At 45.9% G+C, this 144179-nt stretch overlaps 1 protein-coding gene across 1 annotated transcript; it reads right to left on the bottom strand.

Moving 5' to 3' along the window:
- Window positions 1-76900: 76900 nt before the first annotated feature.
- Window positions 76901-120026, bottom strand: LOC135055462 (syndecan 4-B-like). The gene is made up of 5 exons (XM_063959574.1): window positions 119772-120026; window positions 89198-89375; window positions 81201-81241; window positions 80154-80337; window positions 76901-78585 (listed from the first exon to the last, which is right to left on the bottom strand). Exons 1-5 carry the CDS (start codon window positions 119826-119828, stop codon window positions 78440-78442), a joined length of 606 nt encoding a protein of 201 aa, XP_063815644.1. The 5' UTR covers window positions 119829-120026; the 3' UTR covers window positions 76901-78439.
- Window positions 120027-144179: the final 24153 nt, after the last annotated feature.

The following is a 144179-nucleotide window of genomic DNA, read 5'->3' as shown; positions in this document are numbered from 1 at the left end:
GTGTCACCCCCCCGTGTTCTGTCACTGTCACCCCCCCCGTGTTCTGTCACTGTGTTACCCCCCCGTGTTCTGTCACTTTGTCACCCCCCCCGTGTTCTGTCACTGTGTCACCTCCCCGTGTTCGGTCACTGTGTCACCTCCCCGTGTTCTGTCACTGTGTCACACCTCCCCGTGTTCTGTCACTGTGTCACCTCCCCGTGTTCTGTCACTGTGTCACCCCCCCGTGTTCTGTCACTGTGTCACCTCCCCGTGTTCTGTCGCTGTCAACCCCACCATGTTCTGTCACCATGTCACACCCCCCGTGTTCTGTCACTGTCACCCCCACCGTGTTGTGTCACCCCCCTCCCCGTTTTCTTTCACTGTGTCACACCCCCCGTGTTCTGTCACCGTGTCACACATCCGTGTTCTGTCACTGTCACCCCCACCGTGTTCTGTCACTGTGTCACACCCCCCGTGTTCTGTCACTGTCACCCCCCTCCCCTTGTTCTTTCCCTGTGTCACAACCCCCGTGTTCTGTCACCGTGCCACACATCCATGTTCTGTCACTGTCACCCCCCCTCACCGTGTTCTGTCACTATCACCCCCACCGTTTTCTGTCACTGTGTCACACACCCGTGTTCTGTCACTGTCACCCCCCCTCGACGTGTTCTGTCACCGTGTCACCCCCACCGTGTTCTGTCACCGTGTCACACACCTGTGTTCTGTCACTGTCACCCCCCCTCCCCGTGTTCTGTCACTGTGTCACCCCCACCCCATGTTCTGTCACTGTGTCACACCCCCCGTGTTCTGTCACCCCCACCGTGTTCTGTCACCGTGTCACACACCCGTGTTCTGTCACTGTCACCCCCCCTCCCCGTGTTCTGTCACTGTGTCACCCCCCCCCGTGTTCTGTCACCCCCACCGTGTTCTGTCACCGTGTCACCCCCACCGTGTTCTGTAACCGTGTCACACCTTTCCCCAGGGGCCATAAGACACTGGATAATTTGCTTGCTGCACAATAATTATCCTAAATAAAATGTTAATGTGTAAAAAGGCTCTCTACCTGCCGTAATGTGTGTAAAACGGGCTCTACCTGGTGTAATGTGTGTAAGTGGCGCTGTGTGGCGCAATTTGAATAATGGAGACTATTGTGCAGCCTAATATGAATCTGTATTATTTTTTGCCCACACCCCTTCCACATGAAGCCATGTCCCTATATTTTTGGCAAGTGGGGCGAGCTGCTATTTTGTATGTGGCCCTCGGATACTGACAGGAAATGTCAAGTGGCCCCTCAGCTGAAATAATTGCCCACCCATGCTATAGCCCCTTCCCCCTGGAAATAAACCCATTGCAGCTCATAACGTAAGAGAAATCATTCTATCCATCGCTATTCAGAAGAACAGAATAGACCTAACCTATAGGACGGGATGCACTAAAGGAAAAATGCAGTAAAAGCCCTTTTGCATTCTACTGCATTTCTATATGCACTAAGCTCTCTATACCTGGGCTTCGGTGTAGAGAAACCTATGTGCTTCTTTCCGCATTGTGCTGTAAGAGGGATCAGATCGCGCAGCTGCCTCGTCACACTACAGTGAGCCAAGTCCAGTGATCGGCACACATGGGTCCTCATTCCGAGTTGTTCGCTCGCTAGCTGATTTTAGCAGCATTGCACACGCTAGGCCGCCGCCCTCTGGGAGTGTATCTTAGCTTAGCAGAATTGCGAACGAAAGATTAGCAGAATTGCTACTAAATATATCTTTGCAGTTTCTGAGTAGCTCCAGACCTACTCACAGATTGCGATCAGCTCAGTCCGTTTAGTTCCTGGTTTGACATCACAAACACGCCCTGCGTTCGGCCAGCCACACCCCCGTTTCTACAGACACTCCCGCGTTTTTCCCTGACACACCTGCATTTTTTAGCACACTCCCGGAAAACGCTCAGTTACCACCCAGAAACGTCCCCTTCCTGTCAATCATTCACCGATCAGCAGTGCGACTGAAAAGCGCCGCAAGATCCACAGCAAATCTACTAAGTTTTTAGTTAAATAACTAAGCGCATGCGCCCTGCGTGCCTTGCGCATGCGCATTAACTTGTAATGACCCCCATTGAACAGGACAGCTCTTATGTTGGTGCATATGCGATTAGTACAGATGCAATGTATCCTGCCTTCTTAGTGCATCTTGCCAACAGGGCAGTCGAGAGCCAGGGCGTGGCCTAATCACAGGAGCGTGGCCTAATCACAGGAGGTGTGGTCATGTACTTTTAGAAAAAAATACTGAAAAAAATTGTATTTTAAGCACCTTCATAGCTGCTGCTGTCAGGTAAGGGGGAGGGGGCCTGGGCCCCTTCTGGACCCTCACTGCGCCCCTCCATCAGACCTGGGCCCGGGTAATTTGTACTCTCTCCCCTTCCTCTCGACACCACTGCATGCCAATAGTATTCTGACCTACTGAGTCCTCCAGGTTTGTAAACTGAAGTGATTACATTCAAATTAATTTGGATTCAGACTGGAAATTTTAGGTGATTCATGGGTTAATAATCTAATAACACCATGTAAAACCCACACATAAATCTTTCCTTGCCCACAGTCTTCTGCCTTATCTTTCCCAGCATCTTCTCAATGGTTTTTAGGTTATTTTCCATTATTTCTTCATTATGTGCCTAACTGTGATTCTTCTTAGCTAGTCTCTTTCTCCGCCATGTCTCTCCTGCTAGCTGCTACATTGCCCCATATCTGTGCCTCCCATTGTAGCTCATGCCTACCTCTTATAATAACTCCATATAAGAAATGGCACTCAGAGTCGGCATTAGTAGACAAAGAACGAATCTGTATTGAAGTTGAGTACTTTCGGGGACAGCACCCCGTCCTCAGAACCTTACAGCAGATAAGACAGATAATGTAATGGCAAACTTACCCACAATTTAAACCCCCTGTCTCCAATCACCTCCGTTCGAGTCTCCCGCGGTCGAGCCGGCGTCCACAGCTAAGACCCGGACGAGCGTGACGTGCACCCGGCGGAAGTGGTCACGTCGCCATGGAAACACAAAGCCTGCGTTCCAGAGAGACCGGAAGCCTGCGTTCCAGGACGCGCGACACTCCCATAGGCTGTCACTGCATAGCCGGTCACATGACTGTGATACAAACTGAGCCGATCGTGGGATTCTTGTACATGGTGCATTGGCCCTACACCCCCACCCCCTATAAAAAATAACCAATAACAACATAACCCAGTGCAGATACATATACATGAATATACAAACATATCACAAACACATTAAAACACATACAATAGCAGCAGTTATATGGAAACTATCTCCAACTGTGCAACACGAATTCTCGATCTACAGAGAAAACTAATGCACATAAGAAGATAGTATAAACATGCACATAATCACAGATATTGAACAGAAAAAGGGGCTTATACACCCGCCACAGGACTACTCAAGTCACCCTCAATGAATGTGCCACTGATACTCATAAACAGACAACCACCCGTACGCAAGGAGGCCAATCATATATTAGAAGGCAGAACACCAAGGCTAATTTAGACTGTTCCAATTTATCTTATCATTAAGACCTCCTGGCTTAATGGTACCCAGCCTCACCATCCAACGGGATTCTTTGAGCAATAGAACCTTAGCTCTATCACCCCCTCGAAGTGATTCTGGGACATGGTCAATCATGAAATATCTAATATCCTCTAATTTATGCTTAAGTAGCTTGAAATGACGGGGAACAGGTTGATCAATATCTTTGCCTGCTAAAGCTAAACGTATCGCTGATCTATGTGCGTTCATGCGTTCCTTGAACTTACGCGTGGTCTGTCCTACGTAGAATAACCCACAAGGACAGACCACCACGTATACCACAAAGGACGTGTTGCAGGTTAAGACAAACCTCATATCATACATTTTATCAACATGTGGATGTTTAAATTTAGCTCATGAAACAATAAAACGACAAGTAGTACAGTCGTTGCATGAGTAACACCCAAAGGGTTTCCTATACACATTCGGGGTCTGTGGTGCATTACGACCTGTAATATCAGTATGCACCAGAAGATCTTTGAGGTTGCTACCTCGCCTAAACGCTGCCACCGGTCTTTTACCCCTGAACATTGGGAGTTCACTATCAATAGGCCACAACGCTTTGGTGGCCTGTTTGATTATCGGACTGGCCACTGTATAGTCACTAACCCAGGGCAGGATCTGATCTTGATTCCTACTACGAGGACTTAATAATTCAGATCTAGACATATTTAACACCCTAGCCTTATGAGCCACAAGGGACTTCCTGTCATAACCACGAGCCAAAAATTTGTCAACAACTTTATCAAGTTCCAAAGGAACCATAGCCACATTACTGCAAATGCGAGCAACCCGCATCATTTGAGAGAGTGGTAGCCCTTGTTTTAAAGCTGTCGGGTGGTGACTAGATGCTACCAGCAGCGTATTTCTGTCAGTCGCCTTAGTGTATACCTCTGTAATGAAACGCCTATTAGATAGTATCACATGAACATCTAAAAAATTCACATCCGTACTAGAGATGAGCGCCTGAAATTTTTCGGGTTTTGTGTTTTGGTTTTGGGTTCGGTTCCGCGGCCGTGTTTTGGGTTCGACCGCGTTTTGGCAAAACCTCACCGAATTTTTTTTGTCGGATTCGGGTGTGTTTTGGATTCGGGTGTTTTTTTAAAAAAACACTAAAAAACAGCTTAAATCATAGAATTTGGGGGTCATTTTGATCCCATATTATTATTAACCTCAAAAACCATAATTTCCACTCATTTTCAGTCTATTCTGAATACCTCACACCTCACAATATTATTTTTAGTCCTAAAATTTGCACCAAGGTTGCTGGATGACTAAGCTAAGCGACACTAGTGGCCGACACAAACACCTGGCCCATCTAGGAGTGGCACTGCAGTGTCACGCAGGATGTCCCTTCCAAAAAACCCTCCCCAATCAGCACATGACGCAAAGAAAAAAAGAGGCGCAATGAGGTAGCTGACTGTGTGAGTAAGATAAGCGACCCTAGTGGCCGACACAAACACCGGGCCCATTTAGGAGTGGCACTGCAGTGTCACGCAGGATGTCCCTTCCAAAAAACCCTCCCCAATCAGCACATGACGCAAAGAAAAAAAGAGGCGCAATGAGGTAGCTGACTGTGTGAGTAAGATTAGCGACCCTAGTGGCCGACACAAACACCGGGCCCATTTAGGAGTGGCACTGCAGTGTCACGCAGGATGTCCCTTCCAAAAAACCCTCCCCAATCAGCACATGACGCAAAGAAAAAAAGAGGCGCAATGAGGTAGCTGACTGTGTGAGTAAGATTAGCGACCCTAGTGGCCGACACAAACACCGGGCCCATTTAGGAGTGGCACTGCAGTGTCACGCAGGATGTCCCTTCCAAAAAACCCTCCCCAATCAGCACATGACGCAAAGAAAAAAAGAGGCGCAATGAGGTAGCTGACTGTGTGAGTAAGATTAGCGACCCTAGTGGCCGACACAAACACCGGGCCCATTTAGGAGTGGCACTGCAGTGTCACGCAGGATGTCCCTTCCAAAAAACCCTCCCCAATCAGCACATGACGCAAAGAAAAAAAGAGGCGCAATGAGGTAGCTGACTGTGTGAGTAAGATTAGCGACCCTAGTGGCCGACACAAACACCGGGCCCATTTAGGAGTGGCACTGCAGTGTCACGCAGGATGTCCCTTCCAAAAAACCCTCCCCAATCAGCACATGACGCAAAGAAAAAAAGAGGCGCAATGAGGTAGCTGACTGTGTGAGTAAGATTAGCGACCCTAGTGGCCGACACAAACACCGGGCCCATTTAGGAGTGGCACTGCAGTGTCACGCAGGATGTCCCTTCCAAAAAACCCTCCCCAATCAGCACATGACGCAAAGAAAAAAAGAGGCGCAATGAGGTAGCTGACTGTGTGAGTAAGATTAGCGACCCTAGTGGCCGACACAAACACCGGGCCCATTTAGGAGTGGCACTGCAGTGTCACGCAGGATGTCCCTTCCAAAAAACCCTCCCCAAACAGCACATGACGCAAAGAAAAATAAAAGAAAAAAGAGGTGCAAGATGGAATTGTCCTTGGGCCCTCCCACCCACCCTTATGTTGTATAAACAAAACAGGACATGCACACTTTAACCAACCCATCATTTCAGTGACAGGGTCTGCCACACGACTGTGACTGATATGACGGGTTGGTTTGGACCCCCCCCAAAAAAGAAGCAATTAATCTCTCCTTGCACAAACTGGCTCTACAGAGGCAAGATGTCCACCTCATCATCACCCTCCGATATATCACCGTGTACATCCCCCTCCTCACAGATTATCAATTCGTCCCCACTGGAATCCACCATCTCAGCTCCCTGTGTACTTTGTGGAGGCAATTGCTGCTGGTCAATGTCTCCGCGGAGGAATTGATTATAATTCATTTTAATGAACATCATCTTCTCCACATTTTCTGGATGTAACCTCGTACGCCGATTGCTGACAAGGTGAGCGGCGGCACTAAACACTCTTTCGGAGTACACACTTGTGGGAGGGCAACTTAGGTAGAATAAAGCCAGTTTGTGCAATGGCCTCCAAATTGCCTCTTTTTCCTGCCAGTATAAGTATGGACTGTGTGACGTGCCTACTTGGATGCGGTCACTCATATAATCCTCCACCATTCTTTCAATGGTGAGAGAATCATATGCAGTGACAGTAGACGACATGTCCGTAATCGTTGTCAGGTCCTTCAGTCCGGACCAGATGTCAGCATCAGCAGTCGCTCCAGACTGCCCTGCATCACCGCCAGCGGGTGGGCTCGGAATTCTGAGCCTTTTCCTCGCACCCCCAGTTGCGGGAGAATGTGAAGGAGGAGATGTTGACAGGTCGCGTTCCGCTTGACTTGACAATTTTCTCACCAGCAGGTCTTTCAACCCCAGCAGACTTGTGTCTGCCGGAAAGACAGATCCAAGGTAGGCTTTAAATCTAGGATCGAGCACGGTGGCCAAAATGTAGTGCTCTGATTTCAACAGATTGACCACCCGTGAATCCTTGTTAAGCGAATTAAGGGCTCCATCCACAAGTCCCACATGCCTAGCGGAATCGCTCCGTGTTAGCTCCTCCTTCAATGTCTCCAGCTTCTTCTGCAAAAGCCTGATGAGGGGAATGACCTGACTCAGGCTGGCAGTGTCTGAACTGACTTCACGTGTGGCAAGTTCAAAGGGCATCAGAACCTTGCACAACGTTGAAATCATTCTCCACTGCGCTTGAGACAGGTGCATTCCACCTCCTATATCGTGCTCAATTGTATAGGCTTGAATGGCCTTTTGCTGCTCCTCCAACCTCTGAAGCATATAGAGGGTTGAATTCCACCTCGTTACCACTTCTTGCTTCAGATGATGGCAGGGCAGGTTCAGTAGTTTTTGGTGGTGCTCCAGTCTTCTGTACGTGGTGCCTGTACGCCGAAAGTGTCCCGCAATTTTTCTGGCCACCGACAGCATCTCTTGCACGCCCCTGTCGTTTTTTAAATAATTCTGCACCACCAAATTCAAGGTATGTGCAAAACATGGGACGTGCTGGAATTTGCCCATATTTAATGCACACACAATATTGCTGGCGTTGTCCGATGCCACAAATCCACAGGAGGGTCCAATTGGGGTAAGCCATTCCGCGATGATCTTCCTCAGTTGCCGTAAGAGGTTTTCAGCTTTGTGCGTATTCTGGAAACCGGTGATACAAAGCGTAGCCTGCCTAGGAAAGAGTTGGCGTTTGCGAGATGCTGCTACTGGTGCCGCCGCTGCTGTTCTTGCGGCGGGAGTCCATACATCTACCCAGTGGGCTGTCACAGTCATATAGTCCTGACCCTGCCCTGCTCCACTTGTCCACATGTCCGTGGTTAAGTGGACATTGGGTACAACTGCATTTTTTAGGACACTGGTGAGTCTTTTTCTGACGTCCGTGTACATTCTCGGTATCGCCTGCCTAGAGAAGTGGAACCTAGATGGTATTTGGTAACGGGGGCACACTGCCTCAATAAATTGTCTAGTTCCCTGTAAACTAACGGCGGATACCGGACGCACGTCTAACACCAACATAGTTGTCAAGGCCTCAGTTATCCGCTTTGCAGCAGGATGACTGCTGTGATATTTCATCTTCCTCGCAAAGGACTGTTGAACAGTCAATTGCTTACTGGAAGTAGTACAAGTGGGCTTACGACTTCCCCTCTGGGATGACCATCGACTCCCAGCAGCAACAACAGCAGCGCCAGCAGCAGTAGGCGTTACACGCAAGGATGCATCGGAGGAATCCCAGGCAGGAGAGGACTCGTCAGAATTGCCAGTGACATTGCCTGCAGGACTATTGGCATTCCTGGGGAAGGAGGAAATTGACACTGAGGGAGTTGGTGGGGTGGTTTGCGTGAGCTTGGTTACAAGAGGAAGGGATTTACTGGTCAGTGGACTGCTTCCGCTGTCACCCAAAGTTTTTGAACTTGTCACTGACTTATTATGAATGCGCTGCAGGTGACGTATAAGGGAGGATGTTCCGAGGTGGTTAACGTCCTTACCCCTACTTATTACAGCTTGACAAAGGGACACACGGCTTGACACCTGTTGTCCGCATTTCTGTTGAAATAGTTCCACACCGAAGAGCTGATTTTTTTGGTATTTTCACCAGGCATGTCAACGGCCATATTCCTCCCACGGACAACAGGTGTCTCCCCGGGTGCCTGACTTAAACAAACCACCTCACCATCAGAATCCTCCTGGTCAATTTCCTCCCCAGCGCCAGCAACACCCATATCCTCCTCATCCTGGTGTACTTCAACACTGACATCTTCAATCTGACTATCAGGAACTGGACTGCGGGTGCTCCTTCCAGCACTTGCAGGGGGCGTGCAAATGGTGGAAGGCGCATGCTCTTCACGTCCAGTGTTGGGAAGGTCAGGCATCGCAACCGACACAATTGGACTCTCCTTGTGGATTTGGGATTTCGAAGAACGCACAGTTCTTTGCGGTGCTACTGCTTTTGCCAGCTTGAGTCTTTTCATTTTTCTAGCGAGAGGCTGAGTGCCTCCATCCTCATGTGAAGCTGAACCACTAGCCATGAACATAGGCCAGGGCCTCAGCCGTTCCTTGCCACTCCGTGTGGTAAATGGCATATTGGCAAGTTTACGCTTCTCCTCCGACAATTTTATTTTAGGTTTTGGAGTCCTTTTTTTACTGATATTTGGTGTTTTGGATTTGACATGCTCTGTACTATGACATTGGGCATCGGCCTTGGCAGACGACGTTGCTGGCATTTCATCGTCTCGGCCATGACTAGTGGCAGCAGCTTCAGCACGAGGTGGAAGTGGATCTTGATCTTTCCCTAATTTTGGAACCTCAACATTTTTGTTCTCCATATTTTAATAGGCACAACTAAAAGGCACCTCAGGTAAACAATGGAGATGGATGGATACTAGTATACAATTATGGACGGACTGCCGAGTGCCGACACAGAGGTAGCTACAGCCGTGAACTACCGTACTGTGTCTGCTGCTAATATAGACTGGTTGATAAAGAGATGTCGTAGTATGTATGTATGTATGAAGAAGAAAGAAAAAAAAACCACGGTTAGGTGGTATACAATTATGGACGGACTGCCGAGTGCCGACACAGAGGTAGCCACAGCCGTGAACTACCGTACTGTACTGTGTCTGCTGCTAATATAGACTGGTTGATAAAGAGATGTCGTAGTATGTATGTATAAAGAAGAAAGAAAAAAAAACCACGGTTAGGTGGTATACAATTATGGACGGACTGCCGAGTGCCGACACAGAGGTAGCCACAGCCGTGAACTACCGTACTGTACTGTGTCTGCTGCTAATATAGACTGGTTGATAAAGAGATGTCGTAGTATGTATGTATGAAGAAGAAAGAAAAAAAAACCACGGTTAGGTGGTATACAATTATGGACGGACTGCCGAGTGCCGACACAGAGGTAGCCACAGCCGTGAACTACCGTACTGTACTGTGTCTGTTGCTAATATAGACTGGTTGATAAAGAGATGTCGTAGTATGTATGTATAAAGAAGAAAGAAAAAAAAACCACGGTTAGGTGGTATACAATTATGGACGGACTGCCGAGTGCCGACACAGAGGTAGCCACAGCCGTGAACTACCGTACTGTACTGTGTCTGCTGCTAATAAAGACTGGTTGATAAAGAGATGTCGTAGTATGTATGTATGAAGAAGAAAGAAAAAAAAAACACGGTTAGGTGGTATACAATTATGGACGGACTGCCGAGTGCCGACACAGAGGTAGCCACAGCCATGAACTACCGTACTGTACTGTGTCTGCTGCTAATATAGACTGGTTGATAAAGAGATGTCGTAGTATGTATGTATAAAGAAGAAAGAAAAAAAAACCACGGTTAGGTGGTATACAATTATGGACGGACTGCCGAGTGCCGACACAGAGGTAGCCACAGCCGTGAACTACCGTACTGTACTGTGTCTGCTGCTAATATAGACTGGTTGATAAAGAGATGTAGTAGTATGTATGTATAAAGAAGAAAGAAAAAAAAAACACGGGTAGGTGGTATACAATTATGGATGGACTGCCGAGTGCCGACACAGAGGTAGCTACAGCCGTGAACTACCGTACTGTGTCTGCTGCGACTGGATGATAAATAATGATATAAAAAATATATATATATCACTACTGCAGCCGGACAGGTATATATATTATATAATGACGGACCTGCTGGACACTGTCTGTCAGCAGAATGAGTTTTTTATAGAATAAAAAAAAAACACCACACAAGTGAAGTCACACGACGAGTGTTTAACTTTTTCAGGCAATCACAATATAGTATACTACTAACTATACTGGTGGTCAGTGTGGTCAGGTCACTGGTCAGTCACACTGGCAGTGGCACTCCTGCAGCAAAAGTGTGCACTGTTTAATTTTAATATAATATGTACTCCTGGCTCCTGCTATAACCTATAACTGGCACTGCAGTGCTCCCCAGTCTCCCCCACAATTATAAGCTGTGTGAGCTGAGCACAGTCAGATATATAATATATACATAGATGATGCAGCACACTGGGCTGAGCAGTGCACACAGATATGGTATGTGACTGTCTTGTACTCCTGGCTCCTGCTATAACCTATAACTGGCACTGCAGTGCTCCCCAGTCTCCCCCACAATTATAAGCTGTGTGAGCTGAGCACAGTCAGATATATAATATATACATAGATGATGCAGGCATGCAGCACACTGGGCTGAGCAGTGCACACAGATATGGTATGTGACTGAGTCACTGTGTGTACCGTTTTTTTCAGGCAGAGAACGGATATATTAAATAAAACAACTGCACTGCTGGTGGTCACTGTGGTCAGTCACTAAACTCTGCACTCTCTTCTACAGTATCAGCCTCAGGTCAATCTCTCTCTCTCCTAATCTAAATGGAGAGGACGCCAGCCACGTCCTCTCCCTATCAATCTCAATGCACGTGTGAAAATGGCGGCGACGCGCGGCTCCTTATATAGAATCCGAGTCTCGCGAGAATCCGACAGCGTCATGATGACGTTCGGGCGCGCTCGGGTTAACCGAGCAAGGCGGGAAGATCCGAGTCGCTCGGACCCGTGAAAAAAAACATGAAGTTCGTGCGGGTTCGGATTCAGAGAAACCGAACCCGCTCATCTCTAATCCGTACTGCTTGACGTATACGTAAACTTAATTGGAGTGTCTAACCCATTAATCTCCAGCATCATATTTTCAAATTCTTGTTGACCACCCGTCCATAACAGGAGCACATAGTCTATGTAGCGCTTGTAGAGTAGGATGCTCTCCCGATAGCGACTATTCTGGAAGAACATCCGACTCTCAAGCACAAACATGAACACATTTGCATAGGAGGGTGCTACGGGGGACCCCATAGCACACCCCCTTAGTTGCAAATAAAAACAACCATCAAAAATGAAATAATTCCGGCATAGTGTCAACTCAAGTAACTGCATAAACAGGGAATGATCAAACTCCTCCTGTGGAATATAAGACTGTATGAATCCCTGCATGGCTTCTAAACCCCCCTCATGAGGAATGCTAGTATATAAACTACTGATGTCCAAACAGCACAATAGAGTTCCAGGGGGGACATCCTGGAAGTCATCTAAGAGCTTCAAAAAAGTAGTAGTATCTTTGAGGAAGGTATCCTGAGCCATGAGACGGGGTTGTAGTGCACAGTCCAACAGCTGGGAGACATTCGTATATAGAGAGTCTCTGGCCGAAATGATCGGCCTACCCGGGGGTTTCTGGCTATCTTTATGCAATTTGGGAATTGTATAGAGTACTGGGACTCTAGGGTATTTCACGCATAATACTTCACAAATCTTGCTGGTAATTTTGTGACTTTGAACTGCCTCTTTAAGAATAGCACATAACTCGCTCTGAAATTTAGAAGTGGGGTCCCCCTGTAGTTTCTTATAAACAGAGTGATCTGTGATCTGTTGCACAGTTGGAGATAGTTTCCATATAACTGCTGCTATTGTATGTGTTTTAATGTGTTTGTGATATGTTTGTATATTCATGTATATGTATCTGCACTGGGTTATGTTGTTATTGGTTATTTTTTATAGGGGGTGGGGGTGTAGGGCCAATGCACCATGTACGAGAATCCCACGATCGGCTCAGTTTGTATCACAGTCATGTGACCGGCTATGCAGTGACAGCCTATGGGAGTGTCGCGCGTCCTGGAACGCAGGCTTCCGGTCTCTCTGGAACGCAGGCTTGGTGTTTCCATGGCGACGTGACCACTTCCGCCGGGTGCACGTCACGCTCGTCGGGTCTTAGCTGTGGACGCCGGCTCGACCGCGGGAGACTCGAACGGAGGTGATTGGAGACAGGGAGTTTAAATTGTGGGTAAGTTTGCCATTACATTATCTGTCTTATCTGCTGTAAGGTTCTGAGGACGGGGTGCTGTCCCCGAAAGTACTCAACTTCAATACAGATTCGTTCTTTGTCTACTAATGCCGACTCTGAGTGCCATTTCTTATATGGAGTTGTGAATTGGATTATGCTACACCAGGGCATGCTGTTTTTCAAGTGAGTGCCGGCAATATATGGATGTACCTCCTATAATATGTATCAGCTCTGTGGGTGTGCGAGAAGCCATAATATTTTTCTCCACGACTACTGACACAATTCACAACCAGTGTATGCTGTATTTGTTTTTCTTCTAACAAAGGGGGTCATTCCGAGTTGATCGCTAGCTGCCATTGTTCGCAGCGCAGCGATGAGGCTGAAAAATGGCACTTCTGCGCATGCGTATGCACCGCAATGCGCACACGCGACGTACGGGTACAACGTCCATTGTGATTTTGCACAGGTCCTAATGAAACCTTCCATTCGCACTGGCGGCCGCAAGAAGATTGACAGGAAAGGGGCGTTTCTGGGTGTCAACTGACCATTTTTCAGGGAGTGCTTAGAAAAACGCAGGCGTGCCAGGGAAAACGCAGGCGTGGCTAGGCGAACGATGGGCGGGTGTGTGACGTCAAAAGCCAACCCTCCAACGTTAGATTCAACGCACACGAAGAGTAAGTACAGGGCTGGTCTAGTTTTGCACAAAAAGGTTATGCAGGCGCTCTGCTGCACAAGTTGTGTACACTTCTGCTAAGCAAAAATACACTCCCCGGTGGGCAGGAAAGTGCGTTTGCAGTGCTGCTAAAACTAGCTAGCGAGCAAACAACTCGGAATTAGGGATGTGCACTTGAAATTTTTCGGGTTTTGTGTTTTGGTTTTGGGTTCGGTTCCGCGGCCGTGTTTTGGGTTCGACCGCGTTTTGGCAAAACCTCACCGAATTTTTTTTGTCGGATTCGGGTGTGTTTTGGATTCGGGTGTTTTTTTCAAAAAACCCTAAAAAACAGCTTAAATCATAGAATTTGGGGGTCATTTTGATCCCAAAGTGTTATTAACCTCAAAAACCATAATTTCCACTCATTTTCAGTCTATTCTGAATACCTCACACCTCACAATATTATTTTTAGTCCTAAAATTTGCACCGAGGTCGCTGGATGACTAAGCTAAGCGACCCTAGTGGCCGACACAAACACCTGGCCCATCTAGGAGTGGCACTGCAGTGTCACGCAGGATGGCCCTTCCAAAAAACACTCCCCAAACAGCACATGACGCAAAGAAGAAAAAAAGAGGCGCAATGAGGTAGCTGTGTGAGTAAGATAAGCGACCCTAGTGGCCGACACAAACACCTGGCCCATCTAGGAGTGGCACTGCAGTGTCACGCAGGATGGCCCTTCCAAAAAACACTCCCCAAACAGCACATGACGCAAATAAAAATGAAAGAAAAAAGAGGTGCAAGATGGAATTGTCCTTGGGCCCTCCCACCCACCCTTATGTTGTATAAACAGGACATGCACACTTTAACCAACCCATCATTTCAGTGACAGGGTCTGCCACACGACTGTGACTGAAATGACGGGTTGGTTTGGACCCCCACCGAAAAAGAAGCAATTAATCTCTCCTTGCACAAACTGGCTCTACAGAGGCAAGATGTCCACCTCATCATCATCCTCCGATATATCACCGTGTACATCCCGCTCCTCACAGATTATCAATTCGTCCCCACTGGAATCCACCATCTCAGCTCCCTGTGTACTTTGTGGAGGCAATTGCTGCTGGTCAATGTCTCCACGGAGGAATTGATTATAATTCATTTTAATGAACATCATCTTCTCCACATTTTCTGGAAGTAACCTCGTACGCAGATTGCTGACAAGGTGAGCGGCGGCACTAAACACTCTTTCGGAGTACACACTTGTGGGAGGGCAACTTAGGTAGAATAAAGCCAGTTTGTGCAAGGGCCTCCAAATTGCCTCTTTTTCCTGCCAGTATAAGTACGGACTGTCTGACGTGCCTACTTGGATGCGGTCACTCATATAATCCTCCACCATTCTTTCAATGGTGAGAGAATCATATGCAGTGACAGTAGACGACATGTCCGTAATCGTTGTCAGGTCCTTCAGTCCGGACCAGAAGTCAGCATCAGCAGTCGCTCCAGACTGCCCTGCATCACCGCCAGCGGGTGGGCTCGGAATTCTGAGCCTTTTCCTCGCACCCCCAGTTGCGGGAGAATGTGAAGGAGGAGATGTTGACAGGTCGCGTTCCGCTTGACTTGACAATTTTCTCACCAGCAGGTCTTTGAACCCCAGCAGACTTGTGTCTGCCGGAAAGAGAGATCCAAGGTAGGTTTTAAATCTAGGATCGAGCACGGTGGCCAAAATGTAGTGCTCTGATTTCAACAGATTGACCACCCGTGAATCCTTGTTAAGCGAATTAAGGGCTCCATCCACAAGTCCCACATGCCTAGCGGAATCGCTCCCTTTTAGCTCCTCCTTCAATGCCTCCAGCTTCTTCTGCAAAAGCCTGATGAGGGGAATGACCTGACTCAGGCTGGCAGTGTCTGAACTGACTTCACGTGTGGCAAGTTCAAAAGGTTGCAGAACCTTGCACAACGTTGAAATCATTCTCCACTGCGCTTGAGACAGGTACATTCCACCTCCTATATCGTGCTCAATTGTATAGGCTTGAATGGCCTTTTGCTGCTCCTCCAACCTCTGAAGCATATAGAGGGTTGAATTCCACCTCGTTACCACTTCTTGCTTCAGATGATGGCAGGGCAGGTTCAGGCGTTTTTGGTGGTGCTCCAGTCTTCTGTACGTGGTGCCTGTACGCCGAAAGTGTCCCGCAATTCTTCTGGCCACCGACAGCATCTCTTGCACGTCCCTGTCGTTTTTAAAAAAATTCTGCACCACCAAATTCAAGGTATGTGCAAAACATGTGACGTGCTGGAATTTGCCCATATTTAATGCACACACAATATTGCTGGCGTTGTCCGATGCCACAAATCCACAGGAGAGTCCAATTGGGGTAAGCCATTCCGCGATGATCTTCCTCAGTTGCCGTAAGAGGTTTTCAGCTGTGTGCGTATTCTGGAAACCGGTGATACAAAGCGTAGCCTGCCTAGGAAAGAGTTGGCGTTTGCGAGATGCTGCTACTGGTGCCGCCGCTGCTGTTCTTGTGGCGGGAGTCCATACATCTACCCAGTGGGCTGTCACAGTCATATAGTCCTGACCCTGCCCTGCTCCACTTGTCCACATGTCCGTGGTTAAGTGGACATTGGGTACAACTGCATTTTTTAGGACACTGGTGAGTCTTTTTCTGACGTCCGTGTACATTCTCGGTATCGCCTGCCTAGAGAAGTGGAACCTAGATGGTATTTGGTAACGGGGGCACACTGCCTCAATAAATTGTCTAGTTCCCTGTGAACTAACGGCGGATACCGGACGCACGTCTAACACCAACATAGTTGTCAAGGCCTCAGTTATCCGCTTTGCAACAGGATGACTGCTGTGATATTTCATCTTCCTCGCAAAGGACTGTTGGACAGTCAATTGCTTGGTGGAAGTAGTAAAAGTGGGCTTACGACTTCCCCTCTGGGATGACCATCGACTCCCAGCAGCAACAACAGCAGCGCCAGCAGCAGTAGGCGTTACACGCAAGGATGCATCGGAGGAATCCCAGGCAGGAGAGGACTCGTCAGAATTGCCAGTGACATGGCATGCAGGACTATTGGCATTCCTGGGGAAGGAGGAAATTGACACTGAGGGAGTTGGTGGGGTGGTTTGCGTGAGCTTGGTTACAAGAGGAAGGGATTTACTGGTCAGTGGACTGCTTCCGCTGTCACCCAAAGTTTTTGAACTTGTCACTGACTTATTATGAATGCGCTGCAGGTGACGTATAAGGGAGGATGTTCCGAGGTGGTTAACGTCCTTACCCCTACTTATTACAGCTTGACAAAGGCAACACACGGCTTGACAAATGTTGTCCGCATTTCTGGTGAAATACTTCAACACCGAAGAGCTGATTTTTTTGGTATTTTCACCAGGCATGTCAACGGCCCTATTCCTCCCACGGACAACAGGTGTCTCCCCGGGTGCCTGACTTAAACAAACCACCTCACCATCAGAATCCTCCTTGTCAATTTCCTCCCCAGCGCCAGCAACACCAATATCCTCCTCATCCTGGTGTACTTCAACACTGACATCTTCAATCTGACTATCAGGAACTGGACTGCGGGTGCTCCTTCCAGCACTTGCAGGGGGCGTGCAAATGGTGGAAGGCGCATGCTCTTCACGTCCAGTGTTGGGAAGGTCAGGCATCGCAACCGACACAATTGGACTCTCCTTGTGGATTTGGGATTTCGAAGAACACACAGTTCTTTGCGGTGCTTTTGCCAGCTTGAGTCTTTTCAGTTTTCTAGCGAGAGGCTGAGTGCTTCCATCCTCATGTGAAGCTGAACCACTAGCCATGAACATAGGCCAGGGCCTCAGCCGTTCCTTGCCACTCCGTGTGGTAAATGGCATATTGGCAAGTTTACGCTTCTCCTCCGACAATTTTATTTTAGATTTTGGAGTCCTTTTTTTACTGATATTTGGTGTTTTGGATTTGACATGCTCTGTACTATGACATTGGGCATCGGCCTTGGCAGACGACGTTGCTGGCATTTCATCGTCTCGGCCATGACTAGTGGCAGCAGCTTCAGCACGAGGTGGAAGTGGATCTTGATCTTTCCCTAATTTTGGAACCTCAACATTTTTGTTCTCCATATTTTAATAGGCACAACTAAAAGGCACCTCAGGTAAACAATGGAGATGGATGGATACTAGTATACTTATGGATGGACGAGCGACTGCCGACACAGAGGTAGCTACAGCCGTGGACTACCGTACTGTGTCTGCTGCTAATATAGACTGGATGATAATGAGATGAAATCAATATATATATATACATATAATATCACTAGTACTGCAGCCGGACAGGTATATATATTTATTATGTAATGACTGATGACGGACCTGCTGGACACTGTCAGCTCAGCAGCACCGCAGACTGCTACAGTAAGCTACTATAGTAGTATGTATAAAGAAGAAAGAAAAAAAAAACCACGGGTAGGTGGTATACAATTATGGATGGACGAGCGACTGCCGACACAGAGGTAGCTACAGCCGTGGACTACCGTACTGTGTCTGCTGCTAATATAGACTGGATGATAATGAGATGAAATCAATATATATATATATATAATATCACTAGTACTGCAGCCGGACAGGTGTATATATATTTATTATGTAATGACTGATGACGGACCTGCTGGACACTGTCAGCTCAGCAGCACCGCAGACTGCTACAGTAAGCTACTATAGTAGTATGTATAAAGAAGAAAGAAAAAAAAAAAAACCACGGGTAGGTGGTATACAATTATGGATGGACGAGCGACTGCCGACACAGAGGTAGCTACAGCCGTGGACTACCGTACTGTGTCTGCTGCTAATATAGACTGGATGATAATGAGATGAAATCAATATATATATATATATATAATATCACTAGTACTGCAGCCGGACAGGTAGATATATTTATTATGTAATGACTGATGACGGACCTGCTGGACACTGTCAGCTCAGCAGCACCGCAGACTGCTACAGTAAGCTACTATAGTAGTATGTATAAAGAAGAAAGAAAAAAAAAAAAACACGGGTAGGTGGTATACAATTATGGATGGACGAGCGACTGCCGACACAGAGGTAGCTACAGCCGTGGACTACCGTACTGTGTCTGCTGCTAATATAGACTGGATGATAATGAGATGAAATCAATATATATTATATCACACTAGTACTGCAGCCGGACAGGTAGATATATTTATTATGTAATGACTGATGACGGACCTGCTGGACACTGTCAGCTCAGCAGCACCGCAGACTGCTATAGTAAGCTACTATAGTAGTATGTATAAAGAAGAAAGAAAAAAAAAAAACACGGGTAGGTGGTAGACAATTATGGATGGACGAGCGACTGCCGACACAGAGGTAGCTACAGCCGTGGACTACCGTACTGTGTCTGCTGCTAATATAGACTGGATGATAATGAGATGAAATCAATATATATATATATATATATATAATATCACTAGTACTGCAGCCGGACAGGTATATATATTTATTATGTAATGACTGATGACGGACCTGCTGGACACAGTCAGCTCAGCAGCACCGCAGACTGCTACAGTAAGCTACTATAGTAGTATGTATAAAGAAGAAAGAAAAAAAAAAAACACGGGTAGGTGGTATACAATATTATATATATATTATATACAATTATATATATATATATATATATATATTAAACTGGTGGTGACTGGTGGTCAGGTCACTGGTCACACTATCAGCAACTTGCAAGTAGTACTCCTAAGCAGACAATCACAATATATATTATACTGGTGGTCAGTGTGGTCACAATGGCAGTGTGGCACTCTGGCAGCAAAAGTGTGCACTGTACGTTATATGTACTCCTGAGTCCTGCTCTCAGACTCTAACTGCTCCCCACTGTCAGTGTCTCCCCCACAAGTCAGATAATATACAGTCACACTATCTATCACTTCAGCAAGTAACTAGTACTCCTCTTAATGCTCCCCAAAATTACTACTGTGTCTCTCTCTACTGTCTCACTCTCTTCTCTATAAACGGAGAGGACGCCAGCCACGTCCTCTCCCTATGAATCTCAATGCACGTGTGAAAATGGCGGCGACGCGCGGCTCCTTATATAGAATCCGAGTCTCGCGATAGAATCCGAGCCTCGCGAGAATCCGACAGCGGGATGATGACGTTCGGGCGCGCTCGGGTTAACCGAGCAAGGCGGGAAGATCCGAGTCGCTCGGCCCCGTGTAAAAAAACATGAAGTTCGGGCGGGTTCGGATTCCGAGGAATGACCCCCAAACTACAGTGTTTGTTCAGATCACAATGAAATTTTCAGTCACAACTTTCCCTTGTATCAAATTGAGATTTAGAGATAGCTGTATTTAGTTACACCTTTGCAGACATAGGGTACAACATGTCAAGTTCTAATACTGGTGAAAGCGACAATTCCCAGCAGATTGTAGGGGAGTATGTTGAGCCAGTAATATTGTAATATATGATATTTGTCCTCTGAGAGATAAAGATGAATATTTACTATTATCAAATGATCAAAGGTGATCAGATGAGGATGCAAATTTATCACCAAGCAAAAGCTTATATCTAATGCAGACAGCGGTGCAAGTATGCGGGTACGGGTGGGTACAGCGTACCCTTAAGAATTTTGCCGTGGGTACCGCTGATGTGAGGGGAGGAGAGCTCAGCCTGCGCCTCTCCTGCCCCTCAATGTCTTTGTTCAAATCAGCGCCGCCCGAGAGCCAATCAGAGCTCGTGTGGCTTTGATTGGCTCACAGATCGGCGCTGAATTGAACTCACCCGCCGGAGACTGAGGGGAAGGAGAGGCGCAGGCTGCGCTCTCCTCCCCTCACACATGGGAGACAGGACAGCAGCAGCAGCAGCAGCAGCGGTGAGCAGGGGAAGGGGGGGGCTGCTTCATGAATACCTGGCACTGTGGGGGGCAATGTATATCTGGCACTGTGGGGGGCAATGTATATCTGGCACTGTGGGGGGCAATGTATATCTGGCACTGTGGGGGGCAATATATATCTGGCACTGTGGGGGCAATGTATATCTGGCACTGTGGGGGGGCAATGTATATCTGGCACTGTGGGGGGCAATGTATATCTGGCACTGTGGGGGGCAATGTATATCTGGCACTGTGGGAGCAATGTATATCTGGCACTGTGGGGGCAATGTATATCTGGCACTGTGGGGCATTCGTGTATCTGGCACTGTGGGGCATTCGTGTATCTGGCACTGTGGGACATCGTGTATCTGGCACTGTGGGGCAACGTGTATCTGGTACTGTGGAGGTCATATGTGTATCTGCCCCTCCCCCATATGTGTATCACGCCCACATTTTCATTGGCCACGCCACATATGGCATTTGGCCACACCCATTTTTCGGTGAGAGTGCCTTCGGCGCGCGCACATAGTACCTGTGAAACATTTTTTATACTTGCACCACTGAATGCAGACCAGGGCAGTAAAGAGCCTGGCCGGGCCCAGGTACTTTTCAGGGGACGTAGCCTAATTATGGGAGGCGTGGCCATGCACACTTGAAAAGAAATATAGAACAAATAGTACTTTAAGTGCCTCCCTTGCAGCAGCGTGTGCTGGGCTGAGGAGAAGAGCCAAAAGTGCTCCTCCATTTCGGCCCTGGCATCTGTGAACGCGTGCGCGTGTTGTGGGGGGGAGGTGTGCGCACGTGGTGGGGGCGTGCTGTTACAATGTACGGGGGCATGCCGTGAGTCAAGGAGGAGTGGATTCGTGGCACGCCCCCATTTCTGTGGTGACGCTTGCTGGGGGCGAACCACGAGTCCGGGGGGCGTGGACTCGCGGCACGCCCTCATTTCCATGGAGCTAGAAGTGCCAGATGGCCAGGCTGGCCCTGGGGCGAGGGGGGGGGAGGCCTTTGGCCCCCTCCATCAGGCCTGGGCCTGGTAAATAGTACCTGACATCTCCCCCCATCCCTTGGTACAACTGATGCAGTCAAAAAAAGAACGACCCTACATTGCTAAGTACCTTGTAAAAAAAAAAAGATGAAATGCTAGTGCCAAAGGCAAAAAAGCAAGGAAGGCAGCGCTGATTAATCATATTTAATTAGAATTAGAAAAATATAATGATATTGCTTCACAGAATATTTTTACATTAGACAACCCATTTTCCCAAATAAAATGTACAGCAGGACACATATTCCAGCACTAGCCCTAACTAGAGATGTGTGGGTTCGGTTTTACTCTGGTTTTTCGGGTTTAACTTATTGGCTATCCAAAGCGCGTGACATCCGTGAGCCAATAAGATGCCGTTTAGAGACCCGAGTAAATCCAAGTAAAACCGAACCCGCACATCTCTAGTCCTAACCACACACAATCTGTGGCAATTCAGGAACTGATGGTTTGTGATAAAGTACAGTCAGTATTATTTTTTTAAACCAAGCTGTATCTGCTTTATAAACGTACATTGATGGCAACTATGGTGGCCGATCCCAGGATTTTGGCCAAAAATTGCCCAGGATTCAATCCCGGGATTGGAGCTTCCAATCCCGGGGATTTCGGGATTGGCCAGCCCCCTTTGTTATTTCAATACCGGGCAGTGTTGAGCGTCCTCAGGCAGCTCAGATGCTGCCTGGACCACCCTGCCCAGTTCCCCTTGCCTCCAGCCGGTGCACTGCGCAGCGTGACGTGATGTCAGGGGTCACGCTGCGCCCTCCCACCCACCCACCCATCCAGAGGATAGTGAGTTGGCTGGCCTGTGCGAGGGAGGGTGGGGACAATAAAAAAATGTTGATTTACACAAAACAAGCCAATCACGGGTATCCCAGAATTGAAAAAATGGCTCGAGATTGCCACCCTATTGCCAACAGAGAGGCTGATGCAGAGCTGAAAGCATTCGCCGGTTTGTGCACAGAACTAAGACCTAGATTTGTCAAGCCTTGGAGAGTGATAAATTGCACGGTGATAAACCAATCGGCTCCTAGCTGTCATTTTTGAACATAGCCTGTACCATGGCAGTTAGGAGCTGGTTGGCTAGTACTTTATCACCATGCAATTTATCACTCTCCAAGGCTTGATAAATCTGGGCCTAAATCTATATAATTGCCTGTATGCTGAGGTGAATGCACCTCTAGAGAGTCACAGGTTGTCCAGGTTTCCTGCAATGGTTGGGGTGTTGCAATTACCTTAGACTTGAAATGTTTAAAGTTAATCACTACTTAACTCCATAAAGTGATCATCGTCACCTCACGTTGGAGCATGTATTTCCTGGCAGGGGGCATCCCCCACTATGCCCTGTCCAGTGAGGAATGCTTGAGTAGCATGGACAATGATGCTAGCTGTTTGCAATGGTCTTCTCAGTCAATTAATTGAGCATTTATGGCATTTTCTGGAACTATGCCTTGTCACAATCCGGGTAACGGGACGCCATTACTTACCATCCAAATGTTTCCTGAAGCTGGCTCAGCATTCCAGAGCCGGATCTCAGCGGTGTAGCTGAGATCCATAATCTGTATTTCCCACCTGTCATCCCGCAGCGCTGTCACAGCAGCCTCATGTTGTTTTTAGATTGGCGTCTCTGGCCCGCCGCGGCCTCCACCGCCGCTCCTATGTTTGCAATTCATAGAATCTTCAGATAAGCGTCTAATGTCTGCTGCGGCTTCTGATGTCGCTTGGGAGTTCCAGTATACAAGTGGTCTGTGTGGCGGCTCTTGCTCTCTGCGGCATCCGCCGCCATTACTGCTGAACTTTCCACATGGTTTTCTCAAACTAAATTTTCCCTCCAAGCACTGCATGGGCGCAGCCATGTTGGTTTCAGTCACATGATTCAGTTTACTCCAATCTGCTGCTCCACTGAAATCTGCATGATTGCTCAGCCAATGCCTGCCATCCTGCAGGTATAAATATCCTGTGTCTGGGCCTAGAATCTGTCAGTGCTTTGGTTGTCAAACCTTGTGTTACCAGGTCTCTCTTTGCTGTGGACATTGATTTTACAGGTTTCCAGCTCCTGCTCTCAACCTCCACTTGAGACCCGCACCAGTCTTCCACCTTGCGGTGCCGCCTGACTCTCCAGTGCTCTGCCTTTGTCATTCCTGGCTATTGTTACACCAGCTTCCAGCGCCAAGCTTACAGTGGTGTTTGTCTCCTCACATTACCAGTGCTCTGCCACTTTGTATCTACTGTTTCATCGCACTCTAGCATCATACCAGCTCAGTACTTGTTATATTGTTATCTGACCAGTTCCGTCCGGTACACCCAGCAGTCTACCACATTACCCTGTATTGCCAGCTTCTAAGGAACACTTGCTGGCTAGTTCCTCATTTCTACTTCTGTATCCTGCAGACGGGTTCTCTGGTTAAGGACACACCAACTCCTGGTCTTTAAGAATTGTACCTGATATTACCAGTGCCCTGTGGCATCCACCATTCTGCAACCTCTAAGGAACTGTGGTTATTTCTGCATTCATTATATTCGTGCAAAGTACTACTGCTGTGTTTAAAGAACTGTGCTCAATAAAATCCATAGACTTTTATCTCATTTGTCGTGGTCACATCTTCGGGCATTTATACTGCAGCTCATCTGCATGTCTAGGGGTCTGATTCAACCCTCTAAGTTTAAGTTTACCTCAGCCCCTACAACTGAGGCTTCCTCTTGTCATAACTTGCATTTTTCAATATTGAACCTCATTCCCCATTTAGATGCCCAGGTTTAAGTTTAAGTAAGTCATTCTGTAGAGAGACTCCACATCGCTATCTGAATTAAATACCTTACACAGTTTGGTATCATCTGCAAAGATTGACACTGTGCTTCCCAGATCTATTCCTAGATCATTAATAAATATATTGAACGGTAGCGGGCCAAGTACGGACCCTTGCGGTATTCCGCTGACTACTGGTGCCCAGCTGGAGAACCACTGTTGACCACTACTCTTTGTACTCTGTAATCCAGCCAATTACCTATCCTTGTACAAATAGTATATCCTATGCCAAGTTCCCTTAATTTGATGATCAGTCTCCTGTGAGGCACTGTATCGAAGGCTTTTGCAAAATCTAAAAAGACAACTTCCACTGCTTTGCCTTGGTCGAGATTATCGCTCATTTCCTCGTTGAAGATAATTAAGTTAGTTTGACATGATCTGTCCCTTTTAAACCCATGCTGACTCTTGCTAATAATCTTAACCTGCAGATAATCCTGTATGCTATCCCTCAAAATTCTTTCCAATATTTTACCCACTATAGAGGTTACACTAACTGGTCTATAGTTCGCAGGATGATTTTTAGATCCCTTTTTAAATAAGGGCACTACTTCTGCTATAAACCAATCCCTTGGTACCAAACCTGATCTAATTGAACTATAAGTATAAATATAAGGGTTTTGCTAGCTGTGCCCTAAGCTCCATAATAACCCTCAGGTGAAAACCATCTGGGTCCAGTAATTTATTCATCTTTATGTTGCTTAGCCTCTCCAGGACTACTTCCTCACTTAAACAAGCATCTAGCCAAGAGTTATTATGTTCACTGTCATTATGCACTACTATCACCTTCTGATCCTCCCTGGTGAATAAGGATAAAAAAAACTTGTTCAGTCTATCCACTTTTATTTTGTCATCGTTTATCAAGGCTCCCAGTTCATCTTTTAACGGGCCTACGTACTCCTTTTTTTAACCTTTTACTGTTTATGTACTTGTAAAACTTTTTAGGATTGGCTTTAATCTCTATATCGATTTTCTTTTCATTTACAATTTTAACTGCTCTTACTACCTTTTTGCACCTTTTATTGCATTCCTTGTAATACTGGAATGCCTCATCCCCTCCAACTGATTTAAATGCTTTGAAAGCACGCCTCTTATTAGCCATTTCCTTTTTGACCTCCTTATTAAGCCACATTGGTTTGTGTTTAGTACTCCTGCGTTTATTGCCCATGGGAATGAATTTTTTAATATTGCCATCAAGTAACCATTTTAAAGCATACCACATTTCCGAAGTGTCCTTACTCTTAAATAAAACTTCCCAGTCAATGTTGTTTAGTGCCTGTCACAGCATATTGAAATTAGCTTTTCTAAAGTTAAATGTTTTAGTTGTTCCCTTATAGCTATGTATCTTGAAACTGATGTCGAATGTGATCATATAGTGGTCACTGTTTCCCAAGGTCTCCCCAACTGTAATGTCCGATATAATGTCTACATTATTGGTAATAACTAGGTCCAGGATATTATTATCTCTGATTGGGTCTTCGACTAATTGAGACAAGTACTGACCCTTTAATGCAGAGGTTCTCAAACTCGGTACTCGGGGGCCCACACAGTGCATGTTTTGCAGGTCTCCTCACAGAATCGCAAGTGAAATAATTAGCTCCACCTGTGGACCTTTTAAAATGTGTCAGTGAGTAATTAATACACCTGTGCACCTGCTGGGTTACCTGCAAAACATGCACTGTGTGGGCCCCCGAGGACCGAGTTTGAGAACCTCTGCTTTAATGTGTTTAGAAACCTGCTGCTCCTAGCTTTTACACACGAATCGTTATTCCAATTTATATCAGGATAATTGAAATCCCCTATCACTAAGGTGTCCCCCATTCCCGCAGCTTTTTCAATTTGCTGTAAGAGATGTTCCTTGTCATGTATGCTAATATCCGGTTGTTTATAGCATGTGCCAATGACCATTTTTTTTTCTTTAATGCCCCCACTTGTGATTACAACCCATAGCGCTTCCACGTTATCTCCTGTCCACTCATAAAAAACATCTATTATGTTTGGTTTTAGGGATGGTTTTACATAGAGACATACCCCTCCTCCCCTTTTGGTAGCCCTATCCCTCCTGAAAAGTGAATATCCCTCCAAATTTGCAACCCAGTCGTGGGAGTCGTCCCACCATGTTTTCGTAATACCTATAATATCATATTGATTTTTTGATACAAGCCATTCCAATTCCGCCAATTTTACCTGAGAGGCTTCTTGCATTCGCAAGCATACATTTTAGCTTAATATTTCGTTTGCCCATTTGTTTTAATGGTATGTTATCCTTATTTACAAGTGCCTTTCTAGATTTACTCCTACTATTCTCTTCCCTCCCTTAGCACCCCCATCATACTTAATACAGCCTATTTTACTACTACCTCCATTTGACCTATTAGGCCTTTCTAAACCCCATACCCTGATGAAAGTGTTCCCCCTAATGCTATGGACATCTTTTTCTATATTCCGTACTGTTGAACCATAATCGTCATAAGATAATAATTTAGGGATACCATGGGCAATACCTTTGTCGGTAATTCCTGTGTCAATACCCCTGCAAATACCCTTGCCGGCTGAACTTTCCCTCCCACCTTCGCCACCCCCATTTTGTTCACTACCCCATCCTTACTGCTCTCACTGTTTGACCCGCAGCTTCCAGCTAAACCCTCCCCCCAGGCTCCTAGTTTAAAAGCTCCCCCAACCCTCTAACAATCCTGCCCCCCAGAACCGCAGCCCCCTCCTCATTCAGGTGCAATCCATCGCAACATAAAAGGCCTCACTGAGAAGTCCACCCAATGTTCCAAGAACACAAACCCCTCCTTCCTACACCAGTCTCTAAGCCACACATTTACCTCCCTAATCGTAATTACCTAAAAACCTCCCTAATTGTAATTGAATACATTACATATAATGTGGGAAGGGGCATCATAGCATGGGCTTTCTCTGGTATAAATTGTGTCATGCCCCTTCCCCACAATGCATGCACCTTATGTCCCTATTGGAAAATGGGGGGATGGCAATTATCGTTCTGTCACAGGGCACCAAAAGTCTACTTACGGCTCAGGGGGTTTGAGAGCAGCCATAAACTGGTTAAAATGATACCCATGGCCATTGTACTGTGCCAGAAGGAATGGAGAATCACTCAGGGGAGGGCAACACAAAGTATTGTTTAGGCGTGGTGCTGCGACCTGCACAGGGGGGGCGCTATATGCCGTTCAGCCAAGAGCAGATGCAGAGATGTCGCGATCAGCATATTTCTTAATCCCCAGCAGGCAGAGGAGACTGGTGCACTCAGCTATAGCAGCAGCTCCATGGACTCACTGCAGTTCAGCACACAGCAGCATGTGCTGGGAAAAGAGGCTGCTTCCTGCTGAAAGGTCATAAGAGACTGGGTGCACAGACCCAGTCCTCTGACACAAGCCCGGGCCCGAGAAATTAGTACACCCCTGCCCCAACACACACACACTCCTCTCTGCACCACTGGTCATGCAACTGGTCAACCCTAAAGCACTCCCATACATTCATTTAGTTCTATGTGGTATAGTATGAACTGTCATCACTACAGTAGATATTTTGTGTTAATTTAAACAAAGATATTAAAGAGTCAGGTATGAAAAAAACAAAACAGGAGCCCAGAGGCGTCACTAGGGTTGGTGTCACCCGGTATGGCAACTTATGGTGTCACCCCCATGGACCTCCTTCCGTATCACACCACGCGTGTGTGTGTGTGTGTGTGTGTGTGTGTGTGTGTGTGTGTGTGTGTGTGTGTGTCTATATATAATCTGGCACTCCAAGCACTTTAAAACAGTATGAATGCTAGTGCCCTTCTTAAAAAGAATTTATACAAGGAGTATCGGCCACACAAGTTTCATAGATAGATAGATAGATAGATAGATAGATAGATAGATAGATAGATATTAGATATACATATATATCTCTTCGGGAAAGGGGGCATAGCCACTCAAAAGGGGGCATGTCCTCTAGTGTAGTTTACCACACTACATAACCCTTATACACATTATGCACCACAATAGTAGGACCCCTTATACTGGTGCCCCTTTCACATTATACCACAAAGTATGAGCCGAAATTCACATTATAGCACATGGTATGAGCCAAAATTCACATTATAGCACACAGTATTAGCCGAAATTCACATTATAGCACACGGTATGAACCGAAATTCACATTATATAGCACACGGTATGAGCCGAAATTCACATTATAGCACACGGCATGAGCCGAAATTCACATTATAGCACACGGCATGAGCTGAAATTCACATTATAGCACACGGTAGCCGAAATTCACATTATAGCACACGGTATGAGACGAAATTCACATTATAGAATACAGTATGAGCCAAAATTCACATTATAGCACACGGCATGAGCCGAAATTCACAGCACACGGAATGAGCCGAAACTCCCATTATAGCACACGGTAGCCGAAATTCACATTATAGCACACGGTATGAGACGAAATTCACATTATAGAATACAGTATGAGCCAAAATTCACATTATAGCACACGGCATGAGCCGAAATTCACAGCACACGGAATGAGCCGAAACTCCCATTATAGCACACGGTAGCCGAAATTCACATTATAGCACACGGTATGAGCCGAAATTCACATTATAGCACACAGAAGGAGCCGAAATTCACATTATAGCACACGGTATGAGCCGAAATTCACATTATAGCACACAGAAGGAGCCGAAATTCACATTATAGCACACGGTATGAGCAGAAATTCACATTATAGCACACGGAATGAGACAAAATTCAGGGAGAGTGACAGCAGGGACAGGGAGAGTGACAGAGGGACAGGGAAAGTGACAGCAGGGACATAGGGACAGGGAGAGTGACAGCAAAGACATAGGGACAGGGAAAGTGACAGAGAGAGGGACAGCAAGGGCATACAGTAGGGACTAGGGAAAGAGAAGGGCAGCAGGGTAAGATTACCTATTTAGCAGCCGGAGCGGAGGATGATGTGGTCTGCGGTGCATGAGGAGGCTGTGGTCGGCACGGGGCGGAGGAGGTTATGGGCAGAGAAGGACTGAGGGTGGCTGAGGAGGCTGAGGGTGGCGGCTGTGCAGCGGAAGAGGTAGAGGGCAGCAGCGGTGCAATGGAGGAGGCTGTGGTCGGCGGCCTTTGGTGGTGCGGCACTGGCTCCTATGACCCAGCGCTACTATTTCCAATCTGCCGCGGACCGGCAGCCAATGACTGGCTGCTGGTCCGCGGCAGATTGGATAGGAGTAATAGAAAATGTTTGGTTACACAAGAAAGTTGCCTTATTTGAGGCAAGAGCACACAGACTACTAATACCAGAGTGCCGAACCAGCTGCTCACGACACACATATATATCTCTCTATACATACACACATGTACATACACAATTCGTACACATATATATATATAGACCTACACACACAAACACACACATATATATCATGGCGCCCCTCCCCCCCCTTTACCCCTCATCATACTTTTTATGGCGACTGGAATGGCTGGCTCCCACTGTAAATGATATAAGGTTCTTCCCAGGCTGCTCTTCTGCTCCAGTCTGTCTCGAGAGTTCCTGTCCCTCCTCCCAGGCAACATTCAGCGCGCACCAGCAAGGAGAGACGAAGCTGCTGCGGAGAGGGGAGGGTGGCCCCTCCTCCCCTCTCCCCCTGGCTGGGACACTGACTGGCGGCGGGCGCAGCGCTGACTGCGGCAATACAGTGAGTCAGTGTGACTCAATGTAATGCCGGCGGCTGTGGGCCCCTTGACAGCGGCGGGCTTCGGTGCAATGCACCGCTGCTACTTCCGCCGCTCTGTCTCGCCTCTCACATTCATTTATTGGGATGCGGGTGCGCGGCTCTATTTAACGGGATGCGGGTGCGCGGCTCTATTTAACGGGATGCGGGTGCGCGGCTCTATTTAACGGGATGCGGGTGCGCGGCTCTATTTGGTGTCACCCCATTGAAGGGTGACACCCGGGTGCGGGCCGCACCCACCGCACCCCCCTCATGACGCCACTGCAGGAGCCACAAATCATGATCTAAGTATAGAGATGAAGCTACAAAACGTTACTGCCTAACTAATGGTCCCAAGTGGCAAACTGTCAATGTTACACATGTTCTGGGGAGGTATTGTCTAGTGTTGCATATGCATATAGGTGATCAAATATCAAAAATAGATTTGTCAGCCATATGAATACAGGTTTAGTATCCCATATCCAAATATTCCGAAATACGGAATATTTTGAGTGAGACGGAGACAGTGAAACCTTTGTTTTCTGATGGCTCCATGTACACCAACTTTGTTTAATACACAAAGTTATTAAAAATATTGTATTATATGACCTTCAGGCTGTGTGTATAAGGTGTATATGAAACATTAATGAATTGTGTTTATGTACACACACTTTGTTTAATGCACAAAGTTATTAAAAATGTTGGCTAAAATGACCTTCAGGCTGTGTGTGTATGAAACATAAATGCATTCTGTGATTAGACTTGGGTCCGATCGACATCATAGCTCATTATGGTATGTGATTATTCCAAAATACGGAAAAATCCGATATCCAAAATACTTCTGGTCCCAAGCATTTTGTATAAGGGATACTCAACCTGTATTAGGAACTATTATATTGGTGGACATGTGCATAACCACCTCTTGTCACAAATCAGTGACTATATTATATCAAATTAATGTAAGTTATAATAAGTCTTTACTTAATTTGAGTAGAATTATGCCTATGTATAACAGCCTTGGCTATAGGTTCACCAATGACATTGAAAGTCATATACTGAATACAGCAATGCTGTACAAATTAAAGAATCCATCTGAGATGTGTCTTTTTAATACATACATATCCATGGGCACTAGTCAAAAAACTGGAAACCATCCAATAAACATCCACCTTAAAATGTAGCACTTTGCAGAATACTATCCCTTTACTGCTAAGGATTTTCTCACCCCCATTCTGAGCCTATTTTGACACTTTTTGCACTAATTACATTCTAACATCAATCTAAGTAATTTATTTGTATAGAACGCAATAGAAATATCTTTTTTTTTCACAAGATGTTACATTTTTAGAAAACAGCATTCATTTGTTTATATCACCACATATTACAAAGAAAATCTACAGAAAATTCTTGTGTTTTTCATTTAACGAAATGTAAGAATATAAACTAAAAGCAAATATGTGCAATTTTGTTTTTCTACCCTTTCCGAGGAGTTCGCGTCCCAGCCCGACCCTTTGCGACATTTTTTGGATCCAAATCGAGGCCAAACGTCATCATCCTGCTGTTGGATTGTTACAGGGTTTGAATTCTATATAAAGCATGGTGATTGGCGCCATCTTCACTCCGGCTTTGGATGTTGTACAGCACGGACATGTCCATGCTGTCTGCTGTGGTGGGCTCATATTTAGAGGCTACTGTGACATCTAAGGGGCTGCTATGACATCTATCTAAGGGGCTGCTGTGTCATCTAAGGGGCTGTTGTATCCTCATACAAGGGCTGCTGTGTCCTCCAGGGGCTGCTCTGTCTGTCAAGGGGGTGCCCTCTGTCAGTCTTTCCAGGGGCTTTGGCCCAGTGTTAAAAATAAAATAAAAATATAATTCTATTTTGTGCTGTACCCTAGTATACATCCAGGGGCTGCTGCTGTGTCCGTCCATCAAGGACGGTGGCTCCATCCATTAGGGGGTGCTCTGTTCATCCATCCAGGGGCTCTGGTCAGTCCCTACACTGACTTACAAAAATCTGAGCATTGTAAGTCAGTGTGTAGGGACTGACCAAATGGGAATGGCCGTGAAGTGGCTGGTCAGCTTAACAAACTATTGCAATATTTTGGAACTAACATTCCCTGAATTCAGATGAATTACAGTTTGAAGTGTTAATATTAGGTGAGTGCTGAATTTGTATGATTATTTTATTTAAATGGTGTGGTCACAAATACCACTGGCACAGCGGATGTATGAGTGCTGTGGGTTCTAACCTATTGTGTATATACACTGCTCAAAAAAATAAAGGGAACACTTAAACAACACAATGTAACTCCAAGTCAATCACACTTCTGTGAAATCAAACTGTCCACTGTCAAAGTCAGAAAAATAACACGCTGCACGTTGCCATATATTCACCTCATGCGCGTGCCTGCTGCACGTGCACATTCTCTCCCGTGCGTGCGGATACTCGCAGCCGCGTGATGGCGCCTCGGCCATGCGCTCGAGCGCGTGGTATGTGCATTTACGGTAGAGTTTGTGTGCGTCTAGCGGGCGACTCAATCGTTAAATAATAACACCACATAGTATGTTTTATAGATAATGTTCCCCTTAATAATGACCGTAAGTTTGTTTAATGTAAATGGTCGCTGGACAGAGGAATTCCTCTTTGTATGGTACGAAGAGGATTTGAACAGCTGTGTCTGGTACCTAACTAAAGAACATTTTAATAGCTACAATCCGGTGTTGGTTAGGTAAAGATTAATCGCTCCTGCGTATAGTTATGGCCATTAGTAGATTCTGGACATTTCATATATTTGCGATTCATTATCCATGCGGCGGGAATCCGGAGATTCCCTCCCACCTGAGCTGTTTGAAATAGTCACAGCCCACCTGTTCAAACTAACCTATGACCTTTTGTTATGATGCGAGGAGACATTCCTGTGTCCAATGAACAATGAGATTATAGGTCCCTTTGTAGTATACTGTACTCAGTGTATATAAGATCAGCCAGCCTGGGCAGCTCTCTCACTCTCCACAAATGGTTTTCAGATTGACTAACTCTGAGCTGGTACCAGGCTGCGCTGCGATCATTCCCAGTGTGTGTAAGTAATTCTCTGTGATCATCTCGCTCTTTGTTTGTATTGGCCACATTCTCTCTCTCTCTGTTTAGTATAAGATTGTAACGTTATTGTATATTTTTGTCTAGATAACCTGTTAGAATTATATGTTAGCTTGTAGTGTATGACTTGTAAACTGTTTTACCCCTTTTTCGATATAACTAAAAGCTTGTTAGTAAAGGTGTTGGATCCTTAGTACGGTATAGTGTGTTCATTACATTGCAGAGGGTAATAGGAGCGTCTCGATCGCTCAAACAGCTTTAGTATTAACAAGGTTAAGCAGCGTTATATCGCTACAGTGTCTCAGTACAAGGTTTACAGTATAAGAGTATCCTTTCTGTGTGTTACATTCAAAGTTTACTGATTATCATCTTGTGAGCGTCTGCGCCGCTTGTGATCTCCTCGTGGTCTCGAGCGTCCGCTACGCTGGTAGCGTAGCATTACGGTAGTCGCTCGCCTATAGCGTGCTCGACACCACGCATTAAGCTGTGAGCGAGCATGCCGCATGTGCGTCTCGATCACGGCCGAGCGTATGCTACGCTAAGTGCGTACCCTTACGGTACCCCATACGCCAATTGCGTACTGTGTCTCTTACCCATTATTGTGAAGGTTATAAGGTAATCAAAATCAGCATTATCACCACTTAGGAAGCAACACTGATTGACAATCAATTTCACATGCTGTTGTGCAAATGGAATAGACAACAGGTGGAAATTATAGGCAATTAGCAAGACACCCCCAATAAAGGAGTTGTTCTGCAGGTGGTGACCACAGACCACTTCTCAGCTCCTATGCTTTCTGGCTGATGTTTTGGTCACTTTGGAAAGCTGGCGGTGCTTTCACTCTAGTGGTAGCATGAGACAGAGTCTACAACCCACACAAGTGGCTCAGGTAGTGCAGCTCATCCAGGATGGCACATCAATGCGAGCTGTGGCAAGAAGGTTTGCTGTGTCTGTCAGCGTAGTGTCCAGAGCATGGAGGCGCTACCAGGAGACAGGCCAGTACATCAGGAGACGTGGAGGAGGCCGTAGGAGGGCAACAACCCAGCAGCAGGACCGCTACCTCCACCTTTGTGCAAGGAGGAACAGGAGGAGCACTGCTAGAGCCCTGCAAAATGACCTCCAGCAAGCCACAAATGTGCATGTGTCTACTCAAACGATCAGAAACAGACTCCATGAGGGTGGTATGAGGGCCCGACGTCCACAGGTGGGGGTTGTGCTTACAGCCTAACACCGTGCAGGACGTTTGGCATTTGCCAGAGAACAACAAGATTGGCAAATTCGCCACTAGCGCCCTGTGCTCTTCACAGATGAAAGCAGGTTCTCACTGAGCACATGTGACAGACGTGACAGAGTCTGGAGACGCCAAGGAGAACGTTCTGCTGCCTGCAACATCCTCCAGCATGACCGGTTTGGCAGTGGGTCAGTAATGGTGTGGGGTGGCATTTCTTTGGGGGGGCGCACAGCCCTCCATGTGCTCGCCAGAGGTAGCCTGACTGCCATTAGGTGCCGAGATGAAATCCTCAGACCCCTTGTGAGACCATATGCTGGTGCGGTTGGCCCTGGGTTCCTCCTAATGCAAGACAATGCTAGACCTCATGTGGCTGGAGTGTGTCAGCAGTTCCTGCAAGACGAAGGCATTGATGCTATGGACTGGCTCGCCCATTCCCCAGACCTGAATCCAATTGAGTATATCTGGGACATCATGTCTCGCTCCATCCACCAACGTTGCACCACAGACTGTCCAGGAGTTGGCGGATGCTTTAGTCCAGGTCTGGGAGGAGATCCCTCAGGAGACCATCCGCCACCTCATCAGGAGCATGCCCAGGCATTGTAGGGAGGTCATACAGGCACGTGGAGACCACACACACTACTGAGCCTCATTTTGACTTGTTTTAAGGACATTAGTGTTTTTCCACTTTAATTTTGAGTGTAACTCCAAATCCAGACCTCTATGGGTTAATAAATTTGATTTCCATTGATAATTTTTGTGTGATTTTGTTGTCAGCACATTCAACTATGTAAACAACAAAGTATTTAATAAGAATATTTCATTCATTCAGATCTAGGATGTGTTATTTTAGTGTTCACTTTATTTTTTTGAGCAGTGTGTGTGTGTGTGTATATATATATATATATATATATATATATATATGTATTCTGAAATTGTGCAAATAGGAGAGCACACTCGTGAATGAATGATAATAAAACTTTTACTCATAAAACATATCCACGTACATGTAAGTTTAAAAAGGCACACTTAGCCAGCTCCACCGTCACGTCCAACAAGGTATCGTTATCTACGAGCACCGGTGTCCATGGAAGAGGAGCCTGCCATCTATCTGGCCACAGAACGATTTCAGTAAACCGCCGTCTATGAAGGTGAACCGCTCCCAACTAGTTTCGTCATCAAAAGACTTCGTTAGGAGACGTGGTATATCGTGCAAAATAAAGCTGCAAAGCTTTAATATATCAACACAAGCTTTATACATTACCCCCACCAATGAAACCATTCCAGCATTCCCGCCAGCGTCCCGGGGATCCGTCGCCACTCCCCTGTATGGTTTATTTAAACCATTACATCTGCTACGGGTTTCCGTGGCAACGCCGGCGGCGTCCCTGCACGCGTGTGGTGCCGCGTTTCCATAGCAACTTTCCCGACGGCCAGTGCGGTGTACCGCGTCACTTCCGCTTCCGGCAATAGCCACGAGTGAAGGGGGAGTGGCGACGGATCCCCGGGACGCTGGCGGGAATGCTGGAATGGTTTCATTGGTGGGGGTAATGTATAAAGCTTATGTTTGTATCACTTGTTGTTATCCTGATGAAGGGGGAAAACCCCGAAACGTTGATGTGATGATATATTAAAGCTTTGCAGCTTTATTTTGCACAATATACCACGTCTCTGAGTGCCGCTTCCTGTGATTTGCTGCATGTGCAGGGGTGCTGACCCTTTAAAGAAGGCACCAGAGCAAGTACGACCGTTTATGTTTGGAGTGCCGGATCCTTTGTATGGATATATATATATATATATATATATATATATATTTTGTGCTGTACCCCAGTATAGATCCAGGGGCTGCTGCTTCCATTGACAAGGGCTGTTCTGTCCATCCATTAAGTGCCAAAAAAGTTAACACTAGGTGAAAGTGAACTGCAGTGCATTATTCTCTGTGACTCATACACGTATTGTGTGACGCTGTTGGTGGTACATTTCTGGTACAAAGGGGGCAATTCCAAGTTGATCGCAGCAGGATTTTTGTTAGCAATTGGGAAAAACCATGTGCACTGCAGGGGAGGCAGATATAACATGTGCAAAGAGAGTTAGATTTGGGTGGGGTGTGTTCAATCTGCAATCTAATATGCAGTGTAAAAATAAAGCAGCCAGTATTTACCCTGCACAGAAATAAAATAATCCACCCAAATCTAACTCTTTCTGCACATGTTATATCTGCCTCCCTTGCAGTGCACATGGTTTTGCCCAATTGCTATCAAAAATCCTGCTGCAATCAACTTGGAATTACCCCCAAAGTGTGGTGTGTGCTGTATGTCTGTTGATAGAAATGGAGTACAAACAATTGAGAGGATATCAGCAACCAAATATTGCCACTAGTCCTGACAACGCAAGTCCATTAACTTAATTTGCTAAGGCCGGTGCCCAATGGCATAGAGGGCATTTAAAATCAAAGAAGCAATATCAATTTACAGTGTTAAATAAATTTTAAAAAAACAAGTAAAGTTATCTGAAGAGAAACATAAAATTGGCAATATGCCATTCACGACGTGAAAGTGGCAAGGAAAGGCTAAGGCCTTGGCCTATATTTATGACTGGTGGTTCTGCATCTCATAATGATGATGTAAGCCATTGCCCCTGTAGAAGAGTTAAAAAATGAAACTCGTTAAGGCACAGGAACCAACTGTGCATTCAGAAAATCGGATTTTGGTACTTACCAGGTAAATCCTTTTCTTTGAATCCATAGGGGGCTCTGGAATACTCTTGGGATATGGACGGTTCCGCAGGAACAAGGCACTGAATAAATTAAATTTGGAACTACTCCTCCCATCCATATCACAGAGTACCTCAGTGTTTTTTACTGAGCCGAACAGGAGCTATAGAGAGGTTGACAATGGAGAATTACATATAACAAAACGGACAACAATAAAGTTGACACATAACGTTACTGACAACTAACAGTTGACACAATAACCGATAGAACTTGATAATTTGAACCAGTCGGTGAGAGTGTGTTACCATAAGATTCTCTGAACTTACCACAAACCAGGTAAAACTGCTCTGGGTGGGCGTCCAGTGCCCCCTATGGATTCAAAGAAAAGGATTTACCTGGTAAGTACCAAAATCCTATTTTCTTTTTCATCCACTAGGGGTCACTGGAGTACTCTTGGGACGTACCAAAGTTTCCCCCGTGGGCGGGAGAGCTGTTTGGCACCTGTAACACTAGGCAGCCAAAGCTAGATGCTGATGCCGCAAAAGTATCAAACTTGTAAAAGCGCACAAACGTGTGCACTGAAGACCATGTAGCCGCACGGCAAAGCTGTGTCATAGAAGCTCCACGACCAGCTGCCCATGACGTTCCCACAGAACGTGTGGAATGAGCTGTTACTGATATAGGCGGCTGTAACCTAGCATGAAGGTAAGCTTGACGTATGGTCAGTTTTATCCATCTGGATAAGGTCTGCTAAGAAGCTGGCCAACCCATCTTGGCAGCATCGTAGAGAACAAACAACGTATCCGTCTTACGAACTGTAGACGTTTGGGATACATAAACGCGTAGTGCGCGTACAACATCCAAGGTTCCAGAATCTCCTGTTAACACAGGAACTACTATTGGTTGATTGATGTGAAAAGAGGACACTACTTTTGGTAGGAAAGCCGGATTCCTCCGAAGTTCCGCTCTGTCATCATGAAACACTAAATACGGTGGCTTGCATGACAAGGCACCCAAATCTGAAACACGCCTTGCCGAAGCTAAGGCTAGGAGAAAAATTGTTTTCCAAGTGGGAAACTTAATATCCACTTGTTGTAAGGGTTCGAAATATAAAGACTGAAAGAAATCTAAAACCAGATTCAAGTCCCATGGCGCAGTAGGTGGAGTGAATGGAGGCTGTACTCTGAGGACACCTTGCAGAAAAGTGTGTACCGACGGCAATAGAGCCAATCTTCTTTGAAAGTAAATTGACAACGCAGATATCTGCACCTTTAGTGTGGATAAACGCAGACCTCCATCTAACACCATCTGTAGAAATAACAAAAGACGGAATAACTTGAAAGATGAAGTTGGAAACTTCCTAGCTTCACACCAACCTATACAGGCACGCCAAATTCTGTAATAATGAGCTGCCGTAACCGGCTTCCTAGCTCGTAACATGGTTGGTATAACTGATTCTGGAATGCCCTCTCTTTTAAGAGGGCTGTCTCAACAGCCACCCCGTCAAATGCAGCCGCGCTAAATCGGGGTAAAGGAACGGACCCTGTTGTAACAGGTCCGGACGTAGTGGGAGCGGCCAAGGATCGTCTGCGAGTAGTCCGCAGAGATCCGAGATCCAAGCTCTCCAAGGCCAATGAGGCGCCACTAGTATGACTGTGACGGACTCTCTTTTGATCCGTTTTAGCAACAGAGGGAGCAGCGGAAACGGTGGAAACAGATACACGAGGCTGTACGGCCACGTGATTGTGAGAGCATCCACCGCCACTGCCTTTGGATCTCTCGTTCTGGACACGTACTGGGGTGTTTGATGATTGTGGCGAGATGCCATCAGGTCCACTTGAGGATAACCCCACCTCTGGACCAGCATGTGAAACAGCTCTGGATTTAATGCCCATTCTCCTGGATGAAAATCCAGACGGCTGAGATAATCCGCCTCCCAGTTGTCCACTCCCGGAATGAATACTGCCGACAATATCACTTGGTGATACTCGGCCCAATTGAGGATTCGAGCTACTTCCCGCATTGCCATGCGGCTTTTCGTTCCTCCTTGTTTGTTGATGTATGCGACCACCGTCGCATTGTCTGACTGCACCTGAACAGTCTGAGACCGAAGCATGTGCACTGCTTGTCGTAGCGCATTGTAAATTGCCCGGAGTTCCAGGACATTTATAGACAGCAATCTTTCGTGATCCGCCCAGAGACCCTGGAGCTGATAATTTTGAACTACAGCTCCCCAACCTCTGAGACTCGCGTCCGTCGTGAGAATTATCCAATTCCAGGCGCCGAACCGTTTCCCTGCGGTTAGATTCTGTACTTTGAGCCACCAGAGTAGAGACACTCTGGCCCGTGGAGACAACCTCACCCTGCGGTGAATCTGCAGATGCGAGCCCGACCACTATGCGAGCACATCCAGTTGAAAAGGACGTGAGTGAAGTCTTCCGAACTGAAGCGCTTCGAAAGCCGTCACCATTGTGCCTAAGAGGCGAATGCACAAATGAACCGAGACTGTGCGTGGCTTGAGCACTAAATGTACCAGATGACGAATGACCTGTACTTTCTGTTCTGGTAGGTAAATTCTTTGATTTACCGTATCGAGAATCATACCTAGGAATTGAAGTCATTGAGACGGAATTAGATGTGATTTCTTGAAGTTGACAATCCAACCGTGGTGAACCAGTACATTGTATGTTAGCAACGCCTGTTGGAGGAGCATTTGTTGAGATGGAGCTTTGATGAGCAAATCGTCCAAGTACGGAACTATTATCACTCCCAGGGATCTGAGATGAGCTATCATCACAGACATCACCTTGGTGAATATCCGAGGCGCTGACGAGAGGCCAAACGGTAAAGCCTGAAACTGGTAATGATTCTGCCGTATTGCAAACCGCAAGAACCTCTGATGAGGTGGCCAAATCGGAATGTGTAAGTACGCATCCTTGAGATCCAGTGCAATCATGAATTCCTGTGGCTCTAGACCTGCAATTACTGAACGCAGAGATTCTATCTTGAATCTGTAGTAAGTGACGTACTGATTGAGACCCTTTAAGTTCAATTTTGGCCTGACCGAGCCATCCAGCTTTGGTACCACAAACAGACTGGAATAATAACCCTGACCCTGTTGGTGTACAGGGACCGGAATCAAAACTGCTGCATCCAGCAGAGACTGAATGGCAATCTGCAGAACCGCCTTCTTGTCGTCCGACACAGGCAGTCCTGTCTTGAAAAACCGCATTGGCGGGAGACAGTCGAACTCTATTTTGTAACCTTTTAAGACTAAATTGCGGATCCACCCATCTGTGGACGTCTGAAGCCACGCCAACTGGAACGTCTGAAGGCGTGCTCCCACAATTGGAGATCCAAGATGGACTGGGAGCCTGTCATGATACTGGCTTGCCGGTGACCTTAGCGTCCTGACGAGTGGTGTTGGTTTGTTGGAAACCACATCCCCGACCTCGTCTACCAGGTGTGGCCATTCCTCTGCCACGCCCGCGAAAGGACTGAGGTCTAAAGGATTTGAACGCAGGTCCAGAATATCTCCTTCTAGGTACTGTTGGAGGCAATGGTAAGAAAACAGACTTTCCTCCCGTGGCCTCAGAAATCCATTTGTCCAATTCAGGACAAAACAACTTCTCGCCACCGTAAGGTAACGCCTCTATACCTTTTTTTACCTCCGCCTCCGCTTGCCAAGAACGCAGCCAGAGCGCTCGTCGTGCTGTAACTAGCGATGATGAAAGGCGAGAAGTGAGCTGACAGACGTCAGTAGAAGCTGTACATAGATAGTCAGCAGCTTCCCAAATTTGATCAGCGAGAAGTATAAGGTGATCATCACTTAAGGCAGACTTGAGTTCTGTTATCCATACCATTAGCGCCTTATTTACCCAAATGCCAACCAACCCAGGTCTAAGCAACACCCCTGCTGTTATATACATGGACTTTAGCATAGCTTCTATTTTACGGTCCGAAAGGTCCTTAAGCGTAGTAGCAGTTGGTACTGGTATGGTTAATTTCTTTGTAAGTTTAGACACAGACGAATCCACCAATGGCGGATTCTCCCATGTAGCTGTTACAGACTCTGGAAACGGGTAACTAGACTTAAATCTGTGAGGTATAGAAAACCGTTTATCCGGATTCTTTCGTGTTTCTACTAACATCTTATTAAGAGATTCCGAAACAGGAAAACACATTGGAGTTCTCTGTCGTTTAGTAAAGACGACCTCATCATTTGTCAGAGGCTCCTCAGTTTCTGTAAACTTTAGAGACTGACGCACCGCTCTGATGAGATTATCAATGCCCGGGCTGTCAAAATCGTCACCATCTGACTGCTGGTCTACTTCGCCCTCCTCACCCTCATCTTGCGCAGTGAGGTCTGGCATAGAATCGTCAGAAAGCAACATAGCAGAAACCGGTAAATTATAAGACAAATTAAACTTATCCCTTCTACCCAAAGAGGACTTGGACTTTTGGTAAGGCTGAGACCCCTCCAGTAGTTCTAGTGGTCTCACCCTAGACTCCGATCTTGCCGCCTCCCGCTCTTGCCGAGTGGCAGCCAATTCTGATTGCAATCCAGCCAGGACATCTGCTAGCATAGCCCATGGAGGGTCCGGGGATGAAATTGGCTTTGAAACCGGTAACACACTGTTACAGACCTTGCAGTGAAACTGCTTTCTAGTTTTTGCTGGTGTCTTACTCATTATGCAGACAGACAATACAAAATACAAAGACAGACAACTTGCGCGACTCAGTAAATAGCACTAAGGTGTCTCTATAAATATATATCTGGCAGTGCACGCCAGCAATATGAAACTTCTTCTGTAAGCTCCGTCCAGCCTTTCCTGCAGGTAGTCCTGCACGTGGTTGTGAGGGAGCTCTTTCAGAGAGGCCCGACACACCACAGCTGCTTGTAGCAGCTTCCACTATCCCGGACCCACGCCTATTGGAAGGGGGGAAGGGATGTGGAACAGTTGAAAAAAATAAAAAATCCAATAAGTGTGGATAAGCTCCACACAAGCCTTGTTGCTACTGTGAGCACCGAAAAAACACTGAGGTACTCTGGGATATGGAGGGGAGGAGTAGTTCCAAATGTAATTTATTCAGTGCCTTGTTCCTGCGGAACCGTCCATATCCCAAGAGTACTCCAGTGACCCCTAGTGGATGAAAAAGATATATCACCAATCCCCAGTCTAAGTGTGTCCGCAGTTGACATGTGTAAGTATGACCTTTCCAATACTGTACTGGAAGATGAGGCTCCTTCCGTCATTTGCACGCCCTCTGCTAGTGTTGGAAGAAGCAGCACAAGTCAACATGCTAACATTGAAATTGAGGATGCTACTGTGGAATTACACCAGGATGAGGATTATCAATCCTTTGCAAGGGGAATGAAGTAGGACAGCAGTCAACCAGTTACACAGCGGATTACTGATGCATAACAACTATGATGGTATTAGATGGACGTCCAGTATCCACCATCAAAACAGTGGGTTTTAGACAGCTGATTGAGGTCCTGTGTCCCTGGTACCAAATCCCATCTAGTTTTCACTTCACTAGAAATGCAATTCCCAGCCATGATGATGACGACATCTTACCTATATAGAGCCAGTTTGTGCACTGCCCATTGCCAGCTTGTTTTGTGGGGGCCCAAACAAACCAATCATTTCAGCCACAACTGACAGTCCATATTGCTGAAATGATTGGTTTGTTAAATTGTGCATGTCCGGTTTAATATATACAATATAAGGGTGGGTGCCCAAAGACAATTCCATCTTGCACCTCTTTTCTTTGCATTATGTGCTGTTTGCATAGTTTATTAAACTGCCATCCTGTCTGCCACTGCAGTGCCACTCCTAGATGTGCCACATGTTTGTGCCGCCTACTTCTGTCGCTTAGCTTAGTCATCCAGCTACCTTGCTGCTATTTTTTGGCCTAAACTGGATGAAAACAATATTGTGAGCTGTGTGGTGTTCAAAATAGACTGGAAATGAGTGGAAATGAAGGTTATTGAGGTAAATAATACTGTAGGAACAAAAACACCCAAGGCTCTGTTATTTTAGCATTTTTTTATGTTTTTGTGCGAAAAAAATCGAGATCCAAAACCAAATCACGCAAGGGCGGTTTTGGCAAAACCAACACAGATCCAAAACACAAATGATATCCAGATCCAAAACCAAAACACACATCCCGGAAATGGCCCGGCATACACCCCTAGTGTTTTCAGTGTTTTAGTGGGTTGGGGGGGCCGGGATGGGGAGGGTGGTTTGGGGTTAGGGGTGTATAATTACATCACTGCACTCACTTACTCTGGTATCAGGAGTAAGCAATAGCGACACTCCGTGGTAAGTTTTATTTGTAATATTTCAAATCAAAGTTTATACCAACATTTACCTCAGCTCTAAGTAATCTTTCCTTTAAAAGGTAAGAACAGTTCATCTGTGTTTCTAAGTGTAATACATTCTTGGGCTATTGCCTAGAGAGAAGACAGTTTACACATAGTGTTTAAAACCATTGCATAAAACCTCATCAATGTTATAATTCCTCTTAGATAAGGCAGGTTTACAATATGTACAGAAGTGAAAGGAGTGTGTTTTATTATTTATGACATTCCATGGTTGATACCCTGCCATCACAAGGGATCACTCAAATAGTTCTTTGTACAGCCACAACCAGGACTTAGCATGGTGATAAGAGGGTAGTGCCCAAATGTGTCTCATAACTTAATACCAGTTGCAGCCTCAGAGGAGTCACAGCTGCAGCAGGGGCTGGGGTTGCTTAGCAACCAGGACTCAGCCAGCAGGCGGGAGATGGCGAACTGCAGGAGATAGAAGGGAGGTTGTATGTTGTAGACGGGAAGGTGAGAGGGTGCAAGACAAAGTATTTAATGGGAGGAAACCCATTAGGCCAGTGGGAGTGACTGAGGCACCTGCCTGAGAGGCAGAGCCCGCAAGAGCTATTTGGGGGATTCTGACTGCATCACAGCAAACATCTCTCCTGTCAAAGGGTCCAAATTGAAGTGAGTGGGAGGAAGGAACAGCAGAAGGAGTATGTCTCAGTCTCATGAAGGTGACAGCTTTATGGGCTAATCCCTGGAGAGTGGCACAGCTCGGCTGGTTGTCTCAAAGGCTGAGATATCCATTCACAGTCTGTAAGGATTCTTCCTCTATCCTTTAACCCTCGATGTGATAGTCTCTTAGACGTCCGTGAGTGTAAACCTTTTGCTACAAGTAACATGCAAAACACAAGCAGTAAAGATTCACACTGTTTATTGTTTGTTTAACAAAAGTATATAAAAGAAAGGATTTAGGGCGTGTATGTCCCAAGTCAATAACTAATTGGACAGAACACAAAAGGGGGTCAACATAACATGATTGGCTAGAAACTGCCGCAGCGGAAGGATATACATATATGGGCAAATTTGTACTCAAATAGAAAAGTTATTCACACGGTATAAAAAGATAACAGACAAAGACAGTAGCAAAAAATGTGCTGGAACAAACAGTTCTGTAACACAAACAATTCTATGACATGTGAAGCAGAGACGAGCTTTAACCCTTTCATTCCCCTCTTAGAATCATTATTGTTATACTATATGATTCTTGCAAAGCTTACGTCTTTCTGCACGCCAGTGGACTAGATACTGGGCATATGACTCAGGGCCAGGTACCTCAGTTTCAGTAGTATGGGACAGGGCACCATTGTACATTATGGCATTATCGATACCCTTGGAGGTGAGCTTCTTACAGCACGGGATAATACAGTAAACAATAGTGGTAACAAGAATAAGGGTAATAAGTATAAATATACCTATTTGTATAAGGGCTTGTTTCCAGTTTTCAACCCATCCAAAGTATTGGCTCCATGGATTATCAACACCTGAGTTCCTTTTGAGTTCTTTTGATAATGACTCTAGTTTCTGTATGGCTAATGTTACTTTACCGTTAGGACCTGTGTTATCAGGGATATAGGTACAACATCCTTCGGCTTTGTTGATGTAAACGCATGTACCACCTTTTTCTGCTAGCATCATATCCAGAGCCATCCTATTTTGGAAGGTCATATGGGAAGTAGCTTCTAGTTGCTCAGATATTCCCAGAAGGGCCTCTTTGGTATCATTAACAAATCTTTGTTGGTTATAATATATATAGTTAATCCACGCTACATTTTTGTTTACAGTCACTATAGGGAATAAAGATTCAAATCCTGCAGCTACCTCGTCTCTAGCTTTGAACTTATTTGGAACCCCTCTTGGGACCCCTATAGCATCAATGTATACATGGGGGTCAAAACTACCTCCTGGGAGTGTCCTTTTCTTCCGAAGGATAGGGGAATTAGAGGAAGGAGTGGGGTGGTCTTCGGTGATCATTAGAAGTGGCATTATGACTTTGGCTAGGGCACACTCACCATGCCAGGGCGTATCCAATTTGATCCTAAGTTTCATATCCCCGCATATATAGTAGATGTCGCCTAATGATCTAGTTTGATTAACTAGGACAGTTGTCCTTCTTTCTGCGCAATACCCTGGTGGGAAAGGTTTTAAATCCCTTCCTTTGGTGGTGTTGGATACATAACAGGTATAATTCCCGGGGTATATGGTTATGGTACTTCCGGGATTAGGATTTTTTAATAATATAGGATATTCCTTCTTCCACATTTCACACTGACTATCATTATTTTTAGTATCATTGTATAGGCTAAAGAAGCATCCTTCTTGATCTAAAGGAATGTTTAAAGGTACTGTACCTAAGTGGGGCCTAGATTTGCCACATACGTAACAATTACTCATATTATGTTTTGCAGCATTATACTTCATCCATTCTAGCCAGAAATTAATGTCAGAGAAACCGGTTTCAATGGCTAGGACGTCTTCAAAAGTGGGGTTATTAATGGCTACCATATCCTTAAAGGTAGCAATATGAGGCCTTAAAGGTTTACCTTGGGGAGAAACTCTGGACTGGTATGCTGGATGTTTAAACATATCCCATAAATAAAAGATCTGTCTTGCGCTAAAGTACCCTGTTTTCCACCATATCCCAACTACATAGGTACCATTATCTGCTCTGCTAGGGTGTTGGATGTTTAGTCTAAACCTGTATGCATTCGGGCCTTCATCCATCTTAAAGATAGACAGTCTCTTGAGTAGGGGTACTCCATCAGGTTGACTCCATCTGTTTAAGGCATCTGATGGTCTGTACCCCCAATCAAGTCCCGTGTTCCACCCCACGGATCCCCAGGAATCACAGTTATATCCCCACCAGGAATCAGTAACACAAATATAAACTGTTTCGGACATCCCTGCTTTCCTTCTTTGCTGTATGAAATGTTTGTTGTCAGCAAGCTTGGGGAACATAAAATAGTCTAGGACATAGGTGGCTACGTGTGTGTTGGAGGAATTATACCACAAGGTGGGAACCCCGTCGGTGTGTGTAATGTCAACTTCACATGTTGTGAGGTGGATGTGGGCCAGTAGGGCTATCAAGGTAGTCCCCAGGGTAAAGATAGGGGGCATTTTCTTCATCCTCCTCTGGTCTTCTGTCTTCGCTAGGTGGGAGGTCAGGGCTGTCCGCCCCTGTTCGTACCTCACTGGAATCACCTGTTTCCTCCTCTAGGTCTGGTCTAGGAATTTTCTTTACTCGGGAAGCATGGATCCAGGTGGGACTCTCTTCTGTCAGGACTGCGGTTCGGGTTACAGCAACGACTTCTGTCTCTGGACCATAGGTGAAGTCTCCCGGAGTCTTGTTCTTTGGGAGTACTTTTACCACGACTCTGTCTCCAACTTTGAAAGGATGTGTTGGTTCCTGTGGGTTCAAAGGATTTTTACAAACAACATCATGTTCAATCTCATCAAGTTTGGTTATGAGGGCCCTGACATACTCTTCCCTTATAAGTTCTAGATCTCCTTCCTGTATTATCAACGGTTTTTTTGCCCATGGGGTGGGAAAAGGCCTACCCATCAATATCTCAAAAGGGGAGTACCCTAGGGTTTTCTGTGGGGTCATCCTAATTTCTGCTAGGATGATAGGGAGGACTTGCTTCCATTTGTGGAAGGTACCTCCTGTGGCCTTCCTTAGTTTGTCTTTGAGGGTCCTATTCATTCTTTCTACGACCCCTGAACTCTGCGGGTGGTACGGGATGTGAAACTTCCATTCTATTTGCAAGGCCTTCACTAGGGCCTGTGTGACTTTGGCTGTAAAGGCTGTGCCTTTGTCGCTATTTATCTGCAATGGGCATCCCCATCTCGGGATGATTTCCTGTGTTAGGATTCTAGCTACTGTCTTAGCATCCTCTGACTTAGTTGGGAATACTTCAGGCCAGCGAGAGAACATATCTACAATGACCAGGGCATATTCTTGTTTGCCTATGCCAGGGATATGGGTAAAATCAATTTGTAAGTGTGTAAAAGGGGTAGTGGGGTATTCAAGATGCTGGTGTTTCGCTTTATTAGGGTTGTTAGGGTTGTTCCTGAGGCAGGTGATGCATCTGCTAACATATTGGTCCACAAGTGTTTTGGCCTCAGTAACATAAAAATCCTTGGTTAGTAGGAGGAGTGTTGTGGCTTTACTATGGTGACCAACACCATGGTAATGGGCAATGAGCAAAGGGGCACTGGACTGGGGTATACAGGGTTTCCCCTCTTTGCAGATTAATCCTGATTTAGGATTTTTCTGCAGAATTGGGTAAGTCCAATCGGAGAGATCAGTATTAGTCGCAGCAGCTTGAAGTTGAGTGAGCAGATGGACGTTGTCAAGGGAGGGAGGGGCCATGACTGCCATGTGAGAATGGGCAGTAGGCTGTAGGGCCGCTTGTTTAGCAGTAGTGTCTGCAAGGGCGTTGCCAAGGGAGATATTATCCTTGCCGCCAGTATGTGCCTTGCAGTGGATAATGGCAATGTCAGAAGGGAGGGTAATGGCATGTAACAGATCAGAGATGAGCTGCGCATGCGAGATACCCTTACCATCTGCCCCGAGAAAGCCACGGCGTTGCCAAATGACCCCATGGTCATGAACAACGCCGTGGGCGTATCTGGAGTCAGTGTAGATGGTAACAGGCTTGTTCTGGTAGAGCTGACATGCTCTAGTGAGTGCAATGAGTTCTGCAGCTTGCGCGGACTGATAAGGTATTGGTAGGGCTTCCAACACAGTGTCAGGGAGGGTGACAATGGCATAGCCAGCTTGGTATGTATTGTCATTGGGCCTACTACAGGAGCCGTCAACAAAAACTATGTCTGCGCCTGGTATGGGAACAGGAGACATGTCAAGTCTGGGAGAAGTTTCAGCTTCAATGGAAGCAGCACAGTCATGTAGGTCGGGTGGTTCATCCTCGGGACCTTTCAAGCCTAAAAGGGCATTGAGAATGGGTGCTGGGCCAGAAGAACTAGCAGTGTACTTGATGGTAAGGGTAGGGTTACTCAAAAGGAGTACTTCATATCCACTAAGGCGTTGAGCAGACATGTGCTGTGTGTGTAAGCCTTTAAGTATTGCCAGGACATCATGTGTGGTGTGGAGTACTGTGGTGTGGCCTAAAGTGAGGGTAGTGGCCATTTCTGCAACCATTGCACAGGCTGCCAAAGCCCTGAGGCAGGCAGGCATACCTTGCACAGACACTGGCATGACTTTGGAAAAAAATGCCACGGGGCGCAACTTCCCTCCATGAAACTGTGTGAGCACCCCCGCCATGGTTTTACAATTGTCCCTTGCATATAGATGGAAAGGTAGTACATAATTGGGGAGGCCAAGTGCCGGACTTTTCATCAACATACATTTTAAACTTTCATATGCAGTTAACATTTCTTGTGACCATTGTACAGTTTTAGGTTTGTCCTTCAGTGTGGCTTGTCTCAAAATGTTATCATAATAGGAGCAATCAGATATCCACTGTCTGCAGTAATTTACCATACCCAGGAAGGACAGTAGTTCCTTCTGGGTAGTTGGGGTGACCAGGCCCAATACAGACTGTATGCGTTGTGGACTGATTTTCCTCTCTCCCTGAGTGAGCACAAAACCTAAGTAATCAACATGCTTTTTACACCATTGCATTTTTGTTTTGGACACCTTGTGTCCACATTCACAAAGCCAGTTTAGTAATGAAACACCATCCTCTCGGCAGGCCTCCTCAGTTTGACTACAGAGCAGCAGATCATCTGCATACTGTAGCAGGACTGAACCATGGTGAGGTTGCCAGGGCCTCAATGTGGCCTGGAGTACAATGCTATAGACAACGGGTGAGTCAATATAGCCCATGGGTAATCTGCACCAGGTAAGTTGTTTACCCTCAAAAGAAAAGGCAAAAAGTAATTGTGTCTGTGAATCTACAGGTATGCTGAAAAAGGCATTCTTCAAATCAATTACAGAGAAGAACGCAGCATCTGCAGGGATTGCAGAAATGAGTGAGTTTACGTCTGGGACAATTGGTGCAATTGGGACAATTAGCTGATTGATCGCTCTGAGATCCTGTACAAATCTTATGCTGCCATCAGCCTTGGCAACAGGGTTCACAGGAGTACAGTATGGTGATACAATATGTCTGAGAATACCCTGTTGTAAGAATTGCTGTATCATGGGGCGGAGACCTTCTATCTTTTCTGGTGAGAGGGGATACTGTTTTTGATAAACAGGGTGTGAGTCGGGTTTGAGATTGGCCTTATATGGTGTGCATGAGATTAGGCCAGTGTCATATGGACCTTCTGACCAAAGAGCGGGGTTTACTTGGGCGAGGTCAGGCATGTTGGTAGTCATTTCCCAAATTGGAAAATGAGGGGATTCAATATCCAACCCAGTACCAGTAGGTGAGGGCAGGATAGAGATGGAAAGTTTGCTAAGCAGGTCCCTACCTAGTAGGTTAATGGGGCACTCAGGTATGACTGTGAACCTATGTTTGCCCATGCGCAACCCCTTTGTTGTGGAGACAGAGAGGGCCTTGGTTAGGTAGGCATCGGTGGGTATCCCATTGATTCCCATTGAAGGAGCAGTCTTTTCCAAATCACCATCATATAGGTCAGAACACAAAACACTGGTTGTTGCACCGCTGTCCACTAAAAAGGGAATTTTACTTCCATTTATAATAAGTGGCAGCAGAGGTGAATCTTTCCAATGACGGGTGAGTTGAATAAAGGCTGGGATACCCTCCTCCGGGCCCCGTCAGTGCGCGGGGTCTTGCCAGTCAACTCTGAAACGTACATGATCAGAGAGAGGGTTGTCATGGCGTGGGCGGGGGTGTTGTTGGGGGGCAGGATTCAGAGCAGGCTGTCGAGGTGTCTGAGGGGGCTGGGGGCAATCTCTTGCCCAGTGACCATCCTGGCCACAGTTGTAACAGGAGGTGTGCCGTTTGCCGGCCATGTCTCCTGTAGGTGATTTATGTTGGGGTCTTTGGAATCTTCCCTGACTGCGGGGTTGGTTCTGTCTGTCAAAGCGTCTGGAGTTCTGATAGTTATGAGTGGGTGCAGGTTTCTTTACATCAAAACACCCTGCAGACTCTTTCTCATATAGATGTTTTTCAAAATCTTTCGTACTATCAGAAGTCCAGGAAGAGACGCTTTGCTTAACAGAAACTATGACAGAAGGTAGAAGGTTGTTAATGAAGGTGGAAATGAGTAAGCTTTCTGAGTTAAGCAAAGGTAAGCCAGCGTCATCTGTCCAGCAGTCCTTAAACCTTTTCCAAAACTCAGTAACAGACTCTGAGGGCTTCTGTTTACAAGCTACAGCGACAGGCAAAGAAGCACGGGTTTTAAAGACTTCCTTCATATGTGTATCAATTTCCTTCCACATATCCTCGATACCTGTCAGTGTGTTGAGGGGGTAAGCAGCGGCACTATTTTGTGCAGCGGGTGTGTGGATGGTAGGGACCTTTGTCCAATCCCATCCATTATAGTGGTCGATTACACCATCTATAATCAGCCTCATGTCTTCTTGTGTATAGCTGCGTCCTTTGCAAGCTTTGCGCAAATAAGATATACAGCCATCGGGGGTAATGGTGGGCTTGGGACAGTGTTTTACTATCCTGTCTAAATCTTCTATTTCAATGGGTTTAATTAACATTTGGTCTCCCACTGTCATAAAGGGTAAGTGGAGGGCAACGGTGGTGGAAGAAGCTTCACCGCCGTCAGAGAATTCAGTTCCTCCTCGAGTGACATGGGGGGAGAAGGAGCCCTCGGCAGCGATAGTGGAATCGGCTGTGCGGCGGGTGGCTGATTGTTTAAGGGATGTGGGCTGGGAGGTTATTACACTATTATCTAAACTCTGGGTTACTGGTGCGTTAGGGATAGAGCTAGTGGACGCATTTTCTAGCAGTGGAGTTGGAGGCGATCCCATCTGCTGTGAAAGGGTTACTGCTGCTAAGAGATCTGTGTCTTTAAGAGCAGGATATACTGGAATGTAAGGGGGAGGCGAGAGGGTTTTCAAAGATTTACAGGTTCTCACTTCCTCCCTTCTGTGCTGTTGGGAACTGATATTTTTAATCCTCCTTTGTTTCTTATTGATGGATTTATCATACCAATAGGGCGCTATGGTCAGCCACTGCTCACCCCCGGCCCGCATATATGCCATATCCCATTGTGGATCATGATCATACCACGGCCAGGCTTCCCTGTCCCCTAAACAAAGACCTTTAACCATATCCATATAAAAAGGGTAATTACTGCCTTCCCGTGGGAATGGGTCCTGTCCTGCTTTCTCTGTCCACCCTGCTAAATTATCCACCCAGGGATCAATCAAATAATAATCAGAGGTAGAGTTACGGGCCACGTATTCTTTACATGTCTCCTCGGGTAGGGGAGGGGGGTATACAGTTTTCTTACTCTGACCAGAGCCCATAGTAAAAACACAATTTCCAACAACTTTCTATGCATGCATCAGCTAACCAGTTAATTAGTTATTGACAATATCACAATATCATCTGCATAGTACTTTAACAAAACAATTGATAGTAATAATCTGTACGTTTACTCACCACTCGTACAGGGACTTGGAAATGCAGCGTATTGTGATAGGAAGCAAGAAAGTTATAAGGGTATTCAACAGACGTGCACTTACCACCCGTCAAGCTGAATACATGAAACTTATACTCTAATATCTGTTATGGCCATAACATAATAAGTAGACAATCAAATCGAGGTAAAATCTACGTTATGTATAGACTCCCAGGTCTATTTTAAGTATCCCAGATACTAACGTCTTTGGAGAATTGCGCTTGGACCCCTGGTCACTTCTCAGACGTATCTTTAAGTCCCAGACATTAAAGATGTTTGGTCACGTGTTCCCAGAACACTGACACGGATTCAGCTTCAGTGTATGACCGCAATCCCGTATGGCAAAGACAGACAATAAATTCTCTATCTTACCGTCCGGGGACGATCAACTGAATTCCGGCAAGAGCCCCCACTTGTAAGGATTCTTCCTCTATCCTTTAACCCTCGATGTGATAGTCTCTTAGACGTCCGTGAGTGTAAACCTTTTGCTACAAGTAACATGCAAAACACAAGCAGTAAAGATTCACACTGTTTATTGTTTGTTTAACAAAAGTATATAAAAGAAAGGATTTAGGGCGTGTATGTCCCAAGTCAATAACTAATTGGACAGAACACAAAAGGGGGTCAACATAACATGATTGGCTAGAAACTGCCGCAGCGGAAGGATATACATATATGGGCAAATTTGTACTCAAATAGAAAAGTTATTCACACGGTATAAAAAGATAACAGACAAAGACAGTAGCAAAAAATGTGCTGGAACAAACAGTTCTGTAACACAAACAATTCTATGACATGTGAAGCAGAGACGAGCTTTAACCCTTTCACAGTCAATGTCTGGAAATGAACGGTGAAGAAATGCCTGTTTGAGAGGGTAAGTCTACAGGAAACAAGACAGTAATTAGCTCCTTACCACACAACAGACCATCAAGTCTCAGCAAAAGTGTAGGAACACTCCTTACAGATAGCCATGCACAGTGCTGCCATATTATAAAATTGCTATCACCTAAAGGTAACTAGACCTGGACTGTAAGACATGACAAATATCTATTAGGAGTTAGTAATAAGCTCAGACTATTACGTACTATAACTGTGTTGGGTATGGTATGCTGGCAGGGGGGCGAGCGCAACAAAGCCCCTTGCAGGCTAGGTGGCTTGCCAAAGGTTCTATTCCTGCTCTATAGGTGTCGTGGACACCCACGAGTGGGAATAGCCCCTGTTAGCAGGGATTCCGTCTGTCGGCATTGCCACTGGTCGGGATTCCGGCATTGGTATCCTGACCGCCAGGATCCCGACTACCGGCAATGTAACCGCATAAAGAAGAATAAAGAATTCCCCACAAAGGCAACCTTTATCCTAAGTGAAAAAGATAATACTTGCATGGAAAAAAAAGAACACAGATGATGAAAAAAAAATAACAAATGAGAGTCAGACACTGCCATAAAAGCAAGGAATAGTTTTTGTTTTAGAAAATACAGTTTACCATAGGAAAGCAGTATCAAGTGATTCTCTTTACCAAAATGGCTGATTTCATCTCCTTGAGTAGCCACCTCTTGAGTCTCCCTCAAGACTCATCTCCCTTGAGTGAAAGAGGATCCATTATTATATAAAGTTATGAAAATATCATATTATTTAATTTGAGTGGGGCATATAAGAACAGTGCACCAGCTTCAACTGAAACATCTGAAAGCAAGCTGTATTAATGGAAAAGAAACCCACTAGAAGAGTGTTTCTCAAACTCGGTTCCCAGGACCCCACACAGTCCATGTTTTCCAGGTCTGCTAGTAGGTGCACAGGACCCATTTTACAAGATCCACAGGTGGAGTTAATTATTTCACTAGCCAAGCTGTAAGGAGACCCGGAAAACCTGCACTGTGGTGGGTCCTCAGGATAGAGTTTGAGAACCTGTGCACTAGAATATAGTTCTTTTGCTTAAACCAATTTTTGTAGCACTTCTAAATTTGAATTTAAATGCATGAATCCTTTATATGAGGTTACAGCTAGTAGTATTGAAAGACATACCTAGGAAAAAAAGCTTTGTAGAAAACAGGCACATTAGCGGTCTTTTACTGGGTGTATGAATATAGACGTTATGGTAAGAACTTACCGTTGATAACGTGATTTCTCCTATGTCCACAGGTATCCCACAGGATAACATTGGGATATGCCGGAGCGACAGCGGTAATGGCACCAAACAGTCACTAGCTTTCTGGCCTCCCAGGATGCAGCAGGGCTTCTCCATATAACCCCGCCCACTGACTCAGTCAAATCAGTTATTTCCACAGCAATTTATGCAGGAGCATCAGGTAGAAACCTATTCAGGCGATAAGAACACACATGCACACCCTTCCATGCAAGAGGGAAGAGGTTTAGTGATTGTAAAGATCCTCAAATCAGGTGCGTCAGGGTGGGACCCCTGTGGATACTTGTGGCATAGGAGAAATCACGTTATCAACGGTAAGTTCTTACCATAACGTCTATTTCTCCAGCTGGGTCCACAGGTTATCCACAGGATAACATTGGGATTCCCAAAGCCAGTTTTAGTGGTAGGGACGCTCCTGATTAGACAGGAGAACCTTTCGCCTGAAATCAGCGTCATGAGAGGCAAAAGTATCCATGGCATAATGTCTAATGAAAGTGTTAATGGAAGACCATGTGGCTGCCTTACAAATCTGTTCTGCTGAAGCACCATGTTGTGCTACCCATGAAGGACCTACCTTACGTGTAGAGTGAGCAGAGACATTAGCCAGAGCAGGGAGATCAGCACGAGAATAAGCTTCTGAAATTACCATTCGGAGCCATCTTGCCAGCGTCTGTTTACTAGCAGGCCATCCTCTTCTATGAAATCCGTAGAGGATGAAGAGAGAATCTGTTTTCCTGATGACACTAGTACGATCTACGTAGATTCTTAACGCCCGGACCACGTCCAGCAACGCTTCTCCCGCAGAAAGTCCAGATACCTGAAAAGCTGGTACTACAATCTCCTCGTTAAGGTGAAACTTTGAAACCACCTTCGGAAGATAACCAGATCTAGTTCTGAGAACTGCCTTATCTGGAAAAAATATTAGAAAATGAGACTTACACGACAGTGCTCCTTAATCTGACACTCTTCTAGCTGACGCTATTGCCAGTAGAAAGAGCACTTTAGCCATCAACCATTTAAGATCTGCTCTCTTAAGTGGTTCAAACGGAGGTCCCTGAAGGATTTTAAGAACTAGATTCAAATCCCAGGGAGCTGCAGGAGGAACAAACGGAGGTTGAATGTGTAAAACTCCCTGAAAGAAAGTACGCACATCCTGTAAGTCAGCAATCTTTCTCTGAAACCATACAGTTAATGCTGATACTTGAACTCTCAAGGAAGCTACTTTCAACCCCTTATCCAATCCTGCTTGAAGGAAATCCAAAATCCTGGATACTTTAAAGATCTTAGATTCAAACTTTTTTCACTACACCAATAAATATAGGCTTGCCATATTCGATGATAAATACGAGCTGAAGAAGGCTTTCTTGCTCTAAGCATAGTTTGAATTACTTGTTTTGAAAATCCTCTAGCTTCTAGGATAGAGGTCTCAATAGCCACGCCGTCAAAGACAGACAATCCAGATGGCTGTGATAACAAGGACCCTGCATTAGTAGATCTGGACGTTGAGGAAGCAGTATTGGAGCTTCCAGAGACATCCTTAGTAGATCTGTGTACCAATGCCTTCTGGGCCAAGCTGGAGCTATTAGAATGATGGCTCCCTTTGCTTGCTTTATTTTTCTCACTACCCTGGGTAACAGGGAGATTGGAGGAAACAGATATGCCAGATGAAACTTCCAATTCACTGACAGTACGTCTACAAGGATCGCTCCAGGATCTTTGTTCTCAATCCGTAAAATGGAACTTTGTTGTTCAGACGAGATGCCATGAGATCTATCTCTGGCAGACCCCATCTGTTTACTATGGTCTGAAACATTTCTGGATGTACTGCCCACTCGGTTTCCTGAATGGTGTGTCGACTGAGAAAAACTGCTTCCCAGTTCAGTACTCCTGGAACAAACACTGCTGACAATGCTGGAAGATGGAGCTCTGCCCACCTTAGTAAGTGCGTTACGTCCTCCACCAGTCTTTTGCTGTGAGTTCCTCCCTGATGATTGAGGTACGCTACTGCTGTTGCATTGTCTGAGCGTATTTGGACTGGACTTCCTTGCAAACTGTCCTTTGCCTGATCTAGAGTCATATATATATATATGGCCCTTATTTCCAACAGATTTATTGGCAGGTGACTTACTTTATGGTCCATTTTCCGTGGAACCAAAGGCTTTCAAGCACTGCTCCCCAGCCCTGAAGACTGGCATCTGTTGTCAGGACTTGCCATTCCTTTATCCAAAAGGGTCTCCCCTTGTTAAACTGGTTCTTCTGTAGCCACCAAGCTAGAGACCTTTTTACGTTTACCAGGAGAATTATCATCTGTGTTTTTTTTAGTTTTTTTTATTATTGTCTGATAATTTCCATTCCATTTATTCAGAATAAGGCGATGTAGAGGCCTCGAGTGGAATTGTGCATATTCCACCATGTCGAAGGTTGACACCATCAGACCCAACAGTCGCATTGCTGCATGGACTGACATTGTCTGACTGTGCAACGACTCCCGAGACATTACCTGCACCTTGGATATCTTATTCTCTGGTAAGAAAATTCTCTGTAGACCCGAGTCCAATATGGCCCCAAAATGAACCATCCGTTGTGACGGATTCAGAGACGACCTTTCCCAGTTTATGAGCCACCCGTGTCTTTGTAGACAAACTATTAAAGATGGCTCAAAAGTAATCCCTGCGATTGTGCAAGGATAAAAAGATCGTCAAGGTATGGAAAAATTCTTATCCCCTGCTTGCGGAGATAAACTACCATAATTTTGGTATACACCCTGGGTACTGTTGCTTGCCCGAAGGGCAAAGCTTGGAAATGAAAATGTTGCTGGAGGATAGCAAACCTGAGGTAACATTGATGCGACCGTGCTATGGGCACATGTAGGTAAGCATCCTGTATATTTAGAGATACCATGTAATCTCCCGGTTTCATGGCCAAAACTATGGAGCGTAACGTCTCCATGTGGAACCCTGGAACCCAAATGTATTTGTATAACATTCTGAGATTGAGGATTGGTTGGAACGACCCATTTGGTTTCTGACTCAAGAAAAGATTGGAGTAAAAACCCTGTCCCCGTTGTGTCGGGGTACTGGGACAATTACACCAGACTGAAGCAATTTCTGAACTGCTTCTTGCAAGGCCCTGGCTTTCGATTCTACTTGAGACGGGCTGGTGCAAAAAAACTTCTGAGGAGGCTGCCTCCTGAAGGGGAAACCATAACCAAGAGATACCACCTTCTGCACTCAAGCATCTGTCGTCGACTGTGGCCATATATGTGCAAATTGAAGGAGTCGGCCCCCAACCCTGGAATCCTCCAGGCAGAGGCCCGTACCCTCAGACTGATGGCTTCTGTTCTGGCTTGGAAGCTGGCCTTCTACTAGCCCATTGCTTCCTACCACTGGCTGAGTTATTGAACTGGGGTTGTTTAGAAATTTTGCACCCCTAGTCTTAGGGTTATAACTAGCTGGAAATCTGACTTTTTTGGATTCAGCTTCCGATTCTAGAATATCTGTCAATTGTTTTCCAAACAATATATCACCAGTGAAAGGCAACGCTTCAAAAGCTTTCTTGGATTCTGCATCCGCTTTCCAAGTGCGTAGCCAAACTGCTCTACGAGCAGCTACTGTCAAGGCTGATGCTTTAGAAACAATCGTACCCATATCAATTGCTGCTTCTTCAAATATTGCGCAGCTTGTCTTATACGGCCTAGATAAGACTCCTGCTCCCCGGTAGGAGGGGATTCTCTAGTTCCTCCCCATTCTATCCTTGCCATCCAGGCTAAAGCCATAGCCTGCCTTGTCACTGCCCCTGAGAGAGAAAATATTTTTTTTATTTTTTTTTAAAGAAACTATCTACTCTTCTATCTGTGACAACATTTAGTGAAGTAGATGGCAATGGTAAAATAGATTTACGCACAAGTCGAACAACATGTGCATCTACTCTAGGAGGAACTTCTCTTTTTGAATAGTCCGCAGCTGGAAAGGGATAGTAAGAATCCCTAAAACAGTTAACAAAGCTGCTCCAGGCCAGGCTTGAACTCACAACCTTTAGCATTGCTCAACAGATACTGTCTTATAAGTTCACTAAAAAAAGGAAAGGCGCCTGTGATAGAACCTGTGTTGAGATGCTATTTTCTGCTCTCAGAATAGGGTATTAGCGTCCCTATATAAAGTAAACAAGCAAAAAAGGAAAGAGAGCGCAAATAGACTTGAATTATTCCATATTTATTATATCTAAAATTGCACATACACCAAAATTTAATTTAAACTATACCAATTGGCAACTGGATTTAAAACAACTTAGCACTTTAAAAATATATTTCATAGTATAGGATCCCTAACACTCGAATATCCTTATGGTTCCACTCAAGTAATACCCTACTGATTACCCCTTCCCTCTGTCTTATAAGTACCACACACTGCCATTGCATCACTGGAGCACTGTTTAAATACAGGTGCCTTAGATTTTGACACTGCTTTGGCTGATTCTTCCAGAGACAGAATAGCCTTCATGCATTAATAAGGTCAGCTATATCTGATCACCATATGGGATATTTGAATTCATCTTGTGTAGTCTGTAACATGGATGTATCTACCCTGGTTTTAATAGCCTATTTGTAAAAGCTGCTGCATGTATGGGTTAATAGTGTAACCTATTCCCGGGGGTGGAACTGCAGGTGCTAATCTGCCAGCAATTGCAGACAAGGTCTGTGCGACCACACCCCTCTTGCAGGGCGTTGCCCCTCATAAATAAGATACTGGACTATTCCATGCAAAATCACTATACCAGATAAGCATGTTAAGGGTGTAGGGCCTGATAACGTATCCTCGTCACTTTTGCCGCTCACAGACAAGGTAAATAATCCATTTTTACAAATACAGGTTGAGTATCCCTTATCCAAAATGCTTGGGACCAGAGGTATTTTGGATATCGGATTTTTCCGTATTTTGGAATAATTGCATACCATAATGAGATATCATGGCGATGGGACCTAAGCACAGAATGCATTTATGTTAGATATACTCCTTATACACACAGCCTGAAGGTCATTTTAGCCAATATTTTTTATAACTTTGTGCATTAAACAAAGTGTGTGTACATTCACACAATTCATTTCTGTTTCATATACACCTTATACACACAGCCTGAAGGTCATTTAATACAATATTTTTAATAACTTTGAGTATTAAACAAAGTTTGTGTACATTGAGCCATCAGAAAACAAAGGTTTCACTATCTCAGTCTCACTCAAAAAAGTCCGTATTTTGGAATATTCCGTATTTCTGAATATTTGGATATGGGATACTCAACCTGTACTACACTCTTTTGTGACTGAAATTCACATATATAGAAGTGATAGCAATCTGACCACAATCCGTGTACCTGATTTGAGGTTCAGAAACAATACTGACAGACATATAAAAGTCAGCCATCACACTAGCAGTCAGTCACATGTTAAATATTAGACATTGTCATATGACAATATAATCAAATCACAAACATTACTTTACAAGTAAGTAGGAGTACAATTACTGTATTTGTGTTTTTATAACAGCTCTTATAACAAGTATTTCAGACATTATTATGCAGAAAACAACAGTACTGTACAGGCCTCATATGCAATGTGTACAAAAATTAACAATTCATACTAACAAGTAGAAAGAGTTTTAGTACTATATAACCCTTTCTCAGTAGAGTGGGATACAGGGAGACTCACCACACTTCCATGATTGCTCAATACGCTCGAAAGACGCTGAGTGGATTCAGACGCTACTAGTGTACACTGCCGCTCCGATAACTGATGAGAGACACAGACGCTCAGTGAACATAAGTGTATGCAGACGCTACGGTCTGCGACTCTGTCTAGGCGGCAACTCTAGTGTACACAACCGCAGCGTCTAAGCTGCGACCGAGTACCCTCGTGGTAGCGTCTGAGACGGAAGTGAGGTCATTAGTTCATGGACGGGAGACGCGCGGAAACTGGTCATGAACTTGGGGGAGGGGCGACCAGGAGAGGGTCTAACTCCCCCCATTGACAAACTCTAAGGATCGCGGCCTCAACCTAGTCCTGGCGCCTATGATCCCTAAAGCATAGCGCTGTTGCACTTAAGAGTGGCGGCACATCAACCACTGTTTGTAGTCTCCTCCAATACAATGAAGCTGTGTCCGGAACCCCCTAGTAAGAGGAAACAGATGACTTACCTTCTCCCCATGCTCTGGCCACAGCCTGGTAACGTTTGCTGGACCTGCTAGAATCATCCAACACAGACGCCCGCCGAGACAGCACTGTACCGCGAAGGTAAGCGTTGTTGCGACCCGGTGGAGAGTTGTTGGAGCGACTCTTTCTAGCACGCGTTTAAGACGCTGTTAAGAAAAGTCACTCAAAAAAACATATTAAGACTATAAAAATAAAATAATAAAAGCTTCAGGCTGCTATTAACTGCAGCCCTGTGACCATGGTCCGGCTCCTGCCGCACCAAACAAAAAACTGATTTGACTGAGTCAGTGGGCGGGATTATATGGAGAAGCCTCGATGCATCCTGGGAGGCCAGAAAGCTTGTGACTGTTTGGTGCCATTTCCGCTGTCGCTCCGGCATATCCCAATGTTATCCTGTGGATAACCTGTGGACCCAGCAGGAGAAATACTGTTACACACTGTTCAAATGTAGTATGACTCAATATTGTACTGTATAACCTGCGTCACTTTTTTTTTTTTTTTTAGCGCAAAAAGTAAAAGATTAATGGAGACAAATGACCCTAGTTTAAGCAAATATTCCATGAGTCATCTACAGAAAAATAAAAGTTCATTATCTCTCATTGATTGCGTAAGTTACCGTGTTTGGGAAGCACCGCCCTTTACACTCTGCCTTTGGGAATGCCATCTGGGACTATACACTTCTAGGCCGGAGATGTCCAGGTACTGTTAAACGAGAATTGTAGCATACTAATCTATCAGGATGTTACAAATACAATAGGTAAGATGCACATTATAAGTTCTAGTAAAACTAAAACTCTTGGCCCATAGGCAATGCAGGAATGACGTAAACTAAGGTAACCTGTGCAGACAGCAGGCTATGGGAGAAAACCGGTACAGTAGGTTGTAGGATGTAAAAGCACATTTTCATGCTACTTTTGTCAACATTGGGGTACACAATTGCGCCTGAATATGTGGTGGTAATGGTTGTAATACTAAATGACAAGTATACACTGTATATATGATGAATAAGTGTATTTATTCTAAAACAAAATGACAGAAAGAGAGAATAAATGGAAAAAGATGTGAAAAAATAGAAAATTAATACATTAATGAAAGAGTGTATATATATATATATATATATATGTATATGAAAGAAATCTATACATATGTATATTTTGGTCCGCAGTCCAGTACAATAGAGTGTGGCGTCCCACCTCGTTTAATTGTGCTCAAACTTCTACCACAATGTGTGGAGGGGCATATACAACACAGTCCCAGAGGAGCTCGTTCAGTAATATATGGGGGTCACGGTCAAAGAGTCTGTTGCAGCAGCTTGATCTTGTCTTGAGAGGGAGGGGGGGTGAGGTGATCTTCTAACGGTGCTAGCAAATGAAGGGGTACCCCAGGAGGCTAAGCGGGAGGGATGAGTTGCAGGAGATAGGTAATTATTGGCTCTGGACTCTCCGCTCTCTGACTCGGTCTGTGGCTGCGGAAGGCGCCCGTGTAGACAGGCGTCTGCCGCCGGCCAGATCCGAGGAGTGCGGTCGTGTCTCTGGGGGGGAAAGTGTCACTGACTTCGAGACCCGGAGCGGGACTGTCCGCAGTGCACCTCCCCACTTACAGAGCCCTTACCTTGTTCTTCTGTGCTCGATTCCCAACTTCCGCTGTCACCTTGCTTCCTTGTCAGTCTTGCAGTTTTTCGTCCGGTTTCACTTTCACTTTCCTGTACCTCGCGGTCACGTGACCTGTTCCTGTTCCTCAGCAGTCTTCAGCGCCGTGGGTGATGAATGTGTCCAGAAGTAGAGAGCTCTGCTGTGTTGAATATGATTAAGGCAGTCTGTTTGAAACGGTGTCCTGTTATCTCCTACGCGTGTCTACCTTTCTAGGTCTTCCTCAGGGAGTCTAAGCAAGGTGACAGCGGAAGTTGGGAATCGAGCACAGAAGAACAAGGTAAGGGCTCTGTAAGTGGGGAGGTGCACTGCGGACAGTCCCGCTCCGGTCTCGAAGTCAGTGACGCCTTCCGCAGCCACAGACCGAGTCAGAGAGCGGAGAATCCAGAGCCAATAATTACCTATCTCCTGCAACTCATCCCTCCCGCTTAGCCACCTGGGGTACCCCTTCATTTGCTAGCACCGTCAGAAGATCAGCTCACCCCCCCTCCCTCTCAAGACAAGATCAAGCTGCTGCAACAGACTCTTTGACCGTGACCCCCATATATTACTGAACGAGCTCCTCTGGGACTGTGTTGTATATGCCCCTCCACACATTGTGGTAGAAGTTTGAGCACAATTAAACGAGGTGGGACGCCACACTCTATTGTACTGGACTGCGGACCAAAATATACATATGTATAGATTTCTTTCATATACATATATATATATACACTCTTTCATTAATGTATTAATTTTCTATTTTTTCACATCTTTTTCCATTTATTCTCTCTTTCTGTCATTTTGTTTTAGAATAAATACACTTATTCATCATATATACAGTGTATACTTGTCATTTAGTATTACTACCATTACCACCACATATTCAGGCGCAATTGTGTACCCCTATGTTATATATCTTTAAAGAGGTATTGGGTTTAACCTCCACCACAATTTTGCTGCCACAGCGTTTATCCACACAAGTAGAGCGCTGGATACAATTTGTTCATAATTTTGTCAACATTGGTTATAGACCCAATATTGAAATTTGTACACTTAGTGGTTGATTCAGCTACACACAGGCTCCCACCGCACATTTATCTGCCAGTTACAGCAGACTGAACCTCCATAGGCTGCAAGCACAATCAGTCTTTCATGACCAAACACTAAGCCATAGCTAATTGAACCGGATCCTTGACATTAATAGATATGAATTTAATTAAGGTTGCCATATGAATTGGCACTTCTGGGTGGGAAAACAAGACCACCACCCAATTGCTTTTAGAATATGGCAATTGATTGTGCACAATGACAGTTACTGGAGACAGTTAAGAGCTCACATAGGCCTCAGTACTTGGGAGCCTGGCCAAATATAGAAGGCGTGGCCATATCCGCTCTTAAAATATTATTTAAAAAACCATGACGAGCAGTGTTGCGCACTACAAACGGTCGCTGACAGGATCATACTCATGGCTCTTGAAACCTTGCGAGAGCACCCCCTGGGGGTGTTGCCTTAGTTATAGCCACCAGTATAACTCCAGCCACTCTGTCTGCTGCTGCTAAATGCCCAGCCGGGTTAGCTGTCCTGGCTGGGTCTGTTGTGGGACAATATGGCGATCATTGCACCCGAGTTGCAGCCGCACCTGGTGTGTGTCCTTCCCCAGCATGTCACAGAAGGCCAATGGCTGCTCACAAGTTCCCTCGCTGCTCAGCACCTGTTCCCTCGTGTAGTCACTGACTGGAGACCCTAGATTGAATCGAAACAGCTCCTTGTGATATTGGACTATATGGGGGAGATTCAAATGTCTGAAAAGTCGGTTGGGTGTCTGTTTTTTCCTGTCCATTAGATAGGAAAAAACAGACTCCCAACTGACTTTTAAAACATTTGAATCTCCCCCTTTGAATCTAACCAGACACCTAAGCACAAAAATTGATATTGTGAGCTTGACTGCACTTTTGTGATACCAAGTTCAAACCTGCACATTAGTTTTGTATTTTCAAAACAGATAAGGATTTTAAAAGACTGCTTCCTAATTTATCAGCAGCAATCACGATCCATTGTAACTATTCAAGGTTGTCTGGTCTCTTTATCCTCCAGTTCCTAATAAAAAATATGTAAACATTGTACAGTGACACTTGAAAGTTTGTGAACCCTTCCGAATTTTCTATATTTCTGCAGAAATTTGGCCTAGAACTACCTCAGATTTTCACACAAGTGTCCTAAGTGTGCTTTTTTTTTTTATTAATGAAAAATTAGCCAAATATCACATATCTGAGTGGCAACAGTATGTGAACCTTTGCTTTCAGTATCTGGTATGACCACCTTGTGCAGCAATAACTGCATGTAAACCTTTCCGGGATTGTTGATTAGTCCTGAACATCTAGCAATACAGAAGCCAGTGTTCAGTGGCGCTAAAGTGTCTATGGTCAGCAGCCAGCTGGGAAGAAATTTGCCAGTCTCTAAAGCTAAAAGTATATTACAATTCCAGCTGGCTCCTAACCTAGACACACCATTTAGTTAATAAAACATCAGTGATCGCAAAATACGCGTTATAGCGCGTTTTTACGCGCTACAGAAGAAGAGGGACTCACTTTTTAAATATGAGCGGGTCCTGCAGGACGCGCTATGATGCAGAGTCCTGTGTGCGCCTCAACCAATACTGAAATGCTATTGGCTGAGGCGTGCACAGGACTCACAGCGCGTCCTGCAGGACCTGCTTATTCCTCAGTAGCCGTCCTCCCTGTCACGCACCGCCGGCAACATGCCCCATCCGTCCTTATTGTAACGAAGATGAGGGGGCGGGCCCGTGTGTGTGAAACCAATAGCACATCCCCGCACACACGCTCCTCATTCTGGTCCAGCCCTGCGCTCCACCCGCCGTCTACTGCTCCGGGTTGCTGTGGCCGGGGTGATGAGCGTGTGTGCGGGGATGTGCCCAGCTCCTGAGACCATTCCACTGCTCCGGCTGCCGGCGGGGCTGAGTCCAGCAGGCGTAATGACATGCTGCTGTGCACACCGTGGGGGAGAGTGTAGCGGCTGCACCGCGTGGTCTACGTCCTGGAAGACGTGCACTGGTGAGTACGGGCCCTGGCAGTTGGGTGGTCTGATTCTGGCTGGGCGCTGACTGGCATCAGCATGGGCAGCTGGCTGGTTCAGAGCTGCACGCAGGTCCGCATGAGCAGATATTGGCAAACACTGTGCTGTATGTATCTGCCTCTGCCATATACAGGCTGCGTGATCATGTGTGTATCATATCAGGGTGGGAACCTGGATTGGTCCAGGCCGTTGGTTGACAGTAAATGCTAGATGCAAGTGGCCTAAGGGACCTTTTACGTCAGGGGAGGAGCCACGACACAAGGGGGAGGAGCTAGCACACCGGGATAGTTCCTCTACTATCCACGCCACCAACAATCGCTCGCCACAGAGCCTGCGAGGGTACATTTCGGGTACCCTGTTCAGCCGTAGCTCCTCCCCCTGGTGATGTGTCTCCTCCCCTAGTGACATCAGAAGGTCTCTTCTCCCACTCAGATTTAGAACCAACCGTTAGTTGACCCTGCAGTAGCTGACAGCAGGCGGGGAGCGGTATTTGTGGTGCGCTGTGCGGATTCTGTAGGTTTGGTTCTAAATCAGAGTGGGAGAAGGGATCTTCTGATGTCACTAGGGGAGGAGACATCACCAGGGGGAGGAGCTACGGCTGAACAGGGTACCCGAAAAGTACCCTTGCGGGCTTGCTTCGCTCGCCACCTGATTACTAAAGGTAATAGTTGGTGGCGTGGATAGTAGAGGAACTATCCCGCTGGCCTAGCTCCTCCCCCTTGTGTCGTGGCTCCTCTCCCTGACGTAAAAGGTCTCTTAGGCCACTTGAATTTAGCATCAACCGATTCTGTAGCGCGGTGTAGTGTGTCTATCTCACCACTGCAACGTGAACAGAAGGGCCTGGTAACAGGGGGTATGGCGACACTGTCACCCATTCATGTGACCACGGGGCACACATACATGCATACAGCTGTCCCTGGTCCCTTTTCAATGCTGCTCTGTTCTCTTCCTCTCTGTCCTGTACAGCAGGAGGCAACCTGTGGCTCTCTCAGGCAATTAGTCTGTAATGCCAGCACATGGGATCCCGGCATTCATGCTACAAATGCCACTATCTCGATGTATAAAATCCCAACAGGGATGAGTATTTCCCCCTGCTCCCTACCCCCTCACGCTAACAATCTGTTCCCACAGCCTAACCTCCCCCTTTACTGCCTGACCCTAATCCCCCCTTCCTTTTCCTAAACCTAACCCACAGGCTGTGATTAAGGTCAGGATTCCAGCGTTGGTCTCCTGCCCCTGTAGAGTTCCAGCCTCCAAATTCTAACGGGTGTCGGGATTCCGACATCTTCACCGCATCACACCTACAGTACTTTGTGGGGTTTTTCTATAGATAGTACCTTAGGTAATTCTGGATGTTAGAATAGAGAAAGCCTTTTACTGTCGGCATGCTGGCCATTGCATTATTATCATTTATTTATAGCTCTACAATAATTAGAGGACAACAGACTGGGTCCTGCAGGACATGCTGTGAGTCAGAGTCCTGAGGAATGGTACTGGATGAGTTGCACACAGGACTCTGACTCACAGGGTGTAACGCAGCACCTGGTCATTCCTCAGTGGCCATATCCCCTGTTAATCACCTCCTTACCCACGAGTACTGCCCAAACTGCTTTCTACCCTTACCCCCAGCACATTTTGCCCCTAACCTCCTCTTGCACTGAGTACTGGCCCGACTGCTATCTACCTTTACCCCCTCCCTACCTCCATCACAACCCCCTTTATTGCCTGCCCCTAACCCCTCGCCGCTGCACTGCCCCAACTGGTATCAGCCCCTACCCCCAGCACTACTTGCCCCTAAAACTCTCCTTGTCGCCCAGCACTGTCCCATCTGTTTTCTGCCCTCATGCCCCCATAATATGTGACGGGACCCAGAAATAGTGGAATAGGACCCCAATTTTTTCAAGTGAGGGGTCCCTGGGACCCACAAATATTTTCGCTCTGCGCGATCACTGAAACATATTTTAATATAATTTTATTTTTTTAAATTTGTATCAGAAAACCACAATATATTTACATAAAAAACAGATCATACACACAGAGATAGATATCTATCTATCCATCCACAGGTGGGTGTAGTTTTTCCTTTGCGCTTATATTTGAATCAATAACCTGAAAATGTTACCATCCATTAGTGTAGATTGATAAATGCTGTACAATAGTGATGCTAATAGCAGAGACACTCAGCTGTCAGTCTCTCTATGCTGGATCAATGTAATTTGTAGTAAAATGTCCTTATCCCGTTCATATAAAATGGGAGGTTTGTCCAGGGCGAGGTAGTGGGGGTTGGATATACACCAGACACTAACCAGCACATGGAGCGTTAAGCTCTTACCAGCCACAATGTGTCCTGTCGCGGTCACCAGAGCATGGAGCGTTAGGCTCTTACCAGCCACATTGTGTCCCATTACGACTTGCTTCGTTCTCCCGATCAGCACGGCACAGGTCAGTTCCAACCTTTTAGTGTAGGGCACGATGCTGTGGTAAATGTAATGTAATGTCAGTCCTGAAAATCTGCTTTGAGAAATGTTACCCCATTCCTCCATACAAAACAGCTTCAACTCTTATTTTGGTGGGTTTCCTACAATGAACTGCTCGCTTCATGGTGCTTCCACAGCATTTAGATTGTATTAAGGTCAGCACTTTGACTTGGCCATTCCAAAACTTTGAATTTATTGTTCTTTAACCATTCTTTGGTCAAATGACCTGTGTGCTTTGGGTCATTGTTTGCTGCATGACCCAAGTTCTTGAAATGAAGCTCATGGACAGATGTCCTGAAGTTTCCTTTTAGAATATTCTGGTATAATTCAGAATTCATTGTCCCATCAATGAATGAATTTGCTGGCAAATCATCCTGGCCAGCAAAAACAGCCCAAACCATGATACCACCACCACCAACTGCACCGTTACACAAAGATGAATTGAAATTTTTATGCTGGAATGCAGTGTCCTCCTTTCTCCAAACATAACACTTCTCATTTAAGCCAAAAAGCTCTATTTTGGACTCATCTGTCCACAGTACATTGTTCCAATAGCCTTCCGTCTTGTCCAGGTTATCTTTAACAAACTGCAGACAGGCAGCAATGTTTTTTGGAAAGCAGCAGCTTTCTCCTTGCAATCCCGCCCACCATGCACACCATTGTTGTTCAGTGTCCTCCTGATAGTAGACTCATGAACATTAACTAAGTGTGAGAAAGGCCTTCAGTTGCTTAGAGGTTATCCTGGGTTCCGGAGACCTTGTGTACTATGATTAGACGCCTTGTCGTTGGACGACCACTCCTGGGGACGGTAATAATGGTCTGGAATTTCCTCCATTTGTACACAATCTGTCTGACTGTCAATTGGTGGGAGTCCAAACTCTTAACAGATGGTTTTGTAAACCTTTTCCAGCCTGGTGAGCATCAACAAGTCTTTTGCGGTCTTTTGTTTGTGGCATGATACAGTTCCACAAACGTGTTAACATCAGACTTTGACAGATCCTTGTTATTTTAAAAAGACAGGTTGTCAACTCACACCAGATTGTCATCCCATAGATTGAAAATACCAGATTCTAATTTCACCTTCAAAATATCTAAGCCTTAAGGTTTACGTAGCTTTGCCACTCTCAGATGTGTTATATTGGATCATTTTCCTTAATAAAATATGAGCACATCTAATTTTTTTCATTTAATTCTCTTTATCTACTTTTAGAATCTAAGTAAAACTAGGTACACACTACACAATTATCCATTTAATCTGGCTGGTTGGAATGAAAATCTGGTAATGTATGGGAGTAAGTGACAATCGATCATTTGCTCCCAAACACTAGAGATGAGCGGGTTCGGTTTCTCTGAATCCGAACCCGCACGAACTTCATGTTTTTTTTCACGGGTCCGAGCGACTCGGATCTTCCCGCCTTGCTCGGTTAACCCGAGCGCGCCCGAACGTCATCATGACGCTGTCGGATTCTCGCGAGACTCGGATTCTATATAAGGAGCCGCGCGTCGCCGCCATTTTCACACGTGCATTGAGATTGATAGGGAGAGGACGTGGCTGGCGTCCTCTCCATTTAGATTAGGAGAGAGAGAGAGAGATTGACCTGAGGCTGATACTGTAGAAGAGAGTGCAGAGTTTAGTGACTGACCACAGTGACCACCAGCAGTGCAGTTGTTTTATTTAATATATCCGTTCTCTGCCTGAAAAAAACGGTACACACAGTGACTCAGTCACATACCATATCTGTGTGCACTGCTCAGCCCAGTGTGCTGCATGCCTGCATCATCTATGTATATATTATATATCTGACTGTGCTCAGCTCACACAGCTTATAATTGTGGGGGAGACTGGGGAGCACTGCAGTGCCAGTTATAGGTTATAGCAGGAGCCAGGAGTACAAGACAGTCACATACCATATCTGTGTGCACTGCTCAGCCCAGTGTGCTGCATCATCTATGTATATATTATATATCTGACTGTGCTCAGCTCACACAGCTTATAATTGTGGGGGAGACTGGGGAGCACTGCAATGCCAGTTATAGGTTATAGCAGGAGCCAGGAGTACATATTATATTAAAATTAAACAGTGCACACTTTTGCTGCAGGAGTGCCACTGCCAGTGTGACTGACCAGTGACCTGACCACACTGACCACCAGTATAGTTAGTAGTATACTATATTGTGATTGCCTGAAAAAGTTAAACACTCGTCGTGTGACTTCACTTGTGTGGTGTTTTTTTTTTAATTCTATAAAAAACTCATTCTGCTGACAGTGTCCAGCAGGTCCGTCATTATATAATATATATACCTGTCCGGCTGCAGTAGTGATATATATATATTTTTTATATCATTATTTATCATCCAGTCGCAGCAGACACAGTACGGTAGTTCACGGCTGTAGCTACCTCTGTGTCGGCACTCGGCAGTCCATCCATAATTGTATACCACCTACCCGTGGTTTTTTTTTCTTTCTTCTTTATACATACATACTACTACATCTCTTTATCAACCAGTCTATATTAGCAGCAGACACAGTACAGTACGGTAGTTCACGGCTGTGGCTACCTCTGTGTCGGCACTCGGCAGTCCGTCCATAATTGTATACCACCTAACCGTGGGTTTTTTTTCTTTCTTCTTTATACATACATACTACGACATCTCTTTATCAACCAGTCTATATTAGCAGCAGACACAGTACAGTACGGTAGTTCACGGCTGTGGCTACCTCTGTGTCGGCACTCGGCAGTCCGTCCATAATTGTATACCACCTAACCGTGGTTTTTTTTTCTTTCTTCTTCATACATACATACTACGACATCTCTTTATCAACCAGTCTATATTAGCAGCAGACACAGTACAGTACGGTAGTTCACGGCTGTGGCTACCTCTGTGTCGGCACTTGGCAGTCCGTCCATAATTGTATACCACCTAACCGTGGTTTTTTTTTCTTTCTTCTTTATACATACATACTACGACATCTCTTTATCAACCAGTCTATATTAGCAGCAGACACAGTACAGTACGGTAGTTCACGGCTGTGGCTACCTCTGTGTCGGCACTCGGCAGTCCGTCCATAATTGTATACCACCTACCCGTGGTTTTTTTTTCTTTCTTCTTTATACATACATACTACTACATCTCTTTATCAACCAGTCTATATTAGCAGCAGACACAGTACAGTACGGTAGTTCACGGCTGTGGCTACCTCTGTGTCGGCACTCGGCAGTCCGTCCATAATTGTATACCACCTAACCGTGGTTTTTTTTTCTTTCTTCTTCATACATACATACTACGACATCTCTTTATCAACCAGTCTATATTAGCAGCAGACACAGTACGGTAGTTCACGGCTGTAGCTACCTCTGTGTCGGCACTCGGCAGTCCGTCCATAATTGTATACTAGTATCCATCCATCTCCATTGTTTACCTGAGGTGCCTTTTAGTTGTGCCTATTAAAATATGGAGAACAAAAATGTTGAGGTTCCAAAATTAGGGAAAGATCAAGATCCACTTCCACCTCGTGCTGAAGCTGCTGCCACTAGTCATGGCCGAGACGATGAAATGCCAGCAACGTCGTCTGCCAAGGCCGATGCCCAATGTCATAGTACAGAGCATGTCAAATCCAAAACACCAAATATCAGTAAAAAAAGGACTCCAAAACCTAAAATAAAATTGTCGGAGGAGAAGCGTAAACTTGCCAATATGCCATTTACCACACGGAGTGGCAAGGAACGGCTGAGGCCCTGGCCTATGTTCATGGCTAGTGGTTCAGCTTCACATGAGGATGGAGGCACTCAGCCTCTCGCTAGAAAAATGAAAAGACTCAAGCTGGCAAAAGCAGTAGCACCGCAAAGAACTGTGCGTTCTTCGAAATCCCAAATCCACAAGGAGAGTCCAATTGTGTCGGTTGCGATGCCTGACCTTCCCAACACTGGACGTGAAGAGCATGCGCCTTCCACCATTTGCACGCCCCCTGCAAGTGCTGGAAGGAGCACCCGCAGTCCAGTTCCTGATAGTCAGATTGAAGATGTCAGTGTTTAAGTACACCAGGATGAGGAGGATATGGGTGTTGCTGGCGCTGGGGAGGAAATTGACCAGGAGGATTCTGATGGTGAGGTGGTTTGTTTAAGTCAGGCACCCGGGGAGACACCTGTTGTCCGTGGGAGGAATATGGCCGTTGACATGCCTGGTGAAAATACCAAAAAAATCAGCTCTTCGGTGTGGAACTATTTCAACAGAAATGCGGACAACAGGTGTCAAGCCGTGTGTTCCCTTTGTCAAGCTGTAATAAGTAGGGGTAAGGACGTTAACCACCTCGGAACATCCTCCCTTATACGTCACCTGCAGCACATTCATAATAAGTCAGTGACAAGTTCAAAAACTTTGGGTGACAGCGGAAGCAGTCCACTGACCAGTAAATCCCTTCCTCTTGTAACCAAGCTCACGCAAACCACCCCACCAACTCCCTCAGTGTCAATTTCCTCCTTCCCCAGGAATGCCAATAGTCCTGCAGGCAATGTCACTGGCAATTCTGACGAGTCCTCTCCTGCCTGGGATTCCTCCGATGCATCCTTGCGTGTAACGCCTACTGCTGCTGGCGCTGCTGTTGTTGCTGCTGGGAGTCGATGGTCATCCCAGAGGGGAAGTCGTAAGCCCACTTGTACTACTTCCAGTAAGCAATTGACTGTTCAACAGTCCTTTGCGAGGAAGATGAAATATCACAGCAGTCATCCTGCTGCAAAGCGGATAACTGAGGCCTTGACAACTATGTTGGTGTTAGATGTGCGTCCGGTATCCGCCGTTAGTTCACAGGGAACTAGACAATTTATTGAGGCAGTGTGCCCCCGTTACCAAATACCATCTAGGTTCCACTTCTCTAGGCAGGCGATACCGAAAATGTACACAGACCTCAGAAAAAGACTCACCAGTGTCCTAAAAAATGCAGTTGTACCCAATGTCCACTTAACCACGGACATGTGGACAAGTGGAGCAGGGCAGGGTCAGGACTATATGACTGTGACAGCCCACTGGGTAGATGTATGGACTCCCGCCGCAAGAACAGCAGCGGCGGCACCAGTAGCAGCATCTCGCAAACGCCAACTCTTTCCTAGGCAGGCTACGCTTTGTATCACCGCTTTCCAGAATACGCACACAGCTGAAAACCTCTTACGGCAACTGAGGAAGATCATCGCGGAATGGCTTACCCCAATTGGACTCTCCTGTGGATTTGTGGCATCGGACAACACCAGCAATATTGTGTGTGCATTAAATATGGGCAAATTCCAGCACGTCCCATGTTTTGCACATACCTTGAATTTGGTGGTGCAGAATTATTTAAAAAACGACAGGGGCGTGCAAGAGATGCTGTCGGTGGCCAGAAAAATTGCGGGACACTTTCGGCGTACAGGCACCACGTACAGAAGACTGGAGCACCACCAAAAACTACTGAACCTGCCCTGCCATCATCTGAAGCAAGAAGTGGTAACGAGGTGGAATTCAACCCTCTATATGCTTCAGAGGTTGGAGGAGCAGCAAAAGGCCATTCAAGCCTATACAATTGAGCACGATATAGGAGGTGGAATGCACCTGTCTCAAGCGCAGTGGAGAATGATTTCAACGTTGTGCAAGGTTCTGATGCCCTTTGAACTTGCCACACGTGAAGTCAGTTCAGACACTGCCAGCCTGAGTCAGGTCATTCCCCTCATCAGGCTTTTGCAGAAGAAGCTGGAGACATTGAAGGAGGAGCTAACACGGAGCGATTCCGCTAGGCATGTGGGACTTGTGGATGGAGCCCTTAATTCGCTTAACAAGGATTCACGGGTGGTCAATCTGTTGAAATCAGAGCACTACATTTTGGCCACCGTGCTCGATCCTAGATTTAAAGCCTACCTTGGATCTCTCTTTCCGGCAGACACAAGTCTGCTGGGGTTGAAAGACCTGCTGGTGAGAAAATTGTCAAGTCAAGCGGAACGCGACCTGTCAACATCTCCTCCTTCACATTCTCCCGCAACTGGGGGTGCGAGGAAAAGGCTCAGAATTCCGAGCCCACCCGCTGGCGGTGATGCAGGGCAGTCTGGAGCGACTGCTGATGCTGACATCTGGTCCGGACTGAAGGACCTGACAACGATTACGGACATGTCGTCTACTGTCACTGCATATGATTCTCTCACCATTGAAAGAATGGTGGAGGATTATATGAGTGACCGCATCCAAGTAGGCACGTCACACAGTCCATACTTATACTGGCAGGAAAAAGAGGCAATTTGGAGGCCATTGCACAAACTGGCTTTATTCTACCTAAGTTGCCCTCCCACAAGTGTGTACTCCGAAAGAGTGTTTAGTGCCGCCGCTCACCTTGTCAGCAATCGGCGTACGAGGTTACATCCAGAAAATGTGGAGAAGATGATGTTCATTAAAATGAATTATAATCAATTCCTCCGCGGAGACATTGACCAGCAGCAATTGCCTCCACAAAGTACACAGGGAGCTGAGATGGTGGATTCCAGTGGGGACGAATTGATAATCTGTGAGGAGGGGGATGTACACGGTGATATATCGGAGGGTGATGATGAGGTGGACATCTTGCCTCTGTAGAGCCAGTTTGTGCAAGGAGAGATTAATTGCTTCTTTTTTGGGGGGGGTCCAAACCAACCCGTCATATCAGTCACAGTCGTGTGGCAGACCCTGTCACTGAAATGATGGGTTGGTTAAAGTGTGCATGTCCTGTTTTGTTTATACAACATAAGGGTGGGTGGGAGGGCCCAAGGACAATTCCATCTTGCACCTCTTTTTTCTTTTATTTTTCTTTGCGTCATGTGCTGTTTGGGGAGGGTTTTTTGGAAGGGACATCCTGCGTGACACTGCAGTGCCACTCCTAAATGGGCCCGGTGTTTGTGTCGGCCACTAGGGTCGCTAATCTTACTCACACAGTCAGCTACCTCATTGCGCCTCTTTTTTTCTTTGCGTCATGTGCTGATTGGGGAGGGTTTTTTGGAAGGGACATCCTGCGTGACACTGCAGTGCCACTCCTAAATGGGCCCGGTGTTTGTGTCGGCCACTAGGGTCGCTAATCTTACTCACACAGTCAGCTACCTCATTGCGCCTCTTTTTTTCTTTGCGTCATGTGCTGATTGGGGAGGGCTTTTTGGAAGGGACATCCTGCGTGACACTGCAGTGCCACTCCTAAATGGGCCCGGTGTTTGTGTCGGCCACTAGGGTCGCTAATCTTACTCACACAGTCAGCTACCTCATTGCGCCTCTTTTTTTCTTTGCGTCATGTGCTGATTGGGGAGGGTTTTTTGGAAGGGACATCCTGCGTGACACTGCAGTGCCACTCCTAAATGGGCCTGGTGTTTGTGTCGGCCACTAGGGTCGCTAATCTTACTCACACAGTCAGCTACCTCATTGCGCCTCTTTTTTTCTTTGCGTCATGTGCTGATTGGGGAGGGTTTTTTGGAAGGGACATCCTGCGTGACACTGCAGTGCCACTCCTAAATGGGCCCGGTGTTTGTGTCGGCCACTAGGGTCGCTTATCTTACTCACACAGTCAGCTACCTCATTGCGCCTCTTTTTCTTTGCGTCATGTGCTGATTGGGGAGGGTTTTTTGGAAGGGACATCCTGCGTGACACTGCAGTGCCACTCCTAGATGGGCCAGGTGTTTGTGTCGGCCACTAGTGTCGCTTAGCTTAGTCATCCAGCGACCTTGGTGCAAATTTTAGGACTAAAAATAATATTGTGAGGTGTGAGGTATTCAGAATAGACTGAAAATGAGTGGAAATTATGGTTTTTGAGGTTAATAATAATATGGGATCAAAATGACCCCCAAATTCTATGATTTAAGCTGTTTTTTAGGGTTTTTTGAAAAAAACACCCGAATCCAAAACACACCCGAATCCGACAAAAAAAATTCGGTGAGGTTTTGCCAAAACGCGGTCGAACCCAAAACACGGCCGCGGAACCGAACCCAAAACCAAAACCCGAAAAATTTCAGGCGCTCATCTCTACCAAACACTGGAAGATGAACAAAAATGGTCTTTCAAACAAACTAGTTAGATCAAAACAGATTTCAATTTGTCTGAACGACTGTTTTTGTCCATTCTCCAGTGTTTGGGAGCAAATAGTAGAGTGTCATTTGCTTACATAGGTCACCAGATTGTCATTCCAACCAGCCAGATTGGACAGATAATTGTATAGAGAGTACCTACTTGTAGTTTTAAGCCAAAATTCAGCAGAAATATAGAAAATTCGGAAGGGTACACAAACTTTTAAGCACATAGATGTCAATAAGTTAAAAAAAATTCTGTACAAGGCATGGTTCTGAATAATTAGCCATTTTAGATAAAGATAGGAGAGAATGTTCGATATGGCAAAGATAGGAAATCTGCTGTGACAAATTACATTTTAGAAATAAATGCCAGGCAACCAGATCTCAGACCTATCAGATTGGCCATACGCATGCATAGACATGTATGGCAAAACCATAAATTAACATACGATGGGGCCATTAATTGTTAGTCAGTTGTTGACCACAGTGTCAGATCCAGTAATCGTCCAATGACCGTTACAATTTGACACTGGGTGCTCTGTATAACAAAGTAACTTTTTGATCCAAAACACACAGCACAAGTAGGTCTAAAATAGATAATTTGGGCATTGAAATTAAAAAGGGTATATGGGTGATTCTCCAGAAAGTGTACACAAAGTCCTGTGCATCACACGCTTTTAATTATTTACTTTTTAAAACTGGTCTGTTAAGAAATTGTTATATGAAAACTTAATTGCAACGTCTTACCCTATAACTTAAAACCCACTAAAACCTTGCTATTTTGGAGAAGCATGTCATTTCAATTTGTGTAGCTGTCCCGTGCATCACAGAGAATCGCCCATATTATCATCAAGTTTCTTATATAGCGCAGCATATTCCATTGCCCTTTACAATTAGAACAAAAACTGGGCAAAAACAGAGAGAGGTAGGAAGGCCGAGCTCACAAGCTTACAATCTATAGGCATTGATACACAAGGATAGATGCTACCTATTGCATAATAGTCCACTAGATTGCTAGGTTCTTAATGGGTTGTATGATATGATTACCCAGCAATGTTGGAAGACAAATTATGTGCGGTTATGTGGACTGTACAGAGAGGATGTAATTCGATAGGGAAGCATTGAAGGTTATGTGGGTGGGTCTGGAATTTGATAGGCTTGTGTGAAGAGGAGAGTTTTCAGGGAACGTTTAAAGGTTTGGAGACTAAAGGAGAGTATTATTATGCGTGTATATATGTGCAACTTACATCTAATGTCACAAAATGCATACATGAATACACACAAAACATTCTTAAAAATCTACTGAACACAAGATAAATAAATACCCTTATATGCAAGTTTTGAAATATAAATATATTTTAATAGCTGCTACATTTAAATATTTTACAGATACAAAACAAACAAAAATATTGTATTGTCTGAAACAGTGAATGATGTACAGAGCAGTCAGAACACAATTAAACCATTATTGTTACACTTTAAATTATGTCTCCATATGTGTTGGTGACCACTCCATGGATGAGAAGTAACAGGGTCAGAGATCACTGGAAGTGCTGAATGCCGGCCTATCTTGGACATTTTTTTAAAGGAGCAACCAGCATCCTGCACCCTATTACATCTTGCCCCATGTATTTTCATGTGAACCCGTCACTAAGATTTTGGGACCAGTTTTGTAAAGCAAACCTCTTTCCATACAGATCATTTTAGTGGGAAAGGAAAAAAAAAAAATGAACAAACAGTATTACTCATACATTATAGAGATCTGCTTCTAATTTTTAGAATGAAACCTTTTGGGAAAATGTAAGTAGAAATGGTTCCTTTTTTGTTTTTTAGATCTGCTGATCACCAAAATTTTAGTTTCACGTTCACGTTAAGAAATGCCCTTTGTAGAACTTATAATACATATATACACAGATGTTAATATGAAACATTAACAGAATTTAAGTTACTAAAAAAGTATTTTATTTTGAAAAAAAAAAAAATTCTACAGACGATCAATATTACATGCTATTTAAATCTAACAACTATAAAATACATTCTAAGTGGATATCAAAAATTTAAAAACAGGTTTATTAACGATTACATTTGACTTGGGAGGGGGGGAGGAAAGCGGCAAAAAACAAAACAAAAAGAACTCAAAAACTGCTATGACAATTATTTCTCCACATACACTTCAGATACCCAAAAGAAAAAGAAAAAAAAAAAAAAAAGTAGTACCGACTGTATATAAATATGTTTGAGAGAAAAATAAAGAAATTAAATATGCCAGCTTGAAGGACATTCATTAGACTTTACACATAATTTGACCACAAATATGCAGGTTGTCACATTTCAGAAAAGTAAAGATTGGCAGTTAATAATTAAAAACTAAAATTAAATTGGGTAAGTAACAGATCCTATGTAGGTAAAGTCACCATCACCACCCTAATGATGATTAAAAAAACAAAAAAATTAATTAACTTACAAAAGGGGAAACCGATCAACATTGGAAACACTTTAGTATATTACATTTCAGTGAAAGAATCACATTAAATTATACAGCATATACGCATTAGTGTTTATTTAAATTTAGTACAAAAAGTCAAAGTCCACTTTTTAAATGTAGTGCATTTGGCCACTGCAAGCATCCATTATAATTAAAAAAATAATCCAAACTGGTCTCCAAGGCCAATGCTGGCCATCAAAAAAAGTATCAAAAATATGTAAAAACAGCTTATTTTTTTTTAATGTCAATATATTTAAAATGACTGAATTATAAGAGTTTTGATACCGGGTAATAGAAATGCATAGAAATGTTGTAATACAACAAGGTTTGATTTTCTCAGCTCTTTAATGCATTTCAAAGTCTAATTAATAGTCAATAGGTCCTTGTGAAATCTACGCCTCGATTGTTGGAGCTTTCTTGTAGATTGGTTTTTTCACTGCATCGTAGGCAACGTCTTTGTTCCTTCTAATGCGCATTACCAGAAAAATGATGATGAAGACAGCAAACAGCAGTCCAACCACTGCACCAGCAACAAGAGCTGTAAAATAAAATATACGGTTCAGTATACGTTTTTGTGCATGCCTTGGACAAATAACTGAAGTACATATTGAGGGCATGCCAACCATACACAACTTCCAACTGTTCCGATTTAACAAGACTGTTTCAAATTGAGCGGCTTTCCTGCAGGTCAGATTATCAAAACCTGTGTATAGCCATTTTAGACCCTTTCTATGTAGTGCTGAAGCAATTTAGAGATGGGAAGAAGAATTTGAGGTGCGAACACGTGGAAGAGTCAGGCACGTGGAAGAGTGGAAGAGTCAGGCACATCCCACGTGGAAGAGTCAGGCACATCCCACCCACCTTTTTGTCAGTGTCCAGATATATAATTAATTTCACAGTTTAGGTCAGGTATGTATATATCAGGCAGGGACGTGCAGTGAGCTAAAAGGCTAAGGAGGCACTAGCTAGCACCAGAGCCAGATTTACACACAAAATATGAGCCAAAGGGTACATCTGGACATTATACACAGGTGCAGCAGTGTAAACTCCTGGAAATGTGAGTTTTTGATCAGAGATGTGTGGAAAAGTTAGCCAGGTGAGGCACTGCCTCACCTGCCATAGACTTTTTACTCCAGAGTTTTGGCTATAAAAATGAGTAGAATAATGCAAAGAAGATATTTCAAACATATTCATTGTATTTTTCATATACTTTATACAATCAAAACTCTTGTACAAATGTAAATATGACAGGAAAGGCTAGTCCCTCCACATTTTCATTATAGGTTTTACAAAATAAAGACCAAAAGAAAGCCAAAAATGTCACAATTTACATGTACACTAGTTTAATAACCAGCAAAAGTACATCAACTATGGAGTAACAAATGCCACAATGGCCTGTGATACTGACAGATGTTCAAGATGCACTTTTCCTATAATGACCATGGTTCTCTACCTATATTTCAGGCTTTCAAATAATGTATACAATTTAGAAACATGAATTTGCTAATGTGCAATAACCCTTCAGTAACCAGTTTTGATAATGAAAAGGTCAATTAAGACATTCAAAACAGATTTTTTTTCATGCCTTGCTGAACTAAAAACAGGTATAATGCAGATCATGTAAAAGCTTGAAGATTTCTGCCCAAGTTCAACAAAAATAACAGCATGGTGTTCAGCTGCATACATTTTATGAATGACTACAAAATAAGGAAATTGCTTTGCATTTCCCAAGCCATTGCACAGGAAGATCCCCTTCCCCCTTTTCATAAAGCAAATAATCAACAATTCACCACTGTATTTCCTTCTAACAATTGTTTGAGTCATTTGTTAGACAGGTGGTTTGTATTAGCTGTAAGAATAAAAATAACCCAACTAGTTCTCACACAACAACCAATGGGAACATAAAAGGGTAATCACAACCAGAAAATGTAGCCGACCTACAAGTAGAAGACAGGATTTGCTTATGTCAGAGGAGACAATCGCAAAAACATAGGACACGACATCTGGCATGCTATACAATATTATAAGAGTCAAGTAGAAATCATGTTAGTAAATAAATAAACTAAAAAATTACTAAAAATATATATATTTTTTTTAAAATCTTACCAACGACAACTTCTGTTCTACTGAAGAAGCCATGAGACGTGCTGGCCATAAAGATTTCGTTTGATTGCTCCAGTTCTGGTAGGTGCTTGCTGATTACTATATCATTGTCACTTTGGTCCACATCATCAATAGGGAATTTTGGATCAGGCAAGTCATTTTCTGGAATTTTGTTACCCATGGTAGTCTGTGGAAGCAAAGACATTAGTATTGGTGAGGCTTTGATTTATCAGCAAAACATTAAGCTCTTGGACACAAAAGAAGAAAGGAAATACACTAGACACCTGTGATCAATCAGAGAAGAGAATGATTTGTTGTGACCTTCATTTATAGAACATATAAAGTAAAATGGGATGGAGAGAAGGGATATGTTATGTAAATATTACATATTAAAGTCTGCTCCTCAGCTCTTGCTTTTAATGCAAAATGCTCATATATATTTTAACAGTAAGTTTGGGACTTGCAGGATTAAGGTCTATTTCTATAGTACATAAGAATACCATACCAGTGCCTACACATGCCTGGATGGAAGGAACATAGCATCTGATGCACCAAAGAAAACATTGCTTAAGCAGATTGCCCAAGACCTTCAACCATTGCACTTCCCCATTGAGGATACCAAGGAAGGCACCCTAGACCTATCTCAGTGGCGTGCATTATTAGAAATTCCCTTTCTTTGGCTGTTAGTGGCGGCAAGTTAACCCTACTGGCGCCAACATCAACTTAATTTTAATTAAAGCGTATGCATGAATAATAGATGGAAAGTAGTAATTAAAGCTACAAGAGCAAAGTAGATTAAGTTTAGCATTTTCTGGGTAAGTTTTCAGTCACTACAGTAAGTGTACCTTCTTCTCAAAACTCTGAATCTGAACATAACAAGTAATATTTATTTACGCTATTACATATCTGTATAGTGTTGAATAGCCACAAATTGCTTGCAAGCAAAAACCCAAACATACATGTATACAATATGTACCCATTTAAACCATCAGACCTCCAATCAATTACTGAGCAAGAATATGGACATAACATTTAAAACCAAATACTTACTGTGGGTGTGTCTACAGTGGATTCAAGATCATCCATTTCTTCTACAGAAGAAAGAAACATAAAATATCAGTATGGATATCAAAGCCTGCCCAAAGTTCGTTAATCAAGTAAAGAATATATAGTCTCAGTGGCAAAGGAGACAGAAAAACAATGATAAACTCATGAACAGTAACACAATTATAAGACATCATGGGTTCCAGAGGCGGAACTACCGGCAGTGCAGGCAGTGCACTGCACTGGGGCCCGCCTCTGTCCAGGAGCCAAAGCATGTAATGAGTCAAACTGACTCATTACATGCCGCTGTGCGCTGCGGGCAACCGCTGCCCGCAGCGCACAGCCGCCCGGCGAAGAGAGGAGAGGAGAGGAGCAGCGGTACTACAGACGGGGGAAGGAGGAGGAGGGAGGCTGAGAAGGGAGCCGCAGCAGCGCCGTGTTACTGGTGGAGGCGCTGCTGCTGCTGCCCCTCTGCTTCCCTATAGGCTGTCTTCCGAGAACAGCCTATAGGGAAGCAGAGGGGCAGCAGCAGCAGCGCCTCCACCAGTAACACAGCGCTGCTGCGGCTCCCTTCTCAGCCTCCCTCCTCCTCCTTCTCTCCAGCCCGGGAATCGTCTCTGACGCTGCACTGAGGAGCCTGAGCCAGCGGAGAGGGTAAGTATAATTCTTCTTTCTTTCTTTTTCTCTTTCTTTCTTTCTTTCCTTCTTTCCTTCTTTCTTGTGCCTGCCTGCCGCAATGTGTAAAAATGGGGGACTACCTGCCGCACTGTGTAAAAATGGGGGACTGCCTGCCGCACTGTGTAAAAAGGGGGGCCTACCTGCCGCACTGTGTAAAAAGGGGGGACTGCCCGCCGCAATGTGTAAAAAGGGGGGACTGCCCGCCGCAATGTGTAAAAAGGGGGGACTGCCCGCCGCAATGTGTAAAAAGGGGGGACTGCCCGCCGCAATGTGTAAAAAAGGGGGACTGCCTGACGCAATGTGTAACAAGGGCACGCTGTCTGCCGTAATGTGTAACAAGGGCACGCTGTCTGCCGTAATGTGTAACAAGGGCACGCTGTCTGCCGTAATGTGTAACAAGGGCACGCTGTCTGCCGTAATGTGTAACAAGGGCACGCTGTCTGCCGTAATGTGTAACAAGGGCACGCTGTCTGCCGTAATGTGTAACAAGGGCACGCTGTCTGCCGTAATGTGTAACAAGGGCACGCTGTCTGCCGTAATGTGTAACAAGGGCACGCTGTCTGCCGTAATGTGTAACAAGGGCACGCTGTCTGCCGTAATGTGTAACAAGGGCACGCTGTCTGCCGTAATGTGTAACAAGGGCACGCTGTCTGCCGTAATGTGTAACAAGGGCACGCTGTCTGCCGTAATGTGTAACAAGGGCACGCTGTCTGCCGTAATGTGTAACAAGGGCACGCTGTCTGCCGTAATGTGTAACAAGGGCACGCTGTCTGCCGTAATGTGTAACAAGGGCACGCTGTCTGCCGTAATGTGTAACAAGGGCACGCTGTCTGCCGTAATGTGTAACAAGGGCACGCTGTCTGCCGTAATGTGTAACAAGGGCACGCTGTCTGCCGTAATGTGTAACAAGGGCACGCTGTCTGCCGTAATGTGTAACAAGGGCACGCTGTCTGCCGTAATGTGTAACAAGGGCACGCTGTCTGCCGTAATGTGTAACAAGGGCACGCTGTCTGCCGTAATGTGTAACAAGGGCACGCTGTCTGCCGTAATGTGTAACAAGGGCACGCTGTCTGCCGTAATGTGTAACAAGGGCACGCTGTCTGCCGTAATGTGTAACAAGGGCACGCTGTCTGCCGTAATGTGTAACAAGGGCACGCTGTCTGCCGTAATGTGTAACAAGGGCACGCTGTCTGCCGTAATGTGTAACAAGGGCACGCTGTCTGCCGTAATGTGTAACAAGGGCACGCTGTCTGCCGTAATGTGTAACAAGGGCACGCTGTCTGCCGTAATGTGTAACAAGGGCACGCTGTCTGCCGTAATGTGTAACAAGGGCACGCTGTCTGCCGTAATGTGTAACAAGGGCACGCTGTCTGCCGTAATGTGTAACAAGGGCACGCTGTCTGCCGTAATGTGTAACAAGGGCACGCTGTCTGCCGTAATGTGTAACAAGGGCACGCTGTCTGCCGTAATGTGTAACAAGGGCACGCTGTCTGCCGTAATGTGTAACAAGGGCACGCTGTCTGCCGTAATGTGTAACAAGGGCACGCTGTCTGCCGTAATGTGTAACAAGGGCACGCTGTCTGCCGTAATGTGTAACAAGGGCACGCTGTCTGCCGTAATGTGTAACAAGGGCACGCTGTCTGCCGTAATGTGTAACAAGGGCACGCTGTCTGCCGTAATGTGTAACAAGGGCACGCTGTCTGCCGTAATGTGTAACAAGGGCACGCTGTCTGCCGTAATGTGTAACAAGGGCACGCTGTCTGCCGTAATGTGTAACAAGGGCACGCTGTCTGCCGTAATGTGTAACAAGGGCACGCTGTCTGCCGTAATGTGTAACAAGGGCACGCTGTCTGCCGTAATGTGTAACAAGGGCACGCTGTCTGCCGTAATGTGTAACAAGGGCACGCTGTCTGCCGTAATGTGTAACAAGGGCACGCTGTCTGCCGTAATGTGTAACAAGGGCACGCTGTCTGCCGTAATGTGTAACAAGGGCACGCTGTCTGCCGTAATGTGTAACAAGGGCACGCTGTCTGCCGTAATGTGTAACAAGGGCACGCTGTCTGCCGTAATGTGTAACAAGGGCACGCTGTCTGCCGTAATGTGTAACAAGGGCACGCTGTCTGCCGTAATGTGTAACAAGGGCACGCTGTCTGCCGTAATGTGTAACAAGGGCACGCTGTCTGCCGTAATGTGTAACAAGGGCACGCTGTCTGCCGTAATGTGTAACAAGGGCACGCTGTCTGCCGTAATGTGTAACAAGGGCACGCTGTCTGCCGTAATGTGTAACAAGGGCACGCTGTCTGCCGTAATGTGTAACAAGGGCACGCTGTCTGCCGTAATGTGTAACAAGGGCACGCTGTCTGCCGTAATGTGTAACAAGGGCACGCTGTCTGCCGTAATGTGTAACAAGGGCACGCTGTCTGCCGTAATGTGTAACAAGGGCACGCTGTCTGCCGTAATGTGTAACAAGGGCACGCTGTCTGCCGTAATGTGTAACAAGGGCACGCTGTCTGCCGTAATGTGTAACAAGGGCACGCTGTCTGCCGTAATGTGTAACAAGGGCACGCTGTCTGCCGTAATGTGTAACAAGGGCACGCTGTCTGCCGTAATGTGTAACAAGGGCACGCTGTCTGCCGTAATGTGTAACAAGGGCACGCTGTCTGCCGTAATGTGTAACAAGGGCACGCTGTCTGCCGTAATGTGTAACAAGGGCACGCTGTCTGCCGTAATGTGTAACAAGGGCACGCTGTCTGCCGTAATGTGTAACAAGGGCACGCTGTCTGCCGTAATGTGTAACAAGGGCACGCTGTCTGCCGTAATGTGTAACAAGGGCACGCTGTCTGCCGTAATGTGTAACAAGGGCACGCTGTCTGCCGTAATGTGTAACAAGGGCACGCTGTCTGCCGTAATGTGTAACAAGGGCACGCTGTCTGCCGTAATGTGTAACAAGGGCACGCTGTCTGCCGTAATGTGTAACAAGGGCACGCTGTCTGCCGTAATGTGTAACAAGGGCACGCTGTCTGCCGTAATGTGTAACAAGGGCACGCTGTCTGCCGTAATGTGTAACAAGGGCACGCTGTCTGCCGTAATGTGTAACAAGGGCACGCTGTCTGCCGTAATGTGTAACAAGGGCACGCTGTCTGCCGTAATGTGTAACAAGGGCACGCTGTCTGCCGTAATGTGTAACAAGGGCACGCTGTCTGCCGTAATGTGTAACAAGGGCACGCTGTCTGCCGTAATGTGTAACAAGGGCACGCTGTCTGCCGTAATGTGTAACAAGGGCACGCTGTCTGCCGTAATGTGTAACAAGGGCACGCTGTCTGCCGTAATGTGTAACAAGGGCACGCTGTCTGCCGTAATGTGTAACAAGGGCACGCTGTCTGCCGTAATGTGTAACAAGGGCACGCTGTCTGCCGTAATGTGTAACAAGGGCACGCTGTCTGCCGTAATGTGTAACAAGGGCACGCTGTCTGCCGTAATGTGTAACAAGGGCACGCTGTCTGCCGTAATGTGTAACAAGGGCACGCTGTCTGCCGTAATGTGTAACAAGGGCACGCTGTCTGCCGTAATGTGTAACAAGGGCACGCTGTCTGCCGTAATGTGTAACAAGGGCACGCTGTCTGCCGTAATGTGTAACAAGGGCACGCTGTCTGCCGTAATGTGTAACAAGGGCACGCTGTCTGCCGTAATGTGTAACAAGGGCACGCTGTCTGCCGTAATGTGTAACAAGGGCACGCTGTCTGCCGTAATGTGTAACAAGGGCACGCTGTCTGCCGTAATGTGTAACAAGGGCACGCTGTCTGCCGTAATGTGTAACAAGGGCACGCTGTCTGCCGTAATGTGTAACAAGGGCACGCTGTCTGCCGTAATGTGTAACAAGGGCACGCTGTCTGCCGTAATGTGTAACAAGGGCACGCTGTCTGCCGTAATGTGTAACAAGGGCACGCTGTCTGCCGTAATGTGTAACAAGGGCACGCTGTCTGCCGTAATGTGTAACAAGGGCACGCTGTCTGCCGTAATGTGTAACAAGGGCACGCTGTCTGCCGTAATGTGTAACAAGGGCACGCTGTCTGCCGTAATGTGTAACAAGGGCACGCTGTCTGCCGTAATGTGTAACAAGGGCACGCTGTCTGCCGTAATGTGTAACAAGGGCACGCTGTCTGCCGTAATGTGTAACAAGGGCACGCTGTCTGCCGTAATGTGTAACAAGGGCACGCTGTCTGCCGTAATGTGTAACAAGGGCACGCTGTCTGCCGTAATGTGTAACAAGGGCACGCTGTCTGCCGTAATGTGTAACAAGGGCACGCTGTCTGCCGTAATGTGTAACAAGGGCACGCTGTCTGCCGTAATGTGTAACAAGGGCACGCTGTCTGCCGTAATGTGTAACAAGGGCACGCTGTCTGCCGTAATGTGTAACAAGGGCACGCTGTCTGCCGTAATGTGTAACAAGGGCACGCTGTCTGCCGTAATGTGTAACAAGGGCACGCTGTCTGCCGTAATGTGTAACAAGGGCACGCTGTCTGCCGTAATGTGTAACAAGGGCACGCTGTCTGCCGTAATGTGTAACAAGGGCACGCTGTCTGCCGTAATGTGTAACAAGGGCACGCTGTCTGCCGTAATGTGTAACAAGGGCACGCTGTCTGCCGTAATGTGTAACAAGGGCACGCTGTCTGCCGTAATGTGTAACAAGGGCACGCTGTCTGCCGTAATGTGTAACAAGGGCACGCTGTCTGCCGTAATGTGTAACAAGGGCACGCTGTCTGCCGTAATGTGTAACAAGGGCACGCTGTCTGCCGTAATGTGTAACAAGGGCACGCTGTCTGCCGTAATGTGTAACAAGGGCACGCTGTCTGCCGTAATGTGTAACAAGGGCACGCTGTCTGCCGTAATGTGTAACAAGGGCACGCTGTCTGCCGTAATGTGTAACAAGGGCACGCTGTCTGCCGTAATGTGTAACAAGGGCACGCTGTCTGCCGTAATGTGTAACAAGGGCACGCTGTCTGCCGTAATGTGTAACAAGGGCACGCTGTCTGCCGTAATGTGTAACAAGGGCACGCTGTCTGCCGTAATGTGTAACAAGGGCACGCTGTCTGCCGTAATGTGTAACAAGGGCACGCTGTCTGCCGTAATGTGTAACAAGGGCACGCTGTCTGCCGTAATGTGTAACAAGGGCACGCTGTCTGCCGTAATGTGTAACAAGGGCACGCTGTCTGCCGTAATGTGTAACAAGGGCACGCTGTCTGCCGTAATGTGTAACAAGGGCACGCGGTCTGCCGTAATGTGTAACAAGGGCACGCTGTCTGCCGCTATGTGTAACAAGGGCACGCTGTCTGCTGTAATGTGTAAAAAGGGCACGCTGTCTGCCGTAATGTGTAACAAGGGCACGCGGTCTGCCGTTAGGTGTAAAAAGGGCACGCTGTCAGCTGTAATGTGTAAAAAGAGGAATCTGTTCGCTGTAAGGTGTAAAAGGGTCTCTACCTGGTGTAGTGGTGCTACTGTGCGGCGTAATTTGAATAATGGAGACTACTGTGTTGGTATTATTTTGTGGCCACACCCCTTCCCCACGAAGCCACGCCACTATGTATTTTTGCGCGCGCCTACGGCGCGCACTGCCCCTGGGGTGGACTTGGATGGGGGGGGGGGGCCCAAAGCATTTTGTCGCACCTGGGCCCACCGCTTGCTTGTTCCGCCACTGATGGGTTCTATTGAATTAACCATGATGTTCTGTAGAAGTATTGCAGGAGTTAATAAGCTTTACTAAAACTGCTGGTTTCTTTGCCAGAAACACTATGGGGCCTTGTGGTGAATTTAATCAGAACTTTCTTAAAGGAGATGTGCTGTTTGAAAATACACATTCCTGGTCTACTGCTATGGCACATTCTCCTTTCAGAAGCAATTCTTCTTACCATCTACTATGTTGGAATACTGAACCATAGCAAAAAAGCATGGTCATAAAACCCATTTATAGTAGAGATGCGCAGGTTCGGTTTTACTCGGTTCTCAAAACGGCATCTTATTGGCTCACGGATGTCTCTTGTTTTAGATAGTCAATAAGATGCCGTTTTGAGAACAGAGTAAATCAGAGTAAAACCCAAACCCGCTCATCTCTAATTTATAGCACAACACAAGTTATTGTTATACACTTAATTGTTGCCCTTTAAAAATGTAGGCAAGCTACATGTTTATCCAGCACACAAGGTTCTGCGGCACACTAAACTATTGTTTTTCCTTTTATAGCCACACCTTGTTTATTTTTCCTAAGCATTTATATAGCAAATGAGTTTCAACACGTTTTACAGCAATACATATGTTACAAGATTGATGGAGGAGACAGAGTGGAAGGCACAATTTAAATAGCCTTTTAGAAACAAATAAATCGGTTAAGGATCCGGAAGCTTAAAGTGGCCAACACTGCACCAGACACGGACAGGGGAGTAGTCAACTGCCCAGTAATTGGAGAGCTTCCATACACTGCATGGTGTTTAGATGAGATCTACTGTACGTTCACAGCCTGAACGATGACCAGGAGGATTGACAACCAAATGTAATCCAGACAGTGTTTCAGCAGTTTTTAGGCTGTGAATGGTCATCATTCAGTACCATACACAGAACGATAATAGTTCAGACCAGTGACTTAGTTGGCTTTTTTGCCCAAATAATAATGTCATTTATAGCCAGCTTTAGGGTGAAGAAACACCATACCCATTATAGTGAACAGTTTTTGTATGGTATTCAGGTGTGCCAGTATATTCTAGCAAGAAAACCACTGTTTTACAATCTCCAGTAAGTGACACAGGGAAGGTTTTAATTAGCTGCGATAATTTTAAGAACGAGGCTATTCAATTACAGAACTTTTTTTCTTGTACGGTAAATTTGCCACTAATGCGCATTAACCCAGATTACAGGAAAAGCACCCGGAGCTGTGGGTTAACGCATTTGTGGCACCCACGGTTAGGGAACTCATGGCTTATTTCTGTTTCAGCCTTCCTCAGGCTTGAACAGAAATCTGCATTAAGTGCAATGTGCAGGCTTATTGTGGGCTGTAATTGAATAGCCCCGTCACACCAGTTAACCCGTAGTTAATTATTGCGGCTAATTGAATCCAGTCCTCAAAAATTGTTAGCAGTGTCCATGTCACACAACAGCAATTTTACACTGCATTCCGCCAGCTCAAAATTCTTGAGTAGAGAAGTGCTTTTTGCATTTATGGCTGTGTGTCAGATTAGGAGCATCACAAGACTACTATCCTTGATGGAAATTTGATTTATACATTTGAAACAAGAAAGTGACCCTTTCACAAGCCAATATTATGGTACAATAATTACCTGAGGAATCGCCAGAACCAGAAATTTCATCAAATGAATCAGAGCTTTCATCAAATGAATCAGAATCTATATCGTCGTAGTAGTCTGGTTCCTCAAAGTCTTCGTCATCTGGTAAAGACCCAGAAGATTCAACCAGGCCCTCAAACATATTTGGGTCCATAGTCTCCGTTTCTCTTATCTATAACAAAATGAAAATCGTCAATTCAAACACTGCAGCCAAAGTAGGCAGCAATAAAACTGCAAGAAGATAAAATCTTTTAAAATGTTCAGACTTTAATGGGGGTGAGTCAATTGCTTATTTGGGCACCCATTGGAGAAATTGCTCCAATCGGGCACCCATTACAGTTGATGCACCTAAAAGCATTGGGGACATTTCTGTCCGTCAGCTCGGGAGGCTGCGAGCAGAAATGTCAGCGCAGGCAGCATGCGCGCCCATAGAGCAGAACAATTACTACTGCCAGCGGGCACCCTCTAGTGGTAGGTACCTAAACAACTGAATCACCCCCATCAAACTGAAGCATTTGTTATTTCCAACTCGCTGTAATATATTTAAAACAAAAAATCTGAAAGTGTGTATTATTTTGGACCAGTAGCTCTCCTGAATAAATCTTTATAGTATTAAAAAAAAAAAAAAAGTTGAATACTCCTTTATCTGGAATAGGTAAAATAGCTTGTGCTGACAGTGCATACCATTTCTTCTCAAGGAGATTTTATTTCAATCATTAAATAGGATGGCGAAGAAGTTATTTTACTGCTGTGTTTAAGAGTAACAACCACACCTGCTTTACAGAACATGCCCAACAATGTTCTGTGTAAACGGCACAATATGTTGCCGAGCAGGATAAGAAGCAATGACATAACAGTCATTATAAAAGGTGAAGGAACAAAGTGCTACATTGTGAGCAGCTAAAATGACTACTTATTGCTGGCAGCAGAGATCAGCCTTAACATATTCTTGTAATTAATAGTCAGAATGCATACATGTAAATATAAAAAAAAAAATATGATATGCATGAATTAAACTCCCTTAATATGCAGACAAAACAAAGAAAGGGCAACAAGACATCTAATCAAGGTTTAAAGGTTTAGCTGCCACAACCAGCAATTCCAACCCAATCCCATCAGTGGCTGTCCCCAGTCACTTTTACTATGAGGAAACCAGACAGACAGTTGCAGTACATGGAAAGGTGGGCAGTACTCAATTAAGTTATATATTACACATTGGTGTAGCTGGTAATTTTCCTAGTTTGCTTGTTACACAACACACCTTAGCTGAACTTGTTTGACTACTTACACAAAGTCCCAAAAGCAGTGTGTGCTTATGACAAATGATCAGTCATCTGCTAAAGGAAATACAGTCATACCAAGAAAAAATAAAAAAAAGGGGGTAGACATTTGCCGGATCTCCCACAGGCATGATTTTGAATAAATAAGGACTAAATGTACTTTACTGCTGGCGGACTCTGTGCGCTATTTCAAAGTGGCCCACCGGGGGAGTCTCGATTTGTTTGAGAAAATTAGCTCGTGACCAAGACCTAATACAATTGGTTTGGGCAATCAGTCACAAGGCTGCACTACTGAATTTTTGTCCTAACCTTCTTGAGGTGTAAGCAGTAATCCACGTTTAAGGAGGGCTTTGGGGCTGGTCACGAGTGCTGTGAGCACCTTGATTGCAGTGCGCCTGGTACTTAGCATGGGAAAAGCCACTCAACACGCAATCCCTTTCTGTGTGGTGCAGGAATGCAACAGTCGCATCAAACATGGCTGGTCTATCAAAAAATGTAATCAGCCCCCCCCCCCCCATGATGCTAACAGTGACATGACCATAAAAGGGAGACAATATCACAATGGGGTCGATTCTATTCGGCAACTTAAGAATAGCGCCGGGAATTAGCGCCCGACGCTATTCAATTCAGCTCCAGTTAAGTCGGCGATGTCCCGTTCTCGCCGACTTAACAGGTAGTTTTGTCGGGAGAACGGGCATTCTCCGACTTAACTACCCGCGGCGATGCCGATTCCCGACAGAATCAGCCTCGCGCCGGCCGCGAGGCAGCACTTTTGTCGGGTTTCTTCTCTCATCCCCCAGGGAGGAGAGAAGAATTCCCGACAATTGCGGGTCACTAGCAGCTGAATTGAATAGCGTCGGGAGCTAATTCCCGGCGCTATTCTTAAGTTGCCGAATAGAATCGACCCCAATATTTGTTAAAATATTATTCACATAACTTCTCTGGGAAAATTGATGAAACACATGCACCAGCATTACATTTTATTAGTATAATAATATATTACTGGTAGTGCTTGTTATGGGCCCGACACTTTAAGCGACCCTGCTGCCCGACGGCAGCGAGGGGGGGGGGGGGGGCGGGAGAGAGAGAGAGAGAGAGAGAGAGAGAGAGAGAGAGAGAGAGAGAGAGAGAGAGAGAGAGAGAGAGAGAGAGAGAGAGAGAGAGAGAGAGAGAGAGAGAGAGAGAGAGAGAGAGAGAGAGAATATTTAGTTTTCACTCCCCCGTCACTTGTCTCCATAGCAGTGCAACTTAATAAGGACAAGATTGTCCATATTGGCTTGCATGCATAAGCGACCCTTCACCAACGATGAACGAGCGCGAGGCCGCGCATCGTTCATCTTTGGTGCCTACACACTGAACGATATGAACAAGAAAGTTCATATCCTTCAGTGTTATCGCCTAATGTGTAGGGCAGTGGTTCCCAAACTGTGTGCCTAGGCACCCTGGGGTGCCCCAGATTCTTGCAGGGGTGCCTCGGTTTGGTGGACCAGGACCATTTCAAATAATTTATGGTCAAAATGATAGGCAAAACTAGTGCAAGTGGCTGCCAATCATACCACATATGGACTATCAGAAACAAAGTTGTTCACTACCACATAACTAACCCTAAGGATAACAGATAAATTTATTAAAAAAGAAAATTGTGCTTATCAATAAAAAAAAACTTTTATCCTAGGGGTGCCATGAAAAAAAATGGTGATGCTCTAGGGCCTCGTGATTCAAGAAAGTTTGGGAACCACTGGTGTAGGGCCAATAAGTTAATGCAGGAGGACAAATAAAAAATAAATAAAAACAGTTTATGCAGCATCCTTAAATGGTAAATATGTCCATAGAATTAAGACCGCTTATGTTGCCTACACAGAGGAGAGAGACACTTTGTACACTGAAGCATCCTGTGATGCACTAGGAACTAGTGACAATACTGAAGTGATTAGAATGATTGACTTTCACATTACACTCCTTTATAACAATATTACACTTGTAGTAATGATTTACAACGTCCTTACAAGAGCCACCAAGCCCATATATCCAAAATATAAAAAAAAAAAAAAAAATGTATACTTGCTACTCTACACACCTACAGCATGTGTATACCCATCTGTAACAGCTTTACTGTAAAAAACAAAACCACAAACTAGGTGTGATATGAATACAAATCCACATGACAGCAGGGCCCTGTGCACATTTATAAATCAGCATATAACAACAACATTCCCTGTAGTTTTGTCAGCTAGATAGAACTACCACTTGTTAGCAGGAATAGACAGCACTCAAAGGTACATAGATGTCATATTTTGCATAGAAAACAAGGCTCTTTTGCGATAATGGTAGGATGGTTATGAAGATAAAAAAATTACATTTGTAATAGAGGCAAATTACAGAAGAAAAAAAAAAAATTGTCCAAATGACAAAGTACTTTCTATTTTTCCCCTGTGTATTTTAATCAATGTGGATAATATTTAACTTCAAATGCTAGATAACAAACTGTACTTGGTTTGCAAGGTCAGTCTGTAGAACACATCGTTCAAAATAGGGAAGTTATAGTCAAATGGGCAGAGAACTTTCTACTTTATTTTTACAAGTTAAACACAAGTACGGTGGTAGAGATTCAAATACCAGCCAAGCACATAAACTGGATACTGGCTAGGAAGCCCATAACCTGCTGAAGATTAATAGTCATACAAGAATACTTTGTACCATTCACCTTTCAAAACACTAGGCTTTAACTTGTGGTGGGGAATCAAATAGCTGCCAAAGGGTACGAATTGCCGTTGCAGCAGCACTGAAACTCCGGCAACACACTGCATCTCACACCCCTCGCAGCCCGCTCTCCCTCCAAATTCACACAATTTTGTATGTGGCCCTAAGGGGCTGAAAAGAAAATTGTGAGAGTCTGAGCTGAAAAACCATGGCCCGCAAATCGATATGCCCCGTAGAGTTTAAACTTCTTTCTCCGTGACAAAGATGTATAAAACTGGTTAATATATAAAAGAACTAAAGGGCGATTCACCATGATGCATGGGACAGCGAAACAAATTCGAACATAGTTCTCCAAAATACCAAGATTTTAGTGGGTCTTAAATTATAGGGTAAGGCGTTGCTACTAAGCAATTAAGTTTTTATATAACAATTTAAACAGAGTGTGTTGCACGGGACTTTGTTTACTTTCTGGAGAAATCACCCTAAAGTGTGTATGTTTAGGGGGCAAGAAGGGAGAGTTGGCACTATAAAGATATAAAAATGTCAGGGGTTGCTCCAAGTTATGGGGGAGAGAGGATCTCTGGAATGTGTGAGATCGAACAATTAATGGACTACATACCTATAACAGCAAATCAAAAATATATTGCAGTGGGCTGAAAGCTACGACTATATAAGCATTGAAGGTCTTCAGCACAGTTAAGACTTCAAAGCAAATGCATGAAATTGCAGCGACCTTCGCCTTGACCTTGCAGGTGTGTTACCTCATCTATTAACAATAGAGTGTAACACTTGTGCAAGTGGAAAATGGGAAATAAATGTTTCAGCTCCGCAACAAACGATGGTGTCTCAGTGATGTGCGAGTGGTAGGCCAGGAGTGGATCGTGCAGAGACTTTTTACATCTGTTCAGAACAATGCCAGGCTGTTACTAGTTTTAATCCCATAGAGAGCAAGACCTCAGCGTACGCACAAAGTCAACTCTCTTCCTGCCAGCCAAGCAAGGGGCAGACAAAAGAATGCAGATGGTTGGCTGAAAAAGTAATCCATAAAGAGAACAAGTGATTGAGCTAGGTTTTACATTTCTTCTGTAATGCTGAAAAATCTGTTTCTTCCATAAAAGGATATTTCAGTTGTAAACTACAGCACAAGAGAAGAAAAGGAAATTCACCTCACTCTACAAGAAAATAGTTTCTCTCTCATCCAGACTAATTTTGCCAATCCATAAATAATTAGAAGCTTTTATAAATGTAGCAGTGCTAATCACCCATACGGTATACATGGAAGAGTTAATGTAAATGTTGTAATCAATATATGCATGTGTGAGAGCAAGTATTTGTAAATGTTCCAAGTGCCAGTTTAAACACTGAAGATATTTAAGGTTTAGTGGCCAAGTAAGAGCGCACACGTCAAAATGAAAGCAATATAAGGGGCCCATTCAATTGTTTTGGGAGTCTAAAAATCCCATCTAAACTGGACTTTTTAGACACACAAATTGTCACAATTCAATTGTGTTTGTCCTGCAGTGAACATCGTGCATGTTGTCCCCCAAACAGACCAGGTTTAGCCACCTAAACCAATCTACAGTCCCTGCTTTGGACATCCAAACTTCAATTTGGATGCCCAAAGTGCAGAGTTCCTACACATTTTTTCTTGCACCTCAGGAGGGCCGCAAAAAAAAAAAAAAAAAAAAAAAATCAGCCCCGTGGCTACTGGGCACCTAAATGAGAAACAATTTAATTGATCTTCTAAGAGGAAAAAAGCGTGGTGGGTATCTGGGCTGTGATAGGATCCTCAGGTAACCGTAAAGAGTATTGGAGCTCTCCTAAAACAAACTCCCAAATTGAACAGGTAAAAAAATGGGGTGGTGACTTTCCCCTCTGGCCGCTGATCCTAAATACCTTTGTACTCTGTATGAGAAAAATAGGCCTTAAGCTAGAAGGTATGCGAGATACCTTCTAGCTTAAGGCCTTTTTTTCCCCCATACAGAATACAAAGGTATTTAGGATCAGAGCCCAGATGGGAGAGTCACCACCCCATTTTTTTGCCAATTTAAGTGTTCTGCTTTGTGCCCCCTGGTGGTAGCCGTAGGTTACAACAATTGAATCGGCCCCTAGGAGTCAAGTTTTAAGGGGAAACAAGTTGCATGTATAGACAGATTCGTTATGGATGTTCATTAACACTCCAAAATATTCTGCATTGCCATTAGCTTTCTGGTTACGTATTGTTCTGTCACTTCAAAACTGTGAAAATCACAGAAGAGCAAAATAATAAGATTTTACTTACCGATAAATCTATTTCTCGGAGTCCGTAGTGGATGCTGGGGTTCCTGAAAGGACCATGGGGAATAGCGGCTCCGCAGGAGACAGGGCACAAAAAGTAAAGCTTTTTCAGATCAGGTGGTGTGCACTGGCTCCTCCCCCTATGACCCTCCTCCAGACTCCAGTTAGGTACTGTGCCCGGACGAGCGTACACAATAAGGGAGGATTTTGAATCCCGGGTAAGACTCATACCAGCCACACCAATCACACCGTACAACCTGTGATCTAAACCCAGTTAACAGTATGATAACAGCGGAGCCTCTGAAAGATGGCTTCCTTCAACAATAACCCGAATTAGTTAACAATAACTATGTACAATTTATGCAGATAATCCGCACTTGGGATGGGCGCCCAGCATCCACTACGGACTCCGAGAAATAGATTTATCGGTAAGTAAAATCTTATTTTCTCTATCGTCCTAGTGGATGCTGGGGTTCCTGAAAGGACCATGGGGATTATACCAAAGCTCCCAAACGGGCGGGAGAGTGCGGATGACTCTGCAGCACCGAATGAGAGAACTCCAGGTCCTCCTTAGCCAGAGTATCAAATTTGTAAAATTTTACAAACGTGTTCTCCCCTGACCACGTAGCTGCTCGGCAAAGTTGTAATGCCGAGACCCCTCGGGCAGCCGCCCAAGATGAGCCCACCTTCCTTGTGGAGTGGGCCTTTACAGATTTAGGCTGTGGCAGGCCTGCCACAGAATGTGCAAGTTGGATTGTGCTACAGATCCAACGAGCAATCGTCTGCTTAGACGCAGGAGCACCCATCTTGTTGGGTGCATACAATATAAACGAGTCAGATTTTCTGACTCCAGCTGTCCTTGCAATATATATTTTTAATGCTCTGACAACGTCCAGTAACTTGGAGTCCTCCAAGTCACTTGTAGCCGCAGGCACTACAATAGGCTGGTTCAGATGAAATGCTGACACCACCTTAGGGAGAAAATGCGGACGAGTCCGCAGTTCTGCCCTGTCCGAATGGAAAATCAGATATGGGCTTTTGTAAGATAAAGCTGCCAATTCTGATACTCTCCTGGCAGAAGCCAGGGCTAGAAGCATGGTCACTTTCCAAGTGAGATATTTCAAATCCACCTTATTTAGTGGTTCAAACCAATGAGATTTTAGAAAGTCCAAAACCACATTGAGATCCCACGGTGCCACTGGAGGCACCACAGGAGGCTGTATATGCAGCACTCCCTTAACAAAGGTCTGGACTTCAGGGACTGAAGCCAATTCTTTTTGAAAGAAAAATCGACAGGGCCGAAATTTGAACCTTAATAGATCCCAATTTGAGACCCATAGACAATCCTGATTGCAGGAAATGTAGGAATCGACCCAGTTGAAATTCCTCCGTCGGAGCACTCCGATCTTCGCACCACGCAACATATTTTCGCCAAATTCGGTGATAATGTTGCACGGTTACTTCCTTCCTTGCTTTAATCAAAGTAGGAATGACTTCTTCCGGCATGCCTTTTTCCTTTAGGATCCGGCGTTCAACCGCCATGCCGTCAAACGCAGCCGCGGTAAGTCTTGAAACAGACAGGGACCCTGCTGAAGCAAGTCCCTCCTTAGAGGTAGAGGCCACGGATCTTCCGTGATCATCTCTTGAAGTTCCGGGTACCAAGTCCTTCTTGGCCAATCCGGAACCACTAGTATCGTTCTTACGCCTCTTTGCCGTATAATTCTCAATACTTTTGGTATGAGAGGCAGAGGAGGAAACACATACACCGACTGGTACACCCAAGGCGTTACCAGCGCGTCCACAGCTATTGCCTGCGGATCTCTTGACCTGGCGCAATACCTGTCCAGTTTTTTGTTGAGGCGAGACGCCATCATGTCCACCATTGGTCTTTCCCAACGGGTTACCAGCATGTGGAAGACTTCTGGATGAAGTCCCCACTCTCCCGGGTGAAGATCGTGTCTGCTGAGGAAGTCTGCTTCCCAGTTGTCCACTCCCGGGATGAACACTGCTGACAGTGCTATCACATGATTCTCTGCCCAGCGAAGAATCCTTGCAGCTTCTGCCATTGCACTCCTGCTTCTTGTGCCGCCCTGTCTGTTCACATGGGCGACTGCCGTGATGTTGTCCGACTGGATCAACACCGGTTTTCCCTGAAGCAGAGGTTCTGCCTGGCTTAGAGCATTGTATATTGCTCTTAGTTCCAGAATGTTTATGTGAAGAGACGTTTCCAGGCTCGTCCATACTCCCTGGAAGTTTCTTCCTTGTGTGACTGCTCCCCAGCCTCTCAGGCTGGCGTCCGTGGTCACCAGGATCCAATCCTGTATGCCGAATCTGCGGCCCTCCAATAGATGAGGACTCTGCAACCACCACAGAAGAGACACCCTTGTCCTTGGAGACAGGGTTATCCGTAGGTGCATCTGAAGATGCGACCCTGACCATTTGTCCAACAGATCCCTTTGGAAAATTCTTGCGTGGAATCTGCCGAATGGAATTGCTTCGTAAGAAGCCACCATTTTTCCCAGGACTCTTGTGCATTGATGTACAGACACCTTTCCTGGTTTTAGGAGGTTCCTGACAAGGTCGGATAACTCCTTGGCTTTTTCCTCCGGGAGAAAAACCTTTTTCTGAACCGTGTCCAGAATCATCCCTAGGAACAGCAGACGAGTTGTCGGCATTAACTGGGATTTTGGAATATTCAGAATCCACCCGTGCTGTTTTAGCACTTCTTGAGACAGTGCTAATCCCATCTCTAGCTGTTCTCTGGACCTCGCCCTTATTAGGAGATCGTCCAAGTATGGGATAATTAATATGCCTTTTCTTCGAAGAAGAATCATCATCTCGGCCATTACCTTTGTAAAGATCCGAGGTGCCGTGGACAATCCGAACGGCAGCGTCTGAAACTGATAGTGACAGTTTTGTACAACGAACCTGAGGTACCCCTGGTGTGAGGGGTAAATTGGAACGTGGAGATACGCATCCTTGATGTCCAAGGATACCATAAAGTCCCCCTCTTCCAGGTTCGCTATCACTGCTCTGAGTGACTCCATCTTGAACTTGAACTTCTTTATGTACAGGTTCAAGGACTTCAGATTTAGAATAGGCCTTACCGAGCCATCCGGCTTCGGTACCACAAAAAGAGTGGAATAATACCCCTTCCCTTGTTGTAGAAGAGGTACCTTGACTATCACCTGCTGAGAGTACAGCTTGTGAATGGCTTCCAAAACCGTCTCCCTTTCGGAGGGGGACGTTGGTAAAGCAGACTTCAGGAAACGGCGAGGTGGATCTGTCTCTAATTCCAACCTGTACCCTTGAGATATTATCTGCAGGATCCAGGGATCTACCTGCGAGTGAGCCCACTGCGCGCTGTAATTTTTGAGACGACCGCCCACCGTCCCCGAGTCCGCTTGAGAAGCCCCAGCGTCATGCTGAGGCTTTTGTAGAAGCCGGGGAGGGCTTCTGTTCCTGGGAAGGAGCTGCGTGTTGCTGTCTCTTCCCTCGACCTCTGCCTCGTGGCAGATATGAATAGCCCTTTGCTCTCTTATTTTTAAAGGAACGAAAGGGCTGCGGTTGAAAAGTCGGTGCCTTTTTCTGTTGGGGAGTGACTTGAGGTAGAAAGGTGGATTTCCCGGCTGTAGCCGTGGCCACCAAATCTGATAGACCGACTCCAAATAACTCCTCCCCTTTATACGGCAAAACTTCCATATGCCGTTTTGAATCCGCATCGCCTGTCCACTGTCGCGTCCATAAAGCTCTTCTGGCCGAAATGGACATAGCACTTACCCGTGATGCCAGTGTGCAGATATCCCTCTGTGCATCACGCATATAAAGAAATGCATCCTTTATTTGTTCTAACGACAGTAAAATATTGTCCCTGTCCAGGGTATCAATATTTTCAATCAGGGACTCTGACCAAACTACCCCAGCACTGCCCATCCAGGCAGTCGCTACAGCTGGTCGTAGTAGAACACCTGCATGTGTGTATATACTTTTTTGGATATTTTCCATCCTCCTATCTGATGGATCTTTAAGTGCGGCCGTCTCAGGAGAGGGTAACGCCACTTGTTTAGATAAGCGTGTTAGCGCCTTGTCCACCCTAGGAGGTGTTTCCCAGCGCTCCCTAACCTCTGGCGGGAAAGGGTATAATGCCAATAATTTCTTTGAAATTATCAGCTTTTTATCAGGGGCAACCCACGCTTCATTACACACGTCATTTAATTCTTCTGATTCAGGAAAAACTATAGGTAGTTTTTTCATACCCCACATAATACCCTGTTTAGTGGTACCTGTAGTATCAGCTAAATGTAACGCCTCCTTCATTGCCAAAATCATATAACGTGTGGCCCTACTGGAAAATACGGTTGAATCGTCACCGTCACCACTGGAGTCAGTGCCTGCGTCTGGGTCTGTGTCGACCGACTGAGGCAAAGGGCGTTTCACAGCCCCTGACGGTGTTTGAGTCGCCTGGACAGGCACTAATTGATTGTCCGGCCGCCTCATGTCGTCAAACGACTGCTTTAGCGTGTTGACACTATCCCGTAGTTCCATAAATAAAGGCATCCATTCTGGTGTCGACTCCCTAGGGGGTGACATCCTCATATTTGGCAATTGCTCCGCCTCCACACCAATATCGTCCTCATACATGTCGACACACACGTACCGACACACAGCAGACACACAGGGAATGCTCCTAACGAAGACAGGACCCACTAGCCCTTTGGGGAGACAGAGGGAGAGTTTGCCAGCACACACCAAAAGCGCTATATATATATATCAGGGATAGCCTTATAATAAGTGCTCCCTTATAGCTGCTTTGTTATATCAAAATATCGCCATAAATTTGCCCCCCCCTCTCTGTTTTACCCTGTTTCTGTAGTGCAGTGCAGGGGAGAGACTTGGGAGCCGTCCTGACCAGCGGAGCTGTGAGAGGAAATGGCGCCGTGTGCTGAGGAGATAGGCCCCGCCCCTTTTCTGGCGGGCTCGTCTCCCGCTATTTAGAAAAATCAGGCAGGGGTTAAATATCTCCATATAGCCTCTAGGGGCTATATGTGAGGTATTTTTAGCCTTTATAGGTATTCATTTGCCTCCCAGGGCGCCCCCCTCCCAGCGCCCTGCACCCTCAGTGACTGCCGTGTGAAGTGTGCTGAGAGGAAAATGGCGCACAGCTGCAGTGCTGTGCGCTACCTTTAGAAGACTGCAGGAGTCTTCAGCCGCCGATTCTGGACCTCTTCTGACTTCAGCATCTGCAAGGGGGCCGGCGGCGCGGCTCCGGTGACCATCCAGGCTGTACCTGTGATCGTCCCTCTGGAGCTTGATGTCCAGTAGCCAAGAAGCCAATCCATCCTGCACGCAGGTGAGTTGACTCCTTCTCCCCTCAGTCCCTCGCTGCAGTGATCCTGTTGCCAGCAGGAATCACTGTAAAATAAAAAACCTAGCTAAACTTTGTCTAAGCAGCTCTTTAGGAGAGCCACCTAGATTGCACCCTTCTCGGCCGGGCACAAAAATCTAACTGGAGTCTGGAGGAGGGTCATAGGGGGAGGAGCCAGTGCACACCACCTGATCTGAAAAAGCTTTACTTTTTGTGCCCTGTCTCCTGCGGAGCCGCTATTCCCCATGGTCCTTTCAGGAACCCCAGCATCCACTAGGACGATAGAGAAATGACCAATACAAATAGCTACTCTGATTGTATTAAAAAAAGAAACACACACACACACACACACACACACACGTCAAGAAATCGTTAATTGCCCAACCATGTAGGAACCATTCAGCATTGGAACATATGTCAAAAGCATAGTTTAGCCATAGGGGAGTAACTGCTTTAAGCCAGTCAGAAATTCAGATATCATGTACTTTTGAGAACTATGATCAAGGCACTGAAACCAGAGACATTACGCTCTGAAACAGATCTCTCCGAGCCAGCCCACTTACCTAACTCTTTCACTAACAGGAAGCACCTTCTTTAGGGATGAATCAAACTTTGTAGAAGAGAGAATCTAAGCCTGGGGGAAGACAGCTTCCTGGCTGATTATAACTAAGCTCTGACTTGCCTGTCTGAACTTGCCCAATTAAAAACAGAAAAAGGATATGCCATTAATGGCACATTAACATTTCACATTTAAGATGTGACGACCCCACAAGGAATATCTCAGCCTCCACAAGGTGTTACAGGTTAACTGGAATTTAAAAGCTATGTGAAAGATTAATAGTACAAATCGAAGGAGAGATTTAGGTATAAGAATGCAGTACATTGAGAATACTTTACTTTCATAGGTAGCTAGGGATATATTTTGTTTAGTGTCTGGGAAGATTAGAGAAATTAAGAAAATGAAAAGCAGCAATTACGTGGCCTGAAAATTTGAATCAAATTCATTAAGCACATGAATGAGGCACATCAGTGTCTAAGGAATGTCACTGGTTCCAAGTAAATCAATGCACTAAAGGATTAAACAAAATGGCTCCTCACTGTGTTGTGTGTTAGGGGGCCAGATTCAAAGATTGGGTAAAAGGGGGAAGGGAAAGAAAAAAAAAAGGGGGGGGGGGGGGGAGATGAACATTTGCTACAGGAACAAGCCATGTTGGAAAGAAAGGGGTAGAACTAAACTATTATTTTTGCACACAGGAAAAATACTCCTATTGTATGTAGCTAACAAATGTTGGGTAGCTGAGTTTCTACACTGAAATGGAGAATGTATTATTATTATTACTACAAAACTGGGTAATAACATACAGTCAGAGGTAGGAAGGCCATGCTCGCAAGCTCACAATCTATACGTACATTTTAAATCTGCCCCACCTTCAGTGCAACATTGTCGCTACATGAGGGAAATTCAATTGCTTTATCCCACAGTTGCCACGCTTGGCGGAGCAATTCAATTATTGCTCCACTCAGGCGGGAACAGTCACAGGGGGAGGGAACATTTCAGTTCACCCCCTCCTGAGATGGCAAGCTGAAATCTGTGAGAAGTTTCCCGTTGGGCCGCACTTTTTGCTATGTGGCCAGTATTTTAGTCAGGTTTAGCTGCTTTGTGCGGCTAAACCAGGTGCTTTTGGGTGCACAACCAGAGAAATAGATATAGTTCCAATAGGAACCCCAAAAAAAGAACAATTGAAATCACCACCCATAAGGTTCAATGACTTACTACAAACCCGGTGTTTCCAGACCTTTCAGGTTCTCAAATTAGTCCACATTAACAAAGTATTTAAACATATTATTGAAAAGATTGTTCGGCAAAATATCAAACTACAAAAAAGTTTTAAAGTGTACTTGTCCACACACACACACACACACACACACACACACACACACACACACACACACACACACACACACACACACACACCACCTTAATTCACAAGAACTAGTAGAGGTGTTGAGGAATATGACTTCTGGTGAACCAATTGATTGTATTTCTATTAATATTGGCTCACCCCACAAAATGGCTGCATTCATATGCAAAAGGACAGAAAAAATAAAATTTAAGTAACCATTTCTTTATAGGACTAACAATAATCAGATGGTTTCATGGCTAATTTTCCTAATGAAGTTCTCCCTTCAAAGTGACTTCAAATAAATGGATAATTTAACCCAGGCCATAAGAAGTAGGGATTCTGAATGGTCTTGCAGCATAGAATTGCACAGACCTTCATTTTTACTTTAGTGAAACAGGAAATTAACACTTCTCTAAATGATTTTATAATGAAAGTGTCTCTTGAGCAGAAATTCACTTTATTGTCTGACCTCTAAACTGTTGACTGTACAGATCAGTAATGACTCTGCTCTTTGCAGAGACCTGGAACCACACAGAGATACTGGATTACAGTGTAAAGTAATTTGCACACCAATGAGGACTGTCTAAAAAAAAAAAGTACTGTGCCTGATGTGATTATGTAGAAAAGGGACAGCCCCTATAGAGTGCATTTTCTTTATCCTTATCAGGATGTAACGCTTTACTACACTGCTGTCTAGTCAACTAGAAAATCTGATTTTCTTCTGTTACCAACCCTAATAAAGTGGATTTTAGTCTAGTTAGCATATGCAAACAGATAGAGATGACACTTTCTTATAGTGTACAAATGTTGAAAAAGCAAGGAATATAAATAAAATCAGCCCTGCTGTGTTCTGATATTTTATATGCAGAATTTATTTGCCCTAATTTAGGAGGCTATATAATGAGGGCATTCAATGCTGTTGAAGTGTCACCAGGCATCGCCGACTACGGTAGTGTCGACATCAAGATGCCAGTGTAGATGCCAGCAGGACGCAACATGCCTTTCCAGGACATTGCATAAGTGTTGGGAGTTAAACCCCACCCCTTAGTGTGTGAGGCACAGAGGAAGACAAAATATAGGGAGTGAATAAGCGTCACAGAACAAATAGCTTTGTCAGATACTATGAATTCAAAATTATGAGTAATTGAAAACTTAACTCTACAGGTAGGGATTGATAAATATCAGAAGGCTACATGGGAAAAAAGGACAGTCCTGTATTGCAATGGATAATCAGGCAATCAGTAACTTGTAAGTGAAGCATTTACCCAATGTAGGGGTATTTCTTTAGATCTCACGAAAACACATGTCCAGTGATTTTCGCAGAACCTATAGGCGAGAGTCTAATCTTCTTGACGCCGGCAGCAGATGGCGCTGAATGGAGATATTAAAAATGTAGCACCGTTCGGGCACGATCGGCTGCTGGCATCTACACGTCAGCTTGCACCCACTGGGGGTGGCGAGCTGAAATGTGTGAAAAGTGAACCGCTTGGACGCCCAAACGGCACATTTTCCGATCGCGCCTATTAGTTTAGTTGGGTTTAGCCGCTTTACGCGGCTGAACCAGACACTAATGGGCACGTTCTGGGGGAACCAGATGAATATCGTCCCCTGAGATATCCCATCACTTTAGACGCGAGATCGGGGGCGATAACATTTGAAATCCCCTCCTATGTGTTTTTGTAGCAAATATTACAGAAAACATGGCTATGCCTGCCAGATGCAGGCAAAACCAAATCCCCGAAAAGCAGCGGTATTGGGACTATTGTATAACAACATACATTATCAAACTCTGATGGTAGACTTACAATAACGCAATAATGTGCTACATAGGTAAATTATGTTATCTGTAAAATTGCAGAAAAGTTGCAATATCAGGACATGCACCAGATAACAAACACCCATACAATAGAGCTATTCTACTGTATTTTGTTCCCAGCGAGTAGATGTGTTAGTACAGTATGAACTTTTGATATGTGCAACCTGCACAAGGGACTTCTACTACATCCACTCTCTATTTCCCCAAGGAAACTAGCAACTTTCTGCAAGTCATACAGTAACCCTTTATTTCCCAATGTAGGAGCAGATTTGCTGCTGTCTGTAGATTTGCAGATTTGCTGTCTGTAGAAGAGAAGTTACTAATGGTATAAAATGGCATCATAGGTCACAGATTTCAGAACCAAGCACGTGGAATATTATTTTCAAGCTCTAGCAAAATGATTTGACAGCTCTCAAATGTAATTCATTATAGAAAGTGCTATGTGGAAAGCAGTGTTGTAAATAGTGTACGGTCCCTTTTAGAAGATCAAATTTCTGTAAACATTGTCAAATGTTTATTACATGAGAGGTAATAAAAAGTGCACCATGACTCAATGGGGTCGATTCTATTCGGCAACTAATGAATAGCGCCGGGAATTAGCTCCCGACGCTATTCAATTCAGCAACTAGTTACCTGCAATTGTCGGGAATTCTTCTCTCATCCCCGGGGGATGAGAAGAGAAACCCGACAAAAGTGCTGCCTCGCGGCCGGCGCGAGGCTGATTCTGTCGGGAATCAGCCTCTCGCCGGGGAGTTAAGTCGGAGAATGCCCGTTCTCCCGACAAAACTACCTGTTTTGTCGGCGAGAACGGGCCATCGCCAACGTAACTAGTTGCTGAATTGAATAGCGTCGGGAGCTAATTCCCGGCGCTATTCATTAGTTGCCGAATAGAATCGACCCCAATGTGCATTTCCTACTGGTGGCACTAGAAGCCCTTCAGTTTGATTATTTTCTAGGTGCAGTACAGCACTCATCTAAGTCATCCTTAAAACATACGCAAAAACTAACATTAATGCTGGGTGTACCAGCATTGGTTAAGTATAGATTGTCTTCTGTACAAAGTGGTGACTAGTTTTCCCATGTTAATACAAGTGTAGCTACACACAAGAACCTGCATTGGTGCAGATTTCTGTAGCCAATGCATTTCTCGAATGCTTGATGGAGCATGAATGTTACATATGGCGTACATGGTCAGGCGATTAACAACTTGCTGAATGGAGTTCATGAACTGCGCAAATGATCCCTATTTTAACAGAAACTCAAGTTGCAGTGACCACAACTCAGACTACCAATTCACTAACGCACAGCAAGTGCTCACATTTATTTTCTCTAAAGAGATGATCAATGACTAAGCCTAGTTATATTACTATAATAGCTAGGTGCACCTCAATAGGAGCACTCTTATTCCACGCTACCCCTCCTCCTATGTGTGATAATTCTGCATTTTGAGGCACTTTCATTATATTTAGAGCCAAAAGATGCACTCCTATGTTTAATACCATTTCACATCTATAGTGACATGCACCATCCTTGTCCAAGATGCCTTCTAAAACCATTCAAACGCCCAGCAAGTATTAAGTAACATAGTTCACAAGTACAGTCATCTCAATGTCTGCTTAAAAACAGTTGCGATTGCCAAGTACGATTCAAGATAAACCATAAAATCCCCCAAAATGCTGGCTTAACATATGGGTTTAAACATGCCTGTGGTATTAGCAACATGTAATTAGATAAACCTCAAATAGTAAATTATACACTATCAGTACTGGAACACCCTTTACAGCACAGCTCTCCATCACACAGTAACAGGAGCTCAATACACCTCAAGTTCTTCCAGGCTGCAAAGCATGAAAGAACCAGGCCTATTAAAGTAAATACATAAACAGATAAATGTAAACAGCCAAGTACACAAACTCTTAGGTAATGACGTGGTCAGGATGTGAAGCGTGAAAAGCAGCACAGGTAGGCACGCACACACTGTTTACTCTACATGAGGGAACCTGGAATCCTGGTGCTAGACACAGGACACAATTCCGTAAGGTTAGAACAAAAGAGTACAGGAAGCTCAGAAACTATCCTACAAAACATTTAAAGAGAGTTCCGAGATGAATAATACAGCAGCTGTTCACTGGCGGTAAAATCTGTCATGCACATGTGAAATTGCAGACTGACAGGCAGGACACGTATCTAACGTGCATTGCTGGCAACATCTTATTTTAAAATAAGTAGGTTGTTGACTTCATCATTAGTCACTGGAAGGGTGTATGTACAGGTGTGCCTCACCTGTGTATGTAGAAGGAATTAGAATACAGGTAATAAAAAAAGGATTATAACATTATCCAGATCTAGTCCATATTACCTGTTCATATTGTTGGATCATAGCCACCATTTAGAATACATGGCAAACACAAAATTCATGATCCAGGCTTACTCCTGAATACTTATAGAATATCCTACTGATCCCCCACCCCTTTAATGTCAACCTCTGTCCCATACTGATCTACTACTATTAAAACAGTGAACTATAGATACCCAAGTCTATGTAGGGAGATGGAAAACTACAATCAAATTATAATAATAACCAAGCAAACTTATCACTAACTAGCTTTAAAGGGCAATTTATTGAAAAGTATCTGTTGCCTGGACAGAGGGGGCAGCCATTTTGTGAGCTAAACCAATATGCATTAATAATAAGAATTTACTCACCGGTAATTCTATTTCTCGTAGTCCGTAGTGGATGCTGGGAACTCCGTAAGGACCATGGGGAATAGCGGGCTCCGAAGGAGGCTGGGCACTCTAGAAAGATTTAGGACTACCTGGTGTGCACTGGCTCCTCCCACTATGACCCTCCTCCAAGCCTCAGTTAGGACACCGTGCCCGGACGAGCAGACATAATAAAGGAAGGATTTAGAATCCCGGGTAAGACTCTTACCAGCCACACCAATCACACCGTACAACTCGTGATACTATATCCAGTTTGACAGTATGAAAAACAACTGAGCCTCTCAACAGATGGCTCAACAATAACCCTTTAGTTAACAATAACTATTTACAAGTATTGCAGACAATCCGCACTTGGGATGGGCGCCCAGCATCCACTACGGACTACGAGAAATAGAATTACCGGTGAGTAAATTCTTATTTTCTCTAACGTCCTAGTGGATGCTGGGAACTCCGTAAGGACCATGGGGATTATACCAATGCTCCCAAACGGGCGGGAGAGTGCGGATGACTCTGTAGCACCGAATGAGAGAACTCCAGGTCCTCCTCAGCCAGGGTATCAAATTTGTAGAATTTTGCAAATGTGTTTGCCCCTGACCAAGTAGCTGCTCGGCAAAGTTGTAAAGCCGAGACGCCTCGGGCAGCCGCCCAAGATGAGCCCACCTTCCTTGTGGAATGGGCATTTACAGATTTTGGCTGTGGCATGCCTGCCACAGAATGTGCAAGCTGAATTGTACTACAAATCCAGCGAGCAATAGACTGCTTAGAAGCAGGAGCACCCAGCTTGTTGGGTGCATACAGGATAAACAGCGAGTCAGATTTTCTGACTCCAGCCGTCCTGGAAACATATATTTTCAGGGCCCTGACAACGTCTAGCAACTTGGAGTCCTCCAAATCCTTAGTAGCCGCAGGCACCACAATAGGCTGGTTCAGGTGAAACGCTGACACCACCTTAGGGAGAAACTGGGGACGAGTCCTCAATTCTGCCCTATCCATATGGAAAATCAGATAAGGGCTTTTACATGATAAAGCCGCCAATTCTGACACTCGCCTGGCAGAAGCCAAGGCCAATAACATGACCACTTTCCACGTGAGATATTTCAGATCCACGGTTTTTAGTGGCTCAAACCAATGTGATTTTAAGAAACTCAACATCACGTTGAGATCCCAAGGTGCCACAGGAGGCACAAATGGGGGCTGAATATGCAGCACTCCTTTCACAAATGTCTGAACTTCAGGTACTGAAGCTAGTTCTTTTTGAAAGAAAATCGACAGCCGAGATCTGTACTTTAATGGAGCCTAGTTTTAGGCCCATATTCACTCCTGCTTGCAGGAAATGCAGAAATCGACCTAGTTGAAATTCCTCTGTTGGGGCCTTTTTGGCCTCGCACCATGCAACATATTTCCGCCATATGCGGTGATAATGCTTTGCCGTAACATCTTTCCTGGCCTTAATAAGCGTAGGAATGACTTCTTCCGGAATACCCTTTTCCTTTAGGATTCGGTGTTCAACCGCCATGCCGTCAAACGCAGCCGCGGTAAGTCTTGGAACAGACAGGGCCCCTGTTGTAGCAGGTCCTGTCTGAGCGGTAGAGGCCACGGGTCCTCTGAGAGCATCTCTTGAAGTTCCGGGTACCACGCTCGTCTTGGCCAATCCGGAACCACGAGAATGGTGTTTACTCCTCGCTTTCTTATTATTCTCAATACCTTTGGTATGAGAGGCAGAGGAGGGAACACATAAACCGACTGGTACACCCACGGTGTCACTAGAGCGTCCACAGCTATCGCCTGAGGGTCCCTTGACCTGGCGCAATATCTTTTTAACTTTTTGTTGAGGCGGGACGCCATCATGTCCACCTGTGGTTTTTCCCAACGGTTTACCAGCATCTGGAAGACTTCTGGATGAAGTCCCCACTCTCCCGGGTGGAGGTCGTGTCTGCTGAGGAAGTCTGCTTCCCAGTTGTCCACTCCCGGAATGAACACTGCTGACAGTGCTAGTACATGATTCTCCGCCCATCGGAGAATTCTTGTGGCTTCCGCCATCGCCATCCTGCTTCTTGTGCCGCCCTGTCGATTTACATGGGCGACTGCCGTGATGTTGTCTGACTGGATCAGCACCGGCTGGTGTAGGAGCAGGGATTTTGCTTGACTTAGGGCATTGTAGATGGCCCTTAGTTCCAGAATATTTATGTGAAGGGAAGTCTCCTGACTCGACCATAGTCCTTGGAAGTTTCTTCCCTGTGTGACTGCCCCCCAGCCTCGAAGGCTGGCATCCGTGGTCACCAGGACCCAGTCCTGTATGCCGAACCTGCGGCCCTCTAGAAGATGGGCACTCTGCAGCCACCACAGTAGCGACACCCTGGTTCTTGGAGACAGGGTTATCAAGCGATGCATCTGAAGATGCGATCCGGACCACTGGTCCAACAGGTCCCACTGAAAGATTCTGGCATGGAACCTGCCGAAGGGAATTGCTTCGTAAGAAGCCACCATCTTTCCCAGGACCCGCGTGCAGCGATGCACTGATACCTGTTTTGGTTTCAGGAGGTCTCTGACTAGAGATGACAACTCCCTGGCTTTCTCCTCCGGGAGAAACACTTTTTTCTGGACTGTATCCAGAATCATACCCAGGAACAGTAGTCGTGTCGTCGGAACCAGCTGTGACTTTGGGATATTCAGAATCCAGCCGTGCTGGTGCAGCACCTCCTGAGATAGTGCTACTCCCACCAACAACTGTTCCTTGGACCTCGCTTTTATTAGGAGATCGTCCAACTACGGGATAATTAAAACTCCCTTTTTTCGAAGGAGTATCATCATTTCCGCCATCACCTTGGTAAATACCCTCGGTGCCGTGGACAGTCCAAACGGCAGCGTCTGGAATTGGTAATGGCAATCCTGTACCACAAATCTGAGGTACTCCTGGCGAGGATGGTAAATGGGGACATGCAAGTAAGCATCCTTGATGTCCAGGGATACCATGTAATCCCCCTCGTCCAGGCTCGCAATAACCGCCCTGAGCGATTCCATCTTGAACTTGAATTTTTTTATGTATGTGTTCAAGGATTTCAAATTTAAAATGGGTCTCACCGAACCGTCCGGTTTCGGTACCACAAATAGTGTGGAAAAGTAACCCCGGCCTTGTTGAAGTAGGGGTACCTTGATTATCACCTGCTGGGAATACAGCTTGTGAATTGCCGCTAGCACCGCCTCCCTGTCTGAGGGAGCAATCGGCAAGGCAGATTTTAGGAACCGGTGGGGTGGAGACGCCTCGAATTCCAGTTTGTACCCCTGAGATACTATTTGAAGGATCCAGGGATCCACCTGTGAGCGAGCCCACTGATCGCTGAAATTCTTGAGGCGGCCCCCCACCGTACCTGGCTCCGCCTGTGGAGCCCCACCGTCATGCGGCGGACTTGGAAGAAGAAGCGGGGGAGGACTTTTGCTCCTGGGAACCTGCTGTTTGTTGCAGTCTTTTTCCCCTACCTCTGCCTCTGGACAGAAAGGACCCGCCTTTTCCACGCCTGTTTTTCTGGGTCCGAAAGGACTGAACCTGATAAAACGGCGCCTTCTTAGGCTGTGAGGGGACATGGGCTAAAAATGCTGACTTCCCAGACGTTGCTGTGGAAACTAGGTCCGAGAGACCATCCCCAAATAATTCCTCACCCTTATATGGTAACACTTCCATGTGCTTTTTTGAATCTGCATCTCCTGTCCACTGGCGAGTCCATAAGCCTCTCCTAGCAGAAATGGACAATGCACTTACTTTAGATGCCAATCGGCAGATTTCCCTTTGTGCATCTCTCATATATAAGACTGGAGTCTTTTATATGGTCTATGGTTAACAGGATCGTGTCTCTGTCTAATGTGTCAATATTTTCTGACAGTTTATCTGACCACGCAGCGGCAGCACTGCACATCCAAGCTGACGCAATAGCTGGCCTAAGTATAATGCCTGTGTGTGTATATACAGACTTCAGGATCGCCTCCTGCTTTCTATCAGCAGGTTCCTTGAGGGCGGCCGTATCCGGAGACGGTAGTGCCACCTTTTTAGACAAACGTGTGAGCGCTTTATCCACTCTAGGGGGTGTTTCCAAACGTGACCTATCCTCTGGCGGGAAAGGGAACGCCATTAGTACCTTCTTAGGAATTACCAATTTTTTATCAGGGAAAGCCCACGCTTCTTCACACACTTCATTTAATTCATCTGATGGGGGAAAAACTACGGGTAGTTTTTTCTCTCCAAACATAATACCCTTTTTAGTGGTACCAGTAGTTATATCAGAAATGTTTAACACCTCTTTCATTGCCTCAATCATACAGTGAATGGCCTTAGTGGGCATCAGGTTTGACTCATCGTCGTCGACACTGGTGTCAGTATCCGTGTCGACATCTGGGTCTGCTTGAGGTAGCGGGCGTTTTAGAGCCCCTGACGACCCATGCGACGCCTGGGCAGGCACGAGCTGAGAAGTCGGCTGTCCAACATTTGGCATGTCGTCGATTTTCTTATATAAAGGAGTCTATACGTGCACTCATTACTTTCCATAAGCCCATCCACTCAGGTGTCTGCCCCGCAGGGGGTGACATCCCTTCTAAAGGCATCTGCTCCGCCTCCACATCATTATCCTCATCAAACATGTCGACACAGCCGTACCGACACACCGCACACACACAAGGAATGCTCCGAATGAGGACAGGACCCACAAAAGCCCTTTGGGGGGACAGAGTGAGAGTATGCCAGCACACACCAGAGCGCTATATAATGCAGGGACTAACTAAGTTATGTCCCCTATAGCTGCCTTTTATATTATATATGTATTGCGCCCAAATTTAGTGCCCCCCCTCTCTGTTTTTACCCTGTTCTGAAGTGTAGACTGCAGGGGAGAGCCAGGGAGCTTCCTTCCAGCGGATCTGTGAAGGAGAAATGGCGCCAGTGTGCCTGAGGGAGATAGCTCCGCCCCTTTTCCGCAGCCTATTCTCCCGCTTTTTTCTGGATTCTGGCAGGGGAATTTACCACATATATAGCCTCTAGGGCTATATATTGTGGTATTTTTGCCAGCCAAGGTGTTTTTATTGCAGCTCAGCCCCCCCCCCCCCCCCAAGCGCCCTGCACCCTCAGTGACCGGAGTGTGAAGTGTGCATGAGGAGCAATGGCGCACAGCTGCAGTGCTGTGCGCTACCTTGGTGAAGACTGATGTCTTCTGCCGCCGATTTTCCGGACCTCTTCTTGCTTCTGGCTCTGTAAGGGGGACGGCGGCGCGGCTCCGGGACCGAACACCAAGGACTGGGCCTGCGGTCGATCCCTCTGGAGCTAATGGTGTCCAGTAGCCTAAGAAGCCCAATCCGGCTGCAAGCAGGCGAGTTCGCTTCTTCTCCCCTTAGTCCCTCGCTGCAGTGAGCCTGTTGCCAGCAGGTCTCACTGAAAATAAAAAACCTAAAATTATACTTTCTTTCTAAGGGCTCAGGAGAGCCCCTAGTGTGCATCCAACCTCGGCCGGGCACGAAATCTAACTGAGGCTTGGAGGAGGGTCATAGTGGGAGGAGCCAGTGCACACCAGGTAGTCCTAAATCTTTCTAGAGTGCCCAGCCTCCTTCGGAGCCCGCTATTCCCCATGGTCCTTACGGAGTTCCCAGCATCCACTAGGACGTTAGAGAAAACAACTTTAATATGAATACAAAATATCAGTGAGGCATGAAACAGTCTCTCATGCCTCACTTGTGTCACTTGGTCCCACTGAATTTATTAATATCAGTTGAATTCTTAGTAAAATTGAGTCATGCAACAAAACTGTTTTGGCAACAGCTACACGGTAGTACAGATGGCAGTGATCGCGCAGAGCGAAAATATTTGTGGGTCCCAGGGACCCCTCACTTGAAAAAATTGGGGTCCTATTCCACTATTTCTGGGTCCCGTCACATATTATGGGGGCATGAGGGCAGAAAACAGATGGGACAGTGCTGGGCGACAAGGAGAGTTTTAGGGGCAAGTAGTGCTGGGGGTAGGGGCTGATACCAGTTGGGGCAGTGCAGCGGCGAGGGGTTAGGGGCAGGCAATAAAGGGGGTTGTGATGGAGGTAGGGAGGGGGTAAAGGTAGATAGCAGTCGGGCCAGTACTCAGTGCAAGAGGAGGTTAGGGGCAAAATGTGCTGGGGGTAAGGGTAGAAAGCAGTTTGGGCAGTACTCGTGGGTAAGGAGGTGATTAACAGGGGATATGGCCACTGAGGAATGACCAGGTGCTGCGTTACACCCTGTGAGTCAGAGTCCTGTGTGCAACTCATCCAGTACCATTCCTCAGGACTCTGACTCACAGCATGTCCTGCAGGACCCAGTCTGTTGTCCTCTAATTATTGTAGAGCTATAAATAAATGATAATAATGCAATGGCCAGCATGCCGACAGTAAAAGGCTTTCTCTATTCTAACATCCAGAATTACCTAAGGTACTATCTATAGAAAAACCCCACAAAGTACTGTAGGTGTGATGCGGTGAAGATGTCGGAATCCCGACACCCGTTAGAATTTGGAGGCTGGAACTCTACAGGGGCAGGAGACCAACGCTGGAATCCTGACCTTAATCACAGCCTGTGGGTTAGGTTTAGGAAAAGGAAGGGGGGATTAGGGTCAGGCAGTAAAGGGGGAGGTTAGGCTGTGGGAACAGATTGTTAGCGTGAGGGGGTAGGGAGCAGGGGGAAATACTCATCCCTGTTGGGATTTTATACATCGAGATAGTGGCATTTGTAGCATGAATGCCGGGATCCCATGTGCTGGCATTACAGACTAATTGCCTGAGAGAGCCACAGGTTGCCTCCTGCTGTACAGGACAGAGAGGAAGAGAACAGAGCAGCATTGAAAAGGGACCAGGGACAGCTGTATGCATGTATGTGTGCCCCGTGGTCACATGAATGGGTGACAGTGTCGCCATACCCCCTGTTACCAGGCCCTTCTGTTCACGTTGCAGTGGTGAGATAGACACACTACACCGCGCTACAGAATCGGTTGATGCTAAATTCAAGTGGCCTAAGAGACCTTTTACGTCAGGGAGAGGAGCCACGACACAAGGGGGAGGAGCTAGGCCAGCGGGATAGTTCCTCTACTATCCACGCCACCAACTATTACCTTTAGTAATCAGGTGGCGAGCGAAGCAAGCCCGCAAGGGTACTTTTCGGGTACCCTGTTCAGCCGTAGCTCCTCCCCCTGGTGATGTCTCCTCCCCTAGTGACATCAGAAGATCCCTTCTCCCACTCTGATTTAGAACCAAACCTACAGAATCCGCACAGCGCACCACAAATACCGCTCCCCGCCTGCTGTCAGCTACTGCAGGGTCAACTAACGGTTGGTTCTAAATCTGAGTGGGAGAAGAGACCTTCTGATGTCACTAGGGGAGGAGACACATCACCAGGGGGAGGAGCTACGGCTGAACAGGGTACCCGAAATGTACCCTCGCAGGCTCTGTGGCGAGCGATTGTTGGTGGCGTGGATAGTAGAGGAACTATCCCGGTGTGCTAGCTCCTCCCCCTTGTGTCGTGGCTCCTCCCCTGACGTAAAAGGTCCCTTAGGCCACTTGCATCTAGCATTTACTGTCAACCAACGGCCTGGACCAATCCAGGTTCCCACCCTGATATGATACACACATGATCACGCAGCCTGTATATGGCAGAGGCAGATACATACAGCACAGTGTTTGCCAATATCTGCTCATGCGGACCTGCGTGCAGCTCTGAACCAGCCAGCTGCCCATGCTGATGCCAGTCAGCGCCCAGCCAGAATCAGACCACCCAACTGCCAGGGCCCGTACTCACCAGTGCACGTCTTCCAGGACGTAGACCACGCGGTGCAGCCGCTACACTCTCCCCCACGGTGTGCACAGCAGCATGTCATTACGCCTGCTGGACTCAGCCCCGCCGGCAGCCGGAGCAGTGGAATGGTCTCAGGAGCTGGGCACATCCCCGCACACACGCTCATCACCCCGGCCACAGCAACCCGGAGCAGTAGACGGCGGGTGGAGCGCAGGGCTGGACCAGAATGAGGAGCGTGTGTGCGGGGATGTGCTATTGGTTTCACACACACGGGCCCGCCCCCTCATCTTCGTTACAATAAGGACGGATGGGGCATGTTGCCGGCGGTGCGTGACAGGGAGGACGGCTACTGAGGAATAAGCAGGTCCTGCAGGACGCGCTGTGAGTCCTGTGCACGCCTCAGCCAATAGCATTTCAGTATTGGTTGAGGCGCACACAGGACTCTGCATCATAGCGCGTCCTGCAGGACCCGCTCATATTTAAAAAGTGAGTCCCTCTTCTTCTGTAGCGCGTAAAAACGCGCTATAACGCGTATTTTGCGATCACTGAGATGGTGTAGCATTACTGCCTCACACCACTCAAGTCATAATTTCAATTCCCACCATACTCCTAACTGTGTGGAGTTTGTATATTCTCCCCGTACTTATGTGGTTTTCCTCCAGGTACTCCTGTTTCCTCCCACAGTCCAACAATGTACTGTACTGGTATTGCGCTGTAACCATGGGGTCAGTTCAATTCAGCACGGATTGAACAGCACCAGGAATTATCTCCTGGTGCTATTCAATTCAGTGTGCTGTTATGTCAGAGAATGCCGTTTCTCACAAACTAAAAAGGGTGTTTTGTCGCGAGACCCGGCATTCTCCATCTTAAGTGCTGGGCACGATGCGGTTTATGGCGTGCTAAAGGCAGAACACATGATTGCGCCAGCACTTTTGTTGGATTTCTGATCGCGCCCCCCGTAGGGTTGCAAGATGAAATCCTCTCGTCGGGAGTCACATCGTGCAGAATTGAATAGCACCGGGAGCTAATTTATGGCTCTATTCAATCAGCACAGACTTGAATTGACCCCCATGTTGACAGTATAAACTTTAAACATGATAGTAAAGCATCATGTGTCAAGTTATGCTGCAGACACTATTTAAACGCCTTAAGTAACATTACAGTATCTACAATCTCACAACCACATATAGTCTGTCAACCTATGGACTGTTAAAAACTGTATTACTATTATACAGGTTGAGTATCCCATATCCAAATATTCCAAAATACAGAATATTCCAAAATACGGAATTTGAGTGAGAGTGAAGACTCTGTTTTCTGATGGCTCAATGTATTAAACAAAGTTTGTGTATACAAAGTTATTAAAAATATTGACTACAATTACCTTCAGGCTGTGTGTATAAGCTGTATATGAAACAAATGCATTCTGTGCTTAGACTTAGGTCCCATCGCCTTGATCTCATTATGGTATGCAATTATTCCAAATATGGAAAAATCCGATATCCAAAATACTTCTGGTCCCAAGCATTTTGGATATGGGATACTCAACCTGTATTATTAATATTAACTATTGAGGGGAGTATTTATTAAAGCTCAGAGAGATAGGAAAAAAATGTGGGAGATAAAGTACTAGCTAATCAGCTTCTGCCTTACATGTTACAGGCTGTGTTTGAAAAAAAATGACAGAAGCCGATTGGATGGCACTTTATCTCTCTCCCCAAGATTTGATAAATGCCCCCAAGGCACTACGGAAACCTTGTGGCGCCTTATAAATAAGTGATAAAAGGAGTGGCTCAAATAAGTTATACATTTAGACAGTCAGACATCAATCTATTTTGCACGTTAGCAGGGGAAACTATAGTGATTTAATCTGTAATGGGAAATAATGTTTTAAGTGGAATACTTTCTTACCTCATAAACCACAGTATCATTTATATGCTAATGAGAGAGAGAGAGCCCACAGAGAGCAATTACCCCAGAGGGGCCTCACTCTATAACAGTTTGTCTTTTTGAACTGGCAGACTGACTTCAGTAAGCCTGGTTGTTTTGAAATTGTGCAATTCAAAGTTTTTTTTGTCTTCCTCTCCCTCCCTTCTTTTCTAACAACTGCTGGAGCATATAAGCAATGCAGTGTCTATACATCACTGCGTCCTAAAAGATGAGAACTTCAATATGGGTCTAGAGAGTAGACCCTAGTAATTTTATTGGTAGGGTAAAAGGTTATTCTTCAATCCAATGCTCCAGAGGACAGTAACCCAATGTGAAAGCAAATTAATGGTTACACGGAACACCCTCAAAGCAATTTAAAATATTACAATGGTAAATAAACACTTTAATAAAATATTGGGTATAAAAACGGATGTGAAAAGCAGGAAAAATTCCCTGCTTTAAGTTTACATTCTATAGGACTGGAATTTAGAAAAGGGGGGGGGGGGGGGGGGGTTATCAAAGCTTGGCTACAGATAAAGTACCAACCAATCAGATCCTGTCATTTTTCAAATGACAGTCTGAAAATTTCAGGTGGAAGCTGATAACCAAGTGCTCTCTTTAAGCTTTAATACCCCCCCCCCCCCCCTAAAAATACTACCTCAGAAGTCATAAACCAAAGATCATATTTTTCCCTCAGAACCTACTGAGGGGCCTAAATGCTTCAACATCTGTTCCACTGCTGAAACAAACATTTTACATTGGGGGGGGAGAATTAACAAAACAAGGAAGGATGCCCATTTTAGGAATTGAAGGAGGTTAACAAAATTCCAAGAGAACTTGTATGTGACATTACGCAACACAGGAGGGCTGGCATATGTCGCAACACTGATGAACCATGGCATGTGGAGACATCAAAGGCAAACAACTCCGGGCATCTGTAAGGGGACTGTGGTGAATTTTAACACCCACCAAATTGTGTTTTTTTTGTTCAAAGGAAAAAAAAAAAAGTGGGGGGGGGGGGTGTTTGTTGCTACTAATAGTGGATTCAAATAATGCATATACTCGAGTACTCAAGCTAAAAAGATTGATCTCTTATCTAACTTGTATAAGATCCCCTCCCAGATAGGGTTGTAGTAGCAGATGCTTCAGTAGGACACTAAAAATTATAGTGAACACAGCTGGAGTTGAAGGAAAAAAAGAAGAATGGATGCAAGCACTTCGGATACTTGGCTTCCTCAATCAGTCATGTTTATCCAAGCTCCTTGTTACTCTTTCAAGTAGTTATGTAAAGCAATGATGCATCTTTTTGGAAAAGCCAGCTACAACTGCTAATATGGCAGTCAAGAGGTTACTTTATTCTACAGACCAAAAAAAAACAACCCACATTCCAAACTCCAGTTGGAATCCAAATATTAGTTTCTAAGCCACCACAGCGTAATTCCCTTGCCAAAAAAAGTTATCTGGCTGAAAGGCAAGAATGAATCTGACGTAGATACGACTTCCTGGGGCCTGCAGTGCGAAAGTCGTAAAGAGAATTGATGAGGTCATGGAGACAGCCCACCAGCAAACAGAACATTGCAAAATAAGGCAATTATACAGAAATGGGCACTTACATGATGTAATAATCACATGAGTGTCTTCACTATACTGAATTGCAGTGTTGTATCACTGTATATATAATACACTGCCTAAAAGAACTCAGTCCCAACTGTAGTTCTAATCTATACTTTGGCAATAAGGAAACTTATTACCATAGAGAACTTGTACAAGTCATCTCATTTGCATTGATTTAGACATTACACTATAGGTTGCAGAAAATGTACAATGACAATTTTAAGCAACACAAATTGCGTAAAAATAAAAAGTAGTCACTTTAAGGCTATTATAGATTTAGCTTCATTTGGTGGGGAGGGGGTTACATTTATATATTGGGCTGTATTGTTCCATGGAAATATATACAAAGTATTTTACTTGTGAGGTACAGAAACATATAGAAATCCATATATCAGAACACACACTATTGCTGGCTCTTTTCATGCAGCCAAAAGGGACTCTTGTGGCACAAACATTCATAGGGCAGCGCAGATGTAATGGATGATACTGGCTCCACATGAAAGGCACATTCCCCTTCCCCTTTTACACAGAGGGAGGGAAAAGGGGGCTGTGGCAGAGACAAGGAAAATTGTTTGGATAGAACTTTATCCACAGCCCATTAGCCAAGCGAATTACGTCTGCAAGGAAAAAGGTGCTGGAATTCCTATACAACAATGGGACAGGTCACAGTTCTACCCTCATGCTCTGTGGCTCAGAGACTGTCCAGGGAAAAGAAAAGAAACACGCATTTAAATGGAGCCTCTCATACATTCAAGCTGCACAACTCAATGACCACAAACCCTGGGGCAAGACCCTTGTATACTCACTCCATGCTACACTGCTGGGTCCACTCTGCCAAATACAGACTTAACATAGCGAACTGATATCACCAATGACTGCAAATTTACATTTAAAAAAAAAAAAGGAAAATAAATAACTTAGGATAGTAACTTCCAATATAAGCCAAGTGAATTATGATCCAAAACAAAGGGTGTGTATGGACTTGTAGTTCCACAAGCACAACAGATAGAGATCTACAGATTACTTCAGCTTGATACGAAAGTTTACATGATTACAAATCAAAGTATCTAACTCATTGGAATGCTGACTATACGATTACGCAGCCACTTCCTCCCTATTCGCCCAAAGAGAAACAAAACATCTTTATAACTTGCGATGGCTTTGCGTCACTTACCGATTCAGCCGCGACTGCGCCGAGCAGTACCCCCAAAACGAAGAGTATACGATTCATATTGTCTGTAATGAGATCCTGGTCACGGAGACAAAACTTTCCCTGCTGCCAAATTCCAGTTGACTAGAGTAGTGTATATGAGGCTGTGCGTCCACGATGCTGCTGTGTCTTTATTCCACTACACTTCACGAATGTGCTCCGACTGTGTTACCTTCAAAGGATTTTTTATAAGTTGTCCCCTCCCATCTGCACACACAGCTCTGTCTCCCCTCCCCCCTTACCGGAATTTCCCTGTCCAGAGTTGATTCATTTAAGGGGAAATGACATAAGAGGCTTCGGTTTCACTAGTGATTTCGTGGAATTTTTCTTTCCAAACGTTTTCTATTTGCTGAAACGAGCCGGTTGTGTGAGGGATAGAATCCACCTAGTTTATATATTACGTTTCCGACAAAACAATTCAGTTTTCACACTCATTACTGGATGTTGTGAATGAGGTATCTCTAAAGAGAAACGTTATATCCTATCAGTTCCAACGTGATATCACAACGTTTACAGGATTTGAAACAAACTAACTATTCAATAAAATATTTTCCATTTATTGTTTTTAATGCAACTTTTTTTGTGTTTTACCTCAGGTATTCTTGTCCTATCCTAATGCTTGGTACACATTGCCCAATTTCCAATGGATTGGAACAAGAAATCATTTAAAATGCCAAATGTGTACACAATATTGCTCGCTACCGCGGATCACCTGTTGCATCTTCAGCTTATGCGTTTGGAAGCGGCAGGGAACGTGCCTTGGGTACAGTCCGCACCGATATATATTGTTCCGTCACATCTGGGTACACAGGTCGTCTAACACAACAGCATGATTTGACCATCTTCCATCCACTCCAGCTCTGTTTATTCTGAAAAAATGTGAGCTACAAACACACAGCTGATCATCAATATCAATAGAATTTCACATTTCTGCCAACTCAATTTAAGCTAAATTTTGTTCCAAATTCTCTCAAGTTCTTGGCATCTGTTCGTTCCTCAAAAATTGAATCTTTGGAAGACTATTAAATATATATATCAAGTCCAGTAGACATATTTGTTACTATCGTGTTAGAAAAGTAATTTAAGTAATTGTCTATTTTAGTCAGTTCAGTCAGGACAATGCCAGTTGGGGTTGTCTGTCTTACCATCCCAACTGCCGCCTCCATTGTCTCAATGGTTGGAATGCAGTGAACAGTGGTCAGCCAATGTTGCAATCAATGCCTCTGGTCTGTACAGCCGGGATGTAGTTATGTGACCATTACTGACCGCTTCATCCCGCCCCCTCTAAATCCCGACAGTCGGCATGCCGACTAGCAGGGACTATTCCCACTCGTGGGTGTGCACGACACCCATAGAGTGGGAATAGAACCTGTAACGAGCACAGCTCGCCACAGAGCCCGCAAGGGGCTAGTTGCGCTCGCCCCCACCCCCCAGCGGAGATCACGCATACCCAACCCCCCTATAATAATGTTGCGGTTCATACAGCACTCCTAATTGGAGATATTGAAAAACTGTCAGGTAAATTATAAAGGCACCACTATTCACCTGCATACTGTAATTTATTATTGCTGGTATGCAGGTATACTACCAGTGAGGACAACTCTTCTGCTAGAACTGCCCTGGAGAAGACATACTTCACGGTTTATGACCTGGGAGCCCAAATGCGCATTGGCAAGCCAGGAAGGAATGTGAAGGATTCTTCTCCAATGTTTTTTGGCTCCTACCTTTTTAGAACCACTTCCGGCACAGGTGCCAGGACAGGTGCATGCTCACAAGCGGTGGCTTAAGCACGCATGTGCAAACCCCTGGCTTCTATGCACTACATCGGCTGCAGCCCACAGAAGCCGGATTGGGCTGACGATCAGGCAGAGAGTGGCTTCCTATAGCATACCTTCCATCTGTCTGGGGGGGTGGGGCAGGTGGTGGTGGTGGTGGTGGTGGTGGGGGCAGGCAGTTGAGAGGTTCCCTGTCACTTACTGCTCTGCTATAGAGCAGCGGAGAATAGACGCTGTGCGCATGCGCACACTGCGTCTATTCACGGAGACAGAGGGACTGGGGGCATGCCAGCAGCTGACAGAGCTCTGGCCATGTCCCCATCGTGGAGGAAAATGAGGGGTGTGGTTCACGGTCATGGAGTTACCACAAATCCACCCCCCTTTCTGCTGAAGCCACACCCTCCCTCTGAAACCAAACCCCTTTTCCGGTGGGCGTCCCTCTTCCTCATTGATAAAAGTTGGGGGGTATTCTATAGGAAGCCAGCTCTCTGCTAATCACAGCTTGATCTGGCAGTCTCGGAGGAAGGGAACACCTCCCAATGAGATTGCCTGTCCTGCAGGTGACTGGCAGGTAGGACTTCCAAAAGGAAGTCACTGCCATTTACAGTGAGTGAAGCTACTGAGCCAGTGCAGTCACACAGACTGCAACTGGCTCAGTTGAGCTCACTGAAGTGGAAGATTTTACTGAGGGGGTTGCAGTTCTACAGCCCATAGGTAAAATCATACCTCCCAACTGTCTCAATTTTCGCGGGACAGTCCCGTTTTTTTGGGACTGTCCCACCCGCAGGCAGCAGTGTCCCACGGTGGGGGGGGGGCACAGTTGGGAGGCTCCTGCACTCGCTGCAGAGCAGGGTGAATAGACGCTGCTGTGTGCGCACAGCGTCTATTCATAGAGACAGAGGTACTGGGGGCATGCCGGCAGCTCACTGAGTGCTGGCCATGCCCCCATAGTAGTGATGTGCACCGGAAATTTTTCGGGTTTTGTGTTTTGGTTTTGGATACGGTTCCGCGGCCGTGTTTTGGATTCGGACGCGTTTTGGCAAAACCTCCCTGAAAATTTTTTGTCGGATTCGGGTGTTTTTTTACAAAAAACCCTCAAAAACAGCTTAAATCATAGAATTTGGGGGTCATTTTGATCCCATAGTATTATTAACCTCAATAACCATAATTTACACTCATTTTCAGTCTATTCTGTACACCTCACACCTCACAATATTATTTTTAGTCCTAAAATTTGCACCGAGGTCGCTGGATGACTAAGCTAAGCGACCCAAGTGGCCGACACAAACACCTGGACCAATCTAGGAGTGGCACTGCAGTGTCAGGCAGGATGGCACTTCAAAAATATAGTCCCCAAACAGCACATGATGCAAAGAAAAAAAGAGGTGCACCAAGGTCGCTTGATGGCTAAGCTAAGCGACACAAGTGGCCGACACAAGCACCTGGCCCATCTAGGAGTGGCACTGCAGTGTCAGGCAGGATGGCACTTCAAAAAAATAGTCCCCAAACAGCACATGATGATGCAAAGAAAAAAAGAGGTGCAATGAGGTAGCTGTGTGACTAAGCTAAGCGACCCAAGTGGCCGGCACAAACACCTGGCCCATCTAGGAGTTGCACTGCAGTGTCAGACAGGATGGCAGATTTAAAAAATAGTCCCCAAACAGCACATGATGCAAAGAAAAAAAGAGGTGCACCAAGGTCGCTGGATGGCTAAGCTAAGCGACACAAGTGGCCGACACAAACACCTGGCCCATCTAGGAGTGGCACTTCAGTGTCAGGCAGGATGGCACTTCAAAAAAATAGTACCCAAACAGCACATGATGCAAAGAAAAAAAGAGGTGCACCAAGGTCACTGGATGGCTAAGCTAAGCGACACAAGTGGCCGACACAAACACCTGGCCCATCTAGGAGTGGCACTGCAGTGTCAGGCAGGATGGCTTTTCAAAAAATTAGTCCCCAAACAGCACATGATACAAAGAAAAAAAGAGGCGCAATGAGGTAGCTGTGTGACTAAGCTAAGCTACCCAAGTGGCCGACACAAACACCTGGCCCATCTAGGAGTGGCACTGCAGTGTCAGACAGGATGGCAGATTTAAAAATAGTCCCCAAACAGCACATGATGCAAAGAAAAAAAGAAGTGCACCAAGGTCGCTGGATGGCTAAGCTAAGCGACACAAGAGGCCGACACAAACACCTGGCCCATCTAGGAGTGGCACTGCAGTGTCAGGCAAGATGGCACTTCAAAAAAATAGTCCCCAAACAGCACATGATGCAAAGAAAAAAAGAGGCGCAATGAGGTAGCTGTGTGACTAAGCTAAGCTACCCAAGTGGCCGACACAAACACCTGGCCCATCTAGGAGTGGCACTGCAGTGTCAGACAGGATGGCAGATTTAAAAAGTAGTCCCCAAACAGCACATGATGCAAAGAAAAAAAGAGGCGCAATGAGGTGGCTGTGTGACTAAGCTAAGCGACCCAAGTGGCCGACACAAACACCTGGCCCATCTAGGAGTGGCACTGTAGTTTTCTAGCGAGAGGATGAGTGCTTCCATCCTCATGTGACTCTGAACCACTAGCCATGAACATAGGCCAGGGCCTTAGCCTTTCCTTGCCACTCCGTGTCGTAAATGGCATATTGGCAAGTTTACGCTTCTCCTCAGATGCTTTTAATTTTGATTTTTGGTTCATTTTACTGAACTTTTGTTTTTTGGATTTTACATGCTCGCTACTATGACATTGGGCATCGGCCTTGGCAGACGACGTTGATGGCATTTCATCGTCTCGGCCATGACTAGTGGCAGCAGCTTCAGCACGAGGTGGAAGTGGATCTTGATCTTTCCCTATTTTACCCTCCACATTTTTGTTCTCCATTTTTTAATGTGTGGAATTATATGCCAATATCAATAGCAATGGCCTATTACTATATATACTGCGCACAACTGAAATGCACCACAGGTATGGATGGATAGTATACTTGACGACACAGAGGTAGGTAGAGCAGTGGCCTACTGTACCGTACTGCTATATACTATATACTGGTGGTCAGCAAACTATGCAAAACTGAAATGCACCACAGGTATGGATGGATAGTATACTTGACGACACAGAGGTAGGTAGAGCAGTGGCCTTCTGTACCGTACTGCTATATATTATATACTGGTGGTCAGCAAACTGTGCAAAACTGAAATGCACCACAGGTATGGATGGATAGTATACCTGACGGCACAGTATACTTGACGACACAGAGGTAGGTAGAGCAGTGGCCTTCTTTACCGTACTGCTATATATTATATACTGGTGGTCAGCAAAATTATGCACTGTACTCCTACTATATACTACAATGCAGCACAGATATGGAGCATTTTTCAGGCAGAGAACGTATAATACTGGTGGTCACTGGTCAGCAAAACTCTGCACTGTACTCCTCCTATATAATACTGCTGGTCCCCAGTCCCCACAATAAAGTAGTGTGAGCACAGATATATGCAGCACACTGAGCACAGATATGGAGCGTTTTTCAGGCAGAGAACGTATAATACTGGTGGTCACTGGTCAGCAAAACTCTGCACTGTACTCCTCCTATATAATACTGCTGGTCCCCAGTCCCCACAATAAAGCAGTGTGAGCACAGATATATGCAGCACACTGAGCACAGATATGGAGCGTTTTTCAGGCAGAGAACGTATAATACTGGTCAGTGCCCTAACTAGGTATTTTGGCGCTGTGTGCAAGAAATGGCATTGGCGTCCCCCCCCCCCCCACGCAAGACAGGAGCAGTGCGCACCTCAGGCGCGCAAAATATATATAGGGGCGTGGCTTCATGTGGAAGGGGCGTGGCCACAAAATAATGCCAATTATACTACGGTGCATAGTAGTCTCCATTATTCAAATTACGCTGCACAGTAGAGCCACTACACCGGGTAGAGCCCCTTTTTACAAATTACGGCAGAAGGCGTGCCTTTTTACACATTACGGCAGACAGTGTCCCCCTTTTTACACATTACGGCAGACAGCGTCCCCCTTTTTACACATTACGGCAGACAGAGTCCCCCTTATTACACATTACGGCAGACGGCATCCCCTTTTTTACACATTACGGCAGACAACGTCCCTCTTATTACACATTACGACAGACAGCGTCCCCCTTTTTACACATTGCGGCAGACAGTCCCCCTTATTACACATTACGGCAGACGGCATCCCCTTTTTCACACATTACGGCAGACAACGTCCCCCTTATTACACATTACGGCAGACAGCGTCCCCCTTTTTACACATTACGGCAGACAGCGTCCCCCTTTTTACACATTATGGCAGACAGCGTCCCCTTTATTACACATTACGGCAGACAGAGTCCCCCTTATTACACATTACGGTAGACGGCATCCCCTTTTTTAAACATTACTGCAGACAACGTCCCCCTTATTACACATTACGGCAGACAGCGTCCCCCTTATTACACATTACGGCAGACAACGTCCCCCTTATTACACATTACGGCAGACAGCGTCCCCCTTATTACACATTACGGCAGACAGCGTCCCCCTTATTACACATTACGGCAGACAGCGTCCCCTTTTTGTACACATTATGGCAGACAGCGTCCCCCTTTTTACACATCACGGCAGCCAGTCCCCCTTTTTACACATTGCGGCAGCCAGTCCCCCTTTTTACACATTGCGGCAGCCAGTCCCCCTTTTTACACATTGCGGCAGACAGACACCAGAGAGAGAGAGAGAGAGAGAGAGAGAAAAAGAGAGAGAGACAGAAGGAGAGAGAGAAAGAGAGAGAGACAGAGAGAGAGACAGAAAGAGAAAGAGAGCTATATACTTACCATCTCTCAGGCTCCTCGTGCTGGCAGAGATCCCGGGCAGCCACAGTGGAGAAGGAGGAGGAGGGAGGGGGACTTGAGCCGCAGCAGCGCTATGTCATTGGTAGCGGCGCCGCTGCAGCACTCCCCTCTCCTTCCGTATTGGCTGGCCGCTGCTGAGAATGCTGGGATGAGGGAACCGCATCCCAGCATTCACAGCAGCACCGGCGCTGCTCTCCCTCCAGCGCGGCGCACGGCACCCAGCAGAGGCGGCATGTAATGAGTCAATTTGACTCATTACATGCCGCTCGCCGTGCGTCCTCAGTGTAACTGCGCTGTGTGCCAGGCACACCTGGCACATAGGTAGTTACAGCGCTGATACTGGTGGTCACAGGTCAGCAAAACTCTGCACTGTACTCCTCCTATATAATAATGCTGGTCCCCAGTCCCCACAATAAAGCAGTGAGCACAGATATTTGCAGCCACCTGAATAAAACTGAGAGGACGCCAGCCACGTCCTCTCACTATCATTTCCAATGCACGAGTGAAAAATGGCGGCGACGCGCGGCTCCTTATATAGAATCCGAATCTCACGAGAATCCGACAGCGGGATGATGACGTTCGGGCGCGCTCGGGTTAACCGAGCAAGGCGGGAAGATTCGAATCTGCCTCGGAACCGTGTAAAATGGGTGAAGTTCGGGGGAATTCGGATTCCGACGAACCGAACCCGCTCATCACTACCTCATAGTAACGAGAACGGGGTCCGTGGCTCACGATTGTGTCATTGCCGCGAGGTCAAGCCCCCTTTATACAAAGCCACGCCCATTTTATGTGACAACGCCCCTTTTTGGCGGCGGCCGAGTCCGCGGCGGCTGCGTGATGTCAGCTGCTGCAACCAGGACAGCGACGAGTAGCTCCCTGCCAGCGCACAGGAGCTGAACTGGTAGGGAGCTACTCGTCAAGCACAAAAGCATCTCCGATGTGCGATGCTTCCGTACTTATGCGGCGGGGCAGAGCCAGACATGTGGGGCAGACTAGCCCTGTGCTGGGCGTCCCCCCGCATGTCTGAGTAACTGATCATAGCCACTACGATCAGGTCTGAATTAGGCCCTATACCAACTCGTGGGTGTCCACAACATCCATAGAGTGGGAATATCCCGCTATAAATCCCACCCCAAGTATGTTTAATGTACTCTGTATCTATCACCTGATTGTAAAAATATTATTTTATTATGTTCAGAATATTTTAAATATGAGTTATATGGGGGCAATTCCATTGTTTCAGAGAATTCGCTCCCATATAGGGAGGCAATCAAACCGGCCCGTAATCCTGACATCTGACAATGACGACATCCGACAATGCCGACAGCCAGAATACCGGCTCACAAAACCTATTCCCACTCATGGAAGTCCACGACACCCACAGAGTGGGAATATAACATGTGGCGAGCGTAGCAAGCCACTGAGCCCTTAGCGCGGTGAGCGCAGCGAGCTCGCAAGGGAACTCGTTGCGCTCACCCCGCTGCCTGCATTCGGGCGGATGGGATGCTGCTGTTGGGATACTGACAGCCGGCATCCCTTCCGCCGGGAATACAAATGTGTTCTCCCATCTACAGTGGCCAGGAGGTAATTCAGCTGTTTTAGCTCTGAGGCTACATTTATTGCCCTCTACTGCCCTGTAGTGTACTGTATGTCCTGGGGACCTCTAAATGTTGGTGAGTTTCCCGAGACTGCCTGGAGAGTTAACCTACTTTTCCAATGTAGTGTATGGGACGGTGGCGTGATGATGCAAATTACTGCATTTTGCAGCCAGGTGCAAGGATGTGATTATGAGAATCATGCCTTTATCTCCTGCGCCCTGGACCTATTCTCTAGAAACTAACAATCCCCCAATCTAGAACAGTGACAGGATAGACTTGCACTTTCAGATGCAGAGATTTGTGACTTAAGGGAGAACTCAATTTTTCCGGTTAATTTTTTGAAAAATAAAAATTTACTTTTACCACGATTTTTGCTTGATGTTCATTATTGGGCAATACAATTGTAGACACATTTTTCTTTCAAAAACGGACCCATTTTCTTCTGAAAACACATACCGTAGGTATATACTCGAGTATAAGCCGACTTTTTCAGCACGTTTTTTTGTGCTGAAAAAGCCCCCTCGGCTTATACTCGAGTCAGTGGAAGGAGGGACACGGAGGGCACAGCGGGCGGCTCTCCTATGTCCCTCCTGCGTCTCCGGCGGCGTGTGTGTGTGTGTTAAATGAACTGCCCGTTCGTGAGCTCTGATTGGCTCACGAACCGGCACTTCATTTAACACACACACGCCGCCGGAGACGGAGACGCAGGAGGGACACAGGAGAGCCGCGTGCAGTGCCCTCCGTGTCCCTCCTTCAGAAGACAACGCGGGAGCGATGGAGGGTAAGTACCCTTCCTGGCACTGTGGGGCATATCTGGCAGCATGAGGGCACATCTGGCACTGTTGTGCATATCTGGCATATCTGGCAGCATGAGGGCACATCTGGCACTGTGGGGCATATCTGACATATCTGGCAGCATGAGGGCACATCTGGCACTGTGGGGCATATCTGGCATATCTGGCAGCATGAGGGCACATCTGGCACTGTGGGGCATATCTTACATATCTGGCAGCATGAGGGCACATCTGGCACTGTGGGGCATATCTGGCATATCTGGCAGCATGAGGGCACATCTGGCACTGTGGGGCATATCTTACATATCTGGCAGCATGAGGGCACATCTGGCACTGTGGGGCATATCTGGCATATCTGGCAGCATGAGGGCACATCTGGCACTGTGGGGCATATCTGACTTATCTGGCAGCATGAGGGCACATCTGGCACTGTGGTGCATATCTGGCATATCTGGCAGCATGAGGGCACATCTGGCACTGTGGGGTATATCTGGCAGCATGAGGGCATATCTGGCATATCTGGCACTGTGGGGCATATCTGGCACTGTGGGGCATATCTGGCAGCATGAGGGCATATCTGGCACTGTGGGGCATATCTGGCAGCATGAGGGCACATCTGGCATATCTGGCAGCATGAGGGCACATCTGGCACATCTGGCACTGTGGGGCATATCTGGCACTGTGGGGCATATCTGGCAGCATGAGGGCATATCTGGCACTGTGGGGGCATATCTGGCAGCATGAGGGCATATCTGGCACTGTGGGGCATATCTGGCAGCATGAGGGCATATCTGGCACTGTGGGGCATATCTGGCAGTATGAGGGCATATCTGGCAGTATAAGGGCTGTGTACGGCTAGAGCTGCATGTCCCACCCTAGGCTTATACTCGAGTCAATGAGTTTTCTCAGGTTTTTGTGGTAAAATTAGGTGCCTCGGCTTATATTCGGGTCAACTTATACTCGAGTATATACGGTAGATTTGGGAAAGTGGGAATGCTGCCCACAGCAACCAGTCAGATTCTACTTATAAATTATTTAGCACCTTCTAGCACCTTCAGTTTGATTGGTTTGCGATGGGCAACATCTCCACTTTTGTAAACTTGCACTTTAGTAAATATACCGCTCAGAATCAGGTTAGATAAATCTGCCCCAGCTGTACTGCAATATGGTTTTTGCCAGGGTTCAAAGTTACATTTTTCCAAAAAGCACCAATTATGTTACATTGGTTTCTGAAGACAAGTAATACATTATACTTTCCTACTCTCCCGGAACCCAGAAAGGTCGGGAGGCTACAGAAAATCGGGTGGCACTCCTGGCCCCCCAGGGAAGTGGGCAAGTCTACTGCATCCTGCCACACCCCCCGCACATTGGCGAACTCCCCTCAGCTTCCAATCACACAGGAGAAGCAGGTGGGGAATTGACGCGATTCACGCTAAAAAAACGCCATCGTAGTCCTGCTCCCCACTTTACAATGCTAGTGATGTGGGCACTGTAAAGTAGGGGGTGGGCTACAATGACTCAATCTTGTTGCTACGCCCCCATATCGCTTCCTCCACGCCTCCCTCGTGTGTGACCAGTCTGTTCCCTCCCAGAGGGTGCAGCCACAAGGTAGACAGCTATGAAGTAATACTTTTGATGACTAGTATCACTAAAATACAGATTATTTTATTAAAAGAAGTCACTAATAATATTTGCAGATATCATTGTAAAGTGTCATTGTAGATTGAATTTGAGATATTTGAAATTGCATTTATGTTTGCTATGAAGCTCATCACCAGATTTCTTAAACTAGGCCAACTGCATTTGAAGACTGCAAATCAGCTGTGTGTAACAAAACATTTCCCCACTTGATTACAACTTTATCTCAAACATCTTCAGTTCAAATAATTTTTACATCTAATCTGAGAATGTTTTTAGCTGCTATTTTTAAACAAGTGGACTTGTTTTTTTCTTACAGTATGTAGACCTTTAATAAGATTGACAGTTACCTGAAAGAAATCAAAAACAGTGCAGTGTACTGAGGGGTATCCGGACTCTAGGTCGACACCCATTGGTCGACAGTGGATATGTTGACACAAGAGAAGGTCGACACATCCATTAGGTCGACTTGAACAAGGTCAACATGCAAAAAAGTTGACATGAGTTTTTCACATTTTTTTTGTTGGACTTTTTCATGCTTTACGCTCCACGTAGACTACGATTGGGAACGGTAACCTTGCCCGCAGCATGGCGAGTGAAGCGAGCCATGCAATGTAACGCGGTGCACTAAGTGGGGTTCCCGGTCACTTTACGGAGAAAACGACACCCAAAAAACATTAAAAACTTAGGTCGACCTTTTTTCATGTTGACCTTGTTCATGTCGACCTAATGGCCGTGTTGACCTATTTCTAGTGTCGACCTACCCACTGTCGACCAATAAGTGTCAACCTAATGGGTGTTGACCTAATTGGTGTCGATTTTGAGTCCCATACCCGTATTGAGGGCCTAAGCCAGCATGGATCGCTATTCAGAGAAATCACAAGGCGAGCGTTTATCTAACAACTGCGCATTGCACACGTGTGTGGGGTAATAGCAATAGAAAATGCATACAGATCATAATCGCAATGCAGGAAGCCGGTGTTTCTTGGCGGAAACCTACTGTTTTCTGGGTGTGTCAGAAAAACTGCAGGCATGCCCAGACATTTTGGGGAAGGTCTCTGACGTCAGCACAGACCACTTCCAGGCTGTCTCAGTCACAGATTTAGTTGCAGCCTCAGACCTACTCACATTTGCTCAGACAGCAAATTTTTTTTTCGATGTCCCGGAAATTGAGCATGCATCTGTGAATGGATAGCGATCTGTGATGCATACGCAAACTTGCACGGGGCGTTTATCTTTCTGTTGGGGCGGCACCTTTCTACTCGCAGACAACTGCAATTTTTCAGAACAACGATCCATGCTGAATTAGAGTGTTAAGGTGTGTACACACGGTGAGATATTTTCTTTCGATTTTGACTATATAGTCAAAATCTCAAAAAAAGTGAGTGCAGATCGCAAGGTGAAAGTCACATTGCGGTCCCGATTCAATCCCGATGCGCGGTCCCGCCAGGTCGGCATCGCAAGAAAAGATAGACTGTGCAGGCAAGTCAATCCTTGTTAAATCGGTGTACTATCTAGTTCATCTCACATGTCAGTGACATCTCACATAAGCCAAAATCTCACATAAGGCAAAATCGTAAGCACACATAGTCCATATCTCAAGAAAAGTTAGTCAAAATCGGTGGTGCTGGGCTCCGGGGAGTTCAAGGGAAATAGCATAGTCAAAATCAGCCATAGCAAGGATCTCACCGTGTGTACATACCCTAATAGGTATATAAAACTAATAAACTGAGAATTTTACTGTAAAAACTACTACAACTGAAGGTGTTATTTTGAAATACATCATGTATAGACATTTAGAATCACAAAATTAGACAAAATAGGCCCAAACCCATAAGTATTACCAATCCTGCCTGAACCTTCAAACTATCTACACTTAGGGGGTAATTCCAAGTTGATCGCAGCAGGAATTTTGTTAGCAGTTGGGCAAAACCATGTGCACTGCAGGGGAGGCAGATGTAACATGAGAGAGTTAGATTTGGGTGGGGTGTGTTCAATCTGCAATCTAATTTGCAGTGTAAAAATAAAGCAGCCAGTATGTACCCTGCACAGAAACAAAATAACCCACCCAAATCTAACTCTCTCTGCGTATGTTATATCTGCCCCCCCCCCCCTGCAGTCACATGGTTTTGCCCAACTGCTAACAAAATTCCTGCTGCGATCAACTTGGAATTACCCCCTTATTTACCAAGAAAATCCTTTGTTGAGGGAAATGCCATCCTTTTTTTTGTCTGCGCATTGGAACTCTCCGATAACAATCTTGATTGTTGGGAGGTGTGCTGTAGTAAATGGGCCACTAGTGCCCCTTTCAGATTGACAATATCCGGGTCGCACCCGGGAATGTGTACATGGGTGCTTCCCATGTGCGACCCGGCTTGAGACCCCTTCAGACTTGCGACCCGGCATATTGCCGGGTTGGTGACGTCACCACTGACGCTACAGGAGATGGTGCTTGGAGATAATCATCTCCAAGCACCGCCTCCTCCTATGCAGAGAATGGGTGCTGGGTCGCCTTGACCCGGCTTACCCATTCACACTGCACGCATCTCGGGTCGATTCCGGCTTCAACCCAGGTCACGACCTGGGATGAAATGCCAGGAAGCTCGACCTGGGATATTCTTTCAGGACCCTTTCACACTGAGCAAATTCCCAGGTTGATGCGCATTCATGTGCAATAACCCGGGAAATATTTGTCAGTGTGAAAGGGATATAACTCACAGTTCCTTCTATACTTAGACAGCTGTGCAGTCATTTATAAAACATTTCCATCTGTGGCATAATGTTGCTGAACACAAAAAGGTTATGCTCCAAGCCCTGCGCAAAAAGAAAAAATATATATTTTGTTTATGTTAAAAAAGATGTTACTTTTTACCTAACTCTCAACATTTCTTACTAATAATCTAACCAGCAAGTTTATGCTTGCACAGTTATGCTGCTTGTCAGTTTAAAATTTCACCACCAAAAGTGGTGAAAAGTGGCAGTGTTGTGGATTGCGGCGAGTTTGATACTTAATTGATGCAGGGCCATTGGGTCTTAGTAATGAATAGGCCTGAGTCGTACTTGCCAACTGTACTTATGTCCTCTCTGGTACAAGTCTGGAGTGCAGATGCAGCTGACTACTTTGGGGGCTGTGCTCTCACATAACTTGGCCCCAACCCTTTTGTGGCAAAATGCCACTATTCGCAGGTCCACGATTTGCATAATTTAGCCCCACCCTCTCACTATGGACTCTGGATTCCCTGCATTATCTCCCAATTCTGGCCACTTCACTAGTAAGTAAGGGTGAGGGGACTCAGCGGCGGATCAACTGTGAAACCAATGAAGCTTAAGTTTCTGGGGCACTAATCCCAGAGGGGCTCTGAAATAACTATTTTTTTAATCAGTGAATTTTTCAACAAAATCAGTGGTGTTTTTCAAATGTGTGTTATTAAAATAAGGTTATTTTAGTGATAGAATCATCACTCATCTTGCTTGCGCATTTTAACACCAAAATTCAGATTTTCACTTCTTGTTTTTATGTACTGTATGGTTATAGCTCGTCCTTAGTAACACCATGACAGCCAGGGTTCCAGTACAGCATAGCTGCTATTACAGCTTGGACAGGGCTGTCTTTTCGTATGGGCTCAATGGGCTCTTGCCCAAGGGCCCCAGGAGTAAAAGGGTCCTAGGCTGATAGCTGAGGGTCCCCTCTTTCCAGGGATACCAGATTTTTGAATATCAGCCCTGGGGAACCGGAGATATCCGACTTCAAACAGTGGTCCCCATCCAAGCCTGTTAATTGCTCTTCCCAGCTAGATATCTCGGGTTCTGTCTGACTTTGAGTTTTTCTGAGGGTACATTCCAAAAGCAGGGACTCTCCCCTTTCAGTGGACACTAGCAGCTTGTCTCTACTATGCCCAGAACCAGAGATATCAGCCTTCAAGCAGCTAGTCCCTGCTACAGCTCCACATGCCTAATATGCAGTTTTATATTTTTGTTGGTGGGTTGCTCTTGCTCCTGAAGTCTGATCCCCAAGTCCCCAGTACCTGCTGAAAGGTGGTCTAGTTTTTTTTTTATCCCATTAAAGCTAAGAAATCTATTTCCAGGAACTGGAGATATCTGCAGTAAAGCAAATGATGACTATTAAGCCCACTCCACTGTCCTCCCCTCCCCTGTGTATTAAACACCCCCTACAACCCTGGAAGTCATGTACCAGGGCCCCTTCATTCAGCACAATGGCCCTTTCTACAGTTTAGCGTTTTCCTTCTCGCCCCATTTGTGCAGTAAAGGCGTAATTAGCAGAAATTATTTCTCCAGGTCCTACATGCTGAGCGAAAGATAGAACCCCCCTACCCCCCACGGGACATCAAAGCTGCTGCTGATAGCACCCCCCATCCCTACCGCTGATGAGTGGGTAGGGGCCCCAGTGCATTGCTGTGCCCAGGGGCCTACACTGCTGTTAAGATGGCTCTGAGCTTGGATGCGCATCACTTAGTACCGCAGGAGCTGCTGGGAGTTGTAGTCTAGCTCTGTGATTTGCACTCTATAAATAGTGTGAAATGTGTATCCATTTTAAACTACAATTCCTAACAGCCTGCATAACATTTCTTTGTAACATTGCCAGTAATGACAGAGCCCGAGACAGCCCAACCTAGGAAGGAGGTTGGTAGCAATGAAGGGTGAGAAGGAGCCCAGTACAAGGAGGCATCTAATAAGATCATTTTGCTGGTGCTGAGTGGTGTGTGCTGTCCTTGCAAGGGCAGCAAGGCTCTTTGAACTTTGCTGGATGTTGCCCTACTGTTGCAAAACATCAGGAGTCTTCCACAACTTATGCGAGAGTAGACAAGTATGCCCTGAGTCAGGGCTGGCACTACCCACTCAGCAAGGTTTGCAAAGCAGGGAGGTGCCTGACTGGAGAGGTGCTCTCCCCGCTTTGCTGCCTTGCTGATGTGTACTGTCGCTGCCGGTTGCCACAGCCTATGCCTGTTACACTGGAACACTGTTCTGCCTACATGGTTCTAGTCTATGTAAGCATCCACCCTTTTTCAGTCTCTTTCTACTGACTCTACCCCTACTCTCTCACTACTGTACATCTCCTGCTTATCCTTCCCCTCAGTACATCACCTACTGTATATATCCTTTCCAGCCTCTCTGCACAGCTCCTACCTGCCCCCCCCCTCCCCCCCTTCCTCCTACACTTGCTACATCTCCTATCTGTCCCTTCCAGCCTCTCTGCACAATTCTCAGTGACGTGCGGTGGGGTGAAGCAGGTGAGGCAGAGCCTTTCCTGTCATACTAACGTTTGTGCCTGAGTTTTGACTGTATAAAATATATGAAAAATACAAAGAATATGTTTGAAATATCTTTTTTGCATTATTCTAATAATTTTTATAGCCAAAGTAGTAAAAAGTCCATGGCAGGTGAGGCAGTGCCTCACCTGGCTAACTTTTCCGCACATCTCTGATCAAAACTGACCAAATTTCCAGGAGTTTATACTGTTGCACCTGTGTATAATGCCCAGATGTACCCTTTGGCTCATATATTGCATGTAAATCTGGCTCTGGTGCTAGCCAGTGCCTCCTGAGCCATTTAGCTCACCGTACGTCCCAGTCCCTACTAGAGATGAGCGGGTTCGGTTCCTCGGAATCCGAACCCGCCCGAACTTCAGTTTTTTTTACACGGGGCCGAGCAACTCGGATCTTCCCGCCTTGCTCGGTTAACCCGAGCGCGCCCGAACGTCATCATCCCGCTGTCGGATTCTCGCGAGGCTCGGATTCTATCGCGAGACTCGGATTCTATATAAGGAGCCGCGCGTCGCCGCAATTTTCACACGTGCATTGAGATTGATAGGGAGAGGACGTGGCTGGCGTCCTCTCCGTTTAGAGTGACTAGAGTACTAGAGAGAGACACAAATTTTGGGGAGCATATAGGAGGAGTACTACTTGCTGCTGATAGTGTGACCAGTGACCAGTGCCACCAGTTTAATTAATCCGTTCTCTGCCTGAAAAAAAACGATACACAGTGTGACACAGTCACACATACCATATCTGTGCTCAGCCCAGTGTGCTGCATCATATACTGTATATCATTATCTGACTGCACTTAAGTACAGTGCACACTTTTGCTGCCAGAGTGCCACTGCCAGTGTGACTGACCAGTGACCACTGACCACCAGTATTGTGATTGTCTGCTGACCACCAGTATATTGTGATTGTCTGCCTGAAAAAGTTAAACACTCGTCGTGTGGTGTTTTTATAAACGCATTCTGCAGACAGTGTCCAGCAGGTCCGTCATTACATAATATATACCTGTCCGGCTGCAGTACTAGTGTGATATATATATATATTTTAATTTTATCTCATTATCATCCAGTCTATATTAGCAGCAGACACAGTACGGTAGTCCACGGCTGTAGCTACCTCTGTGTCGGCAGTTGCTCGTCCATCCATAATTGTATACCAGCTACCCGTGTTTTTTTTTTTCTATCTTCTTGATACTAGTAGCTTACTTTAGGAGTCTGCAGTGCTGAGTCTGACAGACAGTGTCCAGCAGGTCCGTCATTACATAATATATATAGTTACCTGTCCGGCTGCAGTACTAGTGTGATATATATATATATATATTTTAATTTTATCTCATTATCATCCAGTCTATATTAGCAGCAGACACAGTATGGTAGTCCACGGCTGTAGCTACCTCTGTGTCGGCAGTCGCTCGTCCATCCATAATTGTATACCACCTACCCGTGGTTTTTTTTTTTTCTATCTTCTTGATACTAGTAGCTTACTTTAGGAGTCTGCAGTGCTGAGTCTGACAGACAGTGTCCAGCAGGTCCGTCATTACATAATATATATAGTTACCTGTCCGGCTGCAGTACTAGTGTGATATATATATATTTTAATTTTATCTCATTATCATCCAGTCTATATTAGCAGCAGACACCGTACGGTAGTCCACGGCTGTAGCTACCTCTGTGTCGGCAGTTGCTCGTCCATCCATAATTGTATACCACCTACCCGTGTTTTTTTTTTTTTTCTATCTTCTTGATACTAGTAGCTTACTTTAGGAGTCTGCAGTGCTGAGTCTGACAGACAGTGTCCAGCAGGTCCGTCATTACATAATATATATAGTTACCTGTCCGGCTGCAGTACTAGTGTGATATATATATATATTTTAATTTTATCTCATTATCATCCAGTCTATATTAGCAGCAGACACAGTACGGTAGTCCACGGCTGTAGCTACCTCTGTGTCGGCAGTTGCTCGTCCATCCATAATTGTATACCAGCTACCCGTGGTTTTTTTTTTTCTATCTTCTTGATACTAGTAGCTTACTTTAGGAGTCTGCAGTGCTGAGTCTGACAGACAGTGTCCAGCAGGTCCGTCATTACATAATATATATAGTTACCTGTCCGGCTGCAGTACTAGTGTGATATATATATATATTTTAATTTTATCTCATTATCATCCAGTCTATATTAGCAGCAGACACAGTACGGTAGTCCACGGCTGTAGCTACCTCTGTGTCGGCAGTCGCTCGTCCATCCATAATTGTATACCACCTACCCGTGGTTTTTTTTTTTTCTATCTTCTTGATACTAGTAGCTTACTTTAGGAGTCTGCAGTGCTGAGTCTGACATACAGTGTCCAGCAGGTCCGTCATTACATAATATATATAGTTACCTGTCCGGCTGCAGTACTAGTGTGATATATATATATATTTTAATTTTATCTCATTATCATCCAGTCTATATTAGCAGCAGACACAGTACGGTAGTCCACGGCTGTAGCTACCTCTGTGTCGGCAGTCGCTCGTCCATCCATAATTGTATACCACCTACCCGTGGTTTTTTTTTTTTCTATCTTCTTGATACTAGTAGCTTACTTTAGGAGTCTGCAGTGCTGAGTCTGACAGACAGTGTCCAGCAGGTCCGTCATTACATAATATATATACCTGTCCGGCTGCAGTACTAGTGTGATATATATATATATTTTAATTTTATCTCATTATCATCCAGTCTATATTAGCAGCAGACACAGTACGGTAGTCCACGGCTGTAGCTACCTCTGTGTCGGCAGTCGCTCGTCCATCCATAAGTATACTAGTATCCATCCATCTCCATTGTTTACCTGAGGTGCCTTTTAGTTGTGCCTATTAAAATATGGAGAACAAAAATGTTGAGGTTCCAAAATTAGGGAAAGATCAAGATCGACTTCCACCTCGTGCTGAAGCTGCTGCCACTAGTCATGGCCGAGACGATGAAATGCCAGCAACGTCGTCTGCCAAGGCCGATGCCCAATGTCATAGTACAGAGCATGTAATATCCAAAACACCAAATATCAGTAAAAAAAGGACTCAAAAATCTAAAATAAAATTGTCGGAGGAGAAGCGTAAACTTGCCAATATGCCATTTACCACACGGAGTGGCAAGGAACGGCTGAGGCCCTGGCCTATGTTCATGGCTAGTGGTTCAGCTTCACATGAGGATGGAAGCACTCAGCCTCTCGCTAGAAAAATGAAAAGACTCAAGCTGGCAAAAGCACCGCAAAGAACTGTGCGTTCTTCGAAATCCCAAATCCACAAGGAGAGTCCAATTGTGTCGGTTGCGATGCCTGACCTTCCCAACACTGGACGTGAAGAGCATGCGCCTTCCACCATTTGCACGCCCCCTGCAAGTGCTGGAAGGAGCACCCGCAGTCCAGTTCCTGATAGTCAGATTGAAGATGTCAGTGTTTAAGTACACCAGGATGAGGAGGATATGGGTGTTGCTGGCGCTGGGGAGGAAATTGACAAGGAGGATTCTGATGGTGAGGTGGTTTGTTTAAGTCAGGCACCCGGGGAGACACCTGTTGTCCGTGGGAGGAATATGGCCATTGACATGCCTGGTGAAAATACCAAAAAAATCAGCTCTTCGGTGTGGAAGTATTTCACCAGAAATGCGGACAACATTTGTCAAGCCGTGTGTTGCCTTTGTCAAGCTGTAATAAGTAGGGGTAAGGACGTTAACCACCTCGGAACATCCTCCCTTATACGTCACCTGCAGCGCATTCATAATAAGTCAGTGACAAGTTCAAAAACTTTGGGCGACAGCGGAAGCAGTCCACTGACCAGTAAATCCCTTCCTCTTGTAACCAAGCTCACGCAAACCACCCCACCAACTCCCTCAGTGTCAATTTCCTCCTTCCCCAGGAATGCCAATAGTCCTGCAGGCCATGTCACTGGCAATTCAGACGAGTCCTCTCCTGCCTGGGATTCCTCCGATGCATCCTTGCGTGTAACGCCTACTGCTGCTGGCGCTGCTGTTGTTGCTGCTGGGAGTCGATGGTCATCCCAGAGGGGAAGTCGTAAGCCCACTTTTACTACTTCCACCAAGCAATTGACTGTCCAACAGTCCTTTGCGAGGAAGATGAAATATCACAGCAGTCATCCTGTTGCAAAGCGGATAACTGAGGCCTTGACAACTATGTTGGTGTTAGACGTGCGTCCGGTATCCGCCGTTAGTTCACAGGGAACTAGACAATTTCTTGAGGTAGTGTGCCCCTGTTACCAAATACCATCTAGGTTCCACTTCTCTAGGCAGGCGATACCGAGAATGTACACGGACGTCAGAAAAAGACTCACCAGTGTCCTAAAAAATGCAGTTGTACCCAATGTCCACTTAACCACGGACATGTGGACAAGTGGAGCAGGGCAGGGTCAGGACTATATGACTGTGACAGCCCACTGGGTAGATGTATGGACTCCCGCCGCAAGAACAGCAGCGGCGGCACCAGTAGCAGCATCTCGCAAACGCCAACTCTTTCCTAGGCAGGCTACGCTTTGTATCACCGGTTTCCAGAATACGCACACAGCTGAAAACCTCTTACGGCAACTGAGGAAGATCATCGCGGAATGGCTTACCCCAATTGGACTCTCCTGTGGATTTGTGGCATCGGACAACGCCAGCAATATTGTGTGTGCATTAAATATGGGCAAATTCCAGCACATCCCATGTTTTGCACATACCTTGAATTTGGTGGTGCAGAATTTAAAAAAAAAACGTCAGGAGCGTGCAAGAGATGCTGTCGGTGGCCAGAAGAATTGCGGGACACTTTCGGCGTACAGGCACCACGTACAGAAGACTGGAGCAACACCAAAAACGCCTGAACCTGCCCTGCCATCATCTGAAGCAAGAAGTGGTAACGAGGTGGAATTCAACCCTATATATGCTTCAGAGGTTGGAGGAGCAGCAAAAGGCCATTCAAGCCTATACAATTGAGCACGATATAGGAGGTGGAATGCACCTGTCTCAAGCGCAGTGGAGAATGATTTCAACGTTGTGCAAGGTTCTGCTGCCCTTTGAACTTGCCACACGTGAAGTCAGTTCAGACACTGCCAGCCTGAGTCAGGTCATTCCCCTCATCAGGCTTTTGCAGAAGAAGCTGGAGACATTGAAGGAGGAGCTAACACGGAGCGATTCCGCTAGGCATGTGGGACTTGTGGATGGAGCCCTTAATTCGCTTAACAAGGATTCACGGGTGGTCAATCTGTTGAAATCAGATCACTACATTTTGGCCACCGTGCTCGATCCTAGATTTAAAACCTACCTTGGATCTCTCTTTCCGGCAGACACAAGTCTGCTGGGGTTCAAAGACCTGCTGGTGAGAAAATTGTCAAGTCAAGCGGAACGCGACCTGTCAACATCTCCTCCTTCACATTCTCCCGCAACTGGGGGTGCGAGGAAAAGGCTCAGAATTCCGAGCCCACCCGCTGGCGGTGATGCAGGGCAGTCTGGAGCGACTGCTGATGCTGACATCTGGTCCGGACTGAAGGACCTGACAACGATTACGGACATGTCGTCTACTGTCACTGCATATGATTCTCTCCCCATTGAAAGAATGGTGGAGGATTATATGAGTGACCGCATCCAAGTAGGCACGTCAGACAGTCCGTACTTATACTGGCAGGAAAAAGAGGCAATTTGGAGGCCCTTGCACAAACTGGCTTTATTCTACCTAAGTTGCCCTCCCACAAGTGTGTACTCCGAAAGAGTGTTTAGTGCCGCCGCTCACCTTGTCAGCAATCTGCGTACGAGGTTACTTCCAGAAAATGTGGAGAAGATGATGTTCATTAAAATGAATTATAATCAATTCCTCCGTGGAGACATTGACCAGCAGCAATTGCCTCCACAAAGTACACAGGGAGCTGAGATGGTGGATTCCAGTGGGGACGAATTGATAATCTGTGAGGAGGGGGATGTACACGGTGATATATCGGAGGATGATGATGAGGTGGACATCTTGCCTCTGTAGAGCCAGTTTGTGCAAGGAGAGATTAATTGCTTCTTTTTTGGTGGGGGTCCAAACCAACCCGTCATTTCAGTCACAGTCGTGTGGCAGACCCTGTCACTGAAATGATGGGTTGGTTAAAGTGTGCATGTCCTGTTTATACAACATAAGGGTGGGTGGGAGGGCCCAAGGACAATTCCATCTTGCACCTCTTTTTTCTTTAATTTTTCTTTGCGTCATGTGCTGTTTGGGGAGTATTTTTTTGAAGGGCCATCCTGCGTGACACTGCAGTGCCACTCCTAGATGGGCCAGGTGTTTGTGTCGGCCACTAGGGTCGCTTAGCTTACTCACACAGCTACCTCATTGCGCCTCTTTTTTTCTTTGCGTCATGTGCTGTTTGGGGAGTGTTTTTTGGAAGGGCCATCCTGCGTGACACTGTAGTGCCACTCCTAGATGGGCCAGGTGTTTGTGTCGGCCACTAGGGTCGCTTATCTTACTCACACAGCTACCTCATTTCGCCTCTTTTTTTCTTTGCGTCATGTGCTGTTTGGGGAGTGTTTTTTGGAAGGGCCATCCTGCGTGACACTGCAGTGCCACTCCTAGATGGGCCAGGTGTTTGTGTCGGCCACTAGGGTCGCTTAGCTTACTCACACAGCTACCTCATTGCGCCTCTTTTTTTCTTTGCGTCATGTGCTGTTTGGGGAGTGTTTTTTGGAAGGGCCATCCTGCGTGACACTGCAGTGCCACTCCTAGATGGGCCAGGTGTTTGTGTCGGCCACTAGGGTCGCTTAGCTTACTCACACAGCTACCTCATTGCGCCTCTTTTTTTCTTTGCGTCATGTGCTGTTTGGGGAGTGTTTTTGGAAGGGCCATCCTGCGTGACACTGCAGTGCCCCTCCTAGATGGGCCAGGTGTTTGTGTCGGCCACTAGGGTCACTTAGCTTACTCACACAGCTACCTCATTGCGCCTCTTTTTTTCTTTGCGTCATGTGCTGTTTGGGGAGTGTTTTTTGGAAGGGCCATCCTGCGTGACACTGCAGTGCAACTCCTAGATGGGCCAGGTGTTTGTGTCGGCCACTAGGGTCGCTTAGCTTACTCACACAGCTACCTCATTGCGCCTCTTTTTTTCTTTGCGTCATGTGCTGTTTGGGGAGTGTTTTTTGGAAGGGCCATCCTGCGTGACACTGCAGTGCCACTCCTATATGGGCCAGGTGTTTGTGTCGGCCACTAGGGTCGCTTATCTTACTCACACAGCTACCTCATTGCGCCTCTTTTTTTCTTTGCGTCATGTGCTGTTTGGGGAGTGTTTTTTGGAAGGGCCATCCTGCGTGACACTGCAGTGCCACTCCTAGATGGGCCAGGTGTTTGTGTCGGCCACTAGGGTCGCTTAGCTTACTCACACAGCTACCTCATTGCGCCTCTTTTTTTCTTTGCGTCATGTGCTGTTTGGGGAGTGTTTTTTGGAAGGGCCATCCTGCGTGACACTGCAGTGCCACTCCTAGATGGGCCAGGTGTTTGTGTCGGCCACTAGGGTCGCTTAGCTTACTCACACAGCTACCTCATTGCGCCTCTTTTTTTATTTGCATCATGTGCTGTTTGGGGAGTGTTTTTTGGAAGGGACATCCTGCGTGACACTGCAGTGCCACTCCTAGATGGGCCAGGTGTTTGTGTCGGCCACTAGGGTCGCTTAGCTTACTCACACAGCTACCTCATTGCGCCTCTTTTTTTCTTTGCGTCATGTGCTGTTTGGGGAGTGTTTTTTGGAAGGGCCATCCTGCGTGACACTGCAGTGCCACTCCTAGATGGGCCAGGTGTTTGTGTCGGCCACTAGGGTCGCTTAGCTTACTCACACAGCTACCTCATTGCGCCTCTTTTTTTCTTTGCGTCATGTGATGTTTGGGGAGTGTTTTTTGGAAGGGCCATCCTGCGTGACACTGCAGTGCCACTCCTAGATGGGCCAGGTGTTTGTGTCGGCCACTAGGGTCGCTTAGCTTACTCACACAGCTACCTCATTGCGCCTCTTTTTTTCTTTGCGTCATGTGCTGTTTGGGGAGTGTTTTTGGAAGGGCCATCCTGCGTGACACTGCAGTGCCCCTCCTAGATGGGCCAGGTGTTTGTGTCGGCCACTAGGGTCGCTTAGCTTACTCACACAGCTACCTCATTGCGCCTCTTTTTTTCTTTGCGTCATGTGCTGTTTGGGGAGTGTTTTTTGGAAGGGCCATCCTGCGTGACACTGCAGTGCAACTCCTAGATGGGCCAGGTGTTTGTGTCGGCCACTAGGGTCGCTTAGCTTACTCACACAGCTACCTCATTGCGCCTCTTTTTTTCTTTGCGTCATGTGCTGTTTGGGGAGTGTTTTTTGGAAGGGCCATCCTGCGTGACACTGCAGTGCCACTCCTATATGGGCCAGGTGTTTGTGTCGGCCACTAGGGTCGCTTATCTTACTCACACAGCTACCTCATTGCGCCTC

Source organism: Pseudophryne corroboree, chromosome 3 (genome assembly GCF_028390025.1).
Source record: "Pseudophryne corroboree isolate aPseCor3 chromosome 3, aPseCor3.hap2, whole genome shotgun sequence".
NCBI lineage: Eukaryota > Metazoa > Chordata > Amphibia > Anura > Myobatrachidae > Pseudophryne > Pseudophryne corroboree.
The sequence above is the reverse complement of the archived record's forward strand: the minus strand, read 5'-3'. Positions and strand labels throughout refer to the sequence as shown.

Coding starts and splice junctions, on each gene's coding strand:
- LOC135055462 (XM_063959574.1), bottom strand. CDS start 119,828: ATGAATCGTATACTCTTCGTTTTGGGGGTACTGCTCGGCGCAGTCGCG. Junction 89,376..119,771: donor GCGCAGTCGCGGCTGAATCG/GTAAGTGACGCA, acceptor ATTTTGTTATAG/ATAAGAGAAACGGAGACTAT. Junction 81,242..89,197: donor TGGTTCTGGCGATTCCTCAG/GTAATTATTGTA, acceptor TTTCTTCTGTAG/AAGAAATGGATGATCTTGAA.